The 141,111-nt window shown below is 37.1% G+C and overlaps 4 protein-coding genes and 2 non-coding genes across 12 annotated transcripts; 3 read left to right on the forward strand and 3 right to left on the reverse strand.

Moving 5' to 3' along the window:
* Positions 1-19,587: 19,587 nt before the first annotated feature.
* Positions 19,588-49,165, reverse strand: arhgef37 (Rho guanine nucleotide exchange factor (GEF) 37). 4 transcript variants are annotated; one of them, XM_008420862.3, is made up of 16 exons: positions 49,030-49,165; positions 44,039-44,241; positions 43,631-43,721; positions 39,224-39,714; positions 36,211-36,340; positions 35,607-35,754; positions 35,321-35,520; positions 34,656-34,786; positions 32,652-32,756; positions 31,564-31,677; positions 31,249-31,418; positions 29,997-30,144; positions 29,777-29,905; positions 28,461-28,656; positions 27,615-27,784; positions 19,588-22,625 (listed from the first exon to the last, which is right to left on the reverse strand). In XM_008420862.3, exons 4-16 carry the CDS (start codon positions 39,701-39,703, stop codon positions 22,416-22,418), a joined length of 2,331 nt encoding a protein of 776 aa, XP_008419084.1. In that variant the 5' UTR covers positions 39,704-39,714; positions 43,631-43,721; positions 44,039-44,241; positions 49,030-49,165; the 3' UTR covers positions 19,588-22,415. The 4 variants fall into 4 exon arrangements, with proteins under 4 accessions (XP_008419084.1, XP_008419082.1, XP_017162749.1 ...); XM_008420860.3 differs by having other exon boundaries at positions 43,631-43,724; XM_017307260.2 differs by lacking the exons at positions 44,039-44,241; positions 49,030-49,165 and having other exon boundaries at positions 43,631-43,730.
* An 805-nt stretch (positions 49,166-49,970) lies between these two features.
* On the forward strand, positions 49,971-63,588 carry elp1 (elongator acetyltransferase complex subunit 1). 2 transcript variants are annotated; one of them, XM_008420865.3, is made up of 36 exons: positions 49,971-50,096; positions 50,956-51,121; positions 51,213-51,365; positions 51,460-51,541; positions 52,433-52,513; positions 52,717-52,802; positions 52,898-53,088; positions 53,205-53,328; positions 53,443-53,536; positions 54,584-54,814; positions 54,895-55,065; positions 55,263-55,341; positions 55,443-55,598; positions 55,695-55,801; positions 56,023-56,126; positions 56,684-56,737; positions 56,825-56,930; positions 57,040-57,155; positions 57,251-57,324; positions 57,605-57,683; positions 58,019-58,098; positions 58,187-58,324; positions 58,562-58,647; positions 58,753-58,901; positions 59,176-59,299; positions 59,397-59,494; positions 59,602-59,803; positions 60,455-60,516; positions 60,937-60,999; positions 61,093-61,153; positions 61,244-61,357; positions 61,444-61,543; positions 61,628-61,755; positions 62,241-62,392; positions 62,857-62,935; positions 63,428-63,588. In XM_008420865.3, exons 2-36 carry the CDS (start codon positions 50,972-50,974, stop codon positions 63,493-63,495), a joined length of 3,942 nt encoding a protein of 1,313 aa, XP_008419087.1. In that variant the 5' UTR covers positions 49,971-50,096; positions 50,956-50,971; the 3' UTR covers positions 63,496-63,588. The 2 variants fall into 2 exon arrangements, with proteins under 2 accessions (XP_008419087.1, XP_008419088.1); XM_008420866.3 differs by lacking the exon at positions 62,241-62,392.
* Positions 63,575-76,082, reverse strand: LOC103471686 (putative carboxypeptidase X1). Of its 2 annotated transcripts, XM_008420863.3 has the most exons (15): positions 74,654-76,082; positions 73,724-73,882; positions 70,465-70,574; positions 70,251-70,390; positions 69,586-69,670; positions 69,342-69,501; positions 68,865-68,956; positions 68,370-68,493; positions 67,533-67,729; positions 67,268-67,447; positions 66,402-66,599; positions 66,230-66,326; positions 65,932-66,071; positions 64,975-65,077; positions 63,575-64,100 (listed from the first exon to the last, which is right to left on the reverse strand). In XM_008420863.3, the coding sequence occupies exons 1-15, from the start codon at positions 74,967-74,969 to the stop codon at positions 63,799-63,801; spliced, it is 2,403 nt and encodes an 800-aa protein (XP_008419085.1). In that variant the 5' UTR covers positions 74,970-76,082; the 3' UTR covers positions 63,575-63,798. The 2 variants fall into 2 exon arrangements, with proteins under 2 accessions (XP_008419085.1, XP_008419086.1); XM_008420864.3 differs by lacking the exon at positions 73,724-73,882.
* Positions 76,083-76,173: 91 nt separating this feature from the next.
* Positions 76,174-82,044, reverse strand: smu1a (SMU1 DNA replication regulator and spliceosomal factor a). 2 transcript variants are annotated; one of them, XM_008420868.3, is made up of 12 exons: positions 81,914-82,043; positions 80,884-81,094; positions 80,533-80,685; positions 80,070-80,180; positions 79,860-79,988; positions 79,630-79,749; positions 79,224-79,340; positions 78,893-79,020; positions 78,621-78,747; positions 77,935-78,102; positions 77,697-77,849; positions 76,174-76,809 (listed from the first exon to the last, which is right to left on the reverse strand). In XM_008420868.3, the coding sequence occupies exons 1-12, from the start codon at positions 81,937-81,939 to the stop codon at positions 76,711-76,713; spliced, it is 1,542 nt and encodes a 513-aa protein (XP_008419090.1). In that variant the 5' UTR covers positions 81,940-82,043; the 3' UTR covers positions 76,174-76,710. The 2 variants fall into 2 exon arrangements, with proteins under 2 accessions (XP_008419090.1, XP_008419089.1); XM_008420867.3 differs by having other exon boundaries at positions 79,860-80,180; positions 81,914-82,044.
* A 58,552-nt stretch (positions 82,045-140,596) lies between these two features.
* Positions 140,597-140,684, forward strand: trnay-gua (transfer RNA tyrosine (anticodon GUA)). The gene is given in 2 exon segments: positions 140,597-140,633; positions 140,649-140,684. It is a non-coding gene; the product is annotated as a tRNA-Tyr (tRNA).
* A 122-nt stretch (positions 140,685-140,806) lies between these two features.
* On the forward strand, positions 140,807-140,878 carry trnam-cau (transfer RNA methionine (anticodon CAU)). The gene has a single exon. It is a non-coding gene; the product is annotated as a tRNA-Met (tRNA).
* The last annotated feature ends 233 nt before the right edge of the window (positions 140,879-141,111 follow it).

A 141,111-nucleotide genomic window follows, 5' to 3' on the forward strand; every position in this document is an offset into this window, starting at 1 on the left:
GAAGTATTTTTTTCTACTTGAAGGACTTTCCTAGAAATTACTGTCCCTTTTGCCAGAAATATGGTTTCCTGTCACAAAATATTAGTTTAATAATCATCTTGACTCATTGCTTTTGGCTTCGGGCTCTTCGCCCTCATGACTCTCATCTCACTTTCTCTATATCGGTGCTGCCTCACTGACAGCTCACAGTGGTATTCTTCCCCATATTACTAAAACATAAGATAGATAGTTTGTCTTAAGGAAAAACTTGTTAGACATAATTTAATAGGACTTTCTGATGAAGGCTTACTAAATGTTATTTTCTCTGTAGTTACTGCATGGAGTAAGGATGGGCTTCCCATGTATATCTGAAGTTTTGATCCACTTTATCTGGAAATATACAAGTTTTACAAACTAATATGTTATCCGGCACCTTGGATGAGCTGAGGGTAATGTGGAAATTTTGTTCTCTCAACATGTGACGCCATGATACAGAAAATATGAAATACATACGTTGAGCTTCGATTAGCATCTAAAAGGAAAGTGTATTTTTCTTCTGTGTAATTAACATACTCCACATACAATACTATAAAGAAATGTCCATTTTATAAATAAAGAGGCCTTTTGTGTGAGAACCATTTCAAAAAGTGCAAAATACAATAAGTTCAAAGTGGATTCAGTAATCCTTCAGTTGTTTCTCAGCCAGCTCAAGACACAAGTCCGCTGATGCATGGGCGTTCAACAGGAGCTGCAGATTTTCATGGTTAAAAAACATGGATATTTGGTTAATTGTTCATTCTATGTGCTTTATCTCTGTCCTGGCTCTGAACTTTGATTAATAATTAATTTTAATGTGGTTAAGGGTGTTTCCTTCATTAATATTATTAATTTATATTTAATGTGTAAATAGGGGGTGGCTTACTACCTCCAAGCTCGTTGTCATGATCATTGCTGGCAGAACAAGCCTAAACTACAGACCACTGCTTCCAGTTTGTCAGTCTTTGATCTGCCTTGAGCCCACCAGTCCTGCTTGTCTGTTATGGCTGTCAGACCGGAGGCTGCCCAGACTCTGGGCCCGAGCTGTCACTCACTGCCACCTTTGACCCTGAATGTGTCACCCATCATCAACTCTACACTTTTACTGTCAACAAGCTACACCACAAGACACAAGCTTTCACACCTTTTTTATCCTTTCTTTGATTTTATTTCCACTTCTTAGTCAGGAGCCTGGATGAGGCAAAGTCCTTCTGCACCCCAAAAGCATCCATCCATTTTCTTGCACCCTTTTTCCCTCAGTGGGGTCGGGAGGGGTGCTGGTGCCCATCTCCAGCCAACGTTTCGGGTGAGAGGCGGGGTACACCCTGGACAGGTCGCCAGTCTGTCGCAGGGCAACACAGAGACACACAGGACACACAACCATGCACACACACACACCTAGGGGCAATTTGGAGAGGGTTAACCTGACAGTGGGACTGTGGGAGGAAACCGGAGTACCCGGAGAAAACCCACGCATGCACAGGGAGAACATGCAAACTCCATGCAGAAAGACCCCAGGCTGGGAATCGAACCCAGAACCTTCTTGCTGCAAGGCAACAGCTCTACCAACTGCACCACTGTGCAGCCCACCCCAAAAGCAATTTTAAAAATGTACATATGGTATTTAACTGACCGCAATGGAGGGATTAGCAAAAAGTTCAGACTGGCTGCACACATCGAACAGATCCCTATAATACATTTTGATTATGAAACATTCAGCATGAAGTCTAATAACCAGCAGCATTATCATTAGCAAAATCCAATTTTTATATGACAAATAACTTACAGGTGACTCATTTCCTTAAACAGATTAGGATACATCTACTGACTATACAAAACATGTTCTTTATATTTTTTGTACAAAGTCATTCTTAGATAATGAGACTTTAGTCTGGTCAGTTCTGCCTACATTGAGCTCTTTTCAGAATGAGCTGTTTAGGGCGTCTTGTCTCTTTAAATCCAATTAAGTTGCTGCTGGCCACACCCCCAACATAACGTTTACATGTGTATATAAAAATGCCTGCACACAGATGTACAATTATACAGCAGTACATCTTTGAAAAACAGAAGTAAAGCCTCCTGCACAATCAACAAGAATGTAGCAAGTGGTTTCTGAATGGTATGCCAACAACAAAACACTTGTCTTTTCCAGCAGCTTTGTACAGCGCATTCAGTGTTGAAACCAGCTGACCAGACATGCTGGAGCTCTGCTTGGGCTGGGCTTTGCTGAAGTTGCCAGGTAATTTAACAGTGCCCATCGATTGTGACTTAATAATTGAGAAGTTTTTGAAACAGTTCATTTTTCAGATACCTAAATACATTAACTCAGTGCCAAAAATAACTGAAGTAAAATGCTGAGCGACAACAACTTATGACAAAAGTCCTCAACCTATTGCCAACGTTAAGTCCAGCCACTCTTCTGCAGAAGCTAATGTTTGAATCAGAAGTTTCATTTCTTCACTTACAGTGCACCACTCATGACTATAGATGAGTTGGAAGTTGGCTGAACAGTAAAGTTTTAAAAAAAATATAGAAGAATGAATGCTGAATTTTTGTATTTATCATTTCAAGTTCTCTCTCTGATGTGCTGCATATTGAATTATCAGGCATATTTAATTCAGATTGCTCTCTTGTTTGCAGAAAAAGAGCGCATATGTTTTTTGACTCTTCAGGTGTTTTCCCCCAGGCTTTGAAAACAGCAGTTATCAAACCACTTATAAAAAAGAACAATCTAGACAAATCCCTACTGCAGAATTACAGGCCGATCTCCAACCTCCCATTCATCAGCAAAATTATTGAAAAAGCTGTTTTTAAGCAATTAAATAACTTCCTAACAATAACAAACTGCTTTGACTCCTTCCAGTCTGGTTTTCGTGCTCACCACAGCACGGAGTCGGCCCTTGTAAAAGTGTTCAATGACATCCATATAAATACAGACTGTGGGAGAACCACAGTGCTGGTTCTGTTGGACCTCAGTGCAGCTTTCGACACTGTTGACCACGACATTTTACTGAATCGACTGGAGAGTTGGGTCGGACTCTCCGGTCCAGTGCTCAACTGGTTTGAATCTTACATAAAGAACAGGGATTTCTTTGTTTCAATTGGAAACTTCTCATCAGAGAGGTCAAAGGTCACATGTGGGGTACCCCAAGGTTCAATCCTAGGACCCCTTCTTTTCAATATTTATATGCTCCCACTGGCAAAGATTATAACAGGACATAGGATTAGCTACCACAATTATGCGGATGATACACAGCTCTACATCACGATGTCACCAGGTGACTCTGAACCCATCCAATCACTGAATAGATGCTTAGAACAGATAAATGTGTGGATGTGCCAAAACTTTCTCCAGCTGAACAGAAACAAAACTGAAGTTATTATCTTTGGACCTAAAGAGGAACGAACTAGAATCAATGCACAGCTTCAGTTATTACAACTAAAAACCAGCGATCAGGCCCGAAACCTGGGAGTAGTGATGGACTCTGACCTGAACCTTCAGAGCCACATTAAGACAGTCACAAAGTCGGCCTTCTATCACCTGAAGAACATCTCTAGGATTAGAGGACTTATGTCTCAGCAGGATCTAGAGAAACTCATCCATGCATTTATCTTTAGCCGCATTGATTACTGCAACAGCGTCTTCACAGGTCTGACTAATAAATCAATCAAACAGCTGCAGCTGATCCAGAATGCTGCTGCTCGGGTTCTCACTAAAACCAGGAAGATAGAGCACATAACACCAGTTTTAAAGTCCCTACACTGGCTCCCTGTAGCTCAGAGAATAGACTTTAAAATACTGATGTTAGTTTATAAATCTCTGAACGGTTTAGCACCACAATACCTTAAAGATCTGTTATTACTGTACCAACCATCTAGACCCCTCAGATCTTCTGGTTCTGGTCTGCTCTGCATTCCCAGAACCAGAACCAGACGAGGAGAAGCAGCATTCCACACTTCCAGAAAACTGTAAAACAGCTGAAACACTGGGTGCCTTTAAATCTCAACTTAAAACCCACCTGTTTAGAGTTGCTTATGGCTAAATTAGGGTTAGAGTGCGGGTTTTGATGTCTTAAGAAAATAAAAAATAAAAATAAAAAACGATAAAAATTAAAATAAAATAAAAATAAAATAAAACCAGTTAAAGTCCGTGGGAGGGCAGACTCCTCTAACTATAAGTTAGTTAAATTCTGTGTGGGACGGCGGCGTCCTCTGGTAAGAAGTTAAACCCTGAGAATCCTAGGCACTGTCAGGTACAATAAAAGCAGTTAAAGTCCGCGGGAGGGCAGACTCCCCTAACTCTAAGTTAGTTAAATTCTGTGTGGGACGGCGGCGTCCCCTGCTAAAGGACGGCGGAGTCCTCTATGAAATAGTTAAATTCCGCAAAGGACGGCGGAGTCCTCTATAGTTAGTTAAATTCCGCAAAGGACAATGGGAATTTGTTTTTTTAATTTTTATTTTTTAAATTTCTCTCTTTCTCACTGTTTATTTCTGTTTTTATTTTAATTATGTAAAGCACTTTGAAATGCCTTGCTGCTGAAATGTGCTATACAAATAAAATTTGATTGATTGATTGATTGATACAACAGCAGCAGCCTTTTCCCAACATTAAAAGACTTGCATAAAATCTGCTCCCGGTGGTCGTCTAGTTTTGCTTTAATGAGTCGGATAAAAAATGGTTTGAACTTGCTTGAACTGTAAACCTCTTCCTCTCCAAACAGAGCACATCCTCAGCTGTCAGCAGCTTGCTAGGCAGAGCCTCACGTATGTTTATCTCTCAAGAAGAGCAGCAGGATTTCAGTTGTAGATGAGAGCTGTCAGCAAACACGCATGTTGATGCATAAAAACATGTGCTCTGATTGCATGTTATTGACTTTGGTATAAATTGGTAAACCAGGAGTTGTCCACACATAGGATATGCTTTGAAGAAGAACACATTAAGACATATGGAAGCATTTTCTTGAACATAACATTTGGTTATGCATGAATTTAATTGGAGCAGTTTTATTTTGTCATCAAGTATTATTTGGTCCCTTGTTTTGCAGTCACAACAGTCCGGACGCCCGTAGACTTCTGAAGTTCTGCTGCGGTATCTGACACCACGCTGTAAAGGACATATCATTCAGTTCCTGATATCTGAGATGTGACGCCTGCAGAAATCTGGAACTGTTTGCAAAGGACAACCCACAAATGCTATTAGCATTCTCCTAAAACATTATTCTTGGTGTGGTTCAGGGTCCAATACTTTACAAACAGGTAACTTAGTGTGCACTGATTGTGTGACACCATCATCGTTCAGGCAGGTATTTGTATCTCTGACAACTACGACGCTGTCCAGCGAAAGCAATAAAGTGCTACATGCTTGTTCATCTGGTTCATAACTTTCACTGACTGTTTAACTAACCAGTCAACCGATGATAGAGATTTGTGAGTGTAAATTAACCTGCTCTTTTATAAATATTTATGGGCTAATCAACACAATGGTCATGCTGAAATATGTTTTCTAAACTTTTCAAAGAGGAATTTACCTTTATTCTGTGAGCGAGGCATTCCTTACAGGCATATGTGAGAGTCGTAACAACCGATCAGAAAATACTTATTAGAAGTCCATGTCAGAAGATTGGAACATCACACACTGTTTCAGTTTCTCACATTTTTGACTGACAGTAAGTACAACATTCAGTGGCATGTGTCAATCTGCTGAGGACAGAAATACACAACTACACTCAACTCCCAAAATGGTGACAGCTGGGCAAAACAAATAGGACAAACTTAAAAACACATACTTCCATCAAAATTGTGAGGACTTGCTTTTCTCTCAAGCTCCCAAGGTATGTGCAGCTCCAAACAGCCTCATCAGTCTTTGTCAGTGCCCGGCATGCACACTCACTCACAGCTACACAAAGAAAGAGTAGAGCGAAGACACAGCAGCTCAGCTTGCCTGTGCAGAAGACCTACCAAGCAAGGAAATGTTTGTCTTGACTCTTTCTACCATAAAAGACTGGAGAGGAGTGTAAAATATTCCTGCTGTGTTGTTTCTGGAGAACACAAATATCTCCTGGAACACAAAGCCACACATTGGACTCTGACTAAATAAAAGTGACTCTGAGTGCGTTTGAATTGAGATGTTTTGGTATATTCCTGTATAGAACGTCACATCAGAGCAGTTAGGTTGACTTAATTGCCTTTTAAAAGCATTTCTCTTTTTCCACTAAACACATAATTTTTTTGTTGTATTAAAACCTGGACAGCTTATTAAAATCTCCATCAAAGCTAAATGCCACTTAAGAGCTGTTCAACATCTTGCTCAATGCTACAAAAACTAGTTCCATTAAGAAATATGATTTAATGCACATGTCGTTACACTAATTGTTGTTACACGTATCACCTATACAAAGTATATGATTTTCTTGAAATAAAAAAACAGAAGGAAAACCTTCACTGAACATTAAGATGCCTAATGATTAATGATGTCTTAATGATTCAGCATTCAGTAGGTGAAATGAAGTGTGTATATAAAATGTGTCCTCTTCTAAATCTGTAATGTTGAAACAAAGAATTGAAGAGTGAGAGACTATACTTGAAGTCAGGACATGAGAAAATATTTTGTTTATTTGATGAAGGTAAAAACAGCAATTACAAAGAGCATCTCTTTGAAAAAAGTTACTGAGCCATAAAGTTCTTTAATTAATTGCCAAATTGAAAACAAGTAATAAAATGCTTGTTGTGTTGCATTAACTACTTCTTTTGAAAAACAGATTGCACTTTTCCCCATTTGATTTTGTTCCATGTATGTTTTTTTGTTTGTGATAATATATTATCAATATATTTTATATATATAAATAAACATTGGACTAATCAACTTAATAACAGGCTTTGTGCACTATACTCAAACTATTATTCAAACACTGGCTAATTGTTATTCTGACTTTAAAACTTAAGTCTATTCTTCCATGTACACTTTTTTGTGTAACTTGTGTTCTCGCTATTGAACATACACATTACACACATGTAAGAATATAGATACCCAACAAAACGTCTACTTTTCAACCTTTTGTTGATATTTCATATTTCATAGATTGTTTCCTGTACATCCTGTGTGAATGAATCTGACTTTAAGGGTTGCATACAACTCCAAGGATCATTCACAGCACTCTGTATCTACACTCCTGTAAAACAACACAAGGAGCACGGTTGTAAGCCATAAAACAAACTTGGACTGCCTGGACACTCAAACTCTGATGGCCTCCCATTGAAGTTCTGCATGGATCGAGATCTGGTCCAGTTCCATGACCAGGACAAAACCCACTCTGCTCCTCCTGGATCTAATATCCAACATCAGAGCCTCCTTCTCCGGCACCATAGGGCGATCTCTCAACAGTTGAAACACTATTTATAAACAAAATATTGGTTCAACATCACACTTCATTATTTTGGGAAATTGATAATCTGTGAACATTTTACCTTTGTAAACAAGAGGAGCAAACTGGTAAGACTGTTCTAACAACATGAGCTGTGTCAGCTAGAGTTACAATCAATCACTTGTAAACATTGAAGATGCAACATTACTTAACATGATGTCAACCAGCTACCATATGTGCACTACAAGGACCATTTCTGGGCTAACATACAATTTGTATTTTGAGTGTGAGAGAAAAACTAATGCTTCAAGAACTATAAAAAGTTTGTTCTTAAAAAAAAAAAAAAACAGCTTTCTCTCATGCCGCATGAGAGAAAGTGGAAAACAGCATCAATTGTAGTGCTTTATGTAATTTACAGCAGGTAATCCTGTTATTTCTAAACCTTTACAAACACTTTCTCAAACAGCCTGTTACAAAAACTGAGATATGTTCCCAGTCGGTTTCAACCTGTTGAAACCTGTTTTTTTCCCCCGACATGTAATTAAGAGAAGGGGAACATAAAAGAAATCGGGTATGGGTGTGTTGTCTTGCACAACTATGCTGCAGAACAGGAACCTGCTTTGTGCTTCGTTCAAGTGTTTAAATCAATACATGACAGTAATCCAAAGCTGGGAGACACAAATCTTTTGTCTAGGTTCACATTGTATTAAACTTAAAAGGTGTATTTTTCAAAAAAACATTCTAATTTCAGTTAAATGTGATATTTATATAAGCTATTTCACCTTTTTTTGCAAAACTCCTACAGAAGAAAAGATATTGTTCTGTGGTCTCTCAACCAAACTCACCTTTCATGCTGGGATTCAGCATTTATATTTTTAGGACATTTTTGTAGCTCAAAAAGCAAAGCTTGGCAAGTTTCCAGGGGCTTTGTTACTGATTTTGCTGATGCCAACATAAACAGACTTAGTCAGTACAACCGGGAGACGGGCTTATAAATGGGTAAGAAGTGATGTGGAGTTCATGTTGGAGGGGTGAAGTCACACATTTAACCAAGAGTAAAAAGAAAATCAGTTTCTCTGAAGAGGATGTCCAAGCAGAAGATGACAGCAGTGCCACGAAGGCCTTAAAGATTGGGGAAATAAACACAACTGTATGCTAAAAATAATCGTTTTCTCCATTAAGACACCAGATGTTAGCAATCAACACAATGTGATATATATTTGTTTTGAGCAGGTGTGTCAGGAAAACTCAGTAGTAAAAGGTTGAGTCAGTTTCATGGTGCTGCTTCCCAGGCCGTCTGATTAGATCACTGTTTCCCCCATCATGCTCTGCACTGTTTGGGTTTAGGTTTAAATCCTTTATGTTGGCTGCTTACACTGTCAACATGTTTAGATGTTTGTTGATGAAGAACAAGTCAGTATCAGTGTTGATATGTAAGCCTTATTATAAGAGAGTATAAACAATGACTAAAGAGAGTATGTGTGTCATCACACATCCAGGAAGTTTAATTTTGAGGAATTCTTTCTGTCAGACTTCCGCAGTTATTATTTTTGTTTGTACATGTGTCAAAATGCCTTAAAGTCCTTGGATAAGTACGTGTGTCAACATTGTAGTATTGTCTGCTAGGCGTTGTACAGACAAATAGAAAAACAGGAACGATGCAGCACACGAGACTGTTTTACCAGCACATTTTTAAAGTTAATTTAATTCAGCCAGCTAAATTGGGAACATTTACTGCACATCAAGGACATTTTTTATATATCCTTGATGTACAGTTTGATGTAAAACTAAAACTATAGTTTTACAGTTGATGAGGAGTGCAGAAGAACAATATTCAGAGTTCTTCCACTGTATTTATATTAGAGTCTAAAAAAGTCTAAAAAAGTTTGAACTTTTCTAGATTTTGACAATTACAGGAAAAGCAAAGTTTAAAAAAAAAATTTATTTCCAGACTTTTTATTTCCTTTCTCTTTCCATACCTAATGAATATCTGAATTTGTAAAGTCAAGTGCGTTGTGATCCGTAGTTTTATGTGTTTATTTTTGGGGGTTTTCTGTGTTTATTGTGATCCTGTCCCCTCTGAGTCTCTGTGATGTCCTGTCCTCCGTCTTGATTGATCCCAGCTGTGTCTCGTTCCTGTGATTACCCTCCCAGTGCATTTAAGTCCACCTGTTGTCTCTGTCTCTGGTCGGGTCCTCGTCTACTGTCGTCTAAAGGCAGTTCTGTCGTACGCCTGACGTTTTCTGCTCTCCAGTTTTACTGTATAGTCCTGGTTAGCGTTTAGCTCTCGTTTTCAGTCCTCATTGTATCAGTTGCTACCGGTAATTAGTTGTGTGCTAAACTCTCTGCTGTGCTGCCTGATCTGGACCGTTTTGAGCCACATTTATCATTAAATTCATCATCATCTTTATCACAACCTGGGCCTCTGCGTTCATCCTCACCACCACATGACAAAGTGTGATTTTTCTGATTGTTTTTATGTGAAACTGCACATCAAGGTGTTGTATCCATATCCTGACATGTTTCAATTTTAACCCGATCCTTTCCGTAATGTTTGGGTTACTGTCATAAAAGCCGTAACAAAGTATATGGAAGACCTAAAGCTACAGTATTAATGCAAGAATACATTGATCCTCCATTTCTACTGTGTAAATAAATATCTTGGGTCCTCAATCTTCAAAAGCCAGAAAGTAACAAGAAAAAGCTTTTACTTTAATTCTATAAGGCCACTATTATTTTTCTATGGTTTATAAATGAGTGTAGCTTAAATGGGTAGCCTGAAACACTATATCACTGAATAAGTGCCCAATCTATTGTTCAGCAGTCTGAAACCGATCTTTTAGAATCTCACTTATATTATGATGAAATTAAGGTTTTATTAACAGGGGCTGCAGCATAAGAGTGTGCTGCATAAAATATAATTTTGCTGGGCTAAGCAGCTCCTGCTGCTTCCTTTTTATTGTCAATAGTGTTGAATCAAACATTCATGTTTCTCCTTCTAAGTCTGGTGCTTCTTTTACTACCTAAAACATAAATTTTAAACAAACATACATTTTAAACAAAAGAAAACTATCCTGAGCTGTTAGCAGCCTTTTATGTCTAGTTGTTGGTCATCCTAACAATAGATGGTGAGAAGGGAAGGAAACGTAATTCACTTCTGGCTTTGGTGGTCCGCCCAATAAACTCACAATCATAAAAGTATTTCCTCATCTAGTAAGAAAAGAAGGATGTTCTAGGATAACCTGATGCTGGATCACAAAGACCTCACAAGAACAATCAGGGATCTCGTGACCAATCTGCAAAACAGAGGAAGAAGCCATAAACAGGGATCCAAAGCATGATATGAAGGCAGACGCTGTTCCTTTGGTTCCTTCCTCCCTACATTTACTTGTATTTTACCAGCAGAGGTCAATATACACAAAGCATTTCATCCCCTGTGCCATTTGCATTCTCAGTGTCTCAACTGTGTTACGAACAGAACCTTTATTATTATTATTTTTTGCTCATCTGTAAATTATTTAGATCATTTTACCCCTAAAAACTTCCATATGTAATTCACAGTCTAAAACTTGGCAGATAGTTTGGATGTGAAGCTCTGGCTTGCAGGATGTGAATGACTCACTGATTCTGTTGACAATTGGCTGTTTTTAGCTGCCTCTCCATGTCTTGTTCCTTTAGGGATGGCAGCTATTTGTGCTTGACAGTAAGCTGGCTAATTACTACATATATGTGATGGGCTGCTTTTCTGGGAAATGGGTTTGTCAACAAGATGTTAGCAGAGATCTGCAGTTGGGGCTCATTTTCATGTTCTCCAAGCATGGCAGCATGATGGCTGATGTTTCTATTCCTGTATGTTTTGGACTGCATAAGAGTAAAATAAAAATGTAAATCCTTTGAACTTTTCACTTTTTTTCTTAATAGGACCACAAACCTTAATGTACAGGTGAATCCCGAAGTTTATGCCAAAAGGCATATTCACCTTTTTTCTCTGTTTAAATTTAAATCAAACCAAATCAAACTTCTCTTGTTTTAAGTCAGTTTGAATTACCTTTTTCTATTTTCTAAATGTCAAAATTATAAGAGATTCAATCCATCCATTTTCTTTACACCCTTGTCCTTCAGTGGGATCGGGAGGGTTGCTGGTGCCTCTCCAGCTAACATTCTGGGCGAGGGGTTGGGTCACCCTGTACAGGTCGCCAGTCTGTCGCAGGGCAACACAGAGACACACAGAACAAACAACCATGCACACACACACACACACACACACACACTCACCTAGGGGCAATTTGGAGAGGCTAATTAACCTGACAGTCATGTTTTTGGACTGTGGGAGGAACCGGAGTACCCAGAGAAAACCCACGCATGCACAGGGAGAACATGCAAACTCCATGCAGAAGGACTGGGGCCGGGAATCGAACCCAGAACCTTCTTGCTGCAAGGCAACAGCTCTACCAACTGCGCCACTGTGCAGCCCTATAAGAGATTTATTTATTGATTTGTTCAAAATTGAGTTAACATTCAGGAAGAATACTATCTCTTTAAGGAACCTGACAAAGCACAGATGATTATTTTATTGCTTTTGAATTTTCTAAGAGGTTAACTGAAACATTTAAGTTATTTTAAGCCACACCTGTGGATGTACTTAAGGCCACACCTTGAACACTTTGCTTTCTTGTTTGACACAATGGGAAAGTCATAAGAAATCAGGAAGAGTATTGTGGAGCTGCCCCAGAGTGATTCATCCTTGAGAACAATTTCCAGATGTTTGAAAGAGTCGCTTTCATTTCTGAGGCAAGGAGGAAGAAATTCCAAAAAATGTTTTTATCTTTTTGAAAGAGCAATTAGAAAAAAAGCAGAAGGCTTATGGCTGGGGTAGATGTTAACCTTCCTGCAAGACGAAGACCCTAAACAGAGGTGAACAAAGAATAATTTAGATCAGTGGTATCCAAAGGCCCGGCATCCTGCATGTCTTAGTTCTCTCTGGTGGTAGTAACAACCTTCTCAGCATGTCTATGCTCCTCTTCGGCCTCTAATGAGCCATCATTTGATCCAGGTGTGTTAAACCACGGAGAGACCTAAAACATGCAGGACCAACTTTGGGCACCACTGATTTAGATAAAAGCATATTTGAAGCATAGAACATCACCTCCAGATCTAAATCCAATTGAGAATCTGTGGCAAGAGTTGAAAACCACCATCTACATATACTCACCATCCAATTTGACTGATCTTTAGTTATTTTGCAAATATGAATAAGCAAAAATGTCAGTCTGTAGATGTGTAAAGTTAGTGGAGACATTCAATCTCTTGCACAAATCCATGATTCTAAAAGCTACAACGACTACAAATGCAAGCCACACTTTTCAGGTAAATTATCTTCCTTCCCACTTCACAATTATGAGCTATTTTTTGGTCTATCAACTAAAACTCCCAATAAAATACACTGAAATTTAAATTTGTGGTAATTTTCCAAGAAAAAAAAAATATTTGGAGAGAAGTTGGAGTTTACCTGAATTTAGGGTGGCTGTTCTTACTTTTACAGCTCTGATGGGTTAATGGTGCATTCAGCTCATTTTGTACGCCTTTGAACTGAACATTACAAGAAATCCCTCCGGCTGGCTAAGCGGTTAATGACTGGAAGTGAAACTTGACGAGGTTGTAGGTGGTTTTTAACAGGTTGGTTGGATAAGCTTGGTAAGTTTATAATTGGAAGCTCTGGGCTGTCTGTCAGATGTTTGGCAGTTTCTCACTGACCAGCTGCTTGGTTTGAAGCTGCAGGACTCAACAACTGCTTATGGTGCTGGAGTTACTCAGAGAAGTGATTAGTGACAGAGTGGAAGGACGTGATTCTTGGTATGTAGGTCTAGACGTGTGGAAAAGGCATCCAAACCAGTGTATGCATCTATAATTTGGAAAACCCTCCAAAAGGGAAATGTATACCTTAAACTGCATTTATACATTAAACTGCATTTATACCATAAACTGCATTTATAGATTAAACTGCATTTATACCTTAAACTGCATTTATACCATAAACTGCAAGCAAATAACATGTTTTTGACACATTTAAAAGATGGAGTTGAAATAGATTTATTGCAATTTATGCCCAAACATGTTGATTAAATTTGAACAATATATAAAAAACAAGAATTTGTTTGAACATTTATGAGTTACTATTTCAAATTCAAATTTCAATAAATATAATTAAGGGGTATTTTGTAGGATATTAGTAATGCAAATATTTGTGGCTCTTAATTCTGTAGGAACTGGTTTACGTTCAACTTCCTGGTAAAATGCATTTCTCTGGCTGTGATTGGCTAGAAGATGAAGGTCAGTCTTTTCTCCAAACACTGTGTGAACTGTGTCTTTAAATAGAAACAGATATGTGCTTCTCTATTTTTTTGTTCTTATCCTTCAGTCAGTTTCCTCCAATCCAGCAAAAATTGTGAACATTTCACACAGAACACAACTTTCTAGATTGACTGGCACATGTGACCTTTTCTTTCCCCTCTGTGATCTTTTGTTTTATCTTCATCTGCTTATTTTGTTCTTCATCCAGTGAAGATCTGACTTATCTGCTTCCACACTTTCTCGCTAATTCATTTTTCTCCTCTAGTTAATATACATTTTCCTCTCTACTTTACATTTTCTTTCTCAGCATCTTGGTTAAATGTCTTATTCTTCTCCTGTTTTGCATAAATTATTTTAATGATAATTGATGATTAAATACTTCGATGATCCTATGTCATAATTTAATTAAAATGTGTAGTTCTGAGAAACACACAAAAACTGACCTTTGACATCCTAATTCATGCACCCAGGAAAACACTTTATTCTGAACACAACTAGCGATATGTCTGCAGGTGACATTGTATTGAATAAAATATTTTAACTCTGTAAATTGTGCTTTTGGGAGTATCCAAATGCAATAACAATGAAGATTTAATAATGTTTTAAAGCTTTTTTAAAAATTAAAAGCAAGTGAATAAATGCCAAAGCAATTATCGTTAAGCTAATTATGGGTTTTTTTAACGAAGAAAATACTGCTCCAAATGATGAAATTCTTACAGATTCAGATTTCCAGAAAATAAAATTGAAGAGTCATTAATTAACCATTAATTTTGAGGCAGTTTTGTGGTTTATATTTTTTTAAGATTATGCTTGAGGGCTTTGAAAATCTCATGATGACTCAAGTTAATTATTGCAACGTTCCTTAACTAAGATACTATTTAGACTCTGTCATATATTCACCCGGCTGTCTTCCCTTGCTGAGGAATGTGAGATGCAGTGAGGCAGCTAATGAAGAACGACAGGTCAGGCTGTAAGTTGATAAGCGCATATGTTTGTAGATGAAAGGGAAACGGCATATATAAATCTGTGCAGACGCTTGCGTGAGTTAGGGAGAGTGTATCCGTTTGCTGTCGGGAGACTTCAGATCTAATGGCAACAATCACCTGATATGTGTGAGAACATGAGGGTCTTCTGTCTGAATATGGCCTGCACCGCATCGTCATGCAGGCAGTAATGTGTCAGGAGTGTGTGCACAAAATGTATTGTGAATCAGTTTAATGAGAGCGTGAGTGAGCTATTATTTCCTGATGTTTATTTATCATGATAGCAACAGTGTTATTATGAAACAAGCGCCATCTGATCCGCCCAGCATGCATTTTGAAATGGAAATTCATCTGTGAGGCTGCTGTGCAGGCAGCTTACTGAGCCACAAAGAGGAAGCAGGTTTAACATGCAAAATAAGAGGGAATAAGTTTCAGCACTTAAACAGTCAAAAAGAAAGCAGAAACCTTATTTTGTGGATCAGTTTTATGAGATGACTTTGAAGGAGCCTGGCATCATTACGGAGACAGATTGTAGGAAACAAGACCCCGGCGATGACCACCAACGCTTTCAGAAAGCTTTCAGAGCGATTGTCACACATTCACACGCAGACTTAATTAGAACAAATTGGCACCTCAGTGGCACCCAATGCTCAGAAGATGATAGCTGTTCAGCGTTTATTTTCAGCTCTGAAGAGACACCACATTTGAATGAAGCTTCAGCGATAAAATCCCAGGAGTGACTTTGTGTTTGTTTCTATTTTGGATTGTTTTCATGTGTATTCTTGAAGGAATTCTGAGTACAACCACAAGTAATAATATTGATTTTATTTTGCCAATCTTAAAAATGTCATCAATATCAGCTCCTTTCCACCACAGCTCTTTGTTACTGTGGAAAATATCGCTGTGTTTTTATAACAAATGAGATTCTGTAATTTGCCAAGTTTGACATTAGCAACTTGGTTGATATTTTGCTAATGTCAAAAAACACAATTTTGCAATTGCAATGCTTTTCATTAAATAAGAAACCCAATTAAATCCTCATACAAATAAGCTTATTCATGCAATAAGTTATGAAAAAACATGCTGGGCCATCGTCCTCCTACAACTTCCTGTTGTTTTCTTCGTCTTTTCTGCCAGTAGTAACATCCAGTTCTTGATCACGTGACTTATGTGATGCAAAAAAAAGTGTTTGTTTTATTTCAAGTGTACTAAGATTTTTGTACTTCTAGAAATTAGACAAAAAATACAGTCCCAGAAAACCAGCCCTATTTTAAAATTAAGCTCTCAACAACAACAGTTGTTGAATACCAGCCCACAATTACAGTAAAAGATTGGAGTTGACCACAAAAATGTGTTTTTTCTACGGCTTGATCTCAAAATTTTACACAAGATTGTTGCGCTTGTGTAAAATTTTCCACATAATCCACAATATGTGTGGATTATGAATATCCACAATAAATTACATGTGTGAACATAATTCTTGTTTTATAAAAATCATCAGTAAACTATCAGCTCCCATCAAAAAAGAACATTTCAAATAAAGCACTAAAAACTCAAAATGAGTAAATATCTGAACAAGAAGATAATTCTAGCTTTGTTTCTTTTTTTCATCCCTCTGAAACAAAATGAATAATGAATCTCGTAAACGATACAACTATATAATAAACTTTACATAATAAATCCAGCTCCAAAAGCCTGATCCAAACCAGAGGGCCTTGCAGCAGTTCTGCCGTTGTCCTCTAGGTGCCGCAGTGAGCTGCAGATCTATTTTTAGCTCAGCCTCAGCTGGAGGACAAAGTATTTATAGCCGTGAATCTGTTCACTGCTGGGCTGTGGAGGTTCAGCCTCACACACAAACATTCACACGACAGGATGTGCATCCTCCCACACACACTGCAAGGCACACTTTCCAGGACCCGGACTAATTCATTAATACACTCAGACATGCAGTCATTTAAAGGCTATCAAGTGCCTGGAGGGGCTTACTTGCATCAAATGGCTGCTGATGTAAGCATTAATGGGCATGACACACATCTTCACACTGAGGTTTAAGTGCTATTGCACATCCTGCAACACACGCAGTATGTTTAGCAAGAATGCTAACAAATAAACTACAAAGGATGGTTGTTCAGAAATGTAAACGGACCAATAAAATAGCCATGCATGCAGGAGGCTTCAAAACACTTGTGCTAGCAGCAGCCATACAGAAAGAGAGGCAGCTCTTGTTCTCTAAGTGCGCCCTTAAAAGCCACAGAACCAGCTCTTCAGTTCACACTCGAGCGGCTGCTGAAGCCTGTTAATGCTCTCGATGGAGGTGGTTGGTACACACATTCGTCTGCCCGGATTCCACTGGAAGCTCTGGCTATACAGACCAAACAGCCAAATACAGCTGGAGCTCCTGCACAAGATGTGTTTTATGGTGTTAATATGAGTAGAAAATCCCAATCATGTTTGGAAGAACCTCAAACTAAGCAGTGAAAACAGTGTTGAGCTGCAATATTCATCCACCCGTCGTCTACACACACTTATTTGCCAAGAGGCTGTAGTCACCTTCTACCATCATCTTTTACCAGATTCTGGTTTATTCCTTTTGTGCCATATACCTTAAAGGTGTCCAGCCCTCCTTGGCTTAGAAGACACACAAATACATTCAAAGATGCAGACAGAGAACAACATCAGCATCCGTCAAACGCAAAGCGTCCTCTTTCGAAGGTGCCGAGCTTTTGAAACATACTGAGCTAACTGAAACACATGATACTGAAATAAGTGCTGTACTTTATCTTCATCACATTTATAAATAAGTTTCAGTCATGCCATTCACCAATTGAAACCTTAGAGATTAACAACACAGATTTATGTTTTGGTTTCTGTTAATTCTGATTATTTTTGGCTTGCAGGTAATGACTTTATTCTGACAAGTTTAGTTCGACCACATTGACTTCAATATTTTAGCTACAAACTCACTGTATCCTGAAAAATGTCTGAAATCCTATAATTTATTTCCTATTTTAGGTGTAATCACTGTCATAGTTTTCTTCCTTGCTCAGCAGAAGTGCATTCTTGTAGAATCTAAAAATGTGATGAATAAATATTGCTGCTTTGCGCCCTAAAAACAGTGACACTTTGGCACCAACACTAAATCAGGCTGGACGTCCTGCTGTGGATTAAACGGCTACATGAGACTAATTATCGGTTTCAGCTCCAAGTCACACTTACACACTCGGTATAAAAGCAAACTCATGTAATCATTGCCAATTCACTACTAAGCTGTTGATGAAAAGGCAAAAAAAAAAAGAAAATCACACTTTATGATTGATTTTTCAGTTCATTATCGTCGAACACATTAAAGAATCATCTTTACTTCGAGAGGAAAGCATTTTTTGTGATGAACCACAAATTAATATTGTTGGTAAACTTAATAACCAACATGACCAATGAGATTGCTGCTTCTCATTGGTCACGTCAGGAAGTATCAGCAGTATGATCTTCTTGAATTAAGCTTTGGTTTTTGTTTTGTAAAAGAAAAAATAAAGTAACACAGTACCTGCAGTTTGTTTCCTGCAGATGTGCTTCGACATCCAGGTAGCATGATTCATATTTCACCTTTCTGCTGGTGTGATCAGGTCATTAATTCTTGCCAGCTCAAGCATTTCAGTGAAAATCAATCACATGATGTCTTTTTTTACCTTCTATTAGGTGCATCTCATCACGCCTTTCCCTCGGAGTTAGCTTTATTTACAAAATCTACTCAGTTGATTTTTGAAAAACCCATTAGGAGTCCCTGTGTTTGACTCCCTGTGTTTTTACACAGCAAAACGTGAGAAAACGGCAAACAAGAACCACCGTTCAGTATCCTGTGGATACACAGTGTACTTTATACAAACAGTAGGCAAAATAATCATGGAACATTTCAGTTTATTTATCAATATATCTCTAATCACATCAGATGTCAAAATCATCCAAACTAATCCACATAACACAAACAAAACAAAATTAGTCCACAAATGAATTTGGACTAATTTATTAATACGATTTTTTGTTTCCCCATGTAAAACAATAAGTAATGCACTTAACCACAATTAACTTGATAAAATCACTGCTCCAAACTCCACTGCGAAAGAAAAATCATGCTGGAGCTTCAGTTTAACATTTGCTGAAGATTTAGAAAAGCCAGTGAAATACTGTGAGAACATTGTCTGGTAAGATGAGGTTGAAGTTGAACTAATGGATGTCTTACGGGGAAATGGTTCTGCACATCACCTCAAAAAATACCTAACCAAAAGTAAAGTTTGCAGATGAGCGCATTGTGCTGTGGGCTGTCTTACAACATACAATAGACTTCATGTTCTTGAAGGAAGGATGAATAGGAAAATATTGAGGACACTATGAAATAAGAGAGAAAAGTGGATGAACATACTACTAACTAAGAAGAAAAGTAAATTGTCAGCACTGCAGGACTCCTCAGTCCATCTTGGAGATGACGTTTTCTGAATCCAGAAAAACGCAATAAAACAGAAAGGTAATAATACAAGTGTACCACAATATTTTCAATAAAGTTCAGAAGATGTGGAGACAGCTGCTGTGCAAACAGTGAGGGCAACAGACCTCCTCACCTTGCAGACTCAGAAACTGTGTTTACTCTGAAAACATTTCCAGTCAGTAACAAACTGCCACGACTGGTTTCCAACAGAGATGAGAAATATTAAGAGAAAGTCTGCAGGATTTGGTGTCTGTCAGAAATGTGTGGAGACAGATTACTATGTAACCCAAAACAACTCAAAGACAAACCAGGTGTTACTTCATTCTGGTTCCCGTTTGTGTCGCCTCAGAAATGTTTCTGATTTTGCGCTCATGTGAAATGACGTAAGCACACAAAACAGGTTTCAGCGCCGTTTTATTGAAGCCTCGAAACCAGATCACAGCTGCCCTGACACAGTGCTGCTGCACTGCAGAGACTCCCATCTGCTGTGCAAATACATGTGTGAGTGAATGAGCTCAACAGCATAACGCTGGTAACACTTCCAAGGACTTCATGCTTCAGAATGGCCCCGCAGCATCCAATAAGTTAAAATCACAACAGGGTTTAACATAATTACATTATAATAAATTACAAGGAGCACTGCAGTACAAATTAGAAACCAACATTACCAGCAGGTTAATTTGTTACATTAATAGTATAAACAAAAAATTACAAAATCTGGGTCATTATAGAGCTCAGGTCATGTCAGGATAAATACTGACAATGGTAATGATGTTAAACAAACAAACCTATATAACACAGTAACACAGTGTACTCAAAAAGATTAGGCACAAACAGTATCACACACTCCCTCTAGTGGTGGAAGTATGGGAAAACAACAGCCGTTTCAGGTCAAAAATCTCTTAACTGGTCGTATATAATCCAGTTTTTGGCAAGTGGTTTCAGATGTCAGCAGTAAGTACGTTTAGGTTGCACAATGCACATGCAAATACTCAAGTTTATAAGAAATAAGACACAAAATATAATCTAAATCAAGCAACTTTTTTTGTCATTTGCATGATTTACACAAACATATCCAGTTTGAAGTCATTTTCTTACTAATCATCCTTCCTCTTATGATGGCCTTTGATAAGTTAAAAGCAGCCAACATTCTCAGGGGTTGAGGGATTTACGTGTTCTTCCTGCTAACCTTAGGGACATTTGCTACAGTGGCATTTTGCGGAGTACCATTGCAGCATGCCTTTCCTGAGCCTCCTGCTGCTCTGCTCCAATCTGACATTCAAACTGATGGAGAGAGATGAGATCCAGCTGAGCAGCTCGGACTGCGTCGAGGCTCCCTCTGCTACACAGCAGCAAATGCAGCTTGTCAGGAGATTTTAAGGAACACAAAGTCTGGTTAGCATGTTGGCCACTGAAGGCCTGTGCAAATGTCTTTCTGAAAGAAAGAAACTGTTCCAGTTTAAAGGATTATCACTGCTTTAATGTCTTTTAACCTGCATGGTGGCAAAATCCACAAGCCTGACTGTTTCCAAATTTTGAATAATCTATCAACTCAGCAGGTAATTATTTATCCACTATATCAGATCAAGTATATATTCATATTTAAATTAAAAAGCTACATTTATCTATATTTTTTTTACTATTTATATAGAAAATAAAGGTGAATATTATTGTAAAATCTTTCGTTAGTTATTATAAATTCTTTCATTTTGACAGATTGTAAGAATCTGCTGGAATTAAATCATCTTTGGCCTCAAAGCCTGACATACTATATCAAACTTAATCCTGCAATGTCTCAACAACTTGGAAAAAAAACGTTACAGAGACGCATGATCTACTCTGATTAAACTGTATCCATAGCAACAACCATTATCAGGTGTGTTTGAAGACAGAAGTAGGTCACCTCTGTCCTGCCTGGACTGTTTTATATCCATTACATAAACCTTGTTAAGTCAAATCTGTCCAAGAAATGACGATCTTTGCTGTAGCGGGGGCAGAGGGAGTTTAAACAAAGGTAACAAATCACCTCCCGAAACTTTTCCTGAGAATAAATCTCGGTTTCAGCTCCCTTCAACTCAGTCGCTGAAATATTTTGCATTTACATCCCATTACAACGTGTGAGATTATGAGAATGTTGTGTACCTGCCAGTCTCGATACAATGCTGGCACTGCTTCCAGGTGAGGAGGAGGGAGAGATTCCCACACACAATCACCTGTCAGCACACTTTCACATTAGACAGGACGCACACGCCAACCGTTTGCTCTCAATGTCTCGCTGTTGTAGTTCCCTCACTGACACAGAGCGCCTTCTGATGCGTGTTCTAATGAGAACACGCTGTCTATCTTTTTCAATTGCTATGCTCTTCTTTCCTGCTGAGGATCATGGGAAATGAGTCAAGGTTAGTCCTGATATTCTTTCTTTCTCTTCACATCAGAAGGGCTGTCCAAACCGTCCTCTGGCACAATTAAAAACGCCAGAATTTACCAGAGTTCAAGATTGTACTTCATGCTACATTCACAGTAAGCCGCTACTCCTCTTCAGTGCCCATGAGGAAGGCATCAGAAACCAGTTAGCTACGGAGCAGCAGCTTCCTTCATTTTTATCCAGTGTCATATTTAAAAACTTGAGAATCATAAAATAAACAAAAAGCAAAATCCACATTGAGGCATAACAAAAATCAAGATTTTCTATTGCACAAATTCTGGCTACTTGAGCCCGGACCTTTCTAATGGCAGACTGTGAGGTTTAGCTGCAGTGTATGAGAGTTTGTGAGATGGCAATTTCTTAAAAAAAAAAAAAAACACAATAAAAAGAAAATATTGTACACATTTTAAAACAAAACAGAAAAAAGCTTAATCAAAATAATTTAACCTCCAAGTTCAACAATCTGCTGCATTTCTGTTGGTGACAAAAAAAAAAAAATTATGTCTAACTTGTTTGAATTAGTTTTTGATGTTGCATGTAGTTAACAGACAAAGGCCAAAAAAGTCATAAAACTTTAAATTTAAATGAGATTTTCTCCTGATTTTGAAGAAAATAGTTTTCTTTATGGAAGGCTGTGAGAAAACACCTCAGTGGTCATTCATTTAAACTAGCTCACATTTGTTCTTACATGTAGCTTAAAATCCTGTTTGACACAAAATAAATCTACTTAAAGTGTTTTTGAGGATGCAGCTGCAGGTTTATGACAAAATGTTGTAGCATTCACAGAACATGGTGTTTTCCTAGTGGAGTGGAGGAGCCAGTGACCCTGTGCCAACAGGCATCCTGGTGAGGTAATTGGAGGGCACGTAGCCTCTCTGACCTCTGGCCTCCACCAGGCTCCACTCGGAGTTCCCTCGTTTGTCCTGCGACTCCAGGACCCGGACGGGTTCACCGGCACGGACCGATACTTCATGGTTTCCCCTCGCCGTGAAGTCATAGGCAGCGACCACCTGAAAAAGAAAGTGAAATACGTCGGTTTTCCAAGAATAGATGAGAAAATGTTCAATGTGACATGACTGTGAAATTTAAAGGTGACCTTTTATGCTTCCTTCCTCAAACATGTTAATTACATTTTTAAACAAAATCATTCTTAGGTTAGATTTTACTCTGCTCAGTTGTGTCTGTTAAGCTCAAAACAAGATGTTTTGGGGCCTCTTGTCACTTTAAATCCATATAAGCTGCTGCTGGCAATGTCCTCAACTACACATTTACACTTGCACATGAAAACGGATGCACAAGAATGCAGCAAATAGAATGCAGGTAATAGATCCGTTGAGTCAACAAAACACTAGTGGTAGAAGACACTTGTGTCTTGCTTATTAAATTATTCTGTTAAGAAACTTTCAATTAGAAATTTGTGACTCTTCTTGGGTAGACATGTTGTGTCACAGAGCTTTCTTTATCTTAGTCATTTTTTTAGTTAATAAAGACAAGATAACATCACTTGAAAAGTAAGGATGATACGTGCTAATGCAGATAAATCAGGAGATGGCTACAAGAAAATTCCTACTGGTCAATATTGACAGTCGGAGCAGTAAGCTGGAACTGAACATGTTCATTGTGTTACTAGAGAGTTCATTGATAGAAAACAGAAACAGGTCACAGTCTCCATAAGTACCATTTGAAGTGATCTACATTCAAATGAGGGCCAGACTGGAAGAAAAGCTTTTATCATGACATATAAAAACATGAGTTTACAAAACACACTGTGTGTGTGCATTGTTCAAATGAAATGACAACTGTGCTTGTTGGCAACATACTTTCCAGGTGGCCAGGAATGAAACAAATGATGACAATGAGAAGTGCACACAAAGCCCACTGTTCAGAACGGTGGACGATCTGTTACGCTTAAATAACCAGGGGAGCCGGTAAGTGTGAAAGAGATGAGTTTTTTTAAACTGTGGAGCAAAATTTCCTGTATTTTTACACCTGTGAAAAGTCCAACTGGAATAGTTCCCTGTAGACAAAGTATGGTGAGAACTGGGTGGTTTGTACAGAACAGGGATATACAATAAATCAATATTCAATCATAAATTGAATATTGATAATATTCAATAAATATTCAATCATTTTAATCAACTCCAATCAATCAATCAAATTTTATTTGTATAGCACATTTCAGCAGCAAGGCATTTCAAAGTGCTTTACATAATTAAAATAAAAACAGAAATAATCAGTGAGAAAGAGAGAGATTAAAAAAAATAAAAATAAAAAAACAAAAAACATTACATCATTAAAACGTCGAAAAGAAAGAAGAAATTAAAAACATTAAAGACATAAAAACATGGAAGACATCAAAACCCGCACTCTAACCCTAATTTAGCCATAAGCAACTCTAAACAGGTGAGTTTTAAGTTGAGATTTAAAAGCACCCAGTGTTTCAGCTGTTATACAGTTTTCTGGAAGTTTGTTCCAAATCTGTGGTGCATAGAAACTGAATGCTGCTTCTCCTCGTCTGGTTCTGGTTCTGGGGATGCAGAGGAGACCAGAACCAGAAGGTCTGAGGGGTCTAGACGGTTGGTACAGTAATAACAGATCTTTAAGGTATTGTGGTGCTAAACCGTTCAGTGATTTATAAACTAACATCAGTATTTTAAAGTCTATTCTCTGAGCTACAGGGAGCCAGTGTAGGGACTTTAAAACTGGTGTTATGTGCTCTATCTTCCTGGTTTTAGTGAGAACCCGAGCACCCGATCCAGAACTGCACAGCATTTTGGGGGATTTAGGCAGAGGAAAGGCGTTAGCTGCTCAACCTCTCTGAGTAAGGTTGGTGGAATCAACTAACTCACTCGCTCTTTGGTTCCCTAGCAACTCACTCACTCTTTGGTTACCTAGCAACTCACTCACTCTTTGGTTACCTAGTAACAACCTGCTGAGTAACTGGTAGCAGTTTCAGGTTTCACTACCATGCCTCGAAACTGCTTAAAAATAAAAAACAACACAGTGGAGTGAAAACTGTGGTAAAATAGGAAAAATTCACAGTATTTAACATTTTTAAAATAAAAACTAATCAATAATTATTGATATTGATCGGCATGAAATGCTTATCCTGTGATACGTTTTTCACTCCAGCCCTAGTCCAGAAATATTCTTAACTCTTTACTGCTTTTTAAGCATCTTTTTTATGTTTTGATAAATTTGTACTAAGCAGTTCTTTGCTAATTCATTTAAGAGACACCTTTTCAAGCAGCTGAGAAAAAAAAAAAACAGTAAGCATGAGAAAAACTACACACTTTCTACAATTCGTCATTGTGATATTCTCTGGAAAGGTTAAGCCCACTAGTTATGTCTTGACAAATCCCAGCTCATCACCCCACGCTCACACATCCACAGACCGAAGGCTTCCTAATGAGCCTCGTGTTGGTATGACAGAGCGACCCACCAGCACTAATAGCAGAGTTTAGGTGGCTGCTCGATGTCATTAACAAACCCTTCCCAGCAGCTCACCTCTGGGCTACAACATCCGTTCTGTCCCGACAGTCCACACCAATTACCATTTAATTAGAATTTTGCCAGGCAGCAAAAGGAAGTAGGAAAAAAATGTGAAGGTACCATGTCTGTGGGCTGAAAAGATATGCACATTGAAGAGAGAGAGAGAGACAGAGAGAGAGAGAGAGAGAGAGAGAAAGAGAGAGAGAGAGAGAGAGAGAGAGAGATCTGCTGCAGCTGAATTTAAGAACAAGAGAAATAGTCAACATGTGCACGTGGTAGTAACAAACATGTTGCTGCTTTTGAATCATCTAGGATGTATAGCAACAGTTTTTCTCTGAGATTTTTGAAGGAAATTTGTAAATATAATAAATAATTGCTGTGAAGAAGTGAAGATTTGGTAATAGATCCATAACTTGATGCAAGTTTATAAGACTGACAAGCTAATCTCCTCATTTTCAAGACTGATCTTTTATTAAAGAAATCTAACAACACGAGGTGAATTTAAGAAGATCAGAACGAAATGTGTTGCTTTTTGAGCACTGGAACAAATATTGCAATTTTCTGAGAATTATCTATACAGACTACTGCTGCGAATGCGTTTTAAACAGCTTCTGATCTTAATGTATCCCACTGATGCATATTTCACACATACAGTAATAAGCAAAAAGGTCAGATATAATAATTTTGTCAATTTGTCTTTTAAATAACTATTATTTCATCTGTCTAAATAAACGATTTGATTCATCTTGGTAGCAAAACAATTATTTTTGTTTAAATCCGGCAGTAAACTCCAGATTGTTTGAGAGGAAGAAGAGCAGAGAGACGGATCAACTGGCCAGAGAAGTTTCAGGATATTTTTTGTTGAGTAAAAATCCTCAATGTTGCCTTAAGCTAAACTGTTAATGTTTACAGTTCGCAACATTTTAGATCCTGAAAAGTTTGTCTTGAATGGATCCTGCTCTGGGTTGCTACAATTTCTCCAGTATTTTCAAACTCAAGGTTCTTCTGATTTCCATTTATTGTAAATAAGATGCTTATTGAATTTTCTTCCAACTCCACTTTGAAACAAACTTTTGACACAAATAACATATTAGAACTCTCTAATGGCAGGCTGGAAATTCTCTTCTCTAACAAATTAAGCTGCAGTGAACATCAGTATTGTTGATACACACATCACACTGCTGCATGAAATCCCAAAGCTTGTGACCAGAAAACAGTGTGTGGGTGTCTGTAGCATGGTCAGGGTGCAGGTGTGAAGGCTGTGAGCAGATTCTGGTTTATGGAGGATGCAGGAAGGCAAAACCATCAACATACCGTAGGTCATTGGAGCAATTACTCATTTTTACCAGCATGACATATCTCACATGTGCATAACTCACCATCTCCACACAAACACACACACCAATAGGAGTCACTCATGTACACACTCCTATAAACCATCCCAAATGTAGTATTCTGACACTCCATCTCTCAGTCGGCCGGTCTCAAATGTAAATCAATCGGACAACATGCACACATGAGGAGAGAGGAGCTTTATCTCCGCCTGCAGCTCTGCATCGCATAAATTAACTGGCAACCGACTTGCAAGGTTAAACAGCTAATTATGGAAGCATCCATTAATAACACACGTGCATTCAGGCACCCAGGCCTCTCTGTGCAATCACTGACTTACCATCACTGATCAACTCTTAACTTAGCTGCCCTCTCTTGTGAAAAAGTGACTCAATTTTAAAGAAAAACACTAACGATGATAACAAAATACACTTAAGCTGATCCTCATTAAGAAGGATTTATAATGATCAGAGTGCACGTTTAATCTTATGAACCAATGAATGCTTTCATTGCAGAGAGCTGTCGCAAGAGAAAGCAAAAGATCTGAGACGATCGTTCGTTTTACAAAATTAACGAGCCTTTCAAATTTTGGTGTCAGAAAATTTTAATCTCATCGACGTGACCAGAGGTCTAAGCCACAAATATCTGAACAGTTTTCTTTTCAGGAGCTTAGAAATTAATATAATATACATAATATAACCAGTGTCCTCCAGCGGTTAGCATCTGGTTGCTGTAAGATAATGTTAGATTTCAGTCTATGAAATCGTGTTTGAAATCCTGAGCAAATAAACACTGAGCTAATATAATAGTTCATCAAAACATGAATTTAAGATGAACCTGTCTTTAGTAGTTCATAGGCAGCAATAACACACTTCTTTCACATTTTTCATAACTTGAGACATGAGCTGCAGGTCTAAACAGCAAACATTTAGCTGTTTAGATGTGCAGCTAAATCTCCTGAAATATGCCTTTTAATATATTACTTATAAACAACTAAAACCCTCCCGACCCCACTAAGGGACAAGGGTGCGAGAAAAGGGATGGATGGATAAACAACTGAACTATGTTATCCAAACAAAAAGTAGAGGAGCATCAGACACACAAAAACAGAAAAAAAGCACTACAAATGAGGTAAATTTGTGGAATCGGTCAAAAAAAGTAAAATTGTGAATTACCTGGAATAAAGGCTGACTTGTGACGTGGATGACTTGGGGATCCGGGATGCAGGAGTGTCTCCTGAACGCCATCATGTTTCCCGGCGTAGGAAGGAATGGCGAGGGGGGCGGGTCCTCTGCTGCTTGGTGATAGCGAATGAGCTTTGATGAAGGAACATAACCTCTCTTTGCTGAAAAGACACAATTTAAAATGTCATAACATTAATAATTTCTTCTAAAGAAGATCTAAAACATATGTTTTACATTTATTAAGGTCTAAAGACAGTCAGACGGAAATAAATAATCAGCATTTGAGTTGTTAACTTGCAATAACCTTAATAATACATTTAAAAGTATCAATTTTATTAAAAATTGTAAAAGCTGACATTCTTAAATTAACAAAAGATGGCCAAATTTAACTGTTTCTTTATGTCTCTTGTTGGTGAATTAGATTTTATATAGGAAATTTATCCAACGCAATATCAATATTTTAATTGCTAATAATAAGAAAAAAAACAATACATTTAATTAATTCCATGCATTAAGGAATTAAGAGCCTTAATGCAAGGCTCTTAATTGAAAAACATGTATTTTCATTTACTAAGTTAGATGTCCAAATTATTGTTGTGTAATAAAAGCAACCCATTAGTGTAATGTGTAAAGTCAACCAATAGGTGGCAGCAGAATACTAAAATAAAAACTACAAAAAAATCCCAAACATCCCTTTAAAACTTGACCACAGCAAGAAACCACTTAAGCACTCTGTGCTTCTTTTCTCAATTACATTTTTTCACCAGCTTAATTTGTTACATTTTTTCATTTCTAAGCCAGTCAAGATTAAACGTTCTTGATAAAAAGAGTCTTTACCTCCTGAGTCAACCAGCCACCTCCGTTTGTCTCCGCGGGTGTCGAACTCGCTGATGAGGGCAACAAACTCCCCCTTGGTCAGGTTCAGGTCGAAGTCCCGGGTTCCCACCACCGTGTTTGTGACCTGGAAGATCTTACCGGAGCCGTGCTTATCTGTTAGCTGCTGCAGGCGCCGCTGACACGACGGGCTCAGAGGCTAAAAGAATAGAAAAATACACACATGAATAAAAAACATCAATTAGAAATTAAGTGAATAGACCAACATATAAAATTGTTTCAGGCATTTTGAAAGATTTTAATACTATTGCATGTGGTTTTTAGCTGTACTGAAACAGAGCAGTCTAAAAAGGTCTGAGCAGGTCAGTGAGTAATGATCACACGTAAATGACCTAAAGCCATAGGTCTCATTGTTCCGACTCTCCTGTGACTCAAATACTTTCAGCAAAACTTGTTGGACTTGTTCTGTTTCTTTATAAGGTATGTTTCCTAAGCTTCAAACAAAACATGACGTTTACATTCCACTCTCTTAAAAGGTATTTTCATGCAAAGTTGTTTGACAAGTTTTAATTAGTATGATGAGCAAGTAGAACAGCAGGAATTACAGCCAGCTGTGACTAAGGAAAAGTAAAGTATGTAATTATCACATATAAATGAGCAGCGATTTGAAGTTTTGAGCTTCATTTGATGCAAGATATAAATCAGATATAAATCATCTGTAGCTGTTTTTCCTATCCCTCAATTCCCAATTATGGGAATAACATGCTAGCTTGGTAGCAAAAATGAAGCATCTGTGAAGTGTTTTTATTTTTAAGCAGTTATGAGGCACAGTGACAAAACCTTCAGCTGCTGCTGCTGCGCAAGTTACTCAACAGGTTGTTGCTAGGTAACCAAAGAGTGAGTGAGTTACTAGGCAACCAAATAGTGAATGAGTACACCTAGCTTAGCTAGCCATGAGATTGGCTAAAGTCTGTCCTTTGCCTACATCCCCCAGAATGCTGTGCAGTTCTGGATAGGAGTATCATATGTATTACCTACTGATACTGATCACGTGTCTATTGTGATAAAGACATTGTTATTTTTTTTATTTTTTATTTTGCCAGTGCTAATTATATAAGGTTAAACACACCTAAAAAAACGAATGCACCCTCCATACCCTTTGGACTAGACGTAGATTTCTGACCACAATATTTTATGTTTCAGCTACATTGGAGATGTTATGTTGCTGAGCTGTATTAGCATAAATATATTAGTCACCAAAGAAAATAAGAATTATTATTAATGAATAATAATGAAAAAATTAATTATTTTATTTCAACCTGGACAGCTGGAGAATTAAGGGTTTCTTGGACACTTTGGCATAAAATGTCCAAATTCCTCGCTCCTTCAAGCACAGCAGTCTCTACCCACTCCTGGAATTCCTTTGGATGATAGGAACTGTGAGGAAGCTGCAGATGGAGAACATCAGCGTCAATAAGTATTAAAATATCAAATATTTGCTTAGTTAACAGCATTATTATTAAGTATGGAAGTTTGTACCTGTAGTGCAAAGCCTTGAAAGAGCTGCTCCATGTCTGCAGCGAGGTCTCTGTGCAAGCAGCTGAACGTCCCCAACATTCTCCAGATCATCTGCAGAGCGAGACCATTAAAGCGAGGAAGCTCGTTGAGGAGCAATGTGTTGATTGTCCTGGAAGTGAGGAGGGAAGGGGAAGAAATGTGGCTTTCAAAACTGGAAAATGGCAACAAAAAAATGTAATTCAATACCAATCTGACAGTACAGCAGAAGAAAGCGGACATGTTGTACTCAGACCTACGTTTGCGTGGATGATGAAGTATTTTGCTATAATGTTATGTTTCAAGGAAAGAGGTGGACCCTTTCAAACCTGCGAACATCGTTACAGTATAAGCAGAAACATGATGTTGTGTTGGTGTTTGCTGCAGAAGGAACTGGTGCACTTTAGGAAATAAATGGCTCCATGAGCAAAAACCATTACACTGGAAGATTAAAACAACATCCAAAGAAATCGCCCCAAAAAGATAAAGTTTGGGGCAAAAATAGGTCTTACAAATGAACAACCCCAAGCATAACATCACATCACTAACAGAGTGGCTCAAGCTCAAGGACATCAAAATCTGTTTTTAAGTGGCTGTTGCAAAAATCTGATCTCAATTCAGTAGAAAATTTGTGAGAAGAGTTGAAATGTGTGTAAGAAAGGTGACAGGAAAAAAGTAACATAAATCTAAAGACTGAAAATCTTGTAGAAAGACATCCAAATGTCATCCATTTTTAAAGGAAGGTCAAACAGTAAGGAAATGCATGTGGACTTCTGTATGTAAAGAAACTTAAAGGAAACTTTCTCAATATTTATTCTGGTATTTAGCAAATATTAATAATTCTTGTGATCCTAGCTTACTTAAAACAGCAAATGTTTTTCTTAATTTAAAGTCAAGCGGAAGCAAAAAAAAAAAAAAAAGTAATTTTTTCCCCAATGTATATAAATATCTGGTTTTAACTGTACGTAAAGCCAAAATGACCAGCAAAACTGAAAAAGTAGGAATTTTGACATGAAACATTCTAATGGTGATTTAGATGTTTTAGTCTGAATCCATAATCTGCAGATTTTCTTTCCACGTTGTAGCAAAAAGGCTTCTGGACGCCATATATCTGAGAGAAAATGTGTTCCTGCCTTTTTGACATTATTTATAGTTTAGCTAAAAGTGAATTAACTTGGTTACAATATTTACAACTATCAGCTGGTAAATTAACTCCATTTTATTTGTGTTTCGTTACTTGTATGCGTTGGCCACAGCCTGTTCCTCGTAGCTCAGTTTGGGTTTTCCCTCTATCACTTCATAGTCAAGCAGCTTGTGGAGTCGTTTTCTAATCAGGTTCTTCGGTCCCACCAGGAGGTCCCGCAGTTCACAGAGTGGCTTGTGAATCAGGGTCCTCATCCTTTTTTCCTGAAAAAAATGGCAAGAGTTAAAGCTGACGTTAAACACTTCTTATATCATGTATCCAATATTGAAAACTTTCAGAATTGTCTATTTATTTGATTTGATTTTGACATTTTTCTGTGATTACTCTAATGTCCTTGATATGACTTACAAACATTGGAAGGATCCACTGTCTGAGTGCAGTGTGGATCTCCTTGTAGCAAACAGGGGCCTTTTCACCATCCATGTCAAAGTCAAACTCTTCTGTCTTACATTCCAGGAACCTCTGCAGAGCAACAAGTAAACATTTAAATCTTAATTGGTTTACTTAATTATGTTTCTGTGAAGAAAAAAAACATTAAAAGTTTGAGTAGTTACTGAAGCAACAAGCTGTAAGGGAAGAAATAAAATAAAAAATCACTTTGAAAGTAATAATGGCCTTGTTGTAAAATAATATTTCTGGTAAAATACATGCAAGACAGAGAATGATGAAAAAACAGAAAAACAGATAAGTAGGGAGAAAATGTTAAACAAGAAAGAAAGGCATAGGACAAAAATTACGGGAAATTAGGAGAATAATTTTAGACCTTAAAACACTGGACTCTAGTGTGTGACCTAAAATGAGCTCCTGGGTTTACTCAGTGTGACTCAGATGGCAGCAGAAACATGTTTATTCATATTAAACTTCTCCAGCCACTGCAACTGGACTGGAAAGTTCCAGTATGTGAGTCAGTTGGTCCACTTTGAGCTTCAGAAATGAACATGTGGTACTTTCTCACTTTTAACTTAAATTATTTAGATCAATGGGAATCATCTCAATCTGATGGTGTCATATTGACAGATTGAAGGAGTGGAAAACAGTAAAAATAGTCAAAATAGCTATAAGGAAAATGTATTTCTAAAAATATTTTCAAATAATTCTCAAATGGTAAATGAGAAATGACACGAAGCAGCCTGGAGGAAGGTAAGTAGATTATGTGTTAGGGATGTGATGACCTATCAGTGTCACTGTAAACAAAGAAACACATGTTTTACATTCGGTTTCTGTCTGGCAGCTAGATTTGGTCAACGGCAAACAACATTCCTAGGAGATAATAAGGGGTTATTATGCCCAGGATCCACTGCATGAAAGGAAAAGTGTATGTCTAATATATGTTAATCTTCCTGCCTCAGTGACACACATTATAATAATTAGCTTTATTCTTATGGAGGACAAAGTAATTACACATTTCTACTTTTATTTGTCTATGGTAGACTTACCTGTAGGTGGAAAAGGTAAGTTTCCACATTCTCCAGAAGCACCAGGATCCCATATTCCAGAATGTTAAAGAAACCTTCAAGGGTATCAAACTCTTCATCCACCAGCTGCAAAATAACACAAGAGGAGAAATACGGTAAAATGTGCTTGAGTGCATGACAGCAATAATATTTGTTTATTGTTCATACAAGTCAAGAGTCCACAACCTTCAGAACTGAAAGAGGCATTTTGTCCTCAGTCCTTGTTTAGAAATTATTGTTGTTTTAAAAGATTGTAACACAATCTTTTAAAACATAGACTGCTTATCATTTTTTATAAATATCTGCGAAAGAAAATTTGCTTTCATGCTTAAAGAAACATGATTTTATTTCTGTTTTTAGATTTTAAAGCACAGAAAGACAACATTTTTGCAGCAATGAAAATGATGCAATCCAGGATGGATGATATTCCTGAAAAATGAAGTTTATTTTTATACATTTAGTGTCTGTGCAATGTGAGATCATTTTTGGTTGGCCACACAATTTTGCCCTATATAAAATTATTACTGATTTTGAAAGCATACAAATTTCACACCTAATGACCAAAATGTAGATGAAAAAAATTGTACTAACTTCTTGTGTAAAATTACTGCAATTATTCATCAAATTATCTATCAAAAAACTAACAAATTGATCAAACCTGGTATGAAGAGCCACTAGTGGCTCAAGAGCTGCAGGTTTCAGACATGATGAACAGTTATTAAAGTCACCTGTTTGCAATTCAATGCATAGATATTAAAACATTAAAACAGGGTTGCAAAAGGTAGCTGCTTTAGGTTTTAAAAAGAAATAGTGTTGGAGTTGCAGCCAGTCCACCACTGTTGCCAAACAGATGCTGAACATATTGGGGTTACTATAGCAACTGTGATTTTGCAGATGGAGCTGAAAGGCCGTTATGGTTTGTGGCATCTTCCCCTGATGTAACCCGAGCTTTTTTTCCCACATTTTGTCATAAAGTAACATCACAGGATCCATTTACTTATGTTAACGGTACGTACTCAAAATAATTACTTTGGATGCATAAATATAGCTGCTCAATATTGTAAGAAGTTGGGCTTACAATATGCACTAATCATTCATTCTTATAACAGCCTGGTCAAGCTTTTATTCACAATTGTGACATGTATAATGTATGCAAGAGTGATTTTACAAATATGTTACGAATATTTGTGAAGTCTGTTTTTATTGTCCTTCTTGTAGAACTTCACACGCCATGATAATCTTTCTCTTCCTGAGCAGAAATGATACTTTGATTATGCAGAGAAAAGTCACACAAACAAGCCATATTTACATCTATTTAAATGATCGGATGTCATAGAAAAAAGTCCTAATATTGCTAAATCCATGTTGAATTCCTCTCCAGGAGTAGATTTGTAACTCTGGTGTGCAAACATAAGTTTCCACCTGCAGGGTGTGTTTCTACAAATGCTATGCTTGTGCAAACTTAAACCACCACATCCACGGTGTTTTCATGCTCTTTCCCTTTAAAGCTGCTCTGCAAAGTGTTACAAATAACTACAATCAAGCAATGCTCTGATGTGTTATGCTTTTTTGTCCAACCAAACCTCAGAAACTTTGTTATTATTTTAGATTCTGCCATCTCATTCAAGTCCCATTCTGGTGGGTTAATCAGAAACTTCTTTTTCCAGATACGAAATATTTCCAAGCTGGATTGGAGATGATTATCCAGACTTTTATTTTATAATGTTGGCTCAATAACAGGCCAGTTCATACCTTTCTCTTGTGGATCATTAACTACTGAGGTGCAGCTAGAGATAAGGTGTGCACAGGTAGAGGTATTTTACTGCTTCGAGGCCATTTGTTTTTAAATGACCCTCTCATGTGACCCTCCCAACCCACAAGGAGCAGCCCAACCTTGTGGGTTGTGAGAGAGCAGCCCAACCCACAAGGTTGGGCTGCTCTCTCTCTAATACCTGTTGTGGTACTGGAAGTCATCTTGGTTCCTACCTTTGGTGCCATTCCAGTCTCATGTTTGATGTACTGACTGAACCTTGCGGTCTTCTTTGCGATGCTGTGCGTGCTGAGCCGGTTGATCTTGTCCATAATGGTCAGGTTTTCAGTCTTCTTGTATTTATCAGCTATAAAACATTAGGAACAATATCTCACAGCTTCTTTTATAAATGTTTAAAATTAAACTTGGATAAATCTTCGCGATTCTTTTTCTAGAACATTACAAAAGTATCTAATAGTGCCTAGAACGTCTGCATTTGCTGTGCAACAACTACAAATTTAAATGCATTTTATTGGGGTTTTATGTCATAGTCTAAAACATTCAGAAGATGAAGTTATCATATGTATTCAACCCTCTTTACTCAGATACCTCTAAATAAAATCTAGATATTTGTCTAGTTTCTAGTGCAAATATTTTAGTACACTTGAAATAAGACCAAACTGAACTTTAAGAGCTTGTTTTAATTCAAAAATTCCTAAATACTGATGAAAAAGTATTCATATATGTCTTTATCCACTCTCACTGCTTGAGCTATTTTGTAAAGAAGTATCAGTTAAAACTTCATAATTATGAGCTACTTTATGTAGGTCTTTCATATAAAATCCCAATAAAATACAGTAAACATGTGGAAGTGACAAAATACACTGCAAAACTGTCTTACCAACTTCTCTGAACCGTTTGTACTCATTGATGTTACAGTTCAGGGCGATGGAGGTGTTAGCAGTCTGCTCCAGGAGGGCGTACGCTGGGTGAGAGGGGTCTGTGTGCTTCTGGATGGTCTGCAGGAGGAGAGGGTATCGCGCAATCCGCTGCACTGGCATTACCAAGAAGAAACTCAGAGAGGTGGCATTGACTTCAGGTCTGGGGTGGAAAAAAAGGAAGATTATCTAACTTTAATGAAAAAGAAGCACTCACTATTAAAAGGCAGCTTGCTACTTGAAACTCACGCTGCTGATTTTACGACTTTAATAATGTCACTCCAAAGTGTCTCGTTCTGTTTGTAGTCGTTCTCCACTAACGAGATATGATTGTAGTTCCACAAGTATTCTTTGTATGCTGCTTCGATATCAGAGGAGAGGCTGAGGAATGAAGCACCTGCCAGGAAAAACAAAATGCATAAGTATGCATAAGATAAGATGAACAATAAGGTAATTCAACTGTTACTAACTTCTTTTTTTAATGGTTGAGAAAAAATACATCTCATGGGAATATGTTAATTACAGCACTCTATAATTACTGCCACTCCTCTGTATGCTCTGACCTTAGAAATGTTGCAAGAGAAAAAAAGGATTGTACAAACTAAACCACCAGCATGCAGTAAATTGTGGAAGATATTTCAGTTGACAAACAAAAATGCATGAAAACTATCCCAGGAAGAACATCTTTCAACTTCTCATCTTTCAACCTTTCAAAGTTTTATACAGTAAATCTTTGGGCACCATGTTCTCACTGAAACTGTCCAATACTTAGGAGAACAGTCTCACTGTAATATGAACATATTTCTCTTCGAATGTTGCTTAATTGGGAACAACAAAGGTTTGGGTGACTTACAGAGATTTTCTAGAAATTCTGGGCTTTGAGGCTTGAGCTGCTTCTGCTCCAACTTGCTGAGGAGGCGGCTCGACACATTCATCACCTCCTCTGTGTACAGAAACAGACTGTCCAGGTTTGGTGGCGGAGGCTTTGGAGAATATGAGATGAAAACAATTTTAAAAAACAAATAAAACCCTGATTAACTTTTCTATGCTGCAGAATTAGAAAAGCTTGAGATATGTTGCATATACATATCTTGGTTTAAATATGCTAAACTATTAAAGTCATAAATTATCCTCCTTATTGTAGCACGGACACAATGTATGTCTTGCAGTTTTTTCTTTATGCACTTTTAAAAAGCTGGTGAACATTACATCTACATAGCCATGTACTTATAAGACATAGAGTTATTGGCTAACAAATAGAGTGGTTGGTTCCACTTTTATTTAGGTGATACAGTAAACGAGACTAAATAAGATGCATGCCACAATTTTAAGATTTTATGTGAATAAAATCTTTCCACTTTGCTTTGCTCTGTCATGAGTCACTTTCTAAAACAGATGGAAGTAAGGCCAGTAATTGTGGTTCCAAATGAGCAATTCTAGTTCTAAGTTTTGGTTCAGTTGTGTCTGCAGAAAACTAGTTTGTCTACTTTGCTGGCCAGTTATTATCAAGATGAAGGTGACGGGGAAAGTGTACCGTGGAAATGTGGAAGAACAGCAGCCACGCTTCATTACACTTAGTTCAGATTGTATTACTGCACAGTCTAAATCTGGAGATGTCATGCATGTTTTCAACTGAATGCATGACGTCGTTTCATGGTTAATGAAGTAATTTTTAGTTTAAAAACAAATAGATAGATAGGAATTGATAGCGGAAGCTGGAAAAACATGTTGTCCCTCTCCATTTCAGTCAACTGAGAGCAGAGTGGGCACAAACCCTGGCAGCAAACAGAACAATGTGCATATTTCTAGAGAAAACAGGAGACTTATCTGTCAAACAATGGCTGTATTTATGTGGCTGTTTTCTGTTTCCAGCTCCCCTCATCTCTGTTGCCTCGGCTCTGTCCCTCTCCATCCTTTGTCCATTGTCATCTAAATGTATTTTTATGCCTTTCTCACAGATTTCTTTCATATTTTATTCCCAGAAGACAAATCTTCACTAAAACGTAATGAATCCACCAGATAATTTCATTGCTTTACAAGCACTGCGAGGTCTTTTCCTTTCCCGCTCATTCTCTTCCTTCATCTTCAGGCTCATCCATCACCATATGAACCTTAATATCATTATGTTTTATGAGGCTTCATTTCATTACTGCGGGAAGAATAAATTATTATTTTGCTGTAATACGCAATTCCTCAGGGGTAATGAAAAGCTGAAAATGGCAAGTCATTAGGAAGCTGCAGCAGAGCTTTGGGATTGTGCACAGCAACTTCAAAATAAAATTATTTTTGGGTTATTATAGCTTAAAATCAACTTTTTACCCACCCCGTTTGATATATTTGTACATTATTGGAATGCAAAAAATGTAACTAGGCTGCTGGATCCTTAATACTCAAACACAGCATTTGCTAATCAAATAAAGTAATAAAATTAATGGATCACGGATAATAAAGCAGTTATGGAAAGTAATAATAAACAGTCATTCATAAATGATCAGACCCTGGCATATCTAGTAAGGTAAATCTACATTAAAACTCAGATTTAATTTGAAAACCAGTCCACTTTGGCTTGGTGGTCTTCTCACTACAATAAACAATAAACAAACAATGTTTCTAGATTTCCTGCAAAGTAAATCATTATTCAGATCTATAATTTCAAGGCCCGAATAAAAAAGAGGAGAGTATAAATCACTAGATATCAGGTAATTTAAGATTCCTACAAGAGATGAGTAATTCAACTAATAGTTACAGAATGCAAATTCAAATTGTTCAGATTTTCCTGATTAGACTTATTTACAGCAAAAGTTTTCGATTAATTTAATTGTGGATTTGGAATAATGTAATATGAGAGAAAATATTAGATCAGTCGTCCAAAGTGTGCCAAGATGGGTCACTTTTCTCTCCAGATATCGCCTCACGTCAGCCACCCATCCCAAGTGTAAGTAGATCCCGGACAAATGTTAGATTTGAAAAGGATCTAAGAGTTTGCTTTTTTCACATATACATGTACAATTACATAAACTGTCTAAATGTAACTAAAACTATAACACTTCCCATGACAAGAAAGAAACCTGATAGAAACTGAACCAACATCTGTCTGTCTTTTAGCAAAATTTCACAGGAAGAAAGTTTTAATGCAGCCAAAGTATTTGTTGGGACCTTTTGTCTTCCCAACTGTAAGTTGGTAATTATGTGAATGGTTGGCAGTAAAATGTTCAGATTTTACAGCTTTCAGAAAACAATAGTATAAACAGAGGTGAGTAGAATACAAAAAAGTACAAGATAGCCAACCAAGAAATTACTCAAGTAAGAGTAAAATAAGTATTTGATAAAAATGTTACTCAAGTGCTGAGCAACAGATCAAAGCATCAATCATTTAAAAATATCAATCATCAGACAGACCAAGATACAAAGTTACGAGGAAATGTTGGTATTTTAAAGACCAAAAAGAAAACCACTTTATATAAATATCATAAGTATATATAAGTACTAAATAAAATCAAGCAAAAGAAACATTTTTCCAAATCAGTTTCTCTCAATAAAAACTGATGAAACTTTAAGGATAACTGCAGGTGTGTGTTTGTGTCTGGTGGAGTTTTGGTTAAAACATGTTCGTCCGTCATTCAATGAAGTTACTCACAGATGTTAAAGTATCCAGAAATTATGAAGCAATGATACTTCATAATAAAATTAGTAAAAATACTCCTGAAAGTACATATTTATTAAAATAGTTACTCAAGTAATTGCAAGAAATTACTTCTATGGCTGTAACCAACCCCAAATGTGAATAATCTATATTCCCTAGTCTGTTTTGATTATCTTTATCACTATGTTGTATAAAAACGTAGTTACATGCTACTTATTCTTACCTGGAGGTTGTTCAAACTGTTCCTGATATTTACAGTGCAGATCCGCAGCATTTTGAGGTAACTCTTCTCCGACTGGACCAGCTCTTCGATGGCCATCATCTGTCTCTGAGCTTGCCTCTCTTTTGCTGCCGCTTCCTCCTCTTCACTCTTCTTCTTGGCTTCCTCTGCCAGCCTCTCCTTTGACACCAAGGTCTCCTCTGAGAAACTGTCCTCTGAGGGAAATCTTAAACGTATTTGATGAGAGCCTGCATCTGCAAGTTCTGAGGAATCAGTAGTTGGTTTAAGCACTAAATCTTCTGCAGTCTCCTCTTCAGAGCTAGCATTGTCATATTCAACTTGATTGTCCTTCTCTTTATTTCCACTTTCCTTTGTTTGATTTCTCTTGACAACCTTCTTCACTGCACCTGAATAGCGAAGAGGAGTAGAGGCTGATTTGTGGAGTTTGAAGGGCGATGGGTTTGGTCTACCGGACACTTCCATGATGGAGATCGCTGTCAAGGAAAAACACCATAAGCCTTCTTAATGTATTTTATACACATTTTATTGTTGTCTTCAACATTTAAAAAATAATAAAATACTTTTACTAGAGACCTCGTAATCATTAAAAAGATCCAAAAAATTATGCAACTTCAAACAGTAAATCTCATCTTTAAACAGACTGTAAAAATATCCTAAATTTATTAACAATGAGAAACATGGATGTTCATATTCAGAACTTTAATCATGTTTTACTGAAATTATCAGACTTACAGAAGCCCAATAATGTCCAAATATTCAAAACTTTGGCCCAGAAAATCTAAAATACTACCTTATACTAAATAAGACACTGAGACCTGTTTTGGAAGTTGAACCAATCCCAACAATCATAATCCAAGTCGTTTTAAATGATGGGTATCATAGTTCAGAAGTACACTCCTCTACCAATCACTGTGGTTGGTGTGCAGTCCTTGTGACCAGTTTACACTGGATTATGACCATGCACATTATTTTATTGAGCAAAAGAAAAGTGATTCTGAAGCTACCACTATGTATCAAGAAATAACTTTGTTAACCATTATGGCCTTTTCACAGCTGGTAGCTTGTCATCCTACCTATAAATATTAAATATGACAAAATTTAAAGTAAAATATTTGAAGCAGAAGAACAGCATTTTCTATAGATTTGGTAGCCTCACAATTAACTGCAACTAAACAGAAATATTTTAGAAGCCAGTTTATCAAGAAGACATTTTAAAACAGAGAGTAAGACGGAGAATGATAAGATAATTCTTTAGAAATAAAAGTTAAATTGAAACATTGTCACCAAGCTTTGTTGGAACAGCATATTAATGTTTCTCTGCAGGATCAAACATTTCTGTAGCAGAGGGAACAAAAGTATCTCAAATATCTTGTTAATCAAGAATGTGGGTTGCAACGACAACATTAACAAGGAACGCAGATGAAATGTAGTGTGTTATTTTAGTGAACTTTAAAGGTAGGGAGTTTTTAATTACTTTTAGCTGAAAGGGTAAACTATAATTGTACAACTGGATTTGGGCTTGTATCGTAATTGAAACAGACACAAACATACTCAGACAGCAGCCCTGGATCCATATGCCTTATAATTAACTGAATTCAAGCTGTGTGCTCACAAAGAATCATTTATTTTTGGAGAAAAGAGTGAGACAGAAAATAAATATGCCACCAGAAATCAGTCAATATGTTTATCTGTTGGACAAGAAGTCTGACTCCCGAAAAGTACAGACGACTGAATATTTCTCAGAAAATCACATATGAAAGCAGCCTCACATCCTCTTCTGTGTTTTCACAGCTGAGCCGTCTCAACAGCCCACATCAAAACCTGCATATTTACAATAAAATATGAAACAGCTGTATGCATGGTCTTCATCATTTTTGTAGAGAAGAAATATTGCAACACCAACAGATTTCCAGATGGGGAGGCTGGCTGGACTGTGAACTTATTTTGCATTACAACATCTGCTTCACATCTACTTAACACATCACTAAGGCATCTCTTTAGTCATAATAAATCCACTTTCAATCACTTAGCTGCTACTTTCTGAACGTGACAAAAGAAAGAAAAGTTTATGTAATTGTAACAATTAACTAATGATTTTTTTTGCAACACCGTCACACCTTGTACTGATAATAATAATTCATTTGAAACAGACATTTCTTACTCAGTAACACAGCAGACGGCAAGAGATAACGGGTCATTGTTTACTGGTGACTTCCCTCAAGCATACAGACAGTGGGGAGGTATTGTCATGGATACGCTGAGCTTAAGCACCACTTGTTGAGCCACCAGGAGGCTGACAAGTTGCTTAAAGGGCGATAAATGCTGCCACCAGCGTCACACTATAGCTATTATGCGGTTCAGCTGGATGATCTGTGGTTTTCAGGGGAAAACCTGACAGAGACTTGAGTCTTTGTGATTAAGTTTGAGACAGAGGCAGCTTGTTAAAACATTCAATATCAGAGGATAAGCATTGTTCCACTTTCAAAGCCACTTAGCGTAATTTCTTTGATATCTCGGAACTTATCTTGCAAAACATTAATAATGTATAAATTAAATCATTGACATCTACCTTTTGGAGGCTTTTAAGAGCACATCCCAAAGGAAGGAGAAGACTTGGAATAGTGAGCTTCAGAATGTTATCCGTTTGAGATCTTCCATCTCTACTTATCCATGCACCCATCTTGTTTGCACATTTTCAGCTTTGTTTTCATAAACTATTTGAATTCACAGCTAATATGCAACAACTTCCCATTTATTTTTGTCCAGTTTCTACTGCTAATAGAAACAAAAATTAGACAAAACTTGCAAGTACAGTGATCCCTCGTTTTTTGCGGGGGTTGCGTTCCGAAAACAACCCGCAAAAAGCAAAATCCACGAAGTAGAGTTACTTTTATTTTTTATGATTATTGCACAGCATAATTAAATACTCTACATTGAAACCAAAGAACAAACCTGTTTTCAGGTCAGCGGATGTGCGTGTTAATCAATCGGGCCTCAATGTGATCCGGAGTCATGTCATTAAAGCGTCTCCTCCAACCTGCCCAGCGAGATTCAAGGCTGTATCTACGCCAGAGCGATGGACCTCGTCAAGCGAGCCTCAGGTCGGGTTTTCCACTGATTCTGGCCAGTTTTTTCCAGCAGGCGTTAAAAGTTTCAGTTTCATCTCTTGAATGGCCAATCTGTATTACGTATATTTAAATACCATAACATTATTGGCACACAGGTAGAGAAGAAGCGCAGAGACTGTTTAGCCAATCAGGACGCAGAAGACAATGCACTGTGAAAAAAAACTGCACAAAAAAAAAAAAAAAATCCGCGAAGCAGCGAGACCGTGAAAGGTGAACCGCGTTATAGCGAGGGATCACTGTAACTTTTTATCAAGACATAGGAGCTTCTTTAAGTCAATAATTCTTGAAAATTGATCAAAAATACAAGATCCACTGGCAGATTACTTCACTCACAAGACATTTTCAACCATTACTTCATTGCAAATGTACATGATTTAACTAATCCTGAGACAATATCAATGTTCTTCTCAAATAATAATATAATTCTGATGTATTTCACTCTACTATTAGCATAAATAAATCTCTATAACATAAAACAAGCAATAACATTTAACTTGTACCTTTTAATATTTATACTACGACATCCAAAAAGCCCTGAGCCTCACCAACTGTTAGGTCCTTATTCTGCTTTTGTATTTTGCGAAGTGCAATGAAAAGGCAAAAATAGTTGTGCAAATCATATTTTTCAGATTATTTACACTTGGTGTCATCAAGCATATGGATAATTCAATCACAAGTTTTTTCTTCCAACATTACATGAAATCATGTCAACATGTGCAACTTAAACAACAACTTGTCTTAAGATTTTAGTAACTTAGTTTGCTGCCATCTAATATTTGAACTCATAAATGAATTTCATGATCTCAACAATATCATTAGTCAGACTTTTACATGTTTCAGATTCACTAAAAGTCACAACATTTGCAGATTTGTTTCCGAAAGCTCTAAAGAAATGTAAAGGAAGCATGAACTGCTTGATTCACATGTAGCCAAGCAACCAACTAATGCTTTATTTAGTTTATTCTATGCTTTTGTTGTCATAAAGAGCTCATTATTGAGTCTACAAAAACATTTTAGAATTAAACAGGTATTTGTTTAAAAAAAATACAATGTCATTCAATTTAAATCCTGAATATTCCAGTATGGGGAATGAACTATTTCTATGAAGTTACAATCTAACTCACAAGAATAAAACAGTAAGTTATAAATAATAAAAAGGCCATAAGCTGCACCAATAAAAGTCACCACCATCATCCTGACAATAGCATGCTGTATGACAGAGACCACTACAAATACTAAGAGGTGAGGAGGCTGTCATTACCTTCTGCAAAATCCTGAATCAGCTGCGGTGAACTGAGATCTCCTCTTTTTATCCCGTTGTCCTGAGAATGCTGAGCTGCAGAGGAGAGCTGCTGCTGCATGCAAAACACAAACACACCAGTGTAACTTTCTCCAGTGACTCACACACAGCAGGCTGCTGCTGGGCCTCATGTGGCAGGAGTGTGTGAGTGTGTAGTTTCAACAGGGTGGGAGTTAGGGGAAAAACCTCCTCAGTGTGCAAAGAGAGGGGGATGGGAGTGGAAAGGAGGGTGGGATGGCTATTTTGTAGAGGAAATAGAGGGGAGGGTGGCCACGCAAACACAAACACACATTCACACTCACACACACTCCTGCTGCAGAATAAGCTAAGTGACTGCAGCAGCTGTTCAGAGGAGGAAACTGCACTCACCAAAACTAACAGCAATTGGCAGATCAGTCCTCACACGGGGTCTGAAGGACCAATCAGACGACCCGGTGAGAAGCTTTGTGGGACACTAAGAGGGGCCAATGAAGACAGAGCAGAGAAGTGATTGAAGTTTTCTTCTCACAGGAAACAAAAGCACGGTGGGAAATCCCATCCTCTTCCAATTGCAAAGGGATTGTCTGGAGTTTCTGGTGGATGGAAACAAAAGAAGATTTAAGAGACACTCCTATTTTTTTGTCAGTAAAAATAAATCATTCAAAATATTGTTTCTAATTTATAAAAAAAATAATGAAGACAATTGCAAGTAAATGTATTTTCATCAACAAAATTTCAAAAGTATAAACATAAAAAGGTTTCTGCTCCAACTGTTGCACATTTCTACAAGAAGAAACATATTCAACAGATCATCGTTTTGTTTTCAGACACTGTGAAAACTTGACACAAGAGCTGCAACACATTGTGTTTGAATTTCGGCATTTTAATGTAAAACAAACATTGACGAACGGCTACCTCCTCATATGGACACCAAGATGCACAACTTTACAGTCGATGCCTGTTTATCTTATGCTTAGAACAAATCAATGTGTGGATGTGTGTGAGTGACAAAGTGCCACAACTTTCTCCAGCGGGACAGAAACAAAACAGAGATTTATCTTTGGACCTCTACAGCCAGCAAACAGTTTCAGTTATTACAGCTAGAAACTAGCACTCAGGTCAAAAAAATGGGTGTGGTAAAGGACACGGACCTGAACATTCGGAAACACATAAAGACAGTTACAAAGTCAGTCTTCTATCATCTGGACATTTCTAGAACAACATTCCGTTTTTATACACCAAAAATCTGAAACTGCAAAACTGCTGAAACACTTAGTTCATTTAATCAAGGATAAAAGCCTACCTGTTTAGAGGTTCCTTTGATTAATAACAACGGGAATGTTGATCAATATATTTGATGATCATCATTCTTGATTAATTTGATGATGGTATTCGACAAAATAAAATGTTTATTGCTTGTTTTACAATTGTTGAATTTATTACGTTTCTATCATGTAAAACAAACTTGAAATGACAATTGATGCAATGAGTCTATTAATTCTCTTGTCTTAAAATTTTTTACTAACCTTCAAAAATTACTGCAAAGTTTAAGAAAAAGAATAATCATAAAGTAAATGCAGTCAGTCAACACAAGTCAGTCAATCCATGTGTTGCTGAGCTTTGGGAAATAACTGGAATGTGGTAGCAGCTTAAGGAAAGTCAGACAGAAGTGAGGCGTTCACCGCAGTCAGATGCTAAGGAATGAGGAAGGATAAAAGACAGAAACTAATCTTATTCAATAGATCAACACGTCTGGGAGGAATGCTGCAAGACTGCATTCTGCATTCGAGACACCTGCTCATCTGAAGCGTAGGTCAAACAAAAACTGGTTGGAAAGGAAAATAAACATTCATCCTTGACTTCATAGTGACCAAACATCCTTTAGAGTCAAAACCTGCTCTTTTAAGAAAATACTCAGGAAAATAACGTCAAAGGTCATGAAATTTCTGAAGTTGTTGTGGTTTAGAAACTTAAAGTCTAATCCCTTTATCAGGTCCAGAAATGTAAAGTACCGGTATGTTGTTTTGGTTTGCTGGTTTCGATATGGTTCACACACAGCAAGTGACTCATACCATGACTAAAGTGGAAAGGTAATTACAAATAATGATGAGCAAAGTTAGACGTGACCAACTTCTCATCTTTATAAGCCAGAGCTGAGCAACCAGCTGTCATCAAGATTTACAGGATGCAGATCACAAGTAAGTGATGGAGGAAACATGTTAGGGGTGGAGTGACACCCGAAATGTAGATCAACGTTGGAAAAACTGTGAACTGCTTCATTTATATGTGAGATACACTGAATTTATCAGTTTATTTATTTTACTGTTCATGTTTATTATAGTTCACAGGTACCCCACACAATTTGTTTTATTATAATAAGTTAATTCCTTCAGAACTTTATATTGTGTCTGTCTTGTGCCGTGATCGTCTGTACTAATATTTCCTATATGTCATTGAATGTGTCTGTTTTACGTGTGTTCCTCGAACGTGCCGTTTTGCGAGCCAGTGTTCTGTTTTTCGTGTGCTGAGGAGCGTTAGGCACCAGGTGTGACAGACTGAGTTTTCTTGCGTTAAGGTAAATAAAACCCTTTTAATTCACAAAGACAACTCCGGACGTCATCTTTGCCTGATCCCAGCAACATATACCTGTTCACTACAGTGGCAAAGTGTTCAATCTTATGTTCATCATTTAGCAACAGTCAAACAAACGGCACATGCACAAGGTGAAAAATGCAAGATCATATATTTATTGCCAAAATAATCTTTCATTTTGTCTCACAAGTTTTTTTCTCCAGCTAAACTTGCTTAGCTTGTTAAATTCACATTGGACTGACTCAGCTAAAAATAATAGTGGCAATAATTGCTTAGACATTGATCCTATCAAACTTCAGTGCTGCAACAGCCTTACCGGCAGTGAGAAGATGACAATTTCACAACTTCCTTACCCCACAGACAAGTGTTTCAACTTGAGTCATCAGCCAAATATCAGTGGTAAAGGTTTCAACCTCATCGGAAAGAATTTATTCCTATAAGTGTCTTCACCAACTGCAAACTGTTTCATTTATACTCTGTAGTTCCTCTTTAGTTGTAGACTCCAGTTCTGACACAATCTGTTGTTCAGCTTTCTTCCTCAAACTGCAACAAAAGCTGCACAAATCAAAAACCATCAACAGAAAGATGCCATAATGCAGCATGACTTTGCTCACTGTTTTCACACCATAGTGAGGATTCATCTGAACATGTGAACAGTTTCATTGCTGGATGCAGCCGGACATGGCCTTCAACTGTATTATTTACAACAAAGGAGGTTCAGGGAAGTTTCTGCAATGAAGAACGATAGGATGTAAACAAATAATTGGAAATAATCTTCTACAGAACAATAAAACACTTCAAATGTTTAGAATTTGAAAAAAAGTGGGGAAAATCTGAATGACCTCAGACATTCAGGACCAAGAACTGTCTGACCTGGAAATGTTGTCTTAGGCAGCCAACAGTAAACATGTGTTCCTTATCCTGTATGTCAAGATGTGATACATTTATCCCCAGAAATTAAAGTCGTTCCCCAAGAAGATCTCTCTGAATTTCCTTTTGGCGGTTGTGAAAGTTGCTTCTCCTGAAACTTTTTCATGAGATTCAGTCTAGTCAATCAAAAAACTGACTGAGTCACGTTTGGTTTTTGATTTTGTGGGAAAGGAAAACCAGCACTTCATTATGTTAACTATCAGCACCACATGTAACTTGATGTGTCCACAATATCAACTATACCCATATCCAACACACAAACTCATTTATTTGCAGAATACTGATGAAGATTTCATCAAATGTTTTTGCAATTTCTCCCCCAAACTGATTTGACAAGACATAGCGGATTCAAAATGTTGTAAACATCTGCATTCTTGTTTCTGAAATATCTTCATACATTACAGGATGGAAGATAAAGAGCCAGTTATGTTATTAATATTGTTTCATACATTTCATGGAAATTTTTTTTTTGTTTTTTTTACTTTGGGTCTTATGCAGATTGAGTAGTCTTACAGCTGGTCATTTAAGATGAAAAACTTTCTCTCCAAAACAAGCAAAGGCCCTTTATTATTAAGTTAATCAGACTCAAGGTGAAGCGTGGCTTTTATAACAAAGAAATAAATTATTTGCACTTGCTGTGTTGTTTCCTGCTTAGTATTTCTGGATAATGGCATCAGCGAGTATGTACTCATCATAATTCTAAATAAGGTTCTTGGGTAATACATTTCCCAAAAACAATATGAGAAATGTTCAAACTAAATGTGAAACTGAAGTGACTTGCAAACCTGTTCATACTCCTAGAAATATTTCATTTTCTCAGGTGTATTTCTTTGAGATTTTGAAATGGTGACAGGTGATTTATAAGACTAATTGTTCTGGAATTTGCGTAGAGGTATCAAAATAAATGATTATGAATGCCACATACTAAAATAAATGATTTCCTTCTACTTCACTGTTAGGTACTATTTTGTACTGCTTTATGACAAAAATGACAATTGTGGATTTATGATGACAAGATGTGTAAAAGATTCAAGAGCAAAGCACTAAACAACTTACATAGCCCACATTTAGAGTTTAATTGTAGACAGCAGAATCCACAATGACTGTAGGCACTATAATAGCACATAATTACATATGTGTGATTAGCTTAAGATGACTATTTATTTTTCTGTCATTTCTGTTTGGCCTTTGAAAACCAACTACAGAAGGAAGAACTTAGCATTTAAAGGGTTGAAGAGAAACAAAAACCACAAAGGCAAAACAAATCTAATGTTTTTGTCTACAACCTGATCAACCAGGAATTGTACATTTATGAAATAATGGTAAATTGTAATAACGAGCTCAGATCATTTACGAAAAAAAGAAAAAAAAAACATATCAGAAAAATATCACAGCTTATAAGAAACTATATTTCGGTAACCAGTCAAAATGTACGTTATTTCATTTGATTGTATAGCATGTGAGCAGAAAGATATACATTAACAAATTTCTTACAATCACCTCTATTTTTGTTTTGGTTTTTTACTGTTATATTTCTACCCCGCCGTTCATATGTATGTCATGTGTTTCACGATGTCAACCGTTGACTTACAATTATTTAAAAATAACTTTAAATGAGAGAAGACACGAACAGAAACATCACAGTGTCGTAAAATGTCAAAGTTTTCCACTTCCACGGAGCACAGACTTTTTAGTGGCCCTTTAAAAATCCCCACAATAACATTAACGCAACGCGCAAAGAGCAATAAAAAGCTAAACGCTCCGTTTCGGTGAGGACTGAGGAACACGATCCGTCTGCTGCCTCACCTTCAAGCAAATAAATGCTGAAATAACAGAAAATGTGAAGAAAAGAGTTTTACCATGTTGTTATCTTTCTGTCATCGCGTATTTACTCCAGCTCAGATGTCTGAGGCTCTCCACGTTCCACCTGTTGTCAAAAGCAGCTTGTCAAAACACAAAAAGAACTGGCTAAAGCTACTTCCTGGTTTCCTTACAAAATAAGAGTCCGCTCAAACCTTCACATCCTGTGTCGTTTCAGAATAAGGGAAATTTCATCAATGTAGCTCCTACTGTCTGTTTGATTTAAAAATATATAGAAATTAAATAAAAGCGTTAAGTCTGACACAAAACGAAATAAATAATAGATAAAAGAAATCAATAAGGTGGAAAAAACAGTCTAAAGCTCTGTGTCTGTTGCTTTATCGATATTTTATTCATGATTCACTATTAAACACATCTCCCTATGTCAAACCATTATTTAAAAAATAATTATCAGTAATTTATATCTACTTATTATATATTGGTTCATTATTCTCTCATTTTTAATTATGTAAAAAAATGTGGTAGCATTTTCTGATGGGTTGTAAATTTTTGCATTAAGATCATAGCATAAAATAAATTTTGATTCAGTTAATCAAAAAAAACAACAAAACACTGCAGCATTGTGTTTTCTACGTCTCATTTATTTTAAGTCTTCTCTTAAATAAGTCTAATCTTGCTTGAGAATAAACCCATAGTTAGACTAGAGAGACCAGTAACAAATAGAAGTCGTATTTGTCAAAAAAAAAAAAAACATGAGCAAATTAAAGATGATTTTTTTAAATGATCATTTGAGTCTGTTTAAACAGAGATTTTCTTATTTTCTTCTTATTTTCTCAGCTGATGAGAATCTTGAATGATTGTAAAATCAAAGCTGTGTTTTAGTAAAAAGATTAAATTGCTATTCGAAACAATATTACAGAATATTATTTGTCCTGCCCCTCTCTGTGATGTAGTTTTACTCCAAGTCATTAGAGGGCGACATCACTGAAGCGTCATCAGAATCAGCCAGGGGTGAAAGGGGAAGAGTTGGACAGAACCACATGTATGTTGTTGTGTTGTTGGCTGGATACTCGGGAACTTCGTTCCCCCAAGTTACATCATTTTGGTGAGATGTACACTTGTATTTCCATTTATTAAAATGCTAAAGATGCTAGTTTTTATTCGGCTAGGTTAAATTTTGCATCCAATCCTCAAGCTAACACACCAAGTTCCATTTTCGGACACAAAGTATTTTGCTTGTAAACGGAGTCGTGTCTTGACCCTAATAAATCTTTGACATATTCGTTAGCTTGCTATTTAATAATTGTGTTTATTTTATTATCAGTGGCTTATGAAAAACCCGTTGACAAAGCTCGCAGAGGTGTTCATTTGAAACTGCTGAGCGCTAAGCTGCTACAGGACTTTGAGACAGAAATAAACTTTCCTCTTTTTGATTGTAGCAAATGTTTTTGTGGCTTGATTTTATAAGATTTCAGAGACTTTAATTGAAAAAAGATTCAACATTTTCTGTGTTGTTACTGTACTGAGCTGTACTCTGTAACTTATATACTAGAAATTAACTTCTAGTCTTTAATCTGACTCTGATTGTAACCTTTATTATACAGTTGATAAAATCTGATTTAATACGTTTAAACAGATTGTTAGATCTGTTTTTTAGCTAACTAATTAACTGATTCTCATCATTTCAAACACTTTATTTACGTTAAACAGATTGATGGAGAGATTTCAGAGCTTTTATTATTTCCAGATAAAACCTAATGAGATTCAATAATAATGTTTCCCAGATAGTTTTATTCGTATCTAGTGGTTCTTGTAGGAAGAATATGAAGAGCTTCTTTATCATAACTTTTGTTCATTTTTGTCATGTGCAACATATGAAATTATAAACTAATTGAAGAAAATGGGTTCACCAGATGTTTGGATTGATGGTGTGATCAGATAAAAGTAGGTTTTTCCTGTTTCAGGTTGCCTTGAGGTAAAATGAGGAATCTGAAGCTGCTGAAGAGCCTTCGTAGCTCAGAGCTGCAGGGTCCTGGTTCTCCTCAGTGTTTCTCTGTGAGGTCCGACACCGGCTCTCTCCTCATCGCCTCTCAGTTCTCAGTCACAGAGTACGACCCACACACAGGCGAGGTGCGGTACTCCTAATTTCTGTATATTTTAAGATGGCAGAATCTCTTTGATCAGATTGATTACTTTCCTCCCTATTTTTCTTTTTCTTTAGGTTGTCAGAGAAACATCGTTAACAGCTGACGGTTACCTGCCAGAGGATGGCAGTGGAGTGGTGGTGGGACTGCAGGACCTCGCTGAGCTTCAGTCTGCATGTTTGGCCACGGCAGGCGGAGACGTCGTTCTCTTCAACCTCAACACCAGCCTGGTGTGTTTTGTTTTCCATCTATCTATTTCAGACACTACTTAATGTGATTTAGGGTTATGATTAAAAGCAGATTAAACAGCAGTATGTTCCACAGTTGGAGTGTGTTGGGAGTGTGGACAGCGGTCTTACGTCTATGAGCTGGAGTCCTGATGAAGAACTCGTCATTCTTACAACTGGTCAGTATATTACAGATATGTCACATGTAAATAACACACAAATTAATGCGTAGAATGATTAAAAGCTATGAAGGGACTTGAATATTTGAAATATGATGGCAATTTACTTCCTTTTTAATCTTTATGGTTTTTGTTTCTTTTTTCTTGTCTGGATTTAATTGTTTATTTTGTGTGTTCTGTTATTTTTTCTTATTCTAAAGCTATGAAGAGTGGAAATGGTTTATTTGCAACAAATATAAAAGTAGGCCCAAAAACTGATTCAGTCTGCAGCTTTTTGATTTATACAACACATGAATTATTTTTACTTGACTTTTGTAATGTCTTTGATTTGTAGTTGGAGTGTTGATTGACTATAACAACTGTTATGTGTGTGTCTGACTGTTTTAAATTAAATAAACTAAAACTAAATCTTTGAAAAAATCAGTTTCCGCACAGTCTGGAAAACGCTACGATTCAGGTTGTACCACACATCCTTAAAAAAATCCTTAAATTAATGTATCTAAAATATACTAAATTCATTTTAAAACATTTAAGTTGGGTCTAAATATGCTTATCACAGATCTTACAAGTGAATCTTGTATGAATTTTTTCTTCTTGTTGGGCTTCTCTGTCAAGTAAAAGTTTAAGTTGCACACAGGCGTCTTCAGAACCAATGTCAGCTTTAAATCAAGCTGGCATTTAAAGGTCTTAAAAAATCTTACATTTTACCTACAAATATCTTGCAAAGGACTGGAAAACTTGAAAGTTTGCATAAATTGAGAAAAATTGTTGTAATATTAGATTCCATTGCTTATATCTAAAAGATCCATACTCACACAGAAATACTTATCACTGCTTTGAATAAATAAATAAACAAACAAACTAACTAACAAACAACTGTTTTGTCCACAGGACAGGAAACGATCATCATGATGACCAAAGATTTTGAGCCGGTCACTGAGGTTGGAATCCACCAAGATGATTTTGGTGAAGGTATGCCAGCTTCAGATTAACTTCTCTCTCAGTGTTCAGAGATTAAGTCTGCTAAAAAAAATCTGCCTGGATTTAAGTTGGTCTCATTTATCATTAGTGTGCATGACTTGTTTTATTTTTTTAGTGATGACTTGTTTTGTGTGTTATGTTTGATTTGAACATTTCTCATTGAAAACTGTAAATCTACATGGTTTGTTTTATAGGGAAGTTTATCACAGTAGGTTGGGGGAAGAAGGAGACTCAGTTTCATGGATCTGAGGGAAAACATGCAGCACAGAAGAAGATTCAGGTTGTTGATGATTCACTCAAACTTCAGACCTGCTTTAAAGATGAGATTTGATTGAACTAATGTTACGTCTGTCCCGTTTACATGTTTCATTGCAGGATGTGCAGCCAGCCGTGGCCTGGGACGACCGCAGACCCAGAGTCACGTGGCGGGGCGATGGTCAGCTGTTTGCCGTCAGCGCCATCTGTCCCCAGACTGGAGCGAGGAAGGTCCGAGTCTGGAACAGAGAGGGCGTCCTGCAGGCCACCAGCGAGCCCATCAACGGCCTGGAGCAGGCACTGTGCTGGAAGTGAGAACTCCTTAAAATACACAATATAAAGTTGTGGAAAGATAAAAAAAAAATTATTTCTTCTCCATTAATGTCAGAGCTGCACATCAGTTTTACAGCTTCATGTGTCGTTTCAGACCTTCTGGTAGCCTGATTGCCAGCTCTCAGCGACATCCCAACAAACACAGTGTTGTGTTCATGGAGAAGAACGGACTGCTTCACGGAGACTTCACACTACCGTTCAGCAAAGACCAAGCCAAGGCATGTTTAAACTTCAGTTATTTGCTTCTGATTAAGTACATTAATACATTCTGATTAATAAATATTTGAGCTGACAACATTGTTAGATCATTGTTATAATGTGTGTGTCTTCAGGTGAAGGAGCTGGTGTGGAACAGTGACTCCACTGTTTTGGCTGTTTGGTTGGAAGACTTGACTGCTGGAGAGAATGGAAAAGTCAAGAGTTACAGTAAGCACAGCACAGACATAATAAAAATATATATATTTTGAATAATAGCATATATCTCTAAATGTAGTTTTGAGAGAGAAGGGATTAACAGATAAAGTTTGATTGACTTCAGCCAAGCTGAGAAAAGGATTTTAGATTGAAATCTTTCCATTGAGCAGAGAAAACAGGAACTACTGCTCTCTGTAATGTCACTGCTGTCCCAGATTTTTGTCTTTTGTACATGTCTGTCTTCACTGTGATATATTTTTTTCTAGTCTTCCCCTGAGTGATACCTTTGCAATTAGTGCTTTGTGACATTTCTGCAAACTATGGCTTTAAGGGCTGAAATGATTAATTCTGCAGAATCGATTATTGGAATAATCGTAACTAATTTAGTAATGAACTAATTGTTAACTAGAGTATACAAACTGAAAGAGTTCATTTGCTCAAAGAACAACACACAGAGCAGTAATTACATCAAAATTGTACAAAAGTATACACATTTTGCATTTGAGATAGAAAAAAACAACTTTTGTCTGTAAATCTGTTTGATCTTGTAGCTTCACCTGGTTCAAATTCAGTTAAACAAATCCCCTATTGTCACCTTTTAATATCCAGTTATTAATCAGATAATGCAAAGATTAATCATTCTGCAGATGATCAAGCATTCACTAAAGGAACGCTCTTATTACATTTTAGGCAATAAAATGTTTATTTTCTTATTTAAAAATGAATTGAATTCTTTGTTTATTTGCATATTTCTAATATTGTCTAAAAAAATACTTAAGCAATTGAATGAAAAATCTACACAGCCCCAAATTGGGACACTGAGCAGTTTTTTTATTTTTATTTTATTAATTGACCAAATAATTGATGACTAAAAACTAATAGTTGCAGCCCTAATGGCTTTAGTTGAAATATAAGGTCAGGTGAACTTTATAATAGGTTACTTAGGGTTATTATGATTGAACATTAGGAGGCTGACAAAGTTTGAATCAACTAATTATTATTTTAAGCTGGTGTGAACTTAACGTCTCTTATATTCCTCTCTGTTTCTTCTTGCTGCAGTCCAGCTGTGGACGGTGGGAAACTACCACTGGTACCTGAAGCAGAGCCTGGACTTCGACGGAGACCCTCAGAAAGCTCCTGTCTGCTTCTGCTGGGACCCAGAGCGCCCCCTACGCCTCCACGTTGTGACCCACAGCTGGACGAGCATCGCCTACGACTGGGGCTGGACAATGGAGCGAAGCCCTGGACTGGACGTGACTGATGACGCCAGCGTGGCGGTGATCGATGGAGGTGAAAACAAAAAAAAAGGATTTTATTTTTTACCTTGTTGATTCTATAACATGATTTTAATGTTCTATTAATGTTTTCAGAAAAAGTCCTGGTGACGACCTTCAGGCAGAGTGTGGTTCCTCCTCCCATGTGTTCGTTCGAGCTCCAGCTGAAGTCACCAATCAACCAGGTGGCTTTCCTCTGTCAGACTGAACGCACCAATCAGATTGCTGTTTTCACCTCCAATGGACAGATCTCGGTGTTCGGAAAACGTAAGTTGTAAAACTCTGGACTACTTTACAGCTTTTATATCATATTCAGTGTTTCATAGTGGCTCTCTAATGAATTATGCAGTTTATGAAAATGATCTAGCCATGCCTATCTGCTGCAGCAGGCATTTCTGTAGAACTGCCAGGCTCAGGCATGGAAAATTGTTTTATATAAACGTCACGTTTTTATGTAAATCCAGTTTCAAAGGAAGATTTGGACAAAACTGCAGATGGGTTCAGCATTTTGTCCCATCCTCTTGTCCTCCAGAAATCCTTCAGGTAATTAAAGAAACCCGGTTGTTCCGACACATGTCTGCTCCTCATTCTTTCTTGTAAAAAAAGAAGTCACCTCTCTTGTTTTGACTTGACATGTTCTTCAGATTGACGGCTCCTCAGGACGATCCCCTCGCCCTGCGGCAGCTGCTGTGGCTGCAGGAGGAGCTGTTTTTTGTCGTCTCTTCTGGTGTTGTGCCCAACACCTCCACCCTGTTGATGCTTCATCCTGCGCAGGACGCCTCTGACACACTGGCTGTTCGGTCTGCAGACTTTGGATCATCCTTCAACACTGTTTTAAAATATTCAGAATGAATTTTCAAATAGTTTTTCCTTTTCATCCTGGTTTTCATCGTCAGATCTCAGGTGGAAGCTGAAGGTGTTGTGATCAGTTCGGTTCACTGCTCTCAGACTGGGACGGTGGCTCTGCAGCTGGAGGACGGACAAATAAGGAAACTCCTCTGGGGTGAGAAAACAAAACATAATCTGCTGCTTCTGATTTTAATGCTTCTATTGCACTGATACTTATAGCTTTTGGAGAAACTACATCTGCAACTTGTGTTTTCTTATCTATTCATTACTGTGGATTTTTATGAGATGCACTGAAACTTGTATGAAGGCAGATATGCTTGGAGGCACATAAAATGTATTTTCTGTAGAATATTTTCTTTTGTATTTTGTTTTCAGATTGTCCTGAGATGTCAGTGGAAGACTGGCGCGACTCCAGCGGCTGCAGCATCAACTTTCCTGTTTCCTGCATCCAAACAGCTTTATGCTGCATCAGTGGAACGGTGCAAACATAACTACACAACACAGGCTGCTTTACGTTTTTTTATATTCACTTAGCGTTTATTAATATTTATCAATGATTGCATCCTTTGCAAGAATAAGTTAGAGTATTTCTAATAAAACCTGGAAAATATTTCAAGTTTTTGATATGTATGGAAAAATAAAATGGAAAATATTTTTAGACTTTAAAAAAAAAAAATTCCTCATCCTATTTTATAAAAGTTGCATTTGTTCTTCAAAACAAATACTTATTACTATTACTAATTACTATTTACTAATGCAAAACCTACATTTTATTGTTATATTTCTATTTAAAACAGTTGGATATTGAAAGACCCAAAGTTATAAAGACCCATTGTGGAGGATTCAGAGAGCCGCAGGTTGCAGACCCCTGATATTCTCTTCCTCGTCTATAATCACAATCTGAATAGTTTAGAAACATAAACACCATACATTCACTGTAATGTCTTTGAAAACCTGGCTGGAACTGTGAGAAATTTGAAAGGTTTTGAACTGAATACTGTGCTGGTCTTAATGTTTCTTTGCTTGATGTTTGCAGGAATACCTGCTTGGCCTCACAGACAGATCCCACCTGTATGCTGGAGACACAGAGGTGCAAAGTCGACGTGGTTTATTTGTGTTCAGTTACCGTTTTTCTTTTTTAGCATTAACATTTTTATAAAACCTTCTTTGTCCTCAGCTTGCGTCCAACGTTAGCTCCTTTGCCGTTTGTGACGACTTCCTGCTCATCACCACTCACTCTCACACCTGCCGCTGCCTCCAGCTGAGCACACTCACCCTCAAAGGTGCGGCAGAAACAAATAAAATGCTCGGAGGCACCAGAAGTGGTTGTCATCCTGTACATGGTGAATTTTTTTCCTCATGAAATCAAAAGTAAAAATCGTCTTACTGCAGGTCTGCAGGCAGCTTTGTCCTCTGATGGAGGTCAAAACGATGAGACGCTTCGGCGAGTGGAGCGAGGCTCCAGGATCGTGACTGTGGTCCCTCAGGACACCAGAGTGATTCTGCAGGTCAGCTCAGTTTATGTTTACAGAAAATTACAGAGAATTTCCTCTAATAAAAAAAACTTTTAAAAATGTGATTCATGAGTTTATTGTGTTTTCAGATGCCTCGGGGAAATCTGGAGACCATTCATCACAGAGCGCTGGTTCTGGCTCAGTTAAGGACGTGGTTAGATGGGTGAGTTTAATATCCTTCCAGTTGCATTTAAATTTGTTACATATTGCTTAACTGAATATTTTTGTAGACTGAAAGATTTCCACTCAAGGAACATTTTCCAGGATTAAGGATAGTTTTCTGCAACCACACTTTTCATCCCTTGTTTTGCTTTCACTGCATGCTTAAAAACTAATAACATTATTATAATGTTGATTGTCACAGCAGGTACTCCCGTTCATCATCATTTAATTTTCAAAGGTGACTTTTTTTTTTTATTAATCTAGCTGTTGTTTTTTCACAGCTTGAGATTCAGAGAGGCATTTGAGTGTATGAGGAAGTTAAGGATCAACCTAAACCTCATTTATGACCACAATCCAAAGGTACGTATAGATTTTATAGAGAAGAGTCTCTAAAAATACTAGGGAAACAAAAGTTAGGTATATTTTGTGGAACATCATGAATTACATGAGGAGTTAAAAGCTTTCTTAGGTGATTTTAATGGGATTTTCCAGCTTCAGGACAAAGATCTTTCAGTGGTTTCTGGTTTATAACAGTTTTACCCTGAACATCAATACATAGACACAAAAATTAAATGGTTTAAGTTTGCTGCCAGCTTTTTGTCATAATGGGGCATAAGCTAAGAAGAAAATTAAAAGACGTATATTTTTAAAACTATTTACAACATGTCCTACTTTTTTGATTGTTTCTTCTCCAGGTTTTTTTGGAAAACGTCGAAACCTTCATTACACAACTCGACTCCATTAACCACATTAACCTCTTCCTCACTGAGCTCAAGTAAGATGTTTATAAAGAGAAGCTTGTCACTTTGAGGGAAAATCTTCTCCTTTATGACAGAGATATTTTTCTTTCCTGTTGTGCACAGAGAAGAAGATACGACCTGCACCATGTACCCCCGGCCAGAGAGCAGCCCGCTGCAGAGCCGGGCCGCGTCAGGCCAGAAAAAGGTCGACGTTGTTTGTGATGCTTTACGGAAAGCCATGGAGGCAATGGATGCAAACAAGTTAGTGATGTTTCATGTTTTGGCAATTTGTTTATTGTTACTGTTAGGAGAGCAACTGAGCAAATCAGTACGCAAAGTAAAAAATAAAAATTTATTATTAGTTGCTTTTCAACAAGTATGTCAGTATTGTAAAAAATATTTTATACTTTCATGGTTAAAAAAGCAAATATTAAATTAAAGTAATTAGTATGTGTAAAGAAACGCATAAAATGTGTTTCTTTCTTCATGTTCTTAAAGGTTCTGTCTGTCCATATTGACTTCTCACGTGAAGAAGTCCATTCCCGAGCTCGAGATCGCTCTGCAGAAAGTGCATGAGCTGCGAGGTGAGCCGTACTTACTGATGACCTGCAGGATGTGAGTTATGTGTAAATGTGCATTGGTCGTTTTTCAGTTATTTCACTATGAAAAATGCGTTTGTGTGCTTTTAGAAAAACCACCTGAAGCTCCGGGAGCTGTAAGCGCTGAAGAGGCCCTAAAGTACCTCCTCTTCCTCGTCAACGTCAACGATCTGTACGAACACTCACTCGGGACGTACGACTTCGACCTTGTTCTCATGGTGGCTGAAAAATCACAGAAGGTACGAGACGATATTAGTCTTAATACAACTGATAGATGATTCGTGTCCATATTAATCAGAGTTGTGTTTCTAACGTAGTTTATAATTAAGATAACATTGTGTTCATGTGAACCTCGCATAATGGATTCCCTTTAATCTACTTCACCAGAGTAACAAATACAAACGTATTAGTTAACCTAGAATTTTATTTTATTTTTTTATTTTAAAAAAAAATGTAAAGGAAAACTTTTTAAGGTTCTTGTATGATAAAGTATTTTCCTCTCAATCCTTTCAGGACCCCAAAGAGTACCTTCCTTTCCTGAACATGCTGAAGAGCCTGGAGCCAAACTACCAACGCTACACCATCGACAAACACCTGAAACGCTACAGGAAGGCTTTGGTGCATCTCAGCAAGTCTGGTCAGGCAGCTTCTGCTGGACAGTCTGATTTAATCTGGAAACATGTTTGGGGGTTATGATGCTTATTTCTTGCCTGGATATTGATTGTTTTACTCAGGAGAGGAACATTTCATTGAAGTTCTGCAGCTGGTGAAGGAGCAGAAACTCTTCAGTGAAGCCCTGCGGTTGTACACAGCAGATAGTCCTCAGTACAAGGTGAGCAGTTGTGGATTAAATCCCATCACTAGTTCACATTTCTCAACAGTTTTGAGATCTAACTAGAGCAAGTCAGTCCTGAGTGAGTTGAGTCTTTTTGCCTTCAGCTTGTGAGCTCTGCATATGCTGAGCACCTGGTGGAGCAGCAACAGGCCGAGCAGGCCGGCTTGTTGCTGTGGCGATGCGGCGAGCCAGCCAGGGCGCTGCAGGCTTTCACCAGCTGCTCCAGCTGGAGAAACGCCATCTGTGTGGCACAGCAGATACCGCTACCGCCGGACCAGTTAGCCCTGCTGGCCAGAGACCTGGCAGGTAACCATGACGACATGTGGTCTGACTGATGCCACTCAGAAGCTGGTACACAAATATAGTAAACATGAATTTCATGTGACTTATACTTTTAATTAGTTTGAAGTGTTCTTTTTTTCTGAGCAGAATAATTATACAGCTTGCTTTTGAAAATAAGAACTAGATGCATATTAGAATATTTTAGTTTTTTTTTAATCCAAACAAGGTCAGAATTATACATTCAGACCAAATTATGCTTTTATTTGGTTGCAGAGAAAGTTGTTCTGGCTGAATTATTCTTGAATATTGGAGATATTGTGTTATATTTTCGTAACATTTATTCTTATTTTCCATCAGCACAGATTCTGCACAGAGGACGAGTTTAAGATCTCAGTCACTAAGATTCATGTCAGATCAGTTAGAGAACCATGAAAGTTCTACATCTATCAAATATGTTATTAACTATCAGAGTTTTCATTCATGGCGCTCCTGCATCGTAGAAACTGAGTGAAGAGTGAAGATGGAGTTCTACGTTCAAATTTCTCTTTAAACTAAAAACTATGAAACTTGGACAGTAATCCCAAACTTGCATTCAGACTAGTTTTGTTAAACTTTGAACCACATAAATTTGGCTCCATGAAATTCTGATGAAGTTTTTTCTTCCTTCTGTCACAGAGAAGCTGACCGAGCAGCGGCGGTTCTCAGAAGCTGCTCTGCTTTTGGACCAGTACGCCAAAGTAAGATTTCACTTAATTAAACTAGAAAAATTTGCACTTCCTGTGAAAATGCAATGTGAATGCAGTAGGCTGGATATTTTTAGTGAAAATTACCAAAGCATTTTAGCAGAATTTTTCAGAAATTATGGGATGTTGTATTAATTTCAATGGGGCCAAAAATGGTCACAAAAAGCTGAATATTTCCTAAACCGTATTCGATGTCAATACCAAAAGACATAGCTATAATGTCCCGAATGAGCAAAATATGGTAAAAGTTGACGGGTTGAAATAGCCGCACAAAGTAAGCCAAAGTAGCTAAGTGGTGAAAAGTGAACGGGAAACGGTGGAGGACTCTTCTAACAACGTAAAATAATTTTCAACCAGCAACAGAGGCTGTTTTATGGCCTCATTATAAACATTTTTATTTGTTGTTTCCAACAGGATTGTGAGGAAGCCATCTTGGCTCTAATCACTGGTGCAGTCTGGGAGGAGGCGCTCAGACTGGTCTGTAAACAAACTCATCTTCTTTGTCAAAGTGATTTTTTTTCTTTTTGAGTTGTGTGGCATTAAAATATATATATTCTTTTATTGCTCAAGATTTATGTGCACAACAGACAGGATATCACTGAGACCAACCTGAAACCTGCCCTGTTAGAGGGTAAGATGAAAGACAGAACAGTGATTGTCTCATGTTTATGTGCCATGCAGAGGATAGTTGGAGAAAATGTTTTACTTTTGTTCTCCGCAGCTGTGAACTCTCAAACTGGGTTCTTGGAGGCTCAGGTTGCAACATTTAACCGGCACCGGAGCCGTTTGGCTGTGGTTCGAGAGCAGAAAGAAAAAGCCAGACTGGATATGCTTGGTGAGAAAAAATCCATTTCATTCCATCAAAATGTCTTTAAACATTTGTTTCTAGTTGTGTGTTAAACCATTTATGTTCCTTGTTAGATGAAGAAGGTCCAGACTGCCCTGATGCTGAGCTTTACTCTGAAGCTAGCAGTGTGTTGACCGCGTCTAAATACTCCCAGAGTAACTCCCGGATCTCCTCGTAAGGGGCACACACCTAAAAAAACATTAAGTTAATATAATATTGTTATTATTTTTGGTTTCAGTGTTTGGATTTCTCTTGCAGAAGGTCGTCAAAGAACCGCCGGAAAGCAGAGAGGAAGAAGCTGAGTCTGAAGGAAGGAAGCCCAATGGAGGACAGAGCTTTAATGCACGCCCTGAGTGAAATCATCACCACTGTAGACAAGATGAGAGGTACAAACAAGTCTTTTTATTTTACCTGTTGTCCACAAACTTGGTGCAGATTTTTGTGTCCAATACAAAACCAAGATCCTTAATGCTGGCTGAAAGCATTTGAACTGATCAGGCTTTTTAAGTCAGGATTAAAAATAACTTTTTGTTTCAATTAAATGTCATACATATTTCTAATTTAAAGAAATTATCCTGCAGGTTTCTCGTTAATTAATCTCATTCATTAATCTAGCAACGTATGCAGAGATTAAATGCATTAAAACATTAATCCCAATTTCAATGAAATTCAAACTAGTTTGATGCTTTTCCAGACCAAAACAAAAAGTGTGAATCTTCCATTTTGATGCATTTTATAAATGAGGAAGAAAACAAATGTTTCATATTAGTGGCTTGGGGAAAAATTGGATGAGTTTGGTCACAAACCAGTCTGCATTGGACATGCTGCAGTAAATAAAGCAGTAAGGAGTTCTGGTGAATCTCCTCCGCAGAGGAGATCCACGGCCTCCTTAAGGCCTTGGTGCTGTTCCAGTTCGATAAACAGGCCGGGAAGCTGCAGCTGGCCTACGAAGAAGCCCTGCACACGATGGAGGGAGCCGTTCCTGAGGTGTGGCCTGAAGGCCTGCTGAGCAGCAACGCTCCGGTAAACATAACACCCGCTTCAAAATGCTTCACTCATAATATGTTTTTTTTATATTTCCGTTAAGACACCAAAAATCTAAAGTTTATTAAAGGTTTTATCTAAATGACTGGATTCAGGATCCTAAATAATTTGGCTACAAAAGCAACAAAGATGGTACATTCTTCATCGCATCTGTTTTTCCCATTTTTTCCATTTGCATCCATGTCTACTAATTCTATTAATCATGTATTAACTTTCTGCTGTGATGCCTGAATTTCCACACTGTGGGATAATAAAGGATATTTCTATTCTATTTCAGTTCTTATTTCTGATCAAAGGTAAAACATAAAAGCAGTTGAAACTGCTAAAATGTGTTGTTGATTGAGTGAACTATAATCAATATTAATGAGAAATAAGAAGGCAGAACTGTTTGCACAATTTTTCTAAACAGAAATTTTGCTTTTTAAAATGTTTTACCTTGAAAGGTAACGGGTCCAAACTCCACAGCCAACAGCATCATGGCTTCTTTCCAGCAGCAGCAGAAACCTGCAGCATCACAACCAGGTCGGTACAGTTTGTGGCGTTAAGATTTGAGTTTTTTATTTGTTATCTCCATCTCTTAACCCCTGTTACCTTCAAAGTAATGCTTAAACCCCATTTCATATTTTATTTTTGTATTTGTTTAAGAATAGCATGGCCTGGAGTTTAAATTTTATTACATTTTAATGACGGCCTTTTATTTCTGGTTTGTTACATCAGAACAGTTATTGATTTTAACTGATCTAAGTTTGTGCAAATTCTAAAAAAAACAAAAAGTTTTTTTTACCTCTACTGAATTGGAAAAAACCTCTAGCCCTGTAAACCAGGTGAATATTTTTAACTCAAATGTCTTGTGAAAAACTGCCAGAATATTCTCTAAGCAAAGTCTTGAAATATGTAGATATTGTTGACATATAAACAGGTCTTTGCTATGTGAGCAAACATTTAGAAACTGTTTATTTTTTTAGAGATTTGTGCCAGATCTGCAGATTGGAGAATGTATTTTTTCTTTTGCAGATCCTGAGATCCCAACAGCACCAAGGATGAGAAACGGTGTCAAGTGGAAGCTCATTGTTCTTAAATAAACAAAACATGTAGTATTGTTTGATTTTGTTTTTTTTTTAAACTGTAAAGTACAATTTCAGTTGTATAATAAAGATTCATTTAGCATCTTCTGATACTGAATCAAGTTCCTTTTTTTACATAAATAAAACAAATATCAGCGATTTATCTCCATTTCTAGAGTTATATAGTGCTGCTCCACAGCTGATCATTAAAAAAAGTAGATTGTTGCTCACCTGCTCTGCCCTGATAAATATATTTTAAAAAATAAAATCTAATGCTAAATCCAGTGAGTTTTGGTGTCTGAACCAAGCCCTGCTTTGCTCTCAGACCCGTTTTGCTCGTTTGGCCGCAGCACGCCGCTGGTTGATGGCCTTGGTGGTGACGCGGAGTTTCCTCATTCGTTGCTGCCGCAGCAAGAGCTGCAGGTCCTTGGGAAGTTTCCCCCCCTTTGCCAGAATGTCCTTTGCTTTCCGTCTGGGTGTCTTGGTGAGGTTGAAGTCGCAGATTGTGGGGAAGTGGTCGTACATGACGTAACATGTACGGGAGGAAGGGAAGTAGCCTTCAGCGCTGACTGTCAGGCGGTACTCGCCTGGATTCAGCAGGCGCCAGAAGTCGCCATCAGCCACTGCAGCAGGGAAGACCAGGCACAAAGCTCAGCATGATAAAAGCAAATGATAAAAAAACACTGCTGCAAGAGAAAAATATTATTTAAGACTGACTCACTTCATTAGAAAAACACAACATTTTACTAAGTATTTTTATCTAGTTTCTAGTCCAAATATCTGAAAGCACTTGAAATAAGACAAAACTAACAAGTAACATTTCAGCAGAATAGCTTGTTTTAAGTCAACAATTCCTTAATATTGATGAAAAAGTACTTGTTGCCCTGACAGATTATCTCATAACATGGGAAAATGTCTAGTTATAAAGTAAATAATGTCAGTAGAGCTAGTACTTCAGATTTATCCAATTAATGAAGGTAGAAGATGAACATAAAGGACATAAATGCCCACATTCTGCTTTTGGTCAAATACACTAATTGTAACGCAATTCTGAAAATAAAGAAGTTGCAACAAAACACAAAAAAGACGATAAGAAAAGAGGCCGGGAGGAGGCCTCGGGGAAGACCCAGGACACGCTGGAGGGACTATGTTTCTCGGCTGGCCTGGGAACACCTTGGGATTCCTCCGGAGGAGCTGGAAGAAGTGGCTGAGGAGAGGGAAGTCTGGGCCTCCCTTCTGAAGCTGCTGCCCCCGCGACCCGACCCCGGATAAGCGGAAGAAAATGGATGGATGGATGGATGGAAGAAAAGAATGTGATTTTGTTGAACAAAAGTTAGAACCCAGTGATCTGGGTCTGAAGTAGAGAGATCGTATCAAGATGAAAGGTCAAAGGTTCCTGTCTCTCTAATGCTCCAGTCATGTTAACGTCATTAATGACAGCAGGACTACCAGCTGTTCTAACTCTAGAGGGCGCTGCGTATAAAAAATAAATTGCACCTGATCTGATGTGATGATCGATGTCCTCGACTTTGATGATGGCGTCTGCTATTCCCACCCCGGTGTCTTTGTCCCGGATCACACCCTTAATCCCACGATGGATCTGAACATTCAAATGAGAAATGTATGCAGGCTGAAGTCCTAAAGCATTAAACTGTTACAGATTATATTTTATAATGTAAAATCAAAATACAAATCCCAAAAAGCAAACCAGGTCAGATCATTCTAGGTCAAGTCAAAACTTGCTGCCTTCAGTTTGACTTGAAAGAAGAAAATCTTGATTTTTGTGAAGAAAAGTGGATTCTTATCACTATTCTTTAAAAAAGAGTTATATTAGTGCCTTTTTTATGTGTCCATCACAACTATTAAATCCATTTCATTAACTTTTTATTCTGAGTTTGTATTTGTTGCACCAGATACACATTAGTTAGAACCGATTGTTATGTGTCCCATCAGCATGACCTGGTTTTACTGAGCAGACTCATGAGGAAATTATGACTCATCAGATGGATTATATATAACTTCAGACAGTTTTTCTTCCCTTTAATAAGAAATAGCTTCTGTTTTCCTGAGACCTTAAGGTTTAGTCTGTAAAAACAGATTTTAGTCCCAAAAGTCTCTTTATTAACAGCCTTTGGAAGCTGCTTCTCTTCTTCAAATGACTGCTGTTTTTTTTTTTTTGAGAAATTATCTTAATCAACTTAACAGACTAATTAACTGTTAGTCTGTTGATTAGTAGGGAACGAGGAGTAGGGCACCTCGTTCCCTACTAAGTTGCCTAATCAACTTAGTAGTTGATTAAGCAAGATGTAGAGAGACATTTGATTATGGGACACCACAACTACAGCTCAGTCATATGTTTGTTAGTGACATGTGAGTAAATATGTTAAGAGGACCCAGGTATGGAGGCAAAAATGATAATTAAAAAAATGCCCCCTGAAAGTGATGCTTTCTGACCTGCTCCATGTAAACCAGCAGAGACTCTCTGTTGTTCTCCCACTCGATGGGAAGTTCGCTGGCGTGAGGAAACTTATCGCAGGACAACTCCACTGTCACCTCGAAGCAGTTGGTGTGCAGGTAGCTGAAATCATTCATGCCTGCAAGAACAGAAAACATCATGTGCAAGTGTCAGAACAAGTAATGCACTCATTCAGTGTTGGCTGTAAAGAGATATGTTGACAGGGACTTAGAATTATTGTCAAAATTATTGTTGCATTATATTAAATTGTATATCCAACGAAACATGGGCTCTTACTTCCAGGTACGTTGTGCCAGTCGGCCCCATTGATGATGTTGTTGTATCTGAGGAAGTCCTTGTTGTGGCACGGCCTTCGGTCTGGGTTGGACATCACCTGGTTGGATCAGACAACAAACTTTCCTCAGTCACTTCCCTGAGGAGGAAGTTCGAGCAGGGAAAAGTGAGAGACCTGATTAGTGCTGGCGTACGCTGCAGCCAGCCAGCGGAAGAAGCTCTCATCAGGGGTGGGTGTGTGTTCGCGCGGCGCCCAGTCCCGGGTCATGTCGTACGGGTAGGTGACGACCAGCTCTCCTCCATGGAGGTTTGCACCCAGAGCAAACGGGATGTTCTGCATCCAGCTGATGACAGCTCGAGTTTCAGGTGCAACCTATTAAAAATATATATATGTCATTCATGCAACTGCTAGTACTGCTGCATTGCAGCAAGACATTCCTGAGTTCAAATGCCTTTCTTCAATGGTGTACCAAGGACATTGTTGATTGAAAAAGCAAAAAAGAAGTAAATTACAGCCAAAATTTATCAGAAATTTTCTAAAACGTGGACATTTCTGAATTTGAAAAGTAAAAATTTTGCTACAAAGAAAACTCAAAAATTTTGAGATTAACCTCAGAAATAAAAATTGGAGAATTTAATTTTTTCTAGCAAATTTTCTGAGATTAATATAAAAATGTCCTTGTTTTTTCTAGAAATTACTCTAGAAATTTGTGAGTTTTTTGTCAGAAATATCCTCTTGTACTTTTGTTTTTTTAAATCTACAATCTAAAGGATGTGAAGAAAAACTTTTGTCAAATGGTATGAAAGGAGTTTGACGGGTCAATGCTAAAACACAGCAGATTTATAGAAATGCTTTACCTCAACAAGTTCTGAAGAAAGTTCCAAAGTTTTACATTTAACCCAAGAGCATTGGATTAATCTTACGCAGCTAATTTTCACGTAAAATTGAAGTTGATGTGCAAGTTTTGGCGAGTTTGTTCAGGCAAACTGGATGAAGTTTTGTTGATTTTGAAACAAAAAATAGATGTCTGCATTTCTTACAAAAGCCTCCTCAGAGGTGTATTGTTCAGGGATGGGGAAATAGTGGTTGATGAGTTTGGACTGGTCTGTCTCCAGCTCGATGGCGGTCCACATCACTGAGTTGAGATCAGCAAAGTTGTGGTTCATGTCGATGCCTTCGTAGCTGTACCGTCCCAGAGCCCAGCCGGCCAGCTCGGAGCCCTGAGGACGAAAGGAAAAGGATTTGGTTCTGTTTGAAGCTCTTTTTAAGCTCAGAATGGGAACATTAAATCAGGTTTTCTGGCACCTTCTTAAAGGCCATCTCGTATCCGTCTGGGTTCATGGAGGGCAAAAGGTGGATGCGAGTCTCTTTGACCAGATGGACGATCCGCTGGTTTCCTCGTTTGTACTCTTGGCACATGTACTGCATCAGGTTGAGCAGAAGCTCCCGACCCAGCACCTCGTTCCCATGCATCCCTGCAACGTACCGAAACTCTGGTTCTCCTGCAACGAGCATCAAAACACACATGCAAAACGCAGAACAATACTCTTTGCTTTTCCCTTAAGAAGCTGAAATGTGTGGTGATTTTTTTCCCTTATTTTCTGTCTGAGTATTTAATCAGCCTCCCTCAGCTCCACATTGATTGCTTCTCTGACGTGTTTTTTTTCTTCCTTTTGGTGGGAAAATCTCCCCCAACCTAAATGGGCCAAAGAAAACATTTGTACATCTCAGAGCCAACATAGAGGAACTCCAGGCGGAGCAGCTTTAGGTTGTGCTTGACTTGATACATCAGTATATAGCAAATATTTGTCCAGGCAGTAAATTTGTACTTAGCCATGAAGCAAAACAGCTAGCCAGCTAGCTAGCAACGGTATGCTAGCAGCGAGACAGAAAAATCTCGAAAAAAAACAAAGAATTTACAAAATTAAATAGTCCTGCCAAGGCCAAATTTAAGACCAATTTACTTTTTTTTAAATTAATTTAAGACGTTTTAAGAATCTGTGGACACCCTGCTGAGAAAAGATAACTGCATTTTAAATTAAACCAGTTGGACTTTAGTCGACAAAATCTCCAACCAGGTTTGACTGATTCTAGAGAATCTGGACTATATTTTGGAAAAATGTTTGCAACCCACAATCTCACCCAGTTCATGTTTTCCAGGATTGTCTGAGATCTCCATGACGTAAAGCTTCAGATCCTTGTAGCTTTTCCCTATGCTGTAAATACGGGTGATGTTGGGGCATTCGTCATGCACAGACTTCATCAACTGGAAAAGAAAATAATTGTACATTTAACCACATACTGTTTGAGAGAGAGAAAATTTAATTACAAAAGCATGAATGGACCCAACTTTCCTCATGTCATTTTTTTTTGTGTAGATTGCATGAGTTTTGTCATAATTAAGGAGATGTGGATCCAATTTACTCCCAGTTTCAGATTCAGGAAAAGGGTCTTCAAGCAGACACTAAAGTGAAAATGTTAAAGGCTGAACATTTGGCCCTACTTTTCCAAACATACACAAGTTTTCTATAGTACTAAACAATAAGAAAGAACATTGGCAGACAGCAAAGTGGAGTGGACTGAATAATGTTTTTACTGTAAAAATCATTTCTGGACAGAGTTTTGTGTCCCATCTACCTTTCTCATCTCTTTATAGTTGTGGTGCTTGAAGTCCAGTTTGTCTCTGGACTCTGTTGGTTCTGTCTGCCATGCATAGACATTACTGGGATCTGTGGAAAAGGAAAGAAGACAGTTAATGTTTTTCAACCGTTTTAGATTTTGTGAAATCTAAATGAAATAACCTAACTGTGTTAGAGGTTTTATATGGAGTCACCTACAATTAATCAATTATTGAAATAATCGTCAACTTATTCATTTACCAATCAATTATTACCTAATGTAATAATTGATTATTTTGTCCATCAAAATAGACAATATTCTGATGGATCAACATACTGAGCAATAGTTTTTATAAAAATCGTAAATCATTTTGAAATGCACTGAAGTTTGACACAGACATTATTAAAGAGTTAGTACTTTTGAATACTTTAGCATGCTGCTTTACAACCAGACACATAGAAAATAAAATGCTTCCTGCTGCTTCTTTTCTCGTACCAGGAAGTGTGCACCCCAGCACTTCTGCCCTGAGGCATATGTCTCCCTCTGTCCCGTTCTGATACCACGTCTGAGGGTTGATCCGAATGTAGCGTGCCACTGCGGGACGGTCGAACAGGGAGAGGACTGGAGTTTCTGTGTCTTGGTTTCCTTCAAATATCTGCAGCAGAAGGAGGTGTGCTGATACTAAAGGTGCATGTAGAAGGTGGAAAAACTGTTTTCATGAAATCAGATGCTCACTCACAGCCTCTTTGCTCCCGTTCATGCAGGGCTTCCAGAGCAGCGTGTCGTTACTGAACTGAACCTTGTACGTTTGGACCATGTCCCAACTGCATGCAAGTGAAACAAATATGTAAAGAAAAGAAGAGAAAAAAACAAAAGAAAATGTGTGACAGATGCAGAAACTTTGCAAAGAGGCTGAAGTTAAAACATTAATATTTTCATATTTGGAGGTTCCATCCAGGGTTATGAAAATATAAAAAATCCCTTATTGCCACAAGTGGATGGAGTATTCAAAAGTTGTATTGAAGTAAGAATAGCACTACTAAAACATAATTTTATGCAAAGTAAAAGTAAAAAGTAGTTGTGTTAGAAATTACTCAAGTAAGATAAATAAAGTATTTGGCAAAAGTCAGCTCAAGTACTGAGTAATTGATCAAAACATTAATCATTTAATACTTCAAAATTATAAAATCAGATGGACCAAATGATAAAGTTATGTAGAAATTGTGTTATTTTAAATATTTCATATAAATAGCATAGTTTCAAAAAAGCAAAATCAGACAAAGGTAAGGTTTTTCCAAACCAGTTTCTTTCAATATGACATTTTTAATAAAAGCTGCAGGTGTGTGTTTAAGTCCGATGAGTGTTTTGGTTTTAAACAAGCTTGTTGTTCCCACCAGCACTGACCTCCAGATGGAGTTGCGCCCCTGCAGGATGGCCCCGGTAAACCGGGTCAGCTTCTGGGCGTCAACTTCCAGCCACTGGTTCTTGTCTTTGTACCGAGCGCACCAGGCCCCGTCATAGATATCCCCATCGTCTATTCCAGACTGCAGCAGAAGAACAGCAGTAAAATGTTCTTGCCTGCAGGGTTGAATCTGCAGGCAGAAGATGTGACGTGTACCTGGATGTTTAGTCGGCCGCGGTGAGGTCCCAGGCCTCGCCGCTTGTAGGATGAAGCCCTCAGCTGAGCGTCTTTCACCCTCAGTGACTCCAGACCCAGAGGAGGACATTCTGACAGTCAACAGATCTTTATGCATCATTTAAAAATGAAATTTGTTTTCTTAGCTTCTAATTTTGTACAGGCAGTGTTTGGATATGTGGAAAGGCTTTATTAAAATTAAAAGTTGTGTAAGGTATGACTACACTGCAGAAACATAAAATGTTACCAAGTATTTGTTTCTATTGCAAAGATCTTAGTACACTTGAAATAAAACAAAACTGACCAATGTTGCAGTGCTGCCTGATATCCATCACCATTCAGAACACACTGAAAACCCTAAGGTAAAACCTGAATTAAAACTTATATACTTTATATAAATTATATGATCCAAACACTGACACATAGCTATAGAACAACAAACAGCAAATTGCAGAGCGTCAAGGGATTCGCTCTGGAAAGCCGCAATATGCAAGAAGGATGGAAAGAAATTTGCTTAGATGATTAATTAGTAATAGTACAGCAAAAAGTACAGAACGTGCTTCTTTATATTCACAGTTTTATGTTGCATAGTATGAAAGAACAAATAAAGCTCAGCAGAGCTTCATTGACATGCGGCCATCTTTGAATTCACAAACAGAAAGTGTTCAGGTGAGCAGCTAATTTTCATATTCATCCCAAAAATCTCCCAAATCTCCTGTGTCAGACAGACTCAAGAATAAATGCGTCATGACAACTAGAATCTCTCTAAATAAATGTTTTGGGAAATATATCTGTTGAGCTCTTTTAATAAACTCCACATTATTAGGGAGGAAAAAAAGAAAGAAAGCAGAATAATCTCAGATCTGATTTTTATGCCATCCCAGCATCTTTTGCAGTTCCACTGACGCCTCAGACTTAGACAGACTTTTCATTGTCTGCAGTGTTCGACTCAGCTGGAATTGCCTCTTCCTGCCAGAGAGATCCCTTAGCTGCTAAGAAGTGTCAGACTAAAGAGTTGAAACTGTGGAAGTGACTGCTAAAACCCTGCTTCCATTTTGCCCTGTGGTCCTGAGGGATCTCTCCAGCTGCTTGTGACTAAAAATGGCTGTTTGGTGTTGCTGACCTCTGGAGTCCAGCCAAACCGCAAATATCTCCTGAAACCACTGAGGCTGAGCTGGAGAAACTTGGCAGAAAACACAAAAATCCTCAGCTTAAGCAGCTGATTAACTTGATAAATGTAGAAAAATCCAAAATAAATAAGCAATAGTTTATAGTAAAATCTTTTGAATACCTGAAGGGCAGAAAACGTATTCCACTTTTCCTCTAATATTTTTTTTATGCCCCTGCTGCCCCCGCGACCCGACCCCGGATAAGCGGAAGAAAATGGATGGATGGATGGATGGATTTTTTTTATAGTGAAACAAAAAGCACAATTAATTTTCAGCTTCCTAAACAACTGAAACAGATTTAGTCTTTCTCACACCGTAGTTTCACTTTAAGGTCTTTCTTTCATTTATCAACACAAAATACAAAGGTCCTATAAGAAAGGGAAACCAGAACATGTGCATCTAAAAGGTGATGCCAACTTTAGAAATAGAAAAAAAAGCAAAAATCTGACACATGAAAGAGAGAAACATCGTTCAGCTGATTTATCTACTTTGTGCCAAGTTTTTATTCTGATAATCAGCTTTTAAGTTGATGTTTCTGCTAAGATAATACTGGTTAAACTAAACACAGCAGGTTTAGTTTAAACAATTATGTAATCAGCTTACAATATACAGTATGTCTCTCATCAGCTCTGGGGTGAGAGTGAAAGTCACTATTATTGTGTAAAAGACAAATATCATCATATTTCAGAGTCGTTTAGAGCATTAAAGCAGATGATGTTAAATTTACTTTTCTGATAAAAAAGGCCCTTTTCTGTCACGTCTGTTAAAACTTAGCGGCTAAAGTCTGGAAATCTTTCTCTGCAGTGACAAGACTGATTGTTTTAATGACTAAAAATTTATATTTTTATTGGAGATATGCCAAGTGGAAGCCTGGCCGCTTATTGGCGACGTGGAAAAATGATGGAGTAACTCAAGCAGAGTCGACAGTCAGATCACCATGACGACTGTCAAAAGTGTCTAATCCATTCAATTCAGTTACATTTTTTTTAGATACCACCGATTCAAACGTCATCTCAAAAAATTTCACAAGAGAAACACATCAAATTAATCTACAGAAACAATCAAATAAATCAAATCACATTGTTGATTTTTTTCATTAATTCTTTACTTGAACTATTGTAGCAGCATTATTTTTCCCACTGTGTCTGAGCCAAATGGAGGCGAAAACGTTTCACTGCAGACGCCTCCAGATGAGACATTTTTCCACATTCCAGATCTGCATTTTAACCCTCATTAGTATTTTAACCCTCATTAGTATTTTAACCCTCATTAGTAAAGCACAGACTAATTCTGTGGAGAAAGATCCATTATGCACAATAACTCCATGTTTCTAATACAAAGAATTCTGATTTGGAAAAATTGAAGTGTCGGCAGAAATTATAACGTCCATAATGACAGTTTTTTTCTGAAGGGAGTCCTTTGCTACTGTAATGAATTACAAACAGACTGGACTCACCACACTCCCTGTATAGGGTGCCAGTTAGTTAGATCTCCAACCTTTGCACTCAAACAACAGTTCTCCTGACTTTCTTTGTCTTCTTTCTCATTCAAATCTTCACTCTACAAACTGAAACAAAAAATTACTGGAAGTTTTCTTTGTGTACTTCTACTCTGTTTACATTTTTTACTTTGGTTTTGGGGGGTTGTTCTTTTATGCATGACTCAGGTCTTCAGCAATTTTCTGCAGTGTACTCAGCTGCCATTTTTCCTTTCATGCTCCTCATCTGAATGATGAATTGAATGAAGCAGAATATAAATACACAAAGAGATAAGCCTGAACATAGCTGGAAATAAAAGAAAATGATGATATTTGCCCTTAAAGAAATTAGTCATTTCAGAATTTCTTCAACAAAAAGCCCATTTGCTGTTTTTTTCTGTGGATTTGCTGATAATTTTGAGACCAGGTCAGTTTGATGTTTAGAAGATACGTTGTTTTATTACATAAACTATCCATGACTTGATCAATTGACAACAAAGCAAAACCCATTTCAGAAAAGCAGCAAATCGGCATTAAAATTTGGTCCTTGTCTGATTGTCATACTGTATATTTCAGAGCCTTTCTGAATACATACGTGAGGCAGTTTTTGTGGCGGCTGACTGGTGATGTTTGACCTTTTTGATCTCTGGTTTTGGTGTTTTAGTGACCTTTGGCTTCTTAGGAATGACTTTTGGTTTCTTCAGGACATTTTTGAGCTTCTTTGCTACCGTAAGGCTTCTTGTGGATCTTTTTGCTATAAAAAAAGCAAAACACCTTTTAACAAGACTTTATACAAGACCATACACCCTAGAAAGGATACACATGGAATGAGACTAACAAAGATTTTTGAAAGGTCCTGTGTAAATAAAGGATAAACATATGGAGAAGCAGCTGCCCACCATTAAGCATGGCTGATGATCTGTGATGCTGTGGGCCAATTTCTCCTACAAAAGCCTTGTAAACATTGTTAGAGTTCAAGGTAGCATAAAGTATTTGAAATACTTACAGTTTGTATTAAAATATGCTGTGCTCAGTCTGAAAATGGATCATCAGTGGGTTTTGGGAAACATTTGACCAAATCAAAAAATAAACTGTTCAGCAGACACTAGTTTTCTTTGATTTAGATCTCAGACCCCAATGACTGGGAGAAAAAGAGCAAATTTTCCCTGTTTACTTAAACTCAGTCATTAGAAAGACCATCTGGGTTTCATCAGCGTAAAACGTGACCTACCCTCAACACTCGGACACTGATTACAGAAATGCAAAGAAAAAGATCCTTTGCAGCTACTAAAGCTTTAAGTACAAATCAAGGTTGATCAGATTAAAAGCATGCTAAACTTTAGTTACTCTCATGCATTTTCTTCATATTCAGAGCAATAACATTTATTAGAAACAGTGGTACAATGCGTGCATATTTAATATAGACATTTTGCAAAGAAATAAAAAACACGTGGACATTAGCAGTCACTTTAAATTTGAAGACTGATTCAAATGCAATAAAAAAAGTTTTCTGATAAGACCTCACCTAATTTCAGAGGACCTTCATCATCTTCTTTTTCCATTTTCAGGACTTTCCTCACTGGTTTCTGACCTTCCTTCCCAGTCGGGCGCTCTGTAGTGGTTTCAGCTGTTGACTTTCTGTAGCTGGTTGTGAATTCTGTGGTGGGAACCTCTGATGCATTGGAAGTCCCTGCAGAAAAAAGACTCTCTGTGGCAACATCTACACCTGAAACCACAGTAGGTTTGACCGGTAATGTGAAATCTGTCAACTGGCCACAAACAAAGACGAAGAATCCACAAGCTGAAAATATCAGCAGAGAGATGGGAAGAAATGCAGCCATAGTAAGCCTTTCCAATGGAAAGCCCTCACACACTGAAGACTCATTCAACCTCCCTGACCTGGAGCTCTGCCTCTCTGTCAAGCTGCAACCAGTGGGAACTGTTTCCTTTTACACACAAGCTAAAGTTGTGTGCAAAAGATATTAGTTGTAATAAAATTGTTTTCAAGGCAAACAAAGCAATGGGACCAACTTTTTTATTTTCTACCATAGTAAAAAATAAAAATATATATTTCTTTTTGTAGTGAGAAAACACGCGTTATCAGAAAGCAAAGTCTAGACTGGCTAAAAACTAGCATCATGCTCTGCGCTGTCTTTTGTGTTTGTCAACTTAACGGATGCGCGCGCAACTTGACTGCGGAAATACTGGCCTTTAAAACTGTCACTGGTTGCCGTGGTTACCCTCTTTCATCTTGGGTGTTTAAACATTAGCCACCATGTTGCCAGCATCCAACTAATGTGATAAAATAAGTTATGCAACCAAATTCCCTTTAGTGAATGGGATGCGTCTGAGTAAGTGTTGAATGTATGAATAAAGGGCGAGAAAAAAAAAATGGCTCAAACTTCAGTGGGCAGAAGACGTCACATACTTGGAATATTAAATAAGTTTTGTTAATGGTAATATTATCAGCTCCCAATAAGAAAAGATTGCTTCCTGGAGGTGAGGATTCTGTTGAAGTTTTACCTACTTGCTAACATTTGGCCATGATGTCTTTAGTGCACCATTAGGATGTTATGAAGTTTACTGGAAACTACCTGCGCTGTGAACAATCATGGAAACAAGCATCACTTGTTTACCAAAAAAGATAGCAGAAATTCATAAACCCAAATCATTAATGTTTAGATTTTAGTTATGATCAAGCTGACTTTAAAAGATTAAATTTGGAAGAAAAACAGATCATCATGCAACACAGGCTTTTATTTTGAAGCTTTTGCTGAAAAGCCTGAGTTTTCTCTGCAGAGCAGCTGCTTTAAGAATCAGTGGACCCGTTTGTTTAGGGTTTAAATTCCACCAGGCCTCTGCTTCATGAAAAATGGCTGAATGTAGGGTCCTTTTTTTCCTCCCACAAACACTGGCTAAGAAAGTTGAGACATGTCTCAACAACTTAAAGCTTAAAATAATAAAAAACAAAAACACAATTTGTTTGTTAAATACCTTACAACTCTTTCAGGTCTGTTTGATTATACACCAAAAATAATTGCACTGTTCAGCTCAGAGGGCTTTAATGGCACAGACAGAAAAATATTACATGACATTTATACTTTCAGTAGATCTTCCAGTTTTCAAGTGATTTGCCAGAAATTTTCTAAATTTAGATGAAAACATTCACATTTCTCTGCACTGAGCAAGTCTTCTTACTGTCATCTTTGGAGTTCTGTTTTGAACAAATGGAAAAATTTAAGGGATCAAAAGCTTATTTTATTTTAAAATGAGGAGTTCCTGTCCAGCTGTTACAAAACATTTCTCTTTCTAATAAAGTACTTTAGTCCCACAGGCTGCATTAAAATGCCATAAGCTGCTAGATTTTAATGATAAAAAAAATAAAAAAAAACAAAAAAACTGTACACTTTTTCTTAAATGAACTACCTTTCTATTTATTCTGAGTGTAAAAGACTGATGGTTCTCCTGTACATCAAAGTCCATTTGATCCTGGGAAGGATTCAGAGTGAAAAAACAACAAAAAACAAACAAAAAGGATGAAAAAAAAAGAGAGAGAGTCCAGGCTCCTCTCCTGAGGATGCTTCAGGGTCTCCAGAGTTTCAGCAGGCCATCCTCGCTGTAAGTGGCGATCAGGTTCTGGTGGGGGTGATGGGCGATGCCAATCACATCTTTCTCGTGAACCTGAAGAAGAAAGCAGCAGAATCAGCCACCTGGAGTAGAACTTCACTGTTGTGCTAAAGGTAAAACTCAGTTTTCATTTCAACTTAGTAGTTGAAATGAAAACACAGATTATGGTTGGTTTCTTTTCAGATCCGAGTGTGCACTCTCCTTCCTAGAAAATCGTTCTTATTTTGCAGTTCTAGTGTTAAAGGTTCATCACTAAATTAAAAAGTTTACTGGTCTTTGAGTGGGTGAACTTGCATTATTAAGCCATTGTCAACATATTACTTGAAAATAGATGTAAAACAACATTATTGTTTATCGCTATAATTACTGAGACAATTTATCATCCAGCAAAATTTGTTACTGTGAGAGGTTCAGTAGCAGCTGAGCCAAGACAACTTCATTCATATATAAACCCAGAAAGTTGTTTGAGAGAAAAACTGTTGCTTTTCAGTCAGTGTTGCAGAACAAAATAAAGTATCAACGTGGTAGATATAAAAAAAAAAAAAGCTACAGCAAATACCTGCACATTTAATGTTCTGATCAAAGCATTATAGCAGCTTCAGTAAAATATAGATTTTAAAAACAGAGCATGGATGTCAGGGTTTCTGCACACATTTAACTATATTATTAAAGCTACTTTAAAAAATAAAAGTAGAACAGCAAAGCAAGTGGGGGAATTTGTTTAAAGGCAATCAAAGAACAATAAGCTTAATTTAGAAAATCATTGATCAAGATACAACCTTGATTATTAATCAGTTTGTGTTTGCATCCTGCAGGTTTACGTTCTCACCATCAGTACCTATGTGGAGATTTGCCTGACAGATGCTGCACCACAAGTGGTGCAGGGGGTGTGCTGTGATATTTTTGGACTCTTTGATCTGTGTTTGCGTGCAGCATCGTACCGTCAGTGTTCTCTCCAGTTTGCCTGTGACGGTGCTGAAGCAGTAGAGCACAAAGTCTTCACCTACGCAGTAGATCCATTCGCCGCGGGGCGACAGCGTGCAGCACACAAAGTCACCGCCTTCCCTTTTACCGGAGCTGAAACTCCTCACAATCTGTGTTCAGACAAGAAAAGCAAAGATGCTCACATGAAAATAACATATAAAAGCTTAAAAATATCTACTTAAAACTTAAACTTACCTGTCCCTGCATGTTCATGATGACCACTGTATTGGAGCGGTTACACACTACGAAATGCTCAGGGTTCTTGGGCAGCAGGAGGACATTGTTGACGGTGATGTCTGTGCCAGCTGACGTACCAAGAGGCTTAAAAGTGCTGCTGCACTCTGTGGTTTTCACATTCCACACCTGAAAAGAAAACACAAGGAAAGAAGTCGATAGGCTGCAACCGGACTGGATGATTCATGTTAGGATCCCAATAAGTTAAAGAGAAAGTCTGCCATACTTTTTCAGACTCAAGTTCTCTTTCATGTACCATTTGTTGAAGGAAAAAAATGGACTGTAGGTAAGGATTAATAAATTAATTGTGGTGACTAAATAGACAAATTAATGGAGGGATAGACACATGGATAGGGAGACAAAATAATAGGTGGATGGAAAACTAAAAGGAGGAGTAAAGTAATGAATGGTTTGCTAGAGTGTCTAACAAATGTATAGCTGAATAGTTGAACACACATATTTGGATGAGCATCTTTTGAATAAAAAAAAACATGATAAAAAGGTGATTTAATGGAGCAGAAAACTGATCTGAAAATCTGGATGTACATAAATTCTCCCCATAATTATACAGACCTGGAAAAACAATTTAAATCACTCTCTTTTCTTTTCTATAGTTAGTAAAATCTAAACTCTTTTCAATATCTTACTTTGACTGTTCCATCTGAGGAAGCACTGATGATGTGATGGCCGTCTGGGGTAAATGTAGCTTCGTTGACAAACGAGGCGTGACCACGGAACTCCTTCAGTGATTTACCTGATTTCAGTCCATGGATTCTTGTGCAAAACAAAACAAAAAAACAAAAAAAGAAGAATTGAGCATGCGTGTTCAGCAAAGACTACAAAGCTACTTAAGCTTTAAAAAGCTGCACTTACAAAAGTGTTCAGCGTGAAAGAGAGAAGTTAATTTAGATGAGTTTACCTGATGGTCTGATCGAAGGAGGCGCTGAGCAGCTGGCTGGTGTCTTTACAGAAACTCACACAAGTTACTCCTTTGCTGTGGGCGCGCTCGAATCTCCTCAGACACTGACCACTCTGAATCTTCCACACCTACATGCAAGTATGCAAAGTATTTAAAGATGATTCAAGGCAGAGAGAACAAATACTGCTCCATCATTCTGTTTTTATGCTTTTTTTTTACAAAATAAATGTATTTTACAACAATAGGGAATGAAATAAGAATGTAGAGTGAAAACAGTAAGAGTTAATCTGTGTTTTAAAAACATCAAAATACAACAGAAACAAAAAGTGACCTTGATTTTTCCATCCTGGGCTCCAGTTGCTAACATCTCAGTGTCTCGACTGAAGCACATACACAGCACAGCATCATCCATCATCATGAAGTTATCTTGAGCCTGATATTTCAGATCCTGGAAAACAGGCAAATTAAGTCTTGGCAAATAAATACACAAATTCACTGCAAAAGCACAAAATCTTATCAAGTATTTTCTGTCTAGTTTCTAAGACTTGTAATGATGTTACAAGTAACTTTTCAGCAAGATATAGGAGCTTGTTTTATGTAAGTATTCGTTTCACTGGCAGATTATTTCACTCATAACTAGTACTTGCACTAGAAGTGAGACCAAAAACAGTAAGATTTTGTGTTTTTAAGTGTATACATTTTGTTTATTCAAATCCTAATTCTGAAGATTATTATACCTTCCTGATTTTTCCAGTGGTGAAGTTCCACACTTCAATGAATCCGTCCACAGACCCAGTGACCAGGTACTGACCATCAGGGGAGAATCTAGAACACTCCACGTGAGATTTCTGTCCAAACTGCAGAGAGACAAAACGACTTACACCCAGCTCGGCTAAATGAGCAGCTTGGATTAAAGAGGGGCCAATATAACCCCCTCTGCAGGTCATATTTCTGACAGTGTGGGTACCTTTATGTGCCTGCTCAGCTGAGTGGGGAAGCGCTCCTCCTCCACGTCTTTCACAGCTGCTTTACCTCTGAACAAGTCGATGGTCATACCAGGCGGCAGGAGACCTTGATGCTGCTGCCACTTCAGAGACTGAAGAAGGAAATTTAAGAGTTGTGAAATGTCAGCAACTTGTGTATATAATGCAGGTTTAAAGGTTTTAAGGTTACTAACCTGTCCCAGTAGAGCCATGAGACGGGAGGGCGGCACCACGCTGACCTCTCCTGCCAGGGCCTGAGCGATGGCTGCGCGCCGCTTCTCTTTACTGCTGCCATCTGGGTAAGCCTGTACAGAAACGCATCCAGGTAAGTTATAAAGGGAAAACGCTGCAAAATTCCACATTGTGCATTAGTTCTTCAGTCAATTTTTAAAGTGCACATATAAAAGCTTAAAAAACACATGTGACAAACTAGAGCTGGGCAATAAATAATTAATATATATCACAATCAATATCAGCAGAAAATGCATCCAACATAATGTTCAATGATTTTACTGAACTCCAATCCAGAAGCAGAGACCTGACTCGAGTAGGAAAACTAAAATCTCCCCCAGATCAGTAAATAGGATTTAACTAGGCCACTAAACTACTACCGTAAGGATAAAACAGTGCTGCATCTGCTGCACATGTTGCACTCACCTCTCTGGGATCGAAGTAGGAGCGAGCCAGCAGGTTCTCCAGGTGGATGTATCTCTCTGGCTGCGTCTGTTTGAGCATGATCATGGGATCGGTCTGTCTGAGGAGAGAACGAGCAGCACCGAGCTCTCTCAGCTCAATAAGCTCCAGGACAACCTGGTCAGGAAAAGGATACTCAGGTTAATAATAAGCTAATTTTATAAACACATCTAATATAATAAATGAATTATAACTTGAAGCTAGTCTGCAATAGGTCAAAATGAGCTAGAATAACTATTTAAAAACAATATAGTTCTGAAAATGTTGATGGGTAGTAGGATTTAATGTAGCAAAAATAACAGATCCAAGACTCACCTGTTCATAAAGATCTATCAAGGTTTTATCTGGTAGCTTGAGGGACTGGATGGCTTGCAGGACGGTATCCCAGTGACCACTGTTGATGTCCGCCACAAAGCTTTCTATGCTGTCCACTGTGTTTAGAGACACTGTTGTCTCCTCCTGCAACGTGGCCAAGGTTCGGTGCAGATTATTTTCCTTCAAGTACTGCATAATCAGACGCACCACGCTGGGAAGACAGAAATTATACTGGTGATACAGCTAATATAAATACTGAATGTAATAGTTAACCACAATCTGTGCTGTCGCTGTTTTTCATGTTAAAAATATAATATTTTACATGATTTTGTTTTGTCAACATTTCTTTTTTTAGTTAAGCCACTTTTTGACATGCAACTTGTTTGGATATTTAGGTAGCATGCCCAATATTACTAATCTATAAAATCTATGCCGTCAACTCGTATTCTTCATTTAATGGGTTCATAAAATCACCAAATACTAAAAATAAGGCTTTATTAACAAACCTCCTTCGTTAAAACGTCTCCAGAAGGGAGACGTTTCAGGTCCTTACAAATTTATATTTAACAGAATTATGAAGGAACTACGGAGTGCATCAAATTACAAAACAGTATGTCTACATATTTAGGCAAAATAATACATGTTGCGTGATAATGTCTTAATTTGCCCAAGTTTGACAGTTATAGCTGAATGAGCGAAATGCTAACTGATGCTAACTTTAGCTTCATTTAGCCTTTTTAAATTGGATGCGTGTGGGGTAGTATAACTATGAAACAAGTGAGCAGTTTAAAGCCCATTCCTGCACTACAATTAACAAAACATTCTACTTAGGCAAGCTGATGAGCAGGATATACGTTTAAAGTGCTTGAAATAGTTAGCGTGCTAGCTTTGGGTGCTAACGTCGGTCGGTGTTCTGCAGCTCAGGATGAGAGAGGCCTCTCCTTAAATATAAATATTTAATAGTCAGATATTATTCTGCGAGTTTTTATCAAACACATAGAAGTTAACTGTTGTTTCAAAGACTACTTACTCTGCAGATTCCACTTCAATAGACATGGTTATTTATTTCGATGAAGCAGCCACAACACACTCCTACCGCATGAAAAAGCACGAAGAAGAAATACGGAAGTTATGGAAGGAACTGTGGCTCTTCAAAATAAAACCTACAAGCATCGTCGTATTTTTTTAGGCGTCAAAAAAAAAAAAAGATAAAATATATTTTTAATAAACCTTAGGCTGGGATCAATCGAGTGCCAAAAGAGAAATAGAATAATACTTATGTTATAAAAATACATATATCGTTGTTGTATGCAATAGGTATGCATCAAATAAACAAATTAATTAAATAAGTAAACAAAAATATGTTCATAATTGTTTAAATGTGGTAATCATTACATAGATGAAAATAGAAATAAACGGAACTAAATTAATTAAGTACTTGCATGTAAAATTAATTATCACTTTCACATTTTTTAGATAAAATATCCATCAATTGGTGACGTTAATCTTGGAATACATTACACTTTATTTTGAAACCGGTTTTTTTTTCAATCGTCGTCCTATTCGATTATTTGCACCCCATAGATCAATATGCATCCCTTACTTGAAAGTCATGTTTATTTTGTCTTTCCCATTTGAAGAGTAGATAAGAGAGGCAGGCCTCTATGTCAGATCATGTCAGTATAAAATGGAATATATAAATTTATAATAGTGTCAACAATCACTGTGTCACTCAATAAATCTGAAATTAGTTTCCATCTTTCTAAAATGTTCAGTGTGAGATTATACTATTGAAATAAAAGTTGAATTTACAGTATTCTCAGCCTTTAATATAGACATTTAACAGAGTGCTAATATTTATGGAGCAATTTGATATTTTTTTCACTGTCTTTCTGGTAGCCTTCTAAATAACATTAAAACAATTTGATGTATCTATTAAAATTACAGTAGCATATCTTCTATAAGCATACAATTAATTATGTAGCAGCACATTAAAAGTCCTTCCAATTACTCCTGACTCACGTTTACTCAGATCATGAACAAGGTTATTAAGCCAGCTGTTATTAATAGACTGTACATAAAACATGTTTCCTTTAACCTAGAGTTGCTGTAGTTTTAGCATGTGTAGCTGTTGGCTTTTTCTTTTATAAAGCACTTGTTTATTTCTCTGCATGATCAACAGGGGCTGCTGTCTGCACAGTTATGACACAGAGGCCCTCTTGACTCCTTTTTCTCTGCCAGTGAAGGTCTTTCAAGGTTATGATGATGCACCACTTCAATCTGCAGGGTTTGATTGTTTTGGGCAATCATGACATAATCCTGCTGTGAGCCCCATCCACATTCGATGTGAATTTGGCAACAAGAACACAGCAGAGCCCGCCTGGTTGTATTTGTCTTTGCAGATGGAGAAATATATTGGAAAGTGATGAGGAGCAACAGAGAGGATGGGGAGGGGAGGAGCAATGAGGAGCAGCAAAGTACCATAACACCCCAGTGCCTCAGAATACATTAACATGAAGGCAGAAAAAAATCCATCAATGTATTTTCTGCCCTATTCTCTCATGACAAAGCAGGAGCTGTTTAGAGAATGCTTTCCAATGAGGTAGCTGCCACCGCGCTGGAAGACTGACAGCAGAACAAACGGCTGTAATTTAATCACTTCATCCTTTGTGGGGGAAAAACAAAAGATGATTCTAAATTTATGGCATTGCCAGTTTTTGACTACAATACAATAAGATCTTTGCAACATATTTGGATAGCATAAGCAGCACAATGAGGAAATGTTCTCACCTGACAGTTAAATTCATGAGTAAAACTGTTTATAAATACATATTATGTGGTCTGAGGTGCTGCTGAGTTGACCGTGCGGAAACTTCCTCAACAACAAATCAAAGTGCAGCAGCTTCTTTGAAAGATGAACAGATGAATGAATCAATCGATGGCGGCGCTGCAGGGCCGGGCAGCAGGAGAGATGGATGAACCTGAGGAAGAAGAGAAGGGAATAAAATACATCAACACAAGGTTGGATCTGTTTATAGGTTGTTCTCACAATGCATGGGAAAAAAATAGCTTTTATGGATTTAACTAGAGATGTGCCGATCAGGTTTTTTCCTGCTGATACCGATACCGATCACCGATACCGATCACATAATTTTATTCTTTTTTTTTTAAAATCATAAACACTACCGGTTATATTATGTGGAAAAAGGAACCATGAATTCACCTTAATTTAGACAAAAACTTGTTTTTAATAACTTTTTCCAAGAAGAAAACTAAACAAAACAGACATTCTGCAAATTGTACTGCTTTGGTAATACTATCTTTAACAGACTGAAAACATATGGAGGCTCTGAAGAGGCTAAATAATACAAAGAGCCAAAATAAAACCTCTCAACATTGCCAGAAAAATTAAAGTATAAAACTTAACATTCAAAGGCAAATACAGGATCCATTACAATAAACAATCCTTATTACTGCATGAAAACTTCCTGATAGTATGGCGGCTAGCTGATTACTGCTAGTTCTGAGTGGCTGTTTCTGACTGAGCGGAGTAATTATGCAGAGCAGGGAGGAAATCGATTATTTTTTAGAGATTATCTGTCTCATGTTAGGACAGCGAAAGTTTTAATACGTCTGTAAAATGTATTTTTTTAGGTTAGATGCTGCAGCTTTAAGCAGAGGTTCGGTGTGAGAGTCACTACCAGGTGGAGCAGAAGCGGCACTCCGTCTGTGAAATATTACTACCTGTAGCGCGTAGCAGCGATTCAACAGCGAGAGCAGAACCAGCGTCCTACATCGCAGCTTGAAGACTTAAATAATTTTGCAGGTTATTTGTTTAGCTTTCTGACCGTCATGCTAATCCGGGTGAGTGTTTGTAGCTGTGCGCTGCTTTACCTGCTATCTGATCCTCCGTATGCCTCGACGTAGCCAAACTCCGTCAAGTATGGCATTGTTTTTATGTTATTAGCTTCTTGTGTTGATGCATTTTGACCTGCTTCAATTTTCCACCTCAACACGCAAACTTCCCCATTCATTCAGTGCGTTATAGATCCACAACGCTTAGGATTTGTTGCTGCGCGTTTGCGCAGTGTTCAGGAAAGAGGAGACCAGCTGCACAGGCAGGCTGAGAAATGAGATGCAGGTGATCAGTATCGGCAACAAGAGACCGTGATCGGCGATCTCCGATCATACAATTTTTCACGGAAATTGGCCGATTATGATCGGTGGCCGATCGGTCTGCACACCTCTAGATTTAACAGATAGTCCTGATTATCAAGGTGAGATAATCAAATCATCTTGCAAATGTACATCCAATCTCAGCTTCATTAACTTTTTCCATATATTTTTATGTATTTTATGACTTGTTAAAAACAGATTTATGATTTTTCAAAATAAACTGGCAGATACTAAGAAAAATGAAAACAAACCCACATGGGAAATCTTACTCCAAATCATGAATGAGTTTCAACAGAATTTATTATAATGGAGAAAACAGATAAGCACATTTTGCTCATAACAGTAAATCTTTGAAGCTTCTTGTCAGATAAAGAGGGGATTACAAGTACAATACTGCTGAAGGAAGAGGATTTGGACATGAATAAGTTGGAACAGGGACGAATATTTGCATGGATATAGTTATTTCATTTGAGCCTTTAATAATTGCTAGAAGCAGCAAGAGAAAAACAAAATTTAATAACAAAAGTAGGATAAAGGATTAAAATGTGCCAGATTTTTGATCCAGAATGTTGATTGATGATTGTGTAATGTAATACTGAGGCAAATAACAAGAATATTACAAGTCATGATTTAGACGGTGTTTCCTCCCACAGTCCAAAAACATGACTGTTAGGTTAATTGGCCTCTCCAAATTGCCCCTAGGTGTGAGTGTGTGTGTGTGCATGGTTGTGTGTCCTGTGTGTCTCTGTGTTGCCCTGCGACAGACTGGCGACCTGTCCAGGGTGTACCCCGCCTCTCGCCCGAAACGTTGGCTGGAGATGGGCACCAGCACCCCTCCCGACCCCACTGAGGGAAAAAGGGTGCAAGAAAATGGATGGATGGATGGATGGATGGATGGATGGATGGATGGATTTAGACGGTTGAAATACAGATGGAGCAGTAAATCAAAAACTTTCCGTTTAGCACTTTCTTTGCGGCATCACCATGTCTTATTCCATCCACTGGAGAACAAAACACCAAGAGATTTGAATTTCTGTTTGAGGCAGAGACTGATTTCTCAGACAGCTCACCTTTTCCAAGCCAGTAAACTTCTGTAAACCATTTGTTTGAACTCACCAACACAACAAAAGGTTACCAAATCAGACTCCCTCCTCTTCATGATTACATCTTGAATTATGATGAAGAGTACCAATAGAAAAGTCAAGCCTTCCCTGGATTTAAGTTTGACTTCAGCTGAGAACTGTAAACATAGCTCTTGTTTGAGACTATTATTTCAGAATTTACAAGATGATTGTACAAATATTTTGTATCTCTTGGTTTGTGTCAGGTTGACTTTTCCTGTTTCTGAAGAACTTGACTATCTTCCACTTATCCAGCTTTCTGCATTTTTTAAACACATCCTCTACAAGAGGGGAATTCAAATCCCGTTCTTGAGGGCTGGTGGTGCAGGACTCTGAACTTTACATACTGAAGATGGGATTCAGCTTTTTGATCTAAGCCTCAAGACTGGACCTTCAGGCTTTTCATCTACAATATATTGTTAAGTACGAGGTCTGACCAAAGTTTATTGAAAAGAAATTTTAAAAACTACTGAAAAAATAGCTACTGTCGAATGTTTAAAAGAAAGCCAACCTTGTTCAAATTCCAAATTCAAGGAAATTCTGGACAGTTCAAAAGAAGCATAATGCTACACACCAGATTAAAGCCTTCAGTCGGTTTTTACATCAAAGTTGACATTTTTGATCTAAGTTAAAAGTGCATCACATTATAAATAATAAATTCTTACTGTCTCCATGAATCCTAGCTCCTTCCTTTCATTTTACTAATAAAATGTGAGCTTCATGTGATCTTTATCTTAATAAAAGTGAAAAATGAAGTCTTTATTGTTTAAACAAGCAATTTCACAGGAATGTATCTCAAGAAAAAAGTTTTAAACAACTCAGATTTAATTATGTTATGTCAGATAAAGTTAGAAACAAATATCCTTCTGTAATAATAAAACTGGAGGTACATTTCATTGACATGCTCAGAAACTCGTCCGTAACATTTGTTTACATTATTGCATTTTGTTTTGTTGTGGTTCAGTGAAGTTTGAATTAATTTTATTGGCTTTTGCAAAAACATGTTTTTTTCCTAAGGCCTTTTCCAGATGGAAAGGCTTCACAGAACTCATTATAAAGAATAAAATATGTAACCCACACTTTTTGTTTTTGTGCCACAGAAGGTCTAAGAGATAAAAAGCCCATATTCAAGCTGCAGGAGGAAGATGTAAAAACAACGAAATCATAACTTGAGCTGCAGATTGAAAATCTGATTGGCTGGGCTTGAAGGCAAACATATACACCCTCTCTCATGATTTATTTATATTTCCATCATGATTCTGTAATGTGAACTTGTACAGTGCATGCAAGGAAAATTTTTATGTCTTTTCACTACTGCAGAAACCCACTGAAATCTGAATGAAAAATGTATGCTTCTAATAACAAAGAATTGCTGCTTTGTATTGTTTTGTTTGTGTCTTTTTGAGAGCTTTCCTCTTGAGTGCACCTGGAGGATACAAAGAGCATGAGTCCATTGATTTGTTGCTAAGAAGCTTCTTGTAGCTACGTGCTAATGGCTGATTTCTGCTCCAGTCAGTCAGCCCTTGAGTCACAAGTGGCAGGTTGTAGAGGCGATCAGGCAGTTAGTGTACGAAAGACGTAGAACTATAAACATAGAGCTGGTGGAGGGCCGAGTTGTAAATCTTGATTTTCCCACAGGGAGTTCTTTACCGAGGCTTAAGCATCTCTCATAATGACATTAAATGATTCCCAGTGGATCTATGGCGAAGCCAAAATTAAACTCTGAGACAGGAATAGTTCAACTTTATGCTCAAAAATCCAAATCTGATTTGTAGATTAGACAAAGACTGCAACTCTATATAACTATATACAAGGGACACAATTTGAGAAATGTACCATAAAATAAATAAGGCTAATTCTACTGCTAGGATCTGTTTTAGGTGCTGATTTGTCTATTTTTATAACAAAGTTTGGTTATTTTTGATAAGTTAGTGTATAAAGCTATTTAAGATCCTGTCAAATGCTTTTTATCATTTTTATGCAGATGATTTAGTGATTTACTGCTATTCTTCATCACTTGTACAGGCAATTCAGTACTTGCAGTCTGCTTTTACTATAGTTCAAGCCCGCTTACAAACTCTGAAGTTGGTTTTGAATGTGGATAAGACAAAGGCAATGGTTTTTTCACACTCTAGGAAACTATCAGAGATCCCTCTATTGCTGTAAGGACACAAATGGAGTTTGTCAGTAATTATAAATATCTTGGCTTTATTTTAGATAAAGAGCTCTCTTTTAAAAATCACATAGCAAATTTGCTACGAACACTGAAAATGAAGATTGGGTTTTATTACAGAAATGAATCTTGTTTTTCTCTTAAAGCTAGAAATAAACTGGTAGCTGCAACATTCCTGCCAATCCTGGATTATGGAGATGTTTTATATATGAATGCTTCGACCAAATGCCTTCAATCATTAAATACTGTTTATCATTGTGCTTTAAGGTTTGTAACCGGTAGCAAACGTTTCACACATCATTGTGAACTGTATGCAAAAGCTGAATGGCCTCCTTTAAGCGTACGGAGAAACAGTCACCTGATGATCCTGATTTATAAATCTCTACTCGGTTTGGCTGCAGCATATTTAAACTCTTTTTTACAAAGATCTGTTAATTCCCATTCTTTACGTTCCAACAACATTTTCCTTTTGCATATTCCTCGTTGCCGAACTGAAAAAGGAAAACAAGCTTTCAGTGTGATGCTCCTTCAGCCTGGAATCAGCTCCAGTCTGAACTCAGATTTGATTTCACTGGACTCATTTCGAGCCATTCTTAAAAACAGGCAACGAGATTATTTTAAACAGTGTCACTGTTTTTAAATTGTTTTATACTTGTGTAAATGTATTAATCAATTTTGTTTTGTAACCAGGTTGCTGTGTACTGCAGACTTCTGTCCAGGTCCCCTTTGAAAATGAGATCTGGATCTCAACGGGGTTTACCTGGTTAAATAAAGGAAATTTTAAAAAATCCATCCATCCATCCATTTTCTTCTGCTTATCCGGGGTCGGGTCGCGGGGGCAGCAGCTTCAGAAGGGAGGCCCAGACTTCCCTCTCCTCAGCCACTTCTTCCAGCTCCTCCAGGAACCCCAAGGCGTTCCCAGGCCAGCCGAGAGACATAGTCCCTCCAGCATGTCCTGGGTCTTCCCCGAGGCCTCCTCCCGGTGGGACGTGCCCAGAACACCTCACCAGGGAAGCGTCCAGGAGGCATCCTGACCAGATGCCCGAGCCTCAACTGGCTCCTCTCGACGTGGAGGAGCAGCGGCTCTACTCTGAGTCCCTCCCGGATGACTGAGCTTCTCACCCTATCTCTAAGGGAGAGCCCAGCCACCCTGCGGGGGAAACCCATTTCGGCCGCTTGTACCCGTGATCTCGTTCTTTCGGTCATGACCCAAAGCTCATGACCATAGATGAGGGTGGGAACGTAGATCGACCGGTAAATCGAGAGCTTCGCTTTTTGGCTCAGCTCTCTCTTCACCACGACGGACCGGTACAGCGCCCGCTTCACGGCAGACGCTGCCCCAATCCGCCTGTCGATCTCCCGCTCCCTTCTTCCCTCATTCGTGAACAAGATCCCCAGATACTTAAACTCCTCCACTAGAGGCAGGAAGACCCCCCTGACCCGGAGAAGGCACTCTACCCTTTTCCGGCTGAAATGAATAAAAAAATAAAAAATAGGACTACTGATTATTTTCAGTTAATGTTTTAAAGGTTAACTGCTTTTGACCCATTTGTTTATTATCATGATGTCTCTGACAGTGTTTGAAATGTTAATATTTGGGGGGGAATTGGTTCTGCCATTGGTATAATTTTGACTGTATGTAAATATTTTATCTTCATTTATTATTATAATTTGTTTATTTCTACCATTAATATTTTACAATTTAAATCAAGTTCATTGTTTTTGCCTGTTTATTCGAGACAAGCTGACATAACTAATCTAAAGTATGTGTTCTCCACAATGTAAGGGAAATATGTATGACTGAAATTTAGGAGCAGCAAAAATAATTCCTTAATATTGATGAAAAATTATTAGTTCCTCTGGCAGTTTATCTAACTTATAACACTGGGAAAATGCTTTGCTATAAGGGAAACAATCTGTCATTTGAGTTTTTTAAAATCAATATTAAAGGGATTATTTACTTTAAACAAACTCCAATATCTTGCTGAGAAATTACTTGTTAGTTTTGTCTTATTTCAAGTGTATCAAGACATTTGCAGCAGAAACTCGACCAAAAATACTTGACAATATTTTGTGTTTTTTACAGTGTACACGTCATCTAAATCCTCTGAAGCAAAGCCAGAAAAAAAGCAACCCTGCATCTCAGGAATTCATTGGAATGAAGGCGAACAAACCCACACAAAGACTCTTAGCAGGGTTTTTTCATCCCACATGAAGCTCGCATTGAGGCGAGATAAATTGTAGGTCATCAAGGTGATAAAGCATGGAGCTTGAAATGGGATTGTGGCTGTAAGGCAGAGTACCAAGCAGCTCACATGTGAACTGATATATGTCGGTGCAGAGCAGTCTGGATAAGAGAGATACGCAGCAGCAGGGCTCGTCTCCACCAGTGACAATGTAAACAGAAGCAAGCCACTCACTGAGTGAATGCTGCTGCCTCTGCTCAGCTGAATAGCTGCAGCGTCTGCTGTCTGTTGAATGGCTACAGAGGAAAAGCCGCTGACACAAGTGGATAGTTCTGAGAGGGCTAAGCTTTCTCTTTTAACTGACAGGCCTATCTTGTTCCACCTTTTACTCGTTCCAGTATCTGCTCTCATGTAAATCTACAACCCGGGGCCTTTTGTTTGTCAGCTCATTTAACCACCCACTGCAGAGCTTCATGGAGGTTTCAGAAACATACAGGGCATTTGTGCAACCAATAAAGCAATTCAAAAGAGGGTTTGGAGTTTACTTTTTTTAGGTTTTGGGTCACAATGCTCACTTGAATTGTTCAGTTACATCAAATCAAATTGCAGAGAGGAAAATGAACAGAGAAGCTTTTTGAAAAGTAGAGTTGCATTGCAAAAACAGGACATTTCATCTTGGTCTAGTTTCTTGTGCAAATGTCAGTAGACTAGAAATAAGACAAAACTAACTTACAAATAACTTCTCAGTAACCTGCAGGAGGTTGGTTTAAGTCAATAATTCCTTATTTCACTAATGAGACATTTTTCCCATCATGTTATAAGTGAAATAATCTGCTAGGGGGAATGATACTTTTTTCATGAATATTAAGGAATGATTGGCTTAAAACAAGCTCATATATGTTGCTGAAAGGTAACTTGTATGTTAGTTTTGTCTTATTTTAAGTACACTAAGATATTTTCACTAGAAATCGGAACAAAACTAGTTGGCAAGATTTTCTGTTTTTGCAGTGTGGGACTCAGAAAAGCTTTAATTTTATTTGGATGTCTCAACGAATTATAATTACTTGGATAAAATATTGAAAGTCATTTTGTAAATTAAACATTACAGGCGCAGGAAAAGATAATGCAAAGAAACATTTTGTATTTCAGGAGATTCTATTGTTTTTGACCCAGTAGAGAAAGATGAATTACCAGTGAGTTAGAAAACATAATGTTGAGTATTTACTAATTCAGATGTTTGGTTTAATTTTTTTTATGATGTTTAAATATTTTAACTCCATTCATCCACAAGGCAACACAGAGACACACAGGACAATATAAAAAAATTTTCCAAAAAAAGTGAAACAAAAAAACTCAAACTTTTCACGTTTTTATTCTATATTTGTTTTAAAGCCATTCTTCATTTTTCTTCAGAACTGTGCACTACTTTGTATTTAACTATTACATGAAAGCTTTATTAAAAACTGCACAGTCTGTCATTGTAACAAGTGAAAATTTGGAAAAGTTCAGAGGTGAATATTTTTATACTGAGAATTATAAATTAATTAGTTTTTGTAACTTATTCAACTAATTGGTCCTCATTCTGCTGAGTCATGAGGGTCTAGAGATAATAGACACATTAATCTTTTGCATATTTTTAATTAAATGTATCCTGTTCAAAGACACAATCTTATGAGATTAATTTGCTTCAGAAGTTTTTTTTTTTTTTAAATTCATGTTAATTGTGTTAAACACAAACTGCGCAACATTATCATGGTGAGAAGCAAATATGCATATAAAACTAATGGAAAAAACAAAGGTGGAATAATTATTTTCAAGACATACAGCGATTTTTGGGAAGAAAAAAAAAACAATTTCAACTGCAGCAATCCAGTCCACCTACTGTATTTCATGGATGAATTCATTCTTCTTGTTTTCTTCCAAATAAATCGCATGGGTGTTGCTGACGAGCATTTTTATACTACATACATTAAAAAATCGTGTGAAGTGTAAAGCCAGACAGGATTAGGACCGCTCCTTAGAGGCCCACAATTAACGTCCATTTGTTTTCAGAAACCCATTCATCAGAGCTCACAGTGGGCAAATCCAGCAGGTTGAAATGAGGTTATTATGCTAAATGCAGAAAACAAAGAGAGGCTATTTACTGGTAATTAACATGGTAATTTCTTAGCAACTCCAACTATTTGCACAACGGAAAAGATGCAGATTCCCTGCCTACATTTTCCTTATTGCTTCATTTATAAACTGACCTGACCTTTTAGCATAACAGTCATCACCCTTGTCCTGGGGACTTATTGATGGGCCTATGCAGACAAGTTAACGAGTAAATATTTCTTCTTTCAGTTCCTGCAGAGCAGAACGCCATTCAGAGGAAAAAAGACACATTCAGGTTGAACTTTCCTGTTTTTTTATAAGGATTACCTTCATATTGCACAACCTCCATCATGACAACACAGCATGAAGAGCAGAGGGACTCAAATTATTGTGAAAGGTTTTCTAGGAGAAAGAATATAATGATGGAATCCAAAAGATGTATTTTCAAACGTACAGAAACTGTACGAAACGTTTTAATCTTGAGTGATTAATCCTATTCCATATGGGATACTTTCCTGCAAAACTAATGTGTTAAGGTCTGCCACAGTGATGTTAGTAAGCTGTGATGTAGAAAACTGGGTTCAATGGTTGTTCTTAAAATTTTAGATCAGGATGAAAATCTCAAACTTTTTCATTAGAGCAGCTGCAGAAATAAAAAAATAAATCTGAAATGTCTTGCTGCTCTGCGCCCTTCAGTTTAAAATGGTACAAATGGGCCTGTGAGTCAAACTAAATAATAATAATAATAATAATAATAATAATAATAATAATAATAATAATTGTTACGGCCAGTGGCCTTGTGTATGTTTTCTTTTCCTTTTTTTTGTACCATCAGCAGCTTCTAATCAAGTTGACTCCACTTGGAAGTGGATGCAGCCCTGCCTTCCAGTGCCACTCCCTGAGGCCTACAGCGATTGGCTCATCAATTACCAGCTACACCAATCCCTGAAGAGGCCTCCCCTTTAAAAACCAAGGATTTCCTGGGAGAAGGCGCAGCTGATTCTTTGCTTGGACAGCTTGCCACTTTGGGTGTTTGTTTGTTTTGTTTAGTTGATTGCTGTCAACTGACTTTGTGAACTTTGATAGCCCTGATCGCTTTTGTTAGTTTTTGCCAGCTCTTACTAGCTCTTGTCCCTGTGAGGGATCTCTGAATCTCTGTTAGAGATTTGTAGTTTGTTTTTGTTTAATCTGTATGGAAAGTCCATTTTTGTTTGGTTAAGATATTTGGTTTACAACCCTGATTGTTTTGTGGATTTTCTTATTTAGTACATTTTTTTTTGTAAGTCCCTAACTTTTGATGTTAATTTTTACCTTTTTATTTTTTGTCAAAACCGTAATAAACTCCCAAATTGTAAAACCTTACCACCTAGGTTTCTTTAATGTTGCTTCCCTTTCCCCTGGCCGAGCCGGGTCGTAACATAATAATAATAAGAATAAGAATAAGAATAAGAATAATAAATACACAGTTGCTGCGATTGTTATAAGTAACACATTTCACATTTTCTGGCCAAATCACTACAGCTACTAGTTGTGTTTTTCTTTCTCTTCTACATCAACGTTTTCTCGTTTGAAGAAAAACACAAAAACCTAAATCCTTCAACTTTTTATATAGGTTTACTTCAGTTTAAAATGCAGGAAAGACATGTTGCCTGATTCTCCTCCGTATAAAAACAAAAGTAGAAATAGAGGTTGATTTTTATCAGGCTGCTGGTGAAAAGTAACTTCAAGGTGAAAGAGAAACAGCAGTGAAAAGATAGAAAACAGAGTTGATCAGGGACATGACGAGATAGAAAAAGGGAGAAAAGGAAAACATTAATGAGAGTGTGGAGGACAGGGGTAATCAAGGACAGGAGGAAGTGGAAGGACACGCAGAGATAGAATACTATTTAAATGACTGCAACCTTTTAAGATAAAAAAAAAAACACTTATCGGAACAGGAAACTGCTTCAAAAGTGTAAATGGGACAGACATGAAAGGAATGTAGCACACATTTTAGAATGACATTGTAAAATAGCCTTATATTTGATATTTTAGTAGATTTTTTATTTACCCTGCCAAGACTTTATGATAATAAACTGAGACTAAAACCAAAGTACCCAGTTTGATAAATAAAATGTAAAAGGTTGCTTTTTTGTTGCTATGTAATTTCAAAGATCCTCAGCATAAACCTCACAAAATCTCTTGCAATACATATGTTTCTAGATCTACTCGTTGTTGTAAATCATTTTAATTAAGGGGTAACAGATTAAAGGAGGCTGAATACAAACATAAGTAGCAAAACTCAACAACTATAAAACTAAACCCATTAGTAGGATGTCCAAATTATCACTTCCTGTGACCCCCATTTAGGGTGACATATACACACACATGTTGTGTCATTGACACATTGTGGGTATCAACATGGCCTGTTAGCAGAACTGCACTTTAGGTGTTTATTATTATTTTGATTATTTTGGGGGAAAAAAGTAAAAGCCATTTATCAATTTTATTCTACTTTAAAAGTACTTTATGGTAGTCTATCACATCAAATCCGGTCAAAAATCTTTGTGATGAACTAGATTCAAAGCTATCATCAGCAGAAAAAGCTACTAAATTAGCTTGCTATGAATCTGATGCATTAAAAGAGAAGGATTTAGAGGTTAGCTGACACAAAACCAATAATTCATTGGAGAAAGCCTGAGAAGGACTGGCATGTGCTAGTCTACAGCCAGACGGCATGTGAGAAAAGACCTTCCCTTTCTTCCGCAGGGAGAAATGGAAAATCAACACCTTTAGAAGAGAGGAGCTGAGAGGAGGAGTGACAGTACCTCCTCTGCTTCAGGCAGCTTCCTGGGCACCAGAACTGCTGACTGCCCAATGCTGGGGAGCTGATAAGTCTGTAACATGCAGCAAACCCCTTGCACACTGTAGAGAGACAGTGCTGGTTTCTGCAGTGGTTTCAAAACTAATAGGACAAGACATATGTATGTTTGTGTGGGTTTGAAAATAACAACCCGTATATGCTGTCATGGTATTTTAGGAATCTGTCACAAACTGACTAGTTAGCAGTTTTAAAAGGTGGACGAGTCAGAAACCAAGAGGTTCTCATGGTGTGTGTGAGGAACTACAGACACACACACGCACACACACATGCACACGCGCACGAGCACACACACACACACACACACACACACAAACACACACACACACACGCACGCAAACACACACACACACACACACACACACACTTTGGATGTGAACTTTAACGTGCAGAACAACCTTTTCACCAGTCGCTATAAAGTCAGTTCAGTTTAATTAAATAGCACAAATTCAGACTAAAACGCTTGACAGTGCCATTTATATAGATAAATATGCTCCCAATTACATGCGTTCCAAATCAATCCTAGTTTTAAAATAAGTTTAACTTTTTATTCCAATTATTAAACGTTTTCTATGAACTGAATGGTTTTCTACTGTGTAAAAACTAAAGTAAACTATTTATTTGTAGATGTACCTCCTTTCTTTTTTTTTTAAAAAAAGAAGTCACAGTTTTGCTCTTTCTGCTTCACAATATGAACAAACTCTAAGGTCAATGTTAGTGCATTGCTTCACACATTACACTTATTTTGCCTGACATTTAACCAAAATATCTTTAACATACGTCTTTTTTTACATTATTGATGCCGTTAGACTTCTACACGTCAGGGTTTTTCATTCCTGAACTGACATCTTTATTCAGGTCTGGAGTCAGTTTATTTACCTCAGAAATCAATTATTCATGGCTACTATCTTTTCTTTTTTTAAGAGAAGGCTGACAAATTATATTTTTCTTTTTCTCTGTAATTTGATCAAGCTTTGTCACAGTTTCGCAAGTCCACAGCAGGGTTTGTCCTAATGAAACCAATATCTGCTGAGGGTTGACATGGCAGCCTCACTAAAGAGATGACACTTTGAATAAGAGAGCTTGGGATGCTGGTGTTATTTATCCACACTGCTGTTAGATTTAGCTTTTTCATCAATCCTTTGCAGTTCCCTGTTGCATGACAGTTTGTGTTGACAGTCATTAATGTTTGTACAGTCCAGGACAAATGACTTTATTTTAGATCTTGATCGATTGTTGGTGAAGATCATTTGAGTTTCTGCTGTGTTTTATGATGTTTAATATTGCGAAAGATGCAGCTCTATTTGAACACTGAGGAAGTTCATTTAAATTCAGTTCTTTTCAGGATGCCAGCCCAAACACAATGTAAAACTCTTAAAATAACAAAAAATAAGACATCTCAACCTCTATTGAAACTCATGCTAACTGTGCTAAATACATGACTTTTGGAAAGCAACACTTTTTTACACATTTTGTTGTGGCATTATGTCCTTTTATGTTCTGTTACATTGGGACTATTGATTAATCAATGACTGTTAATCATTGATGAAATCAGGTTTGATAGATTCTAGACAGGAATGAGTGCAAGGACTCTGCATCTTATTAAGATGTTCTGTGCTTTTCTGCCACACAATAACAAATATTTTGTTAAAATTATCCAATGCACATTTTATTAAAAACCTGCCAAATGTTGCCAAAAGCAGCCCAAATTTTAACAACCCATTCAAACTTTTTTTTTTCCAAGAGCAATGTGTTTAAAAGAATCTCAGTTGTGTGGAAACCCACCCAATCAAAACACGGCTTCCTTTACCATTATGGCTATCAAGTGACAAGCATACAGGGTGAGTTGGAGCAAATCTACTTAGACCTGAAACAGGGAGGGACTAAAATTCATAAATTATTTCCAGTATCTGCTTGCTTAGTTAAAAGAATAGAGAACTACAGGGGTCTTTAAAAATCGTCAGTTTTTTTTTTTAGATCCACAAATTAGGGAGGAGTTTCTTTATTTTCTCCTTCAATTTGGACAAAGCCACATATCCTGTACAAAACACAAATCTGAAACTTTCCCAGTTTATCTTAAAGAGTAATTAGTTAATATTTTAAGACTTAGAAAGCGTTTGAATATGCTCATGTGAAAGTTATTCCTTGAACTAACTCAAATACATAGACGCCTCAAAAGACAGATGTTGAAATGACACAGGATGCGAGTAAACCCTGTCTTTTAGATAAATCTCATCATCTGGGTTCTTTTATAGATGACCAAACTCATTCCCGTTAAGGCAGCAGTCCTGCTGCTGGGTAGCAAAAACACGACAAACAAAATATGAATGACTCAGGGGGAATTTCAGATTCAGCGTGATATTAAAGGTCATCTTATTTTTTTTCAGATTATTTCTCTCTGTCCTCTTATTATTGCTGGAAGGCAAGGAATCTTTACTCCTTATTTTCCTGCAAGTTTACTCTCAGACACATCAATCTCCTGTCCTGAGAATGTTACGGTTGGATGTACATGAATTACCTCGCCCTCAGTAGTGAAATAAAATTACTTTGAGTGAAAACAGGAAACCTCTCACAGCCCTGAAGAGCAATCAGTCCTGGCTGCACTGCTTAGTTCACAACCTCAGCTCCATTAAAGCAAATGAAACGCTCCTAATATCCATCTTGTTGAAAGGTTCCTCGTGATGGAAGCATACATTTCACTCTACACTTCATCCCAAAGAGTCATTAAGACTTAAAGTAGTCCCTCAAATAAAAATCAATGGGATTTTCAAAGTTGTAGTTCATGGTAAATTATGGAAAAGCTAATGGTGTTCATCTTTACACCCGAGCAAAAAGAAAATTCCCACAAATCAATATTAGACTTGTTTCAGAGAGTGAAATAAAAAATATATATTTTGGATTAATTTTAGCCTTCATATTTAACTAAAATTATTTCCTTTTCAGTGGGATCAAGTCTCTATTAGAGAAAAATCTATAAGATTTATTCTAGTGTGAAGGTTTTACTTTGAGAACAGACTCAGAGAGCAGAGAGGTCAAAGGTTGAAAGCATAAAAACGGTTAATTTTGTTTGAAAGTGGCAACGTAACCTCACAGCCAACATAGCAACTAGCAGACAACAATGTGCACAAAACTTTCTTGATATTCCTTTAAATAAGAGACACAATTAAAATCACATGTGAATAAGTTTTTTCCACACAATAGGTCATTAAAAAGACGTCGTGCACATCATCCTCCACCCACTTCCTGTTGTCTTCGTCTTTTCTGTTAGTTGTAACATCCAGTTGTCACATGTGATGTGAAAAAAGTGTTTCCAATGCAGTCTTATCAAATACACCAATTTTAATACAGCTGAAAACCACTACACATCCATAGCATAAATTATTACTCACACATTACTACTCTCTGTTATTATTGCAATGAATATCGTACTGATTAGAAAGTCCATACACTATTTCAGCTAAATTTGCTACACAAATCAACAGCAAATTTTTTAATGTAAAAAAACTCTGAAATGTAATTTACCCAGATTTATAGCTGAAGCTGACTCTGATGACAAATCCTTTCCTTGTATAAAGTCACATTCACAGCTTAAAAGACTTTCTAGTTACCCACCCAGATCATTGTCATGAAGCCTTGGCGTAAATTCAAACTGGAAGACTCTATGCCTCATCCAATCGGTGCGTCTCACTCATCATCATCGATCTATCAACGTGGGCCGAGCCACGTCATGGCCAATCAGGGAACATATTACTCCCATCCTCAAAAGCTTGCACTGGCTGCCTGTATCTTACAGGATGCACTATAAAATCCTGGTACTGACTTTTAGAGCTCTTCATGGACAGACGCCAGACTACATTAAGAACCTCATACAGCCTTATGTTTCAACTAGGAGCCTCAGGTCGTCGAATTTGAACTTGTTGACGGTTCCTCGGACCTTTTTTAAGACTCGTGGAGACAGATCTTTTAAAGCTGTGGCGCCCCGCCTATGGAATGAGCTACCTTGCACCATTCGATCTCTACATTGCATAGACACTTTCAGGAAACAACTTAAGACCCACTTTTTTAATCTTGCTTTTTAGTGTACTACTGTGTTTTATTGTTTGTATGTTGTTTTTAATTTGTTTTATTTTTTATACTTTGTGCAGCACTTTGTGATCCTGGTCTGTGAAAAGTGCTATAGAAATAAAGCTTACTTACTTACTTACTTACAATCACCGACCAAGCTCCTGCTGATAAGGACCTCTCCATCCATGGCATCTTCTACTTTCCACCTGCGCTCAACCCACCCCCACCCCTTCTCCGCCTCCACTCTCCTGGCTCTTCTGGCTCCCATCCTTCACCAACCTCCACCACCAGCGTTGGGCCCCGGGGGATGACATTCCTAATCAGCATCAGGAATGCTCATCCGAGCTTATTGCAATTCACAGCTCGATGTCCTCAGCTGTGGCCAAAGAACTTTAATTCACGCATGTCAATAAACCTTTTTAATCGCTGTCTGTCTCCGTCTGAGTCTCTCCAGATTGAAATGAACAAACGAGTCCTTCGACGCCTCCAAATAAAACACCTCCGCAGCACATTAGTACCATCTCACAACTTGTCTGTTTTTAGCATCTCCTGGGTATAAAATCCTGGAAAAGTTGGTAAAGTCATGAAATTTCCAGAAACAAAACTGTCCACTGGTCTGAACACTCAGTTGGTATTCAACATGTACTGAATCCGATTATTTCTGATTATTTCTTCATTGTTTATTTGCCATTTTAACTTTTTTCTTTGAGTTAGTCAATTTATACTCATTGTTTGTTTTTGACTTGTTTTCTTAGTTTTGTGCTCCTTTCTGTTCATTCTTGTTTCCCTGTGTCTTCCTCTTGTTTTTATAAATATTTCTGGTTCCTCGTTAAGGTCTTCACTATTACATCTGCCTGTGTCCTGTTGCATTTGGGTCATCAATTTAACTCATTGGAAGTTGATATTAATTTGACCAAATGATTTGCTCAGTTTGTCTGCAATAAAACAATGATGTCACATTTGTTCTTGAAAGAACTTCTGTGGCAAAATTTCATAGAACTAGTTCTAAAAGAACATGTTCAACACTCCTCAGTTTTTTTTCTCTTTCTCGAAGATCCATTAAGCTAGCGGTTCTCAACGTGGGCGGTACCGCCCCCCCAGGGGGCGTTCAGAGGATGGCAGGGGGCGCTGGTGGACATTTTTTACAAAAGAGGGGCGCTGGGATTCCTTTGGGGGGCGTTTGGTCAAAGCTAAATTTTACACCTTAAATGCACAACAATGCCAGTTTAGACTTTGAACAGCTTGGTAAAACTATATTGTGTAGCATTAAATCATGCTTTACTGCAACTGTATCGATGGCAGCTCTCCTTCAGTGTTTGTTAGCTTCTGTTAGCTTTTTGGCGCAGCTCCGCTCCTGCTTGTAGCTTCAACGCAGCGTTACACCGGCTGATGAAGTTGCTGTGATTCACTTTGTCTGGTATTTATGTACATATGTTTTGCCAGTTCTGTGATCATGTTAAGCAGCAAATTATATTAAAAAGTGTTTTATTTCCGTTTGAAGGCTGCTCGCTTCCGTGGAAGGACAACAGAAAATCGCTCTTGTAAACATGTAATTACTAAAATCACGATACCCTGACTTTGTATCCCTCTGAAAAATGAACCCATTTAAATAAAGAAATCCCTCCATGGGTGATACCACGATAGAGAGCGTAAATTTTATAGCGTTAACACCGGTGCTGTAAGTGGTCCGGTATGAAACGGGGGTGATAGAACAACACAGCACTTTTAAATTTCAATAATCAGAATGCAGAAATTGTTTCCGTTGTTTTAAAAGGTTTATGTCAGTCTGCATTTTCCCCATCGATACGCTTCCCAACCGCCCTGCACCTTAGGGGCTTAAAAAAAAAAAATAAAAAAAAAACGATGCTCATGTAACCCAGCTGTATTTTATTTGTTTGTTCTGTGTTATTTGCTTTTCTGTATTGTTTTTACTTTATGGGTAGTGTCCCTTTAAGAGCAAGGTATGACATCACTTTACGGCAGCGTTCCGACTGCAGTTACTAGGGAAACTCCCGGGCTTTAGAGTTTCAGAGCTGCTGTGGAGCAGAGACGTCTCTGCCCCCCTTCTGTATAGCTTTGACCTCTTTATGCCTGATATATGATGTTTTCCTGCTAGGTGAGCATTACTGGAGATTTGTAATGTCGTATGTGTTCTAATTTTATGTACTAAGTCGTCGCTAATTCTGTAATGTTTTAGAAACCAAAACTCCTGTTTATTGTGAGTATTGTGAGTTAAAATGACTGCCGAGTTTGTCGTGTTAAGTGAAATATTTCATTTTCATCTATGTTCATGAGGTGCTTATTATTTTATGGAGTTATATTCCTGATAAAAAATCTTAAGTGCTGTTTTAAAATGGAACTCACTGCTCTTAGTTACTAGGGAAACTCTCGGGCTTTAGAGTTTCAGAGCTGCTGCGGAGCAGAGACATGCCAGTCTCTGCCGCCCTTCTGCATAGCCTTGACTTCTTTATGCCTGTTATATGATGTTTTCCTGCTAGTGCATTATTGTGGCCGATATTGGGGAAAGAAACAATGGGAAGGTGCTCCTGTGCCTGCGGAGGAAGAGAGAGAGGCTGCAAAGTTTCTGTGTCTGGACGTCGGCTGCCATCTTCATTCTGGGTCGCCATCCCAGCCAGGACAACCTCTTTCATCGTTTTGTACGCATCAGACACACACACACAAATATAGAGCTCTATATGAACTTTTTTTTTTTGCTGGCCAGCTTCTTTTAATTTAATTTTATTTTTTACCAAGGACCCTGAAAGGATTCCTAAATGTTTTTTTTTTCTTTTCTCTTTGTGGGTTTTCCAGGAAAACTGTATGACAAAGTGTTGAGACAAAGTTGGATGTGTTTCAGTCCAGTAATTTGTAATAAATAAACTGGTTGATAGTAAACTGCTATCTGAACCCGAGTAAATTCTCTTCTTTGGTTACACGCACATTGGTATGGCAAGACCTTTCGAGCAATAATTAATACAGAGGACTGTATGGCAAGAATAAACAGACACTATTTCCACATAAAAGATAAAATAATATTGTTGAAATGTCATGGGTTTGTTGAGACCACATCTAGTACTGAGAATAAATATATCTTGCAGACCATAACAGTAAAGAACAGATTTATGTTTTAATTAGATTTGATATATTTATTTCGTCAATATTATTTTTCATGTCAGTGTTAATGTCATAAGGCTGATGACTCCATGACACTTTCAATTTGACTCATTAGGATTTAAGAACCAGATTTGTTCTTTGTAATTTCTGTCCAGAAAAACTATTAATCTATAAATCAATAGACAGGTCTATATAAAGATACAATCCATGTTTCTGTCTCATATTTGTATGGCATTAAAAGGACCTGGAACTTTTGTTTTTCCACTGAAAGCTCTGGTTTGCACAATAAATGCCATTTGGGTGAAATTTTATGCATGATACTCTGATGTCCCATTCTCCTGAAGGCAGCACAGAAACTGACCAGAAACTGACTAACACTGAAGCGAAGAAGAGCTATGATTAATGTAGTTACAGTTCAATCCATGTTTTAATGTTGCAGAGCTCAGTTGTTTTGCAAATAGTTCAAAGTTTAAACTGGCATGTTGAACATCTTTTATCTGCTCATTTTGTGGAATATTTAACAACTAGAAAATGGCACAAAATAAGAATTTTTTTTCCACTCTGATTGGCTGCTGTCAGGCCTACCAATCGTAACTTGAATGTTCATTGCATTTTTTGTAGACACCTGTGAAAATAATTTCTATTCACATTGGTTTTTTGTTCTCTGGGAAATTATTTTTGATGATAAATACAGAAACAAGCATAAAAATCAAAACATCTACAATAGTGATAGTAATATTAATAATAAAATAATGGTCAGTGCAAAGTAGCCTACAAATTCTTTGGTGGGGGGCGGTGAGGGACCTGGATAAAGGCTGGGGGGGCGCTGGGCCAAAAAAGGTTGAGAAACACTGCATTAAGCCATTAGAGGCTGCTGTATTACCATGTGGGCAGTTTATGTGTTCATGACAGAAACTACTTCTGTTTCTTTGCTAGTGAAATGCTCACGTTTCACAATGCTGCAATGTTTTCTCAGCTACCATTTTCTTCCCCAAGGATCACCCGAACACCTCGGCATCTCCTCGTCTTATCTCCTTCCATGTCACACATGACAATGAAATCTGACTGGAACAGCTACCTGAAAGAGTGATCATATGCAGCTTGTCTCTGGTGAATGCCTCGGTACAGCAGATAAGAGTTTTCCTCTCTGAAGGGTTGTCGGGAACCTGATTGTGCTCACTGTGTAAGTGCCACTTTATCTTGTTGCAAGGTGAAGAGCAATGCCGTGAAATTCATTTGGCTTTTTGCTACAGTTTGATGAATTCTGTTCTCATGGAAATTTAAATCACTGAACATATAGTGAGACCGTGCAATTTCACACTGAAAACTGAGCAGAAAACACTTTTAAAAGGGTCATGAGTTCACAGCTTTTCTGCACGCATGCCTTCATGTATTGATTCGCCTGCAGAGGATTAAAAGCACCGTCTAAGTTCGGGCTTTCAGAGATACGAGGCAAAATAAAGAGATAAATGTGAGGCGAACATTAGCCTCAAGGCCAAACGAATACGGTGCCGCTTTAATGTTTGTTAGGAAAATATATTCTGTTCTTGTTCTTATTTTTGCCTAAAATGTTTTATGAAGAAAACTGTAGCAAAATTAGATTTTGAAATGTTTAAATCATTTTAGAGTTGTTTTGATATCTAATCAACTGAATGCAACATAGGAGACTAACGATTTCTGAACAATGATGATGATGATGATTGACTTCAGCTTAGCTTCACTTTGCCGTTACTAAAAGGATTTATTTGGATGTAGTTCATTAAGAGTTTAAGTATCCAGTCAGAATTATGCCAGAGGCAAACTGATGGTTGCAATAGCAGGTGTGGTACAATAAAATAAAATATATTTGAACCTGTATGTATAGTTTATATTTAAACATGGCTGCTGTAAGTCGGCTTCTTGGGAACAAATATCAAAGTTACAGTTTCAGTCCTGGATTAAAAACAGAATATTTCCAGATTATTTGAATGAAAGTGGAAAACATGGATACATCATACATTGTATTACATAATCTAATTTAATCAATAGTTTCTTTTTTGATTTACTTCTCATGGATTTATGAAATTTCTTTTGTCAGATCAAACCCTAACCAATATCAGTGCTCCATGAAAACTTAATTTCCCTGCAATGAATATGGTCTCTGTGGATGAAATTCATGTTTAATTCATCAAAATCTCAGTTAAATTGGGACAAGAGATTTAATTTCCTCATGCTTCACATGGTCATCTCCCCACAGCAGGAAACTTGACAGTTGCTTGGAGACACAAAGTTTCCCTTCATCACTTTAACAGCTCAGTTGTTTGTACGAGAAATTACACTCACAAGACTTATTAAAATGGAAAGACAGATCTTCACTTTGTGTGTATTACACAACTTCTCAGTTAAAAATATAAAGCAACCGGCCACTTCCAGAGTGCCAAAAGTATTTCTTTTTTCATGTAAAACTCTGATTATTTTCTATTCTTCACGTTTTAATTTTCTATCCAGACATCTTAATTTGGGTTACTTAGAGCTAATTAGGTTTTGTGAACACATTACATGGACTGATTTGCTAATTAAAAATATACTAATGAACTAAAATAATAGGTTTGTTGAAAAATAATGTGCTCTTGAATTCAAATAACCCCATTAACATGGCAAGATCTTATTGCTTTGTTTGAGCGAGGATTATTGCAAGCATCCTGGATAGATGTGCACCCGAGGCACCCTGCATAAAATGTTTATAGACACAAAGAAAGTCTCACATTTTCAATAAAATGCTTGTTATTTATGCAGTGTTATTATCCGAGGAATAGGGTGTTTCAAATGGAAATGATGAGCACAGGATGGACTCAGATTTATTTTTAAAACATCAGTCTGCGCTGGAGATTCATAGTACTGAAAAAATACTATTTAGTCGCCGTTGAATCTTCTTAAATGATCCAACAGTGACTTTAAAACAAAATCCAATTCAGTTAAGACAAAAAGGAAACGAGATGAAGTTCAAAAGTGGCCCACGTTCGCTGTGGAGGAATTTAAAGATAAGTCTCTCGTCCTGTGACAAAAGACTTCAGCTCATTGAAACTGCAGCTCATTGAAACTGCAGCAGCAGCAGCAGCTCTATTGAGACATGTAACCTTTACACCAAGGTGAAACATAATAATGAATGGTAGAGCAGGGAAGATGGATCCGTCCCCGTTATCAATGTTGTCAGCTCAATCTCTCCCATCAAAGACTTGCAGAGTCAGTCAGCTAGTATTAGTATGCAATTTCCAGGTGTGGCCAGGCAACAGCTTTGCAGTTTATTTGGCTCCAAGGTCACCAAAGAAAACTGGGATTTATTTTGTGTCATAAAGGGTCAAAATATTGGACACTTAATATGAGTTTTGCTGTTGCTTTGTGGATTTGAGACTTTGTGGACTCTCAATTTGACAGAAAGTTAAAGACAGAGAGAATGAGGCAATTTTCCACCTGTTAAAGTTATCTTGAGTAAAATGATAAATACATTTAAGGTATAGAGTGGATGATGCTGTTTGTTCATTAATGTTCAGAGTTATAATACTTTTTAATTTTTTATTACTGTTTAATTGTATTTCATTGTGTCTCTTTGTCTGGTTCTGTCACTTTTAATCAGCTTTTGGAGTTTGTTTGATAGCTTTTATTAGTTGCTATAGATATTGTTCACTATCACTTTAGTTTTTGTTAGTTATAGTGGAAGTTTTAGTTTTTTATATACTTTAGTTATTTTTTTATGTGCAGAATTATGTGTATATCATTGGTACACATACCATAATTTTTTATTTTTTAAAACAAATTTTTAAAATAATAATTTTAAAAAATTCAATAAAAAATTTCACTCAATTATTGTTGAACAACAAATGTCTGGTGTTTATCCCAACTTTTTCTGTCTCCATTTGTGGTCTTAGAGCCGTAATTTGCTGTGGGGAAAGAAAAAGCTTATTGTTTTATACCTGATGAACATGTACATGGAAAATGTAATGTTCTGTAGGTCAACTTTCAAAAATGACACCTAAACATACAAAGAGGAAACATTAACGTGTTTTTATGCAAGTACAGTGGAGAAAGAAATGTGTACTTTATGTCAGAGATTCACAACAGCATTAATGTTTGACTCGGCACTTAACTGAATTACTCACTGGAAACAACCTGGAGCTAAATCTAAACATGGAGAAAAGTCATCTGACGTCTTAATTGCTACCTGCAGTATCCAGTCAAACTAACCTCCTTGGATCATATCAAATATAAGGCACATGAGGGGGATTTTCCCAACAGCTGCACATGCTGCATTCAGGTACAGCTGGGACATTAAGCTGTCAAAATGTCAATAGAGCACCACAGTAATTAAACATGTTTTGTCTAAAATATGGACACATTGTTACCTAAAAACACTTAAACACCAACATTGACTGCTTTTAAGTGGATATTTTTTGTGTAATATATCTACTGTATCTATCCAGGTATTCACAATGTCTGATTTATACTAAAAGAAAAGTCATTTTTATTTAATTTTTTTAAAATAATATAATAAAACTGTATTGTATTTATTTTTACTTTTTTGAATAGTTCACACAACAAAAATCTGTAAAAATATGACGACCATAATCCTTAATTAAATGCTTGATGTATATAAGATGACATAATTTGGTACAAACCTTTTTTTCAGTATGGTGATGGGGTTAGATAGCATTTGTTAAAAACTGGAACTTTGAGCCCTTTTGGTTTCGTATCTGGAGTTATTATCGCTGATACGCTGAAATAATCTTTCTTGGCAGAGCTCACAAACATTTATAGTGTCTGTGTGGGCACAGTGACTACGTAGAGAAAGGCACATTTTTCTGTCAAAATGCTTGGGTTGTGTACAATGGCTTTCAGCTGAAAACTCACAGTTGGAAAATGTAAACAGCATAAAAAAGCATAAAGTAATCTGTCTTTGTCTTACGGTAAGTGACAATAGAGAGCGTACAAATCAAATATAAAAAGAAAATGTGTTGTATTTGTGTTGAGGCTACATGTAAGATATGTTTTGTGCCTCTGTTGGCCTAAAACATCGACCACTCCTGACAATTTCTCACCACAGTTAGGTCTTGTCTCCCTGACAAGATGGATGGTTTAACCAAAAAAACTATTTTCCCCTGCTGTCCCGAATCTGCTCCCTGACACAAAGACAACAACGTCATCTCTTCTGATGCTCAGCGTTTATGTCACCACACTAAAAACCAATCTTTTCCTGTGATTTGCTGCAATCTTCTTCTATACGTTGCCAGCAGTGCATTGAGAGAAGTCAATGTATGGGCTGTCATGTCTCTGCACAGCCACAACATACGACAGCATGAAAAACACTGTCACGCACAGCTGCAGTGTGGGCCTGCATCTCGTGTCAAAGAGCTCACACACTGTCGCCGCTTGCTGTGACATTTCTCTGTAGCGCCACATGCCAGCTACCGAGGCGTCAAGTGGGAGGAAAATGTCAGGTATTTTCACCTCCATTTAGTCCGGAACAGGTGATTCAACTGCAATAACATGTTGCTTCGGATTCATGCCACGGAGCTGCCAGGTTAAAATGCAACCTTTGGAGCTTTGTGTGGATTCATCAAGAGCACTTCTATAGCAGCTGGGAGTTACCTCTGATTCGTGTTTCCACTTCAAGCACTTCCTACCAGTTTTTAGTGTGGAGTCAAAAGGTGATATTTCTAAAATGTGATTTAATTAGGGTTTAATCATACACCAAGGTTATTATTTAGAGGCATTTTTCAAAGGTCAGACTGAGAGTTAAAAGCCATCTTTGCTGTACAGATGAGATATTTAATGTTCTGTGTTGCAGTTTTGTTTCTGACTAGATGCGCTCCCATATTTCACCTGCAGACGACACACATTGTGGGTGTTTGTGTTAGAACACACCTTCCATACACGGCAGAGCACCTGTGGACACCTGTCCTGTTTCAGTCATGTGGGTCTCAACTGTTTTTAGAAGCAGTTGAGACACAAATGGATGTATAAAAATGTGCAAAAAGTGAATTTTGCATATAGGTTGCCTTTAAATAATTTTTCCCTATCTGTCTGTCTTCTCTAATGCAAGTTGAAGGACAAAAAACATTCTTCACATACAACTAGCAATAAACACATGGCATGGTATGTGATACAAAAGAATAATTAACAAATACACCTTAAAATCCAAAACTAGGACAATTGAAATAATTTAAATGATACATGAAAAGTGATGCCTCAACAAGTGAACTATTTGCCTAAAAAAAGAAAAAAAGTGAAAATGTCAGTGGTTTGTTTGAAAGACCAATAAAAAAGGTGAAAAACTGTAAAGGTAGAAGCAGGACACCAGGAAATAACATTATAATTTAAACATATCTGTGTTTTTACGATGTAAAGCACTTTGAACTTCCTTGTTGCTGAAATGTGTTTACAAATAAAATTAGATTTGACTTGATAACTCTGTTTAAGATGAAACTTTCTCCACCTGGACATTAGCAGCGTCCAGGCAGACATTTGTACTCTCTCAACGCAGAATTTGGCTGAAAAAACTCCTAAAAATTAAAGCACCATTACCTAAATAGCCACCACTATCAAGTGAAACATGCTGAGCTCTTCTGCAGCTTTCATAGATACTTTGCTGCTCACATAATGACTGAGTGATTGTGTGCTGCATTAAGACCTTCATAATGATGAGAAATGACATGAAATGAATGACACAGCATGCTACAAATGGCTCGTTCTTGTTATTGGCTCAACAGCCTGTGATTTCTCTAACAGCCTGTAATTTCTCATTGTGATTTGGGGTGGAGAGAAGAGGAAAAACACACGGTTGGACAATTCACGCTGAGTATGTGTGTCTCTGTTTGGATATAATGAGAAAGTCTGCAGCGTAAGGCGCTTCAGCTGGGAAGAACTCCCTGATGCATTTGTGGAAAAAGGCAACAGTGAGGTAAAAATTATAAATTATTTACAGGCAGTAGAGTATAGTAGGCATCAAATCACATCACCCACATTTCTACACACATTATCACAGCCCAGTTGTATGGGATGTAGAGTAAAGTTGCCTCTTTTAGAGGATGTTTTCTCTTTAGGTTGTAGGAAACTCCAAGGCTGAACTGGCTTTGAGGCGTAAGTAGAAACATGTCATTCATCTCAGCGAGTGGTCGCACGTCTCAGCTTTAATTAGATTCCTTGGAGAGATGAGAGTGATGCGTCCAACTCTCAGTGGCCCATCAAAGCCTGCAGTCGATCGGACGGAGCATCAAGCCTCCGGTTGTTTGGGCCGAAATTAAAAATTCATGACGGTTTATGTTCTTGATCTTTTTTCAGCAGGAGTTTCCATTTATTAAATAAAACTGATGTTTGGTTGTAGTTGGACAAATTAAAGAAATCTAATGAAGATACATGCAAGCAAAGCTTATTTGTATAGCATCAATCAATCAATCAATCATTCAATCAATCAATCAATCAATCAATCGATCAAATTTTATTTGTACAGCACATTTCAGCAGCAAGGCATTTCAAAGTGCTTTACATAATTAAAATAAAAACAGCATGTGACATTAAATAAACATTGAGAAAGAGATTTAAAAAAAAAAGATAAAAACATTCAAATCTGCGCCCCTTTTAGGACTTCAGTTAAACGTCGTTTAACTGGGATTTTAACCCTCTGGGACTTTAGTCAAAAACACCGTTTGACAAGGACTCCAACCTCTAGGTTTTTAGTTGAACGCCGTCAACTGGGACTCTAAACCCCGTAGGACTTTAGTTAAACGTCGTTTAACTGGGACGTTTTCCGGGGGGCTTTACATCATTAAAACGTAAACAGAAATTAAAAAGTAAAGATAAAAACATTAGATTTAGAAAAAAAAAGATTAAGACTAAAGTTCTTCAGTCTGAGGTTCCTTTAGGCAGGGGATCAGCATGTTTAAAATAAGCTGCAATGTTGACTAAAGTGTGGTATGAAAATCCTAAAATAACAGTATTTTACCATTTCTTCCCACCAACAGACTGGATTTTATTTTTTCTTAGATTTTAATGGAACAAGCAGAAAAAGTGTAAAGATTACATTAATAAGGAGCAGGGAGAAAAACAGCATTTTCTTGTAAGTTTTTATTTTTGTGTGGTTAAAAGAAAGCATGTCTGGGTTTTATATTTTGCCACCCATTTGAGAGCTGGAGATAGGCACCACCATGGATGGATGGATGGACCTTTCTGGGTTCTAAAATAACTGTTAAGTAATACATAAAAATAACTTTTAATTGATCTTTTGATCAAGCTGTTGCCTTGCAGCAAGAAGGTTCTGGGTTCAATTCCTGGCCCTGGGTCTTTCTGCATGGAGTTTGCATGTTCTCCCTGTGCATGCGTGGGTTTTCTCCCGGTACTCCGGTTTCCTCCCACAGTCCAAAAACATGACTGTCAGGTTAATTGGCCTCTCCAAATTGCCCCTAGGTGTGTGTGTGTGTGTGTGTGTGTGTGTGTGTGCATGGTTGTTTGTCCTGTGTGTCTCTGTGTTGCCCTGCAACAGACTGGTGACCTGTCCAGGGTGACCCCGCCTCTCACCCGGAACGTTAGCTGGAGATGGGCACCAGCAACCCTCCCGACCCACTGAGGGACAAGGGTGTAAAGAAAATGGATGGATGACCTTTTGATCTAGGAATTAGAAATGATGAAATGCAGTCCAGGTTCTTTATAAAAACTGTGAAATATCCCAATAATTTAGTGTCAATTCAGAGTCTGATTTGTGAATGACCAGCCAGTCATGATCATATTTTCTTTCTGTGCCCTCCAGATCATGGTGCCCTGGGCAGAGAGCCATTTCGCTCATATCAAAAACAACACTCAACATGACTTTATGTGTAAAAGCATAGAAAATGAAAAACAAGTGATTTTAAATTCCTACTCAGGACCCAAACAGGCTGAAGATGGTGGGTTATTCGTATCAGTGTCTTTAGTGTTTGACAGACAGATGTAATTGCGTCCCACTGACATCATGTTTCATCAGACTAAAACGAGAATCCCCTCTGCCTTCTCTGTCGTTCCCCCCTCTGCCTTCTCTGTCGTTCCCCAGCTGATGAAATAACGCTGATCAATAATGAAGAAAGAAAAAATTAAACGTGGAAGCCAGAATCCTCCTTGAGATGCTGGTAATTAATTCAGCTTTGCTCTCAGACTCTGTGGGAAAATGAATTAACATAGAAAAGCAGTTTGGGATCTGAGTAATTGTGCCAATTATTTTCAAATATATAAATTTAGGTGACAATTATCTATATATTGATCAGTAAGTTTTGCTGGTGGGATGCAGAGAAATTAAAATGTATGGTGAAGTAATCAAATATAAACAGAGTATTATGATTTATTTTAAATTAGCTGCTTCCCACCAACAATCTTTAAATCAACCAAATTAGCTCCACGTCTAGTTTTATGTGACAGCATCAGAGCAAATTTATTTCTTAAAATTAATCTGAGTGTTTTTCATTGCTGAGGGCAAAATATTTGAATAAAATGAAGGAAAAAAACAAGTATAAAGTATTCTGAACAAAAAAGACAAACATTGCTCTTAAAGAACGGCGAATTTGACTGATTATATTTTCCTGTGATTATCGAGTCTTGCAGGTATTTAGAAATTAACCTGGCAAGCCCACAAGCTTTGTTTACATCTTAAATGTCAATTTGACGCTTTGCATTGCTCCTGTTTATATAGCTTCTGCATGTTCAACATTTACCTGCTGATTTTTTTCTTTTCTTATTTTACCAATTCACCTCTGATGTGTAGCAATTCTGCAGACAGGAAGCAATACTAATTACAGATTCATCAAGGAAAAGACAGAATGGCCTAAATGTTGCTTATTTTATTTGACGTATGAATTAATTTAAGTTGTGTTTTTTTTTTTATTAGTAACTTTAATTATAAGTTATCTGTTAGTGTTCTTTGCTGTATTTTGTTCAGTAATATGTAACTGCTGGGTTCCCATTTTGTGCCAATCTGCTCTCATTAGTTTCTGTTTACCTGTTAGTTTACAGTTTTGACTATCAAACCTAAACTTTGTGTAGTTCATTCAATTTCTTTTGAGGCCCCTGTCATATGTTTTTGTATGTTCTTTTGAATTTTATGGTAAATAAACCCACCTTTGTCCTTGCGCTTTACTTGCTTGGTCCATTACACCAATAAAACATTGCTTCAAATGAAAATAAACAGTCAGGAAATTAAAGTAAGGTGTGAACATATCATTAGACGCAGGTAATAAAGAAATTGTGCTAAAATGTTAAAACTAAAGCACTTAATTTATGCCACTTCAGCACATCACAAAAAAGGCAAAGACTGCAGAGAGATACGGTCCCAATCGAAGGCTGAGTGGTTTAAAACTTGTTAAAGCCTTCAGACTTTGAGCCGACGCTCCTACAAAGGTCTTTGAATTAAACACGACTGGATGTGAGCCTTGAGCTCTGATCCCTGTCAGCAGTTGTCAAAAGCCGAGGCTCTCCTATCACTATTTGCTTTTGACAGCAGTGTCGAAATGAGGGGTCCACTGAGGCATGGGGGCCCGCAATCTGCTGCGGCTTTGTGACAAAAAATATTCCTTGCAAGACAGTTTTCCTCAATAAAAACACAATTTATTTGACACCAAAGCCTGCTGGGGGCTTGTGACTATTAAGTTATCTTGTGAAAGATTTTCATATGCCCAAATTTATTTAACAAACAGAATACACTAAATGGACAGGTGCTTTTTTGGCACTCTTTGATTTCACTCCAACTTGTTTCAACAAAGAGGGTTGAACATATATGTGATTTTTTTCCAGATTTTCCACTGCTTTGTTTGCTCTATTGCATAAAATCTCAATAAATTAAATGTTGTTATTGATCAGTTGCAATATGAAACTAAAGTCTTTTGTAAAAGTCATTCCTATTGACAGTCTTACTTCAAAATGTTCTATTAGAAAATGAAATAAACGTGCCCATCATTTAAAAAAAGTATTTGAAACCAGAGTTTTCTGCCAGAAGAGGGAAAAAACATAAATGACATTTAGCTTTGCAAATTATGCATAATTCAAATGTACTTGTGCTTTTCCTGAACCAAACTATCTAATGAACAAAAGCCGCAGTGAAAAGACGACATGGTGATACTTCCTGTCATTTTTATGTAAATAAGGTAACAATTAGCTAACTTTTGAGCTTTTTATCTAAGCTGGATGTCATCTGTCTCCCAATGTAGAGTTATGTAAATTGCATTTCCTTTTGTCTAGTGCCACAAAGTTGTAACAAAAAGTCAAAGTTTATGGCTCACATTATTCATCCAAGTCTTAATTTGTCATGTGCTGCATAATGATTCTGTGCACACGTTTTGTTTCAGCAGGACGGCCCCCCGTGATCTTCTTCCTTCAAAACCAGTTCAGCTCCTACATGCTGCTTTCTTATTTGCATCAGTATTTGTAGAATTTTTTTAGAGCTGGTGTGCAATTTCTAAATGCTTGTGTTTTGTTCAAAGTGTGTCCTGGCTGTGGTTGTGTTTTGTTTTTGACATGTGTGTCCGTTTAATGGTCCGATCAACATTTACTGACCTTTGGCTATCCACAGGAACCCTTTGTCAGGAGGAGAGAAAGCTATTTTCACATTACTACTTATCTAGATAGTCATAGAAAAAAATATTTTTATCAGATTGTATAATGTAAATATGTTATGAGCATTTCTGGTGAGGAATCCCTGCCTTTGGACACCAGCAGTGATATTTTGCTCTGAAAGAGAAGCCTCTAAACGGTGTGGTCAGACTGACGGCTGAAGCCAAGAGACATTGTGATTCATGGTGACAACAAACTGCAATCTGCTGCAATGTTGGCTCTCTCAGGAGTCATCAACTGGGAAGGATTGCAGTTCCTGTTCTTCTTCTCTTATCGGCCCCAATAATGTGGCAGAGTTTAAAATGTTGATTTTAATGACAGAGTCCAGGGATTACTAAGATTTCATTAAAGTTTATAAATGTGAAATGGATAAAAATGACTCCAAACAAAACAAAATTTGATCAAATGTGTTGCTTTACACCCATCTGTTCATGGCGAATGGTTTGAGGATCAGCTAACATGTTATTGCTTTCATTTTGTCCCTTTTGTCTTTCAGTCTTCTGTTAGTGTCTACAGAAGGAGAGAAACACCTGAGGCAGACTTTGTTATCTTTTCTTCAGTTAGGTAAATATATCAGAAGCCAGGATAATAATTTCTGGGTCAAGACTTTAACTATAATAATTATTTATGAAAGTCTTGGACTTTTAAATAAGACTAAGCTGCCATAATTGATAGATAATTTTCCTTTGACACACAGCTGTTATCTAAATTTGCAAGCATCTTTGTGTCAGGGTTCCCAGATGCTGTAAAACCAGCAACCATTTCCTACTTATGTAGACTTTTATCCATGAAAAGTAATGTTACTGTCTTAAGAAGGCAGATTAGAGCAAATCTCAACTTCTGAAGACGGTTCTCTATTCTCAGGATCACTCACTCTTATGATCACTTATTTACTTAAATGGTAACAATAAAGCATAAGGATATTGCAATATATATTGTTCGCAGTGATATCTAACTTGTTGTACTCGTGAGTCACCATCATTTCCAGGTGCCATTTCAGTAAAATGTTGGAGTTAAAGCTGCAGTGTGTAACTTTATTTTATTTTTTTTTGCATATTTTTTTTAAAACTATTGCTACGTACTGACAGCATACTATGAGACAGATAATCTTTGAAAAAATGTTGAGCTTCCAATGCTCACTAGAAACAACCAATCAGAGCCAGGAGGCATGTCTTAGCGCTGTCAATCAACTTCTGTGTGGCGCTGCTCTTCCTTCTTCCTCCTTCCCTCCCTTTGTTATCGAGCCTGTTGCGAATGCTCAGGCTAGTTAGCATGGACACCAATGACAGTGGATAAACGGTTTTCTTGTGAAAGTGTTTCTCTGCCATTAGCACATTTAGCAGTGGCTACATGAGGATGATTGACAGCGCTAAGACCCTCCTCCTGGTTGTTTTTGGTTGGGAGCAGTTCATTTCTTCAAACGGCAATAGTAACTCTGAGAGGAGGTGGAAGAGATTAATCTTTTCACAGATTATCTGTCTCATATTAAACTGTCACAAGATGGTGACAGTTTAAATAAATATGTAAAAAACTTTTTTTTTTTTAAATATGCAGCTTTAAGCAGGAGCAGTGAAATAGAGACTGTGCTGGTCACTGGCGTCCTCTGGCCCCGGGTGATATGATCCACTCATCTGAGCCCCTGGTCTCTTTCACGTGTGTGAGTCACGAGAACAGTGCGAAGGAAAAGCGGGAGAAACATCTTTCTTTAAGTCCACTTATTAAGCTGAACAGCAAGGAAGCATACTGTGAGCTGAATTATGACTGACTCCTACAAAAAGCAGTGAAAGCTGTCCTGCAGAGGCTCTGTGGCGGAAAAATACCAATCACTGTCAAACGATAAGGCAGATTGCAGAGTCATGAACAATATTGGTGAGTCAGTAAATGACAATTATAGTAATGTAGGCAATGTAAAACTCAGAAAATGCAGTGTGAATCTCAGTTAAAAGCTGATTTAGTCATATTTTTTAAAAACAGTTTTTTTTATTTTCACATAAAACATATGTTAATTAAATAAAAAAAGAAAACATGCTATATTTAAGTGTTTTAATGACTAATGGGTAGACCTGTAATCCTGTAAATGCATAAAAACAACATATTGTTTTACACTAAATCAGATTTGGTTGTATTGATGTTTTCATTGAAAATTATTGTTTTGTTATTGAAGTCAACCCATTGATCGAACACGTTAAATGTGAGAAAATGTAACATCATGAACTATGGAGTTTGGCCAAAAACAAACAAACTGTAAAGCAGTTTGGAAAAAAGAACATTTCATAGCAATCTATAAGTTGTTTTATAAGTTGTTTTAAGGGATCACATTCATCTTACCAAAATAAGCAGGTACACTTTACTTTGAAATTACTTAATTACAGGGATGATGTAAAAACAAAACAAACAATATTGTCTTTACTGAACATCTCGGAAAACTACTTTTCAAGTTTTTCCAAACAAGTTTGTGACACTTTTATGGAAAAATACCTGCTAACTTCATTACTGATAATTTTTTTTTTTTTTTTCCTGAAAAGTAATTCAATATTCACATTTAATGTTAGCGAGTAGGGAAATTAATAACAGCTGAATTTAGACTCACACAGGTTGCTGATCAGCTGATAATTTCTTTACACCATTTAGCCTTAACAATTGAAAATATGCACATAATTCTGCATTTGATGTGATTTTTTTTTTCTTGATCTTACCAGATGATGGCAAAACCAAACAGCCATTTTTAAATCGCCTTTCCTGCCAAAGTTTGGAACAGCAAGGGAGTCATTTAAATGTGAGGACTGTGAGAATTATGGGCAAAAAAAAAGTCAAGTTTTAGATTTAAAGGGTGTCCTCAAGCTGGATTAAGTGACCCTCAGTCAAAATTAAGGCTCTTATAAATGCTAACTGCAGTCCAGTGATCATTAGGTCTGCATGAGAAGTGCAGGCCTAATGCAGGAGGTCTCTGCTCACCACATCGAAAACTTCACTGTTTAGACTTTGCAAGGGAACAAATGGAGGAAGAAAGGTTTGGTTTCTTGTTTCTGACATGGAAAAGTGTTTAATTGTGGAGGTGCTGATGGCTTTAAACTGTTTTGTTACAACAGCAGGGCTACGTACTGTGATGTTCTTCCTTTGACATGTTTTTTGGGGACTATGCAGCGTGTTTTACCTTCACATATTTAATCATTGCTCTACTCTGTCTTGCCTTTTGCTCCAATTTCGTATTTATGCATTTTTCAGCTGAACTTAATTGAGTTGCTCGCCTGATCCAATTTGAGTTGCTGACCAGTACAAGATCAGTAGTTTGATTCCTTGCTCCTTAAGTCAGGATATTTACTTTTCAAGGATAAGCAATGTACTGATCTTAAAGTAGAGCAGGTGTATGATCTATTTTAAACCAGGTGCTCAGAAAAAACAACAATTCTTTGCAATTTCCATTTTTTCCAAAAAAAAACCCAACCTGGCATAATGAATATGTAAATTTCATGATGATTGTGTGCACAATGTTCAAAACTAAGCAGAAGAAGCTCAAATGCATCAAGAGGAATCTCTGCACTGTGTCATAGTGAAGCGTCTATATTTAGCTCTGATATAAATAATCTAAACTAGAAGGTGTTTCCATGGCCAACAGCTGAATGTGTAAAACAAAGCTGTCGCTGCAGGTAATTAACATCAGCTAATGTTTTGACCAGAGCTAGCAGGTGGTCCCTGCTCACCACAAGGTCCCACACAGAGGGATAAAGGCTAACATATGATCTTCAATACCACTCATTAGATGACCTTTTAAACAATTGCTTTGATTAAGCTGCACATTAGCTTCCTGTAGAGCTGCTCGGTAAGCCCAATAAGCCAGGAAATCGACCTCAGGGACAGCACAGCAAGCCTGCAGATAAAATCTGCTCAGTTGATGAATCGCAAGAAAGAATGATAAAACTGTGAAATATCTCATTCATTTTTCTCAGGCAGTTTTTATTAATAATTTCCTAATTATTTTCCGGCTTCATGCATGTGAAAAAAGTTTGTTTATTTATGCAAAATGGACTATATTTGAAGGGATGTGATTTATAAAACTAACTTTTAAATAGATGGCAAGTTGCCTGGTTCAATTCTTGTTTCTTTTAGGTCTTCAGTGATGTACAACCCAGAAATGGTGACAAAATGTACAATAATTCAGGTTCTGGTTGATAAACTTTTTACACTTTCCCACTCTTCATCATCTCACTCAAGCAGGCGTGTAGCAAATCCCAAAAAGCACAAACTAGCTGCATGAGATTTGATATATGTCTCACATTTCCCTCCCAGAAACTGAGCAAACGGCAACAGTCTGTCACCATTAGCCGAACCGTGGAAACAAAAGTAATCCATCGACTTTCTCACTGGAGAAACCTTTTCCGTCAGCAGAAAATAATCCAATCTAGCCACATAGGCAGAAAAAGTTTTATATGCAGAATTTAGGAAACAGTTCAATTATTGAAGAAGTGGAGGGACTTCAGACACAAGGCAGCTGAGGTGTAGTTCTCCCAACTCATTCCTTCTCCAGCTCCTGTCTCCCGATATTTGCGGATAAATCTTTTTTTTTCCCCCCTGCAGGTTCTTGAAAATGCAGCTGTCAGGAATAGTATCCTTCTTCCCATGATGCAATTCATTATTTAACAATCCTCATCCTTTGATCTTCATGTATTACAATGACAGCAAAATCTAAAAGTGGCACGCAACAGCGATTTATTAGAAAACTGCATCTTCACTGGAAGGAACAGAATGTTTTTAAATGGTTCTGGTTTGGTAATCTTACCCAAACAACGTGGATCTTAATAAAAAGGCCACATAATTGGGTGGAGGGGGAAAAAAAAGTACAATCGATTTGCAGCTAATTCTAGCAGATCACTCTCTTGCCTGCTGTAATTACAGCATCCATCACACATAAAGAGGCATGCTCCCAGCACTGACACCTTTAAGGCAGATATAGGAACCACCGCTGCTAAATGGGCTCTTTAATTACAGACTGCCAGCTGGCCTTGATACAGAGTATGAACTCCAGCTCTCAGGCGTACACAAACAAACCCAAGCATGTACAGAGACCATCACACACTAAACTTCCATGGCACCCCCTTATTAAACCGATTACCAGATGTTCTTGGCCCCACTAAAAAGTTTTACTTCCTCTTAACTTTTACATTGAAGAGTAATTTTCTAATTTTGGTGTCAAACTTAAGTGAAAGGAAGCTGGTCTTTGAGATGTAATCTGTGAAGACACTTCAGAAAACAGGTTTCATTCACTTAAAGCTTTACAGAATATAGTTCAGACCAAGTTAAATTAAAATCAATGCGGTTCATTTCAAAGTGATGATATAGGGATGAGTATAGCTGAAAATTATCAGCGTTTTGTATTAACATAAATTCCTCTCATGCTTTTTATTGATTTTAATGGAAACTAATTAATTGTAAAGAAATTTGACCCGACCAATAAACCCTGTGGTTCTCCACAACTAACTCTGGAGAGAGGAAGATGATCTTTTCTACTTGTCTCCACAGTTCAGGAGAGCATAAACAGTGTGGTCATCATCAATATATTTATCCTGAAATGCTTAAATGGCCCTAATTAGCTCATTAATTCTTTAGAAAAGAAGTGTCAGGATGTAAAATTTAAATAACCTTATATATAGTAGTAGCAATCAGATCATCAGTTATGTTTCTTTGAGAAATATTGTACTTAGAAATATTAGATCATTTCAAAATGACTTTAAATAATTCAGAAAAAGACAACTTAAGATATATTTAGTAACTTCTGTTTGCTTAAGTAAAACAATTTCTAGCAAACTACACAAGTTTAGTACATCAAAGTCCATGTAGTGATTTACATGATTTATTTGCACAATAAAAATATTCATTGTCCCCTAAGTGCATTTAAAATTAATTAAAAACGTAACACTATATGCAAGAGAACTGCCATTAATTTTACTTTATGCTTCTGTGATCAAATTCAAGACCCTTTACTACTTCATTTTTTTTAAATAAAGCAATAAAACCTACTACAGCACACTAAAAACCAATAACTTTGTATCTCTTCCTCTGTTTATTAGACAAAGTCAATATGAAAATGAAAGTTTAAAGCACTTGTTGTATAGTATTAATTTTGTTAGTAAATTAGCAATATATTATATAAAATCTAAATATATTCAAAATAAATTAAATGATGGGGAAAAAAACTGAAGTTATTTAACAAAGGGATTGTGTATTTTTTCTATAACAGTCAATTAACATTCCTTCTTCCTGAAGTCTCAAAAATCCCAACTTAATAAAATAACACAAAAAGCTTATTTTTCTGGACTCTTTTGGCAAAAGTCTAAAATAAATCTGCGGCTGACTATTCTTAAATAAAACTTCCCCATCTGCTGCTCCTCAGTCGGCCTTTATACGTCTGATGAGGGATTCTCCCTGCAGTGCTAGAGGTTCACTGAACCACATCCAGCTTTGTTGCGTTCCAGCTACATCCTTGTTTTCAGATAACATTTAAACTTGTCTCTGCAGATGGACTTTCACACTGAGCTGGTTTCTGCTGGAGGCTTCTCCTTGTTAACAGGGGTCACTCCTTCCAGCTGCTCTTCATTCACACACCCAGAATCACGGATCGCTGGGCGGGCAGCAGGTATGGCTTACAACTACAACCAAAAGACACATGACTAATGTAATGGGAAGGGATGTAGTTTAAATTAAATCTACCTAAATGACAGGACTGAAACAGCTGTAAATTAGTTTTGATACAGTTATAAAGATAAACTAAATTAAGCTGAACTCAACCTGAAGCATGGTGATGTAAGATTTAGCACTGAAAGCCTGGAATATCATTATAAACTGAATAAATTAACAATAATCCTAACAAGCGATAGAAAAAATATTGAAAAAGATAAATGATCTAGATTGAAAAACATATTAATTGTTTTCATCACTGAAGATATTTGTTTATATTGACTAATCAGATTTCTACGGAAGAGGATTAGGGCCACTGGGAAAAAAAACAAACAGTTCTGACTTTAATTTCAGAATTCTGAGATTAAAGTCAGAATCTCAGAATTCTGAAATTAAAGTCAGAATCTCAGAATTCTGAGATTAAAGTCAGAATCTCAGAATTCTGAGATTAAAGTCAGAATTCTGACTTTTTTCTCAGAATTCTGACATTTTTTTCTCAGAATTCTGACTTTAATCTCAGAATTCTGAGATTAAAGTCAGAATCTCAGAATTCTGAGATTAAAGTCAGAATCTCAGAATTCTGAGATTAAAGTCAGAATCTCAGAATTCTGAGATTAAAGTCAGAATCTCAGAATTCTGAGATTAAAGTCAGAATTCTGACTTTTTTCTCAGAATTCTGACATTTTTTTCTCAGAATTCTGACTTTAATCTCAGAATTCTGACTTTAATCTCAGAGTTCTGAGATTAAAGTCAGAACTCTTTTATGTTTTTTCCACTGGCCCTAATCCTCTCCCGTAGGATTTCACCTGTCATCATTTGATTTAATGTTGTTTCAAATACCTACTTTTAATGGCTTTCAAAATACAATTTCATCAAATATTTTGTTGGTTTCACCTTTAAATAGCAGTAAACACAGAAAAATATCCTGAGTTTTACCAAAAAAATGACTAAATAGATTTGTCGGGTAACAGATGTGACTTGGTTTTCTTCAGGTCTTAACTTAACCCGAGTTTCTTTAACCTCATTAGTTTTTTCTCTCTAAAAGGCTCAAAACTTGTATTTGTTGTCCTTCAACAAGTTTTGGATTTTAATTAATATTTAATTGAGGTTGAGTCACTCTCATGGGAATTTAATGAGGCTTAAAAAATAACTTTATTGTGCTACTAAATAAAATCTCTGTGATAATAGCAGTTTTCTCACTTTAATGCATGAATGTGATTTCTCAACAGCTGTTTAGTGAATCTTTCTGTTTTTGTTACATCCTAGACAAGAACAAAATATTTATCTTTTTTTATCTCACAGAGAAACAGAAAAAAAATTACATTTTAAGCTCTAATTTGCAATAAACCAATATTTTAGGAAAGACTGTGGTTTCATTTGAAGCGGTAGATGTTTTCAATAAAACTAAGATTAAAACTGGGGCTCCTTGCGTAGTGTCTACACTTTACACTCTTCTGATTACTATTTGGCAGAAAGTATTTTCTAAGGAGACTCAGAGTCCTATTTGACAGGATAATCTTCATTTTATTTCAATGTTTTAGGATGTTGCATTACATTTTATGAGCAAAAAAATCAATACTTTATCACAGTAGTTTCAATCATGTGTGCAGGGAGAAGAAATGCATATTTAAAAACATTTCTACTGAATCTCATAGCTACAGAGTTTAAATCTTTTTTGCCTCAGGAATCACTCCCCAAAATGAATTGATAAAGTAATGTTTTTTTTTTTTAATCTTTTTTGATTTGATCTTAGTAGTTTAGCAAATCTGCAGGTAATGAATGATGCCCATCAAAACCCCTAGAGTGAATCAAAATTAATATGTGAGCTTTCTTCTCACAGTTGGTGCTTATTAGTAAATGAACTAATAATTCAATAACCTTTAATTTGGTTTATCCATCCAGTTCAGAATCACCAAATGGGCTAAATTTCTGTTTTATGTCACCCAGAGAGTGCCTTCCTTTACGTTGTGAATGTACAGCTGATTCTACTGCACAATTAACTCAGAAATCATCATTTCTTATCAAACTATACAAATCTTAGCTGGTTTCCTTTGCTACCTCGGGCTTCCTTACACTATGCCCCATTTCTTCTTTTTTAATTCGATACAGACTCGAACTAACTGACTTGCCCTAATTCTTCAAAAATATTACCATTGAATGAAGAATAACTGGGGGAACATGCTCTCCTTCCTGTGCACCTAAATCCCACAGGGAGCTGAACACTGCCACACTGAAAACATCCAAATCTTCATTTACCAGATTTCTAAGATAGAAAAGCTTTCTGTTCAGGCGCGCACAAGACCTGCTTTGTCTTTTTTAATAATCCAAAGCACAAGCATAATTGCGAATTTTCATCCCTTTGACAGATCTCTGTGGTGGGTATTTTGGCAAAGCGGATTGCATTGTGTTCCTGCTTACAACCAAGACAAAATTAGACTGAGAGGAGGGGAGGGAGATGGAGATTGCACAAACAACTGTATTCCACTGATGAAGACGCATTGCAGATGCACTGGGAAGCAACAGACACCGCCGCTGCCATCACGTTTCTGCTCCGTGGTGCTGCACGGGGCTTTAGAAACCCCCTGGAATGTGGCTGTCAATGAGAAGAGCTTTTAACTATTCCCTCTGACTGGTGTCACACTATTCCCCTGCTGCTTCAGGGTACAGCTTCTCTTCTTTTTGAGGGAGATGTGAAACCAGATGAGGTATAACAGCATATCTTTTTCCAGCTGGTTCCCCATGTGGGGTCTACATACAGCTAAGGCAGTCCATCCATCCATTTTCTTACACCCTTGTCCCTCAGTGGGGTCGGGAGGGTTGCTGGTGCGTATCTCCAGCTGGCGTGCCGGGCGAGGGGCAGGGTACACCCTGGACGGGTTGCAGGGCAACACAGAGAAACACAGGGCACACAACCATGCACACACACTCACACCTAGGGACAATTTGGAGAGACCAATTAACCTGACAGTCATGTTTTTGGACTGTGGGAGGAAACTGGAGTACCCGGAGAAAACCCACGCATGCACAGGGAGAACATGCAAACTCCATGCAGAAAGACCGGGGCCGGGAATCGAACCCAGAACCTTCTTGCTGCAAGGCAACAGCTCTACCAACTGCACCACTGTGCAGCCCCATCTAAAGAAGTTTAAAAGTAAAACCAGGTTTACGTTTAAAAACTCATTTAAGTGAAAATATAGGAGGTTTAGTTTTATCAGGTCTAGATTGTTGAGGTTATCTTGATAAAAAAAATTCTTGTAGACATGTAACTGGATCTTTATAAAAAAACAAACATCTGTCACATCATTAAAATAAATATCATACACACAGAAAAGTTTTCATCTGCATGAAGTCACAGAAATATGTCACTGAGTTGTTTTAAACACGCCACACCCATAGGGGGCAGTACAGCGCAAAGCTAAAACCTATATTGCTTCACAACAAACGCAACTTCTTGTTAGGAATTAAACATGGTGCCAGGAGGTTCATTTGTGTGGACAGATATATAAGTTAAGCTACTTTTAAATTGCGTATTGAGTATAAAGTTATTAAAATACAAGACAACGTCGATTGGGAATCAAAACAAAGCAAGTATGATGATATATTAGAGCATTATTTGTTGAAGTCCTAAAACTCCATTTTCCCATTTACACACAAACATATAGAAAGTTATCTCAAATTTCCACTTTGATGAAATTCTTTTGAAATAATTGTTTTTAGTGACAGTTTGCTTGTGGATGAAAATCCAATACTTAAATATGCGACTTTGTGGACTAGACCTAAGTATCTTTATCTGGGATACAGTTATTTCCAAAATAATTCAAACCTTTGGCAGATTTAAGTTTAAAATCAATTTAACAAAATGTTCCAATTAATCATCTGAAACTGGAGACCTAAACTTACAAGCCAGGAAAGGAGATAATTGATCACAAGCATCCAACAGGAGAGGACCGAGGTAAAACTGGTGGAGATGCAGAGTTTAGATGGGACCAGTCTGTTGTTGGGACAACTATGAGTCGTGTACGACGCAAAGCTTTAATGGTAAAGTGGCAAGAACAAAGTAGTTGTGGAAAGGAAACCATAAAAAGTTCTGTTTGCAGAGCTAGCACATGGAAAATGGTTGTCAGATGATACCAAAGTGGAACCACGTGTGGAGGAAAACTAACATTCTCCTTTCTCATTGTCATCCATGGTGGTGGCAGCATTGTGATGTGGGGAAGTTTTTCTTCTGGGACAGAGAAACTAGTCAAACATTAAACTAAGTCTGATGAATGGCACTTTTCCGGTCAAACCAACCAAACCAAATCATTAGAGCCACATTCACAAACACTCATGCATTTTTTATGTAGCTCAATAAGTAGCTCAGGTTTTTAGACAGGCGCATGTCAGCTCCAGAGGAAAAAGACATAGTTGTAGTTCACTAAAAGGTGAACAATAAAAATTTAAAAGCTCAATATTTAGACATAAATGCTGGAGACTATAAATCCTTCCAGTGTGACACAAAGACACATCAAGAAGAAACATTTTCTATATTGAGTTTTTATGTCCTTCCTGTGCATGTGTGGGTTCTTTCCAGGTACTCCAACTTCCTCACACAGTCCAAAAATACAACTGTGAGCTCCATTAATTTCCCTTAGCTGCCAGATAAGCAGGTTCAGACACTGGATGGATGGACATTTTGTATGAAATTATAAAACCCAGGCCATTTTATTTTGTTTTTTACAGCTCATGTGAACAGCAGGGATTTGCTCATTCCTACATGAGGGTGAAGAAATGTCACAACCTGGACAAAATGTGCAAGAAAAGCAAGCAGAGTCTTTTCAATACAGAGAATAGAGTCTCCATAATTACATATTGTTGCTTTTGTCCACACCTTGGTGTTCTGCCAGGAAATGTTCAATTAACTTTCAAAACCTTGAATGAAAAGAGTTATTACCCATTGTTGAGCTAAAATAAGAAAACACAACTTAAATTAAAGTTGTTCAAGTTTACTTTTTCAGCAGGGTTGATTAAAAACTGCTTCAGTCGCCACTAGAGGAAATGACTAAAAAGTTTGTGGAAAGCTTTGTATGTAAAAGTGGAATGGGGATAATAGATGGGTAGTCAGGTTTTAAGAAAAAAATACAGCTATTTTTTATTATTTTCATGACATAAATAGTAGAAGCAGTAGCTCGGGTAGGAACTGAGGATGACCTGTGGAGAAACCTGAAGAAGAAACAGGTCTAGAGTAGCCTAGGTTTTCTCAAATACTGTGTAAACCATATACACTTTTTGTTTTATATGAAAAGCAAAACTTCTTGTGATCTTTACATTTACTTTTCTTTGACATCAAATATAAATGTCCTATTTTTCAAGCTGTTCATCTCAGAAGCAGCTCAGTTGTAGGAAATCTGTGACAGAACTTCAAAACTAATGATTTGAGTTATTATATGAAATAACTTTTAAATAAAGTTCTAAAGTATTCAACATGACTGTATAGGTTTCAACTTAATTTTTTAAAAAGATGTTTCCAGTCAAATCAGAGAATCATCTCACTTTTGTTCCACTTTGTGTTCATCTATTGCACAAAATGCCACAGAAATAGTTTATTTGTTGATATTGTGTCAAAATGCTCTAGAAAAACACTGTATAAAAGGGAAAAGAAGAAAGACAAGCTTTGCCACAACGATTAGAAGTTTGCTTCCCAAAATGTGTTTTGCAATTAGAAAACAAGTTGAGTTTGCAGGTGGTAAAGGCAATAACAGTTTTTAGGAGATTGCAGTTTTAAAAGTCCTAATTAGAAAGCAAATCAGAGGATGTAGTGCGAATTAAACGTTCTGCCTTCACACCATGCGAGGAACAAAGTACCCATTTAAAGTCACAAAGCCAATGGAGAATGAAATATGTTTAACAAATTAAAAAGTATCTTTTTAATTTTAGATGGAAGCTTTATTTAAAAAATACGTGGATCAGTTTTACTTAATGCCATATCTTCTTATTCTTTTCTAACAAACTTCCTAATCTTGCAATTATTTAATTAGTTCAATTAGATCAATTTATTTACTAAAATCTGCTAAGAAATACTTACATTTTTCATTCTGAAAGGGGGAAGTTGCAATTATTGACTGAATTTTATCACATTTTATCAAACTGAACATTCTTGCTCAGTTTTGTTCCGATTCTGTTGTGTAATCTTTCAGCTAAGAGAGAAAACAAAAGCAGATCTGCTGGGCTGTAATTTAATTTAATCTAATCTAAAGCAACAAGACCTAATTGAATTGTCTGTTTTAATGACACCACTCTTCCTGTTTCTGTCGTATGAACAAGGATGTTGCTACTGTGAAGCATTTAATCTCATTTTATTTTCTCCCAGTATCAGATTGCGTGACGTCAAGCTTGAGTTACAGGAAAAATCTCATCTCCAGTTTAACCAGTTATTTTGGCTGAGCTTTGCAACATAAGCATAACCTCTTTTTTGTCTAAATTTCCTGCTGTGGTTGTATCTAAAACCATTTAAACACAAACATCTGCGTACTGTAGGTTTGCTGTCATCCACATATTCTTTGATTCAGATAACTCTCAGTGCAATAAAAAGGAAACTGCGATGTTGACAATAACAGGGTTGGCATTTTACCAGCTGGGAGTTTGTTAACTTTACAAGGATTTTTGAGTCAGGGTGAGATTTCACATTATTCAGTGTTGTTTTGGTAGAACATCTTATTTTTATCCAGACTGTCATCATTTCACCTCATAGCTGCTTCTGTTTTGTTTTATTCATAAATTAGTTCCATGCTAATTGTTTCAAACACAAGCAGCACATTGAGTTGAGTTATACTGATGTCATTTGTTTTAAACATGGCAAAATAAATCCTGAAGTTAAACTGACTACAACTATAAGTACTATAAATGAACAGATTTATTAAAAGATTCAGATGCATATCATGATTGTTTTGGAGGGAGCTAGAAAACCTACAAAACTTGGTTGTGGAAACTTAAATAAACCTGAATTTTGCAGCGATAATGTAATAATAATTTAAAACAGTTTACTGACACAATCACATTTTTTGAAGGCATAAAACAGAAGCTGAATTTACTATTGAGCAAAGTTATTTATAACCCTGAAAACATTCAACATTTTTTCACATTACATGAAACTTGTAACATATTTGTCTGATATAAGTTTTACTCTTTTTTACAAATAAAAATCTAAAAATGTGACATGTATTTCATGTATCCCACCAGAATCACTGTAAATTGGACTTGTTAGGACTCTTTAAATATGGATTTTACATGTAGGGTGGACAACTAATGCTTGTCCTATCAAAGTCTTACACTATATTTTAGGAGCATCAGAGTAGATGGGGCTGAAAACAAATGCACAACATACTTTTCAGATTACAATTTATCAACAAAAAAACATGAAAACAGTGAGTCAATTTTCTTTCACTTCATAATTAATGCACTACTTCATGTTGGTCTATCATAAAATCTTTACAAAATACCCTCAAATGTGTCACTGGATTATGAAAATCAGAAAAAGCACAAGCAGAAGGTATTAATTTCTGTTTTGCACTATCCAGATTCCATTCTTTACAAATAATGCGGTTTTTATAAATGCTACTTTTTCTTTCAAATAACTAATTTCCTGCTGCCCCCGTTCAGTTTCTCTGGTTGCATGTTTGAGGATTCAGAGTGAGAGCTGAGGTCGTGATCTCTCTCTGCTGCATGTGCTTCCAACAGCAAGGTGACCTCCAAACAGAAAAGTACGTCACTGAAACTGGTTTGGAGATTTGACACATGCAGCAAGACTGGAAAATAACCAGGAGTGGAAAAAAACAACTCATGTCAGCTGAGGTTGAGCATGGATGTAAAATAATTATTCAAAAAAGGTAAAGTAGCCAAGCATGCAATAACTACCTGCTGACTCATTACACCATCCCTGCTGAGTGCTGCAGGAAAACTATTCTATTATTGTTTAAGTGCTTACAGAGTTGGTTTAGTTAAATACACTTATAGTCAGTTTTACCAAACCATTAGATACTTGATGGTTCAACTTCATTAACAGGAAAAGGAATAATCATGATGTCATCAAAAACATGGAAAATGTAAAAAAAAAAAAATGTTTTCATCTAAACAAAATCAAGTCCAAATGATTTAATCACAATCAATGCAAAGTGTAATTCTATTAGAACAGCTCAGATGAGTTTACAGCCTTTCCCCTTCCACCTCATATTTTATTTCTCATTTTCCATTAAAGGATTTCCTTCCAGATGGGGGTGAAAAGTTTATGACCACCATTAGGGCCTGGATGGATAAGGCTGCAGACTCATTCGTTCCCAGAGGCGATTCAGACTGGACTGAGAGGTGTGATGGCAGACTGGCTGCGGCCAAACCAAGCAAAGGACAGACTGGCTCTGTTGCTCTTTTAGGTGACTTACAGCAGCATGCAAACGTTTAGCTAAAGAAGTGTGTGCACCTCTATTAAATGCAGCTTTTTGTCATTTTTCCACATTTAATGTAACATGTAACAGAGCATTTTACTGTGCTTTTTATCTGAAAAACAAGACTGTTCAGACGGGGAACAAAATAAAGAGACAGTCATTTTTGATTAAATCCAAAATTCTGAATTTACTGAAGCACATTTTGATTAGATTTCAGCATTAAGATCTCGTGGACAAATGTGTTTTGGTTTGATGAAACCAAATCTTTGTGCCAAAATTAGGAAAGTAAAATTTGATATAAAACAACACTGCATAACACCAAAGGAATACCACAGCGGTGGCTGTATCATGCTCTGGGTTTACTTTTCTCTAAATGAAGCATAAACAATGTGGGTGGAATTTGGTTTGAGTGGAAGTGATATTTTCTTATTGTTTGTGATCTTTAGTGTTTCTATTTTTGTTACAGTGATAATAAATGTTTTTTTACTTGTTTCTGAAAGTACATATATATAGTTTAATATTTCTGTGTTGTAATATGTTTCAAACTATGAATCTGTAGTCATTGTACTTTACCCTTAATGCAGTTATCTAGTATTCTGTAATTTAATTAATTTAGTCAGACAATGCACATTAATTAAGATTTTTTTGCAACTTCGACAGTATCAGCTGATAAGTCTTTTTTTCAGCTGTTGTCCGTGGACAATGAGTAATTTGTCTTCCTAAAAACAAAAAGGTTAAAATGACTTAACACAAATTTTGAAAAAAGAGATTAAATACCTACTAAACAAAGAGATGCACTGATTAGCTCTACGCAACCAATCAAGTGTAGTTTTAGAGAAAAATCGTCCTATTTTCTGTACTTTACTTCAGTGTAGTGATTAAATGTAAAATAACACAAATGACCAGGATCTTAAAAGTGCTGGTTTTGCTTCGGAACAAAACCCAGGGAGGATCACACAACTCAAGGATCTTTGTATCCTCGAACTGACAGCTCACAGCGAGTGACTACAGTTTGCTGCCTGTTGACATTAAAGGAATGTCAGTTTTCCACATGCAACAAAACACAGACGATGTTGGAGCGCGGAACATGAAACACGTAAGAGGTTTGTGTCAAAATCACTGATCTAGAAGTTACTCTGAATTGTAGAAGGACTAAAAATAATTTACATAAAATATTTTCCTTGCCTGGGTGGCAACAGAAACATCTATTTTGGCAACAACTACAGTTAGTATGAACCTTACACTGGTGATAAATTAAAAATTGACTCAACTTATAGTCCATTTGTCATGTTGGTTTTATAAATAATAAGGCATTGGTGTGTTTTGTTTGTAAAATCAAATCTTGCTGTAAGATCTGAAAAGAAAATCTGATGACTATGCGTCTGAGAAGCACAATTCTGCATTTCTAGTCATATTTAATAAATTAGAAAATTGTTGAAAAATTAATTTCTACATGAAACAAATTAATTACACACAGACCAGTGTTTTCAACTTTTTGTTTCTATTCCATGTTGCTTTAAGCTAATAAAAATGACACTATGTTGTAAACAAAAGTTGGCGTTTGCATATAATAGGGGAGCGATTTATCTTCAATCACTTCAGTGTATAATGTATAAGTGGAATTATGATTAAGTGTCCAGATCTACCGAAGCTCAGTTATATTCTTCAAAAAGTAACGATGCTGGAGAGAGAAATGTCCATTAATAGAGCTGCTGGCTTCTCATTTTATGCTCAATGTAAGCCATGCTAGGTCGAAGGAAAATAAGTACGTAAGAGAGGGAGAAAGACGCCGAGTGGATGGGGATTACTCATTTTGTTTTTCTTTGCAGCCTCTATCTTCTCCTATGACAAGACCGTCCATAATGGGTTTTCTCATCTTTTCATGTGAGGTAAAATGAAATGCATTCAGCTGAAAGGAACTGGCTCCACATGGGGTTCAAGCACAAACATAACATGATTTTACCTGCAACAATAACAAGACTCCAATCCTTCCTGTGCCTTTTTTAATTCATAATACAAACCCTGTCGAGCAGGATTTGCAGCTGATATATTTAGAAAGATATTCTCAAACTGTTTCACAATTTAAAAAGGGACATTTTTTAAAAGCGCACTGCCAGGAAGTGACCAAAACTGTTTAGAATCATGCAGCTAGAATTTACTGTCTCTTATTTTGATTTTCGGCTTGAAATATTCTTCCATCCTTGACCTTGGCTGTACAGCTTTCTTAAATCGATTTAATCCCTCTAAGAGCTTCAAATGAAGACTTTCATGTCTGCTGCTTGGGAAAAAAATAAACTCAGGGAGAAAAAGGAGTTGAAGGAAAATACATTGCTATAAAAGCATAATTCAGTCCATTTGTAGCGTTTTAGAAGCTCAGATGTAACCGCGATGCCTTCAGATGTCTCTGTGATTTTACATTAGCCTTGGAGTGCTGGGAGAGCTGCCACTGCTGCCCATGCCTCAGACACTAGGCTGAATTAGTATTTGCATAATAATAATGCTTGGCTTTTGTTGACCTGCGCTGAGGACTAAATGTGTGTGGATCTACTCCATTAGCAGATCTATGAATCTTTGCAAACGGTCACTTGTGTTTCCAAGTGTCTGCAGCACTTTAGTGGTAAAATTCAGTGGAAGATCTTAATTAGAGTTAGAATGGAGCACAGATATACATATAATGCTCAAAAAAATAAAGGGAACTTAAATGTTAAAGTGTTCCCTTTATTTTTTTGAGCAGTGTATATATAAAACTATTAAAAGGCAAACTGAATAATCTATAGGTACATCTGCAGCATATGAGAAAGTGAAAGCAAGACTTACGGCAGATAACAGGAAGATTGGACAGAGTAAAACTTTTATCTGTATAATTTTTTCTCTATTGTCTATTATGAAACAATAGATTTGGGAATGTTTGCAGGCTTTGAGTGTTTTGTAATGCTAGCTGTGCTAATTGTTAATGCAAATTGTAAAGTCATCCTTAATACAGGAGGTTAGAAAAACGTGAATTGTAATTCTGCTCTTGTAGTCTGTGATTTTAGTTCCTACAGAAAATCAGAATAACCTAAAATAGGCATCAATCAGCATGTCAAAGCTTTACAGAAACAAGTTATCTAAATCAACACACTCAATTCTTGTGATGAAAAGTTAATGCCATGCTTCTCTTGCAGAGTGAGGAAAAAGCTAACTTTATAGTGACAATATGTTTTATGCTAGTCTTGCATGGAGCCAAGTCCAGTATTTGTTTTTCCTCCAGACTTCATAATTTCATTTTCTGTTGTTTCACTGTAAGATTTTTTTGTTAGCTCACTATAATAGACTTCAAATATTTTACCAATGTCTCTGGAAACTTCACAAAACCATTAGCCATAATATCTTCTAGGTCAGAAAGGTTTTAGTCATCCATTATAAGTTCTTGAAATGGAGTTCAATTCATGCTGGCATTTGACTCTATGTGGAAAAAAAGATGAACACCCACCTAAGAAATAAACTACCTGCAGTCAGCTATGGTCATGGGAATCTTGTCACAACTGCACTGACAAAATAAAATCATGGTCATGATCTGACTTGGTAATGGTAAATAAAAAAAAAGTTGAATGAAAAAGAGCATACTGTGGTTTTATACTTTCAGTTTGACCCAATCTAAACTGATTGTTTTAAAGGTTGAGGAGAACAGGATCAATAATCCCTTTTCTGATTGACAATTATTCAAATAAGACAACAAGACTATCAGCCACAATCGGTGCTAGTTTGTGCCATCATGAGCAAAACCACCAGTTAAAAATATCTTCACATTTTAGTAGATGGGGAAAACATACATTTACATATTTTCATTTTCACATTTTATCAATAGTGAAGTCTCTAAAATGACAGATGAAATGCAGTAACTATATTTAACAGATCAGTTTTGCTTCTTTTCCATCCTGCAGCCACTATTATTTATTTGTAGCGTCTCGAAATGCATTTTTTCTCAAATTATCCACTCTTATACAATAAAAAGATTAATTAAAATGCTAGCTAAAGTCTGCAAAGGAATGGAATATGTATGAAGAGGTTTTTATTGTATTTTACTTCATTGAAACTGTATAACATAACTGAAAGTATTACTTGCACAAAAGTCTTGCAAAAATGAAGCTCAACACAGCAAAAATGCAAAAAAAGTCATTAGAGGACATCCTCCAAAAAAAGTAACACATTCTGTAGCTTATAAATATTTATCATGTTTAGAAGATGTAGTTATTTTCTCCACTGTAAGGAACTGCTTATAAAGTATGATTTCTGGGAGAGGCAATGGGGAGAGTGCAGAAATACCTTAAAAATATTTATATTTCACCCCCTCTGTGACATATTTAAATGTTTGGGTTGGCTCAGTTTGATTGGACTATTTATGTTTTTAAAAATATTTCCTGTACTTGAAAATCACCATTAAGAAAAATATTCTGTGATGAGTGATTTTTTAATTATTCATTCTCAACAATTTGAGAATAAGTCATTGATTTATTTATAAAAAGACAGAATACTGGGATTTTCCACATATCCATCTTTTGTTTCTGGAGAGCTTTTGACTGAAACATTTAACGTCAGATTCACTTGATGAAGACACAAGACTCCAATCTTAGAAGAGTTCAAAAAAAATTAAAATCTCAGTTTAAGATGGTAGATCAGTAAAGGTTTTTTCCTGGTATGCCTCACATTCAACGGGTTAACATGTAGATCATGTATTAGTTGCTATGGTGACTCAGTTATTCAGTGCAGACATTAAGCTCTCTTAATGTCTACTTTACGCCCTCTTTGCCAGTTTCAGTTTTTTTAAACTTATTTTTATTTTTTCCTTTGATGTTGGATATGATCATATTTTCTCTTGCTGCTATTTCATAATGCATAAAAATAAACATATCTGCCTCACTTCAACGGCATCTTTTCCCATTTCCATTTTGAAGATTGGCTAAAATAATTGGCAATGTGTATTTACACAATGCCAATTATTTTAGCCAATCCATTTGAATCCACTAAAACGTTCTTACATATTTCTTGGGGGTTTTTGGAGATAGCAGCAGGTTTAGCACCTGTGATCTAGATAGAAAAATAAAGTTTTCACTGAAAAGTACACAATTGTATCAAAGATCAACTTATTTTAAGCCTTTTAACAATCTTCCATGGATACCAATAGCTGTGAAGGAATCTGTGGAAACAAATAAATACCTTTAAAAGTTTATGTTGCAGGTTTGAAGAAAAAACTTTGGATATTCAATGTCAAACCTGCAAATCAACATACAGAAATAAATCAATATCCTTACAGTCTGAAATAAATAACCTGGAAAACGACAGTGATTTGTCTGGTTTGCACTAACAGAGAATAATTAAATAATTTTAAAAAAACATCCTTTATGGGCTAATTTTGTGGTTAATTATGTGCTGAAAAATGTTACAAGTGACAACAAAATTAAGATAATGTCTTAAGTGGGGGGAAAAATCACACTTTCCAGCATTTAAATGTCTAATAACGCAACTGGATTCTTCTTTAAGAGATTTGTGAAAGCTTTTGAATGCACTATCTTGACACGTATTCAATGTGTAGGCCTTTTATTTAAAGAGATAAATATAGAGATAACCTAATAGAGGGGGCCGGTTCTAAAGCGGTTTAAATACATTAACACCCAGCTTGACATTTCAGGATGCAGAAGTGTGATGACAAACTATGACAGCAAAATGCACACTTTCTGTTTTCCAGAATATTGAATTTAATGTCCCAGTGTCTCTCAGCAAATTGTCCAGATGACAAAATGGAAGCCCTTTTCAGAAACAAAATGTGCTGACATAAATGGACACATTATTTCACCAAGATTTTTAAAAACTTGCAGGATTTTCACAAGCAAGAGAAACACAGGTGGACTAAAACATCAACAAAATGTAGCTATTTATATTGAAAAAAGAAGAAATTGTTCAACAATTAAACAAATGTTGTTAGCTTTCAAATTAGTTTACTAAAATTAATGCATTTTAGCTTATTTAATAGTTATCACAGTCAAAGCCCTTGTTCCATAATTTAATTCACTTCAGTTCAATGAATAAATGAGTTTATTATACCAGCTGGATTTATAATATCAAAATGCAGACAAGCTGGAGAGTTTTATTGATTTCAGAGAGCACTTTTCTCAAACAAAAATCTACTACAAAAAATAGAAAGCACTATCATGTATGCATAATGATGCAGCATCTGTAATGGTACCATCAAGTCTTTTAAAGAAGAATATGCCAAATGAATGTAGCAACAAAGAAAAGTATATGCTAAAAACGATAATCTATACAGGAAACATGGGTCGGCACATCTTCTCTTATGCTCTTAAAGTATTTATGTGTCTATGTGGTTCTCTACAGTCCATGTTTTGTTTTGCTCCTGTATGTTTGATTGAAATAAAACTATTTGGGGGAAAAAAGTGAGACAGTGAGGAGAGGAAATGGAACATCAGAGTAAACACCCTCCACCTACTTCAAAATAAGAGCATGAATATAAACATCTAACTACTTCAAGGATTCTTAACGATCAACAACCAAAACTTCGTCACAGACATCAAACTTTATTCAATGCATGGTTTGAGAAACAGCCAAGAAAATGTGCATTTTTGAATTTATCTGGAAAAATTAAATTGCAACAAGAGGCTTCTGGATGGTAACGGAACTCTGTTGGGGTTGCTGGGTAACGGGCTGGGTTTGGCTGGGGTTGCTAGGCAACGGGTAGTGCCTGCTGATTTGTGACATTACATTCTGGAGGTTTTTTGAAACAGCCCGTTTTCCAGACAAAACAAAAACAGCTCTGTGTTTTTTAAGCTCTTGGCCTGTTTTCAGAACCAAATGGAAATACAAAAACATGCCATATGTGATCTTTGCATACTACATGTCCTTTAATAATCATGAAGAAGCAAAGCTTTAAGAAACCTTGAGTATTCCGAGAAGAACTAAGCTGATAGGCATGAAAATAAAAATAATTTCTGACCCGGATAGGGTTCAGTAGTCATAAAACGCATTGTCAGGAGGTTACTCAGATATCATCACACAGTCCTTATTTAATTTCGGAGAGTAACCCTGTTATACTTTGTAATGAGGGAACAGTAACCATAACACATGGTGACGGCGGAAGCCTGTCTGGCACCTTTTGTTCCTGACATTTCTGTCCAACCTCGGGCTTCAAGGAGAGGGACAAGGACTGCAGAGGAGGGCAGTGGAAAGAGAAAACATGCAGGGGAAATCTCACCTGATCCACCTTCCTGCTCTGCTTGTTTCCCGCTGGAGAAACAGCCGACTGAGAGCACGACCAGGCTGCTAATGAGGGCAAAGCTGGCCTGCCGTGATGCTTTTATTCACTCCAGCCGCTGCTGTCATTACCAAAATAAGTGAAAGGAATATGATTTAAATGAAAGAAAATTTCTCAGACTCAAAAATTGAATTGTGAAACTACATATTTTCCAAACATGCATCTCTCTAATTCACTTGGGATAATGCTTTTTACAAGTATCCAGATCATCACATGGTTTCATGACTCAGCCTTCTCTATTTATAAGGTATTTACACGGTAGTGGTTGAAGAGTTTTCCATTATATGTCAGAGATAAAAGGTAACAAGGTTCCACCAGGAGTGAGTAAGCACATTTCTGGACCATTTCATTGTGCTTCAGTGTATGAAGGAGTTGAAAGGCTTGCTTTGTCCTTCTGTTTAATGTATGCCATTAAAGCTGAGCTGAAGAGTCGAAGAGACTAGACTGAATAATACATTAAAATAAGAAAACAGAAAAACTCAGAGAAAGAAAGAAAAGGACTGGAGAGATTTTAAGTCATGTGTGTGTGAAATGGAGCCTTACTGCATGGTTCAGACCTTCTTGCTGTCAGTTAAAAGTATTTTGCTTCATTTCCATTGACAATAAAATTGAGTAAATTGGAATTATGAAAATAAATTTGCTTCATGGAAACATGGCAATTAAAAAATGTTTTAATGCTTGTGCAAAATGAGGTAATTTTTCCACATTGTCGAAATTAGTGTATTTCGCAAAACTGCAATGGAAATAATTATTTGCATCATACAATTCATGTGATCAACATCCAGGTGTTACTACTGGCAAAAATGACTAAGATGACAGGAAGAGGTAGGAGAATGTCTTTCAATGACTTATCACATGATTTTAATTGTGTTTATTTAATGGAAACACTGCTATTCCAATTTTTTTTTTAATAAGCTACTGATAATGTGGACACTAATGACGTGTTATATTCAAGTAGTTTAAAAAATGAATTATTTAGTTTTTTCTCCCACAACTTGAGCTGAAAGAGAGTTAATACTATCTGACACTCTTGTTGATGTTTCAAATGTCTCGTCTTCTGAAGGAAATACTGGAGGGAGTCAAGCTCAAACTGACAGAACACAGGGAATAAAAGATAAAATATTAACGATGATTTTTAAAAAGTACAGACACATTTAAATGTAAAAATTTGAGGGAAAATGTGCAGATTGTGTTATGAAAACTGGATATCTGTGGTTCAGACTGGTGGCAATTAAATGACAGATGAAGGTTATTTTACTTATATGTACAGCTTCATACCTCTTTGTTTTGTTTTTTTTTCCCTTCAGATGCCTTGACTGGGGTAAACTGCTACTGCTGGGAGGTAAATGTAAACATTTACAACCAATAAAGTTTATAATAAAATTAGCTTTGCAATGTTGCGTCTTCAAATTAATCTTAAATTCAAAAAATATACGACAAACCTTATATATATCAATATTGTTTTATATGTAATAGCACAAAATAATGAAACATTTTTTCTTGTATAACTTTTACTGTGCCAAAAAGAAGAGAGTTTTCGTCATGGCTCTCCTAAAGCACACTGTTGATTTTAAAAATGCCAAAAGGCAATCAGCCCTGGGATCAAAGCTCTGAGGAGGTTTCATGTTCTGGGTTTTATTTTTTGACTTCTTGATTGCTGGAATCCCCGCAAAAGGTCTAAAGTAGACCAGTGTGTAACCAAAGAGGCTGTCACTGCGCTGCAGTTGGTCTCAGTGGGATGTGAGGCCACTGATGGTAAAAATAAATCGTTCAAACAGAGCTGACGCATTCTGGCTGATTCCCAGAAGACAGCAGAATTAGTCCTGGCATGCATGAAAAAGGGAGCAAACAAATAAACAATGAACATGAAAGTAGGGATTTAGAAGGAAATAGAATTATAGATGCACAGAGACAGACTTTACACAGTTTCATCTACACTTTAATCCTGGTAAAACTGGATTAAAGTCATCTTTAGTTATTGTAAATATTTAAATTTGAAAATTGTGTCACAGTTGTTGAAACATCTTCTCTTATTACCTTGTACAACATCTTTTTGGCAAAGATCTTTCACAGCTTCTCTATTTCTTTGTCTTACTGAAACCTTATTCACATTTTCCTCTACTCTCCATATTTTACAACACAAATTTAAATATTAAATGAGTCATTTTGAACAGTTACTCAGTACTTAAGTAGCCTCCAAACCAGATACTTTTTTACTCTTGCTGGAGTAATCAATTATAAATATGCACAACTAAGGGTGGCTTCTGTATTTGCGGTTTACAGGCATCTGGAGGAAAAGGGAAGCTGCTATGAAGGTTGAGGGATAAAATCTGGAGATAGCTCTTAAAGAGAGAGGTGAATTTGAATGGCTTATTGTTCCAGAGTTGAGGGAAAGAGATTCTGGTGATGTGTTGTGGAGAGTGAGGTTAGCTCTCCACAACACATCAGGCCCCAATTGGTACCAGTTGTCTGGTGACTATTGGTACCAGACAAATACCAATAGTCTGGCGGATTGAGGGTCAGAACTGGGAAAGAAATCTTTTCAGTTTTCTGCTCCATGTTCATGGAGCAAAATATTCTGTTGTCATTAAGGTTTTTAAGGTTATTTTGACTGATTTTGAGTAAATATTTCGACTACGGAATCTTTTAGTTTATTTATGACAGTGTTTCTGAATTTGTTATGCATGTTCTGTAATTTCTGTTTGATGTTCCCAGTCTTGGCCAGGATTTTCTTACAAAAGAGATTTTTTTTATCTGAATGGGATTGTCCTGGAGACATAAAGGTTATATAAATAAATTAAAATAGCATAATTTGTTATATTTTCAGTTGATGGGATGCTTTTGTATCCCACAAATTTTAAATAAATTGTCCCCATTAAAACCTGTTCACTTCTGCTTCACCAAGAACCACTGAAGGAAACAACACAAAAACCATACAGGAAGACATTGAGTGCAACTTCATTTTTCACAAAATGTAAAGAAAAAACAGAATGCTGTCAGATTTAGACATTGTAGGATTTCTCTTTTGATTTTGGCAAAAGACAACAAGAAGTTTCTCCCACTAACATTTGCCAATTTGTTTAGGTTGTATATACCCAAAATGCCCTGTGCTGTTTTGCACTTCCCACTTTTGGAGTAGCTTCCTGTCCTCTTGTCATTCACATATGCATTTGAACCATGTTACAGCTCACAGTCCCCAAACAAACCCAACTACCTAGATATATAAAGGAGGGAAAAAAAACCATAGGTCTTGACTTCATAAAGAATGCTGATCATCAGTGTAACTCTCCAACAGCTCTTAAAATCCCAATCAGTCAGATGAGATTATAGCTCACAGGTGTCTAGTCTGCAGCAGGCCAGCAACACCTGCATCAAATGAGTGGTTAATGACCAAGTCTTTGCAAAACTGCCAAGGAGGAAATTCAGCCTTCTGATTCAAACATGGTGTAGCAGGAATGCATCCAAAAGTTAACTCAAGTTAAAGTTAATAAAAAAAAATGAATGCCAGAATTTCATATTATAGCTCTTTGACATTCCCCATGTTGAAACTAAATGCCAATTTTATGTTTTAAATCAACCAATGCAAATTTAAATGAAATCTCTTTTTTATTAAATCTGAAAGCTTAAAAGTGAGCTTGGGGAGAAATTGTTTTATTTTTAAAGACTTTTCTTATTCTTTAAACTTGCATGACTGAAAAAAAATTATTGGCAATGAGAACTGACACCAGAAGATTCATCTCTCCTGATCCTTTAAATCAAGGGTGTCCAGTCGGATCTCGAGGACAGGCATCCTGCACGTTTTAGTTCTCTCCTACTGAAAACATAGTGGCGCAGCGCAAGCAAAGAACGCTCTGCTGAAGAGACACTTATGCTTTCTTAGGCAGCTGTGTAGCAGCACGTGTCCGCTTCTTTCCACTGTGCTATGTGACCTTCGATAGCTCAGTTGGTAGAGCGGAGGACTGTAGAGTACAACGCTGGACATCCTTAGGTCGCTGGTTCAACTCTGGCTCGAAGGACTACTTTTCTCATTTCTCAAAAGGTTCGTAAGGAGTGACAAACAAAAGAAACTGTCTAGCAAGAAGAGGTGATCGTATAGTGGTTAGTACTCTGTGTTGTGGCCTCAGCAATCTCCGTTGAAAGCAGAGTGGCGCAGCGGAAGCGTGCTGGGCCCATAACCCAGAGGTCGATGGATCGAAACCATTCTCTGCTACGCTGACCTTTACACAAAACATCCAAAGCGTCTGAGTGACCTGCTCTCTTCTCTGTGCTCTTTTGTCAAGAAGCAAAAAGGTTTTTTCTCAAAATCTTCAAATGAAAGGTTCGTTAAGAGTGGCTGACGAAAGAGACATTGCCGCAAGAAGCCGTGATCGTATAGTGGTTAGTACTCTGCGTTGTGGCCGCAGCAACCCCGGTTCGACTCTGGGTCACGGCATGACTGCTGAA

The sequence above is a fragment of the Poecilia reticulata genome, chromosome 10 (genome assembly GCF_904066995.2).
Source record: "Poecilia reticulata chromosome 10, P_reticulata-male-v2, whole genome shotgun sequence".
Lineage (NCBI taxonomy): Eukaryota > Metazoa > Chordata > Actinopteri > Cyprinodontiformes > Poeciliidae > Poecilia > Poecilia reticulata.

Excerpts from the sequence above, each read along its gene's own strand:
- elp1 (XM_008420865.3), top strand. The coding sequence starts at position 50,972 with ATGAGGAATCTGAAGCTGCTGAAGAGCCTTCGTAGCTCAGAGCTGCAG. Across the intron at positions 51,542-52,432 it reads ACTCGTCATTCTTACAACTG|GACAGGAAACGATCATCATG; the intron begins GTCAGTATATTA and ends TTTTGTCCACAG. Across the intron at positions 53,537-54,583 it reads TGGAAAAGTCAAGAGTTACA|TCCAGCTGTGGACGGTGGGA; the intron begins GTAAGCACAGCA and ends TTCTTGCTGCAG.
- LOC103471686 (XM_008420863.3), bottom strand. The coding sequence starts at position 74,969 with ATGGCTGCATTTCTTCCCATCTCTCTGCTGATATTTTCAGCTTGTGGA. Across the intron at positions 68,957-69,341 it reads GCTGGGGTGCACACTTCCTG|ATCCCAGTAATGTCTATGCA; the intron begins GTACGAGAAAAG and ends CCTTTTCCACAG. Across the intron at positions 64,101-64,974 it reads CGATCATCACATCAGATCAG|TGGCTGATGGCGACTTCTGG; the intron begins GTGCAATTTATT and ends TCCCTGCTGCAG.
- arhgef37 (XM_017307260.2), bottom strand. The coding sequence starts at position 43,730 with ATGCAGCAGCAGCTCTCCTCTGCAGCTCAGCATTCTCAGGACAACGGG. Across the intron at positions 31,419-31,563 it reads AGTGGATCCTTCCAATGTTT|GAAAAAAGGATGAGGACCCT; the intron begins GTAAGTCATATC and ends CATTTTTTTCAG. Across the intron at positions 28,657-29,776 it reads TTAATTCTCCAGCTGTCCAG|CCTCTGAGCCCGTCGTGTCA; the intron begins GTTGAAATAAAA and ends CTATTCTTTTAG.
- smu1a (XM_008420867.3), bottom strand. The coding sequence starts at position 81,939 with ATGTCTATTGAAGTGGAATCTGCAGA. Across the intron at positions 79,750-79,859 it reads AGCTGAGCAGGCACATAAAG|TTTGGACAGAAATCTCACGT; the intron begins GTACCCACACTG and ends GTCTCTCTGCAG. Across the intron at positions 78,748-78,892 it reads TCCTTCGATCAGACCATCAG|AATCCATGGACTGAAATCAG; the intron begins GTAAACTCATCT and ends GTTTTGCACAAG.